This window comes from Brachyhypopomus gauderio, chromosome 16, assembly GCF_052324685.1.
Source record: "Brachyhypopomus gauderio isolate BG-103 chromosome 16, BGAUD_0.2, whole genome shotgun sequence".
Lineage (NCBI taxonomy): Eukaryota > Metazoa > Chordata > Actinopteri > Gymnotiformes > Hypopomidae > Brachyhypopomus > Brachyhypopomus gauderio.
Window position 1 is genome coordinate 7,431,031 of NC_135226.1, and position 122,392 is coordinate 7,553,422.

At 44.6% G+C, this 122,392-nt stretch overlaps 9 protein-coding genes, 8 long non-coding RNA genes and 4 pseudogenes across 30 annotated transcripts; 12 read left to right on the top strand and 9 right to left on the bottom strand.

Moving 5' to 3' along the window:
- Window positions 1-688: 688 nt before the first annotated feature.
- Window positions 689-2,717, top strand: LOC143478053 (uncharacterized). Its single transcript, XR_013121685.1, has 4 exons — window positions 689-784; window positions 1,177-1,351; window positions 1,504-1,670; window positions 1,822-2,717. It is a non-coding gene; the product is annotated as an uncharacterized LOC143478053 (long non-coding RNA).
- A 2,860-nt stretch (window positions 2,718-5,577) lies between these two features.
- LOC143477234 (uncharacterized) lies at window positions 5,578-7,208 on the top strand. Its single transcript, XR_013121526.1, has 4 exons — window positions 5,578-5,723; window positions 6,168-6,254; window positions 6,936-6,977; window positions 7,117-7,208. It is a non-coding gene; the product is annotated as an uncharacterized LOC143477234 (long non-coding RNA).
- Window positions 7,209-9,174: 1,966 nt separating this feature from the next.
- LOC143478351 (GTP-binding protein RAD-like) lies at window positions 9,175-10,366 on the bottom strand (annotated as a pseudogene).
- A 4,184-nt stretch (window positions 10,367-14,550) lies between these two features.
- On the top strand, window positions 14,551-15,534 carry LOC143477260 (uncharacterized). Its single transcript, XR_013121533.1, has 3 exons — window positions 14,551-14,653; window positions 15,046-15,220; window positions 15,373-15,534. It is a non-coding gene; the product is annotated as an uncharacterized LOC143477260 (long non-coding RNA).
- A 3,812-nt stretch (window positions 15,535-19,346) lies between these two features.
- On the top strand, window positions 19,347-21,303 carry LOC143477856 (uncharacterized). The gene is made up of 5 exons (XR_013121651.1): window positions 19,347-19,505; window positions 19,950-20,036; window positions 20,742-20,783; window positions 20,923-21,010; window positions 21,211-21,303. It is a non-coding gene; the product is annotated as an uncharacterized LOC143477856 (long non-coding RNA).
- On the bottom strand, window positions 21,215-24,172 carry LOC143477855 (GTP-binding protein RAD-like; annotated as a pseudogene). Its single transcript, XR_013121650.1, has 4 exons — window positions 23,803-24,172; window positions 23,294-23,367; window positions 22,986-23,190; window positions 21,215-21,966 (listed from the first exon to the last, which is right to left on the bottom strand). The product of XR_013121650.1 is annotated as a GTP-binding protein RAD-like (transcript).
- Window positions 24,173-24,330: 158 nt separating this feature from the next.
- Window positions 24,331-25,775, bottom strand: LOC143477732 (uncharacterized). Its single transcript, XR_013121628.1, has 4 exons — window positions 25,635-25,775; window positions 25,059-25,187; window positions 24,611-24,706; window positions 24,331-24,512 (listed from the first exon to the last, which is right to left on the bottom strand). It is a non-coding gene; the product is annotated as an uncharacterized LOC143477732 (long non-coding RNA).
- On the top strand, window positions 25,511-32,141 carry LOC143477731 (uncharacterized). The gene is made up of 5 exons (XM_076976464.1): window positions 25,511-29,784; window positions 30,168-30,226; window positions 30,619-30,793; window positions 30,946-31,112; window positions 31,246-32,141. The coding sequence occupies exon 1, from the start codon at window positions 25,732-25,734 to the stop codon at window positions 26,614-26,616; it is 885 nt and encodes a 294-aa protein (XP_076832579.1). The 5' UTR covers window positions 25,511-25,731; the 3' UTR covers window positions 26,617-29,784; window positions 30,168-30,226; window positions 30,619-30,793; window positions 30,946-31,112; window positions 31,246-32,141.
- Window positions 32,142-35,588: 3,447 nt separating this feature from the next.
- Window positions 35,589-37,189, top strand: LOC143478092 (uncharacterized). Its single transcript, XR_013121695.1, has 4 exons — window positions 35,589-35,675; window positions 36,360-36,401; window positions 36,541-36,628; window positions 36,829-37,189. It is a non-coding gene; the product is annotated as an uncharacterized LOC143478092 (long non-coding RNA).
- A 1,409-nt stretch (window positions 37,190-38,598) lies between these two features.
- On the bottom strand, window positions 38,599-39,790 carry LOC143478352 (GTP-binding protein RAD-like; annotated as a pseudogene).
- Window positions 39,791-41,634: 1,844 nt separating this feature from the next.
- LOC143478056 (uncharacterized) lies at window positions 41,635-43,172 on the top strand. The gene is made up of 3 exons (XR_013121688.1): window positions 41,635-41,782; window positions 41,935-42,101; window positions 42,277-43,172. It is a non-coding gene; the product is annotated as an uncharacterized LOC143478056 (long non-coding RNA).
- Window positions 43,173-43,919: 747 nt separating this feature from the next.
- Window positions 43,920-46,179, top strand: LOC143477296 (uncharacterized). Its single transcript, XM_076975862.1, has 5 exons — window positions 43,920-44,061; window positions 44,502-44,588; window positions 45,275-45,316; window positions 45,509-45,596; window positions 45,796-46,179. Exons 1-5 carry the CDS (start codon window positions 43,920-43,922, stop codon window positions 45,854-45,856), a joined length of 420 nt encoding a protein of 139 aa, XP_076831977.1. The 3' UTR covers window positions 45,857-46,179.
- A 183-nt stretch (window positions 46,180-46,362) lies between these two features.
- LOC143478157 (GTP-binding protein RAD-like) lies at window positions 46,363-48,808 on the bottom strand (annotated as a pseudogene).
- A 2,563-nt stretch (window positions 48,809-51,371) lies between these two features.
- On the bottom strand, window positions 51,372-60,712 carry trmt9b (tRNA methyltransferase 9B). Of its 4 annotated transcripts, XM_076976752.1 has the most exons (6): window positions 57,570-60,564; window positions 57,280-57,400; window positions 56,398-56,512; window positions 54,827-55,017; window positions 54,201-54,374; window positions 51,372-52,931 (listed from the first exon to the last, which is right to left on the bottom strand). In XM_076976752.1, exons 4-6 carry the CDS (start codon window positions 54,987-54,989, stop codon window positions 52,036-52,038), a joined length of 1,233 nt encoding a protein of 410 aa, XP_076832867.1. In that variant the 5' UTR covers window positions 54,990-55,017; window positions 56,398-56,512; window positions 57,280-57,400; window positions 57,570-60,564; the 3' UTR covers window positions 51,372-52,035. The 4 variants fall into 4 exon arrangements, with proteins under 4 accessions (XP_076832867.1, XP_076832865.1, XP_076832868.1 ...); XM_076976750.1 differs by lacking the exons at window positions 57,280-57,400; window positions 57,570-60,564 and adding an exon at window positions 60,571-60,712; XM_076976753.1 differs by lacking the exon at window positions 57,280-57,400 and having other exon boundaries at window positions 59,265-60,564.
- An 802-nt stretch (window positions 60,713-61,514) lies between these two features.
- pds5b (PDS5 cohesin associated factor B) lies at window positions 61,515-83,207 on the bottom strand. Of its 3 annotated transcripts, none has more exons than XM_076975778.1 (34): window positions 83,067-83,207; window positions 79,978-80,104; window positions 79,631-79,834; window positions 79,194-79,280; window positions 78,996-79,093; window positions 78,725-78,851; window positions 78,541-78,621; window positions 78,075-78,215; window positions 77,604-77,719; window positions 77,417-77,511; window positions 77,040-77,185; window positions 74,222-74,373; window positions 72,688-72,801; window positions 72,039-72,120; window positions 71,836-71,884; window positions 71,594-71,733; window positions 71,153-71,268; window positions 70,875-70,980; window positions 70,231-70,391; window positions 69,737-69,860; window positions 69,479-69,637; window positions 68,976-69,044; window positions 68,624-68,760; window positions 68,385-68,508; window positions 67,839-68,043; window positions 67,045-67,159; window positions 66,653-66,785; window positions 65,312-65,431; window positions 65,106-65,168; window positions 64,870-65,012; window positions 63,967-64,452; window positions 63,777-63,875; window positions 63,569-63,686; window positions 61,515-62,375 (listed from the first exon to the last, which is right to left on the bottom strand). In XM_076975778.1, exons 2-34 carry the CDS (start codon window positions 80,083-80,085, stop codon window positions 62,340-62,342), a joined length of 4,254 nt encoding a protein of 1,417 aa, XP_076831893.1. In that variant the 5' UTR covers window positions 80,086-80,104; window positions 83,067-83,207; the 3' UTR covers window positions 61,515-62,339. The 3 variants fall into 3 exon arrangements, with proteins under 3 accessions (XP_076831893.1, XP_076831891.1, XP_076831892.1); XM_076975776.1 differs by having other exon boundaries at window positions 83,024-83,201; XM_076975777.1 differs by having other exon boundaries at window positions 79,978-80,107; window positions 83,024-83,201.
- Window positions 83,208-83,465: 258 nt separating this feature from the next.
- n4bp2l2 (NEDD4 binding protein 2-like 2) lies at window positions 83,466-88,895 on the bottom strand. 5 transcript variants are annotated; one of them, XM_076975781.1, is made up of 8 exons: window positions 88,742-88,829; window positions 87,951-88,033; window positions 87,577-87,681; window positions 86,648-87,486; window positions 86,205-86,329; window positions 85,527-85,615; window positions 85,290-85,366; window positions 83,466-84,139 (listed from the first exon to the last, which is right to left on the bottom strand). In XM_076975781.1, exons 3-8 carry the CDS (start codon window positions 87,679-87,681, stop codon window positions 83,977-83,979), a joined length of 1,398 nt encoding a protein of 465 aa, XP_076831896.1. In that variant the 5' UTR covers window positions 87,951-88,033; window positions 88,742-88,829; the 3' UTR covers window positions 83,466-83,976. The 5 variants fall into 5 exon arrangements, 4 of the variants coding, with proteins under 4 accessions (XP_076831896.1, XP_076831895.1, XP_076831897.1 ...); XM_076975780.1 differs by lacking the exon at window positions 87,951-88,033 and having other exon boundaries at window positions 88,742-88,895; XM_076975782.1 differs by lacking the exons at window positions 87,951-88,033; window positions 88,742-88,829 and adding an exon at window positions 88,630-88,648.
- A 543-nt stretch (window positions 88,896-89,438) lies between these two features.
- On the top strand, window positions 89,439-96,236 carry LOC143477951 (uncharacterized). Of its 3 annotated transcripts, none has more exons than XR_013121666.1 (7): window positions 89,439-89,977; window positions 90,350-90,417; window positions 90,538-90,760; window positions 92,740-92,851; window positions 92,962-93,742; window positions 93,935-94,033; window positions 94,352-96,236. It is a non-coding gene; the product is annotated as an uncharacterized LOC143477951 (long non-coding RNA). The 3 variants fall into 3 exon arrangements; XR_013121668.1 differs by having other exon boundaries at window positions 94,373-96,236; XR_013121667.1 differs by having other exon boundaries at window positions 93,939-94,033; window positions 94,369-96,236.
- Window positions 90,971-94,057, bottom strand: mmp13b (matrix metallopeptidase 13b). The gene is made up of 10 exons (XM_076976846.1): window positions 93,900-94,057; window positions 93,477-93,715; window positions 93,227-93,375; window positions 92,988-93,113; window positions 92,704-92,859; window positions 92,461-92,581; window positions 92,213-92,346; window positions 91,959-92,118; window positions 91,692-91,795; window positions 90,971-91,485 (listed from the first exon to the last, which is right to left on the bottom strand). The coding sequence occupies exons 1-10, from the start codon at window positions 93,996-93,998 to the stop codon at window positions 91,385-91,387; spliced, it is 1,389 nt and encodes a 462-aa protein (XP_076832961.1). The 5' UTR covers window positions 93,999-94,057; the 3' UTR covers window positions 90,971-91,384.
- A 456-nt stretch (window positions 96,237-96,692) lies between the features above and the next one.
- LOC143477949 (small ribosomal subunit protein uS7-like) lies at window positions 96,693-99,339 on the top strand. The gene is made up of 6 exons (XM_076976848.1): window positions 96,693-96,839; window positions 97,140-97,247; window positions 97,502-97,711; window positions 97,992-98,120; window positions 98,834-98,932; window positions 99,230-99,339. Exons 2-6 carry the CDS (start codon window positions 97,140-97,142, stop codon window positions 99,296-99,298), a joined length of 615 nt encoding a protein of 204 aa, XP_076832963.1. The 5' UTR covers window positions 96,693-96,839; the 3' UTR covers window positions 99,299-99,339.
- Window positions 99,340-100,970: 1,631 nt separating this feature from the next.
- Window positions 100,971-110,016, top strand: msh5 (mutS homolog 5). Of its 2 annotated transcripts, XM_076976844.1 has the most exons (24): window positions 100,972-101,696; window positions 101,947-102,070; window positions 102,255-102,335; window positions 102,415-102,468; window positions 102,670-102,791; window positions 102,879-102,988; window positions 103,196-103,231; window positions 103,342-103,424; window positions 103,653-103,698; window positions 103,843-103,981; window positions 104,201-104,263; window positions 104,357-104,485; window positions 104,655-104,727; window positions 104,888-104,997; window positions 105,426-105,506; window positions 105,702-105,789; window positions 105,864-106,050; window positions 106,141-106,267; window positions 107,694-107,843; window positions 107,980-108,054; window positions 108,174-108,320; window positions 108,649-108,786; window positions 108,888-108,961; window positions 109,614-110,016. In XM_076976844.1, the coding sequence occupies exons 1-24, from the start codon at window positions 101,625-101,627 to the stop codon at window positions 109,723-109,725; spliced, it is 2,421 nt and encodes an 806-aa protein (XP_076832959.1). In that variant the 5' UTR covers window positions 100,972-101,624; the 3' UTR covers window positions 109,726-110,016. The 2 variants fall into 2 exon arrangements, with proteins under 2 accessions (XP_076832960.1, XP_076832959.1); XM_076976845.1 differs by lacking the exon at window positions 102,255-102,335 and having other exon boundaries at window positions 100,971-101,696.
- Window positions 110,017-117,012: 6,996 nt separating this feature from the next.
- LOC143477950 (green-sensitive opsin-3-like) lies at window positions 117,013-118,930 on the top strand. The gene is made up of 5 exons (XM_076976849.1): window positions 117,013-117,388; window positions 117,488-117,656; window positions 117,893-118,058; window positions 118,270-118,509; window positions 118,639-118,930. The coding sequence occupies exons 1-5, from the start codon at window positions 117,019-117,021 to the stop codon at window positions 118,750-118,752; spliced, it is 1,059 nt and encodes a 352-aa protein (XP_076832964.1). The 5' UTR covers window positions 117,013-117,018; the 3' UTR covers window positions 118,753-118,930.
- The last annotated feature ends 3,462 nt before the right edge of the window (window positions 118,931-122,392 follow it).

A 122,392-nucleotide genomic window follows, 5' to 3' on the forward strand; every position in this document is an offset into this window, starting at 1 on the left:
TAATAAGAGTATTTAATTAGCTCACTATTTTACACCTTGGTCCATGAACATGTTCCTGGTTTAAAACATGGACCTTCAAGTGTTTTAAAGGGCTTGTTGATAAAGTAGGTGTACTTGTAGCCGGGTAAACTATGTGCAAGACAGGTATCCAAAGTATCCAAGACCAGGACAAAGAAAAACAATATGTCAGGCTAATATCTAAACATGTCTTTGGACTTTACCCATGTTTTAATACAAATATTTACCTGGTTTTCTTCAAAGACAGAAATGTTTCCATCTCTGAGCCTTTTTATTTTCAGGTCAAAAGTGGGGTTTTCAAGCAGGAACATTCTATTGGACCTCAATCTTCTGGACTGCAGGTCTTTTTCTAGTGTCTGCAAACAGAAAAAAACATAATTTTATTAGTGAATTTGTGAAGTGTAATGATGCTTATTGATGTAAATACACCGCACAACATAACATTAGACTTCTTTTCCTGCTGATTATTGGGTGGTATTCCAGATTTTAAATTTTAGTTCAGAAATTGAGTGCTGAAGAAGATTTCCTTTACTGTAACTCACTATTTTTTTAGTCAGTGTAAGACTGTTTTTCTATTGTGGTTTAATATAAATTACCATTGGTGTTACCATGTTTGCCATTAATTAATGAATCTATGGCAGCCCATAGCAGTATTATTTGACCTATTCAATGTTTGGTGAGTGTGACATATTTCTTTGACATTACAGGTACTGCAGAGTATTTGATGCTGCGCTACTGATCACATTAAGTACTTTCATTTATTTTAGTAAGTACATTTATTGAATCATAACAGTCAAGTTTGCAATTATGTTTTCTTGTCAGATATGTGCATATCAGTGTAACTGCTCAGTTGCCTATGTGAGACACGTGAAAATTCACAGAAATATGCACAATTTAAAACTGCAGTGTTGTATCCCTAATTGCAAAAGGACCTTTCGAAAATGTCACCCAGCTTCTGATGGCTCATTTCTCAGAGAACACCACAGGACTAGTTCTTCATGCAGATCTAAGTTTCCATTGAAAAAATACACTCTACACATGTGTGTGTTGTGTGTGTGTATGTATGTCATGTGTCAATTTATCAAGGGTTCACACACAAGGTTGTAATTTGCTGTATTTCAAAAGAATTTGACAGGAAATTTTTTTGTCATGTTTCAGGTAGAACAGCAGGACACTGTATTCAGCGCTGGATGGTCAGCCTTGAGGGCCATGTAATATGTGAGGGGATCCAACCCACCTTCTTGACAGGGCTTGCTGCCTTATTTTCTATCTTCTACATCTTCAATCTCGAATACCAAGAAGAGGCCTCATGCACTCTTGAATTCATCCAAAGGTTAGGTATTTTCACTAAAACATGTGTTTCTTATCTCTTTAATGGTATACTATTGTGAACAAAACATTTTCTGCTTTTTGTTGTGTTGTTAATGTAAGTGAGTTACACAAATTGAGTTTTACACTGTCTGAAGAGACACTATTATTTTTCAGGCGCTTCATTGGTATAAACCCTGAGTGAGGCACCAAGGCTGGACGGGGCAAAGACTTGTCCAAAAAAACTGGCAAAGCCACCAGCAAAAAGATGACAACAGTCAACCCACATGTATCCACTCTGCTGAGAAGACTGATGGACTTTCACTGGGACTTCATTTAAAATGGTGAGATTATTCAGTCCCATTGCACACACTCACACACACACACACACACACACACACACACACACACACACACACACACACACACAAAGACACCAGCTTGTCTCATTGCTTTAATTCTTTTTCCCTCACAACCTTTCTCTCTCTCTTACAGGGTAGAAAGTCTGAATTGCTGTCATTCACGCACCTCACCTGGTCCCTCAACACAAGCTCCATAACAAAGCCCAGCAGCGTCTCTACTTCCTGTAGACTGAGGAAAGCACACCTTCCACCTCCCATCCTCACCATGTTCTACAGAGGGACTGTAGAGAGCATCCTGAGCGCCTGCATTACCGTCTGGTTCAGGAGCTGCAACATCTCGGAGCCCAAGACCCTACAGCGGATAGTGAGGATAGCCGAGAAGATCATTGGTGTCTCTCTCCCCTCCATCAGTGACATCTACACCACACGCTGCATCCGCAAAGTCACCAGCATTGTGGAAGACCCAACCCACCCATCACACGGTCTCTTCACTCTGATGCCGTCCGGCAAAAGATACAGGAGCATCCGAGCCTCCACCTCCAGACTCTGTAATAGCTTTGTTCACCAGGCAGTCAGGCTCCTCAACTCCCAGACACAGAACTGACACACACCAACACTGATCTGACCCCACACACGCACAAAAAGACTGCACTGAACCCCCCACCAGAAATAGTTGCTGCTCTCCCACAGGACCTATTAACTACCTCAGAACCACTGTGTTCATGTATGTTCCATATGATACAGTATATCACTCATCTCAGACACCACTTAGACCACATTGCACTGTACCAGCTCTTTACACCATCATGTCTCAATTGTCTCTGGCCTGTTGTATTTATTGTAATGTTTTGCTGTGAGATTGCCCTATGCTGCACATTTTGCACAGTCTTGAACTGCTACCCTGCCGCACTTTATGTTGTCTGTTGTACTGTCAATTTGTGTTACACCATGGTTGCGGAGGAACGAAATTTCGTCACACTGTGTACCTGCACTCTGATGTAATGACAATAAAAAGCCACTTGACTTGAAGTTTGTCTGGATTGTTCCTGTTGTTTCATTATCGGAACTGTTATGTTGTGACTAGTTTCATGTCAACATTTCCAAGTCTGAATGCCTTGTTCTTTTATTGCACTATTTTCAGTCAAAGGGTTGTGTTGTTTTTTTGTTTGTTTGTTTTTTTTACAAAGAAGGCACTATTTGAATGTAGAGAATTTAAATTATGTTAAAATAAAAGGCAAAGTGCATTAAGAAGCTGTGTTTTTTTCACATTGCAATTACATACTGCTAAATTCACAAATCACATTCTGTTGTAGTTTGTAGATTTTGTTGTAGTTTTGTAGAGTACTACTATTATTATCATAACTATAATTATAAATGTCAGTTATGGAAGCAGTGGTGTATTATTATTATGGTTACTATTAATACTTTTACTACTATTATTGTCACGGTGAGGCGGCCCTCTACCGGCCGCCTCTGTCCACAGCGGCTGTTGTTGTTGCTGTTGTTTGGTGACGTCATGTGCGTCCCTCAGGTGGGCAGAGCCCGTGATCCGTCTCACCTGAGGGTCGTTTGTTTGCCTATATATGTCTTGTCTTTGTACCAGATGACCGCTGGTCATTATATCCTTAATTTGGAGATATTGCACGGGTTTTAGGTTTGCACACTTTCTATTAAACCATCCTTTTTCCCTGAGACTTGGTGTGATCGCTTCCTTTTAGTTGCTCACCCCCCCCGTCACAGAATGACCAGCCACCCTTCGGAAGCCGCCGAGTCTCTTTTTCTTTCTCCTTCGTTCGTGGTCATGTCTCGTGGTAAGTGTTTGTCTGCGTGGTGTTTTGTGAAGAGTTCCGCCTTGCTTTTGTGTTGTGTTTGTGGCACGGCGTGGACCAGGGCTGTCTGCCCTGGGAAAACTCTTCGTGTCTGTTGTTTGTTAGTTTGTTTGAAGAGCTCCGCCGTGTCTGTGTTTGTGGCACGGCGAGGAACAGGGCGTCTTCCCTGGAAAGGCTCTTCATGTTTTGTGTTGGTTAAAACGTGTGTTCATGTCGACGAATGTGTGGATCAGTGTGCGTGCTCGTTATGTTTAATGTTACATGTTTTGTGTGTGACGCGGTCGCCGCTCGTCACTGTCGCCTCGCTCCCCGTGTGTCTTGTGTTAAATGTGGGAAGCGACTGCGACTCTGAGCGGCGCGCGTCACTGTGTGTTTATGTCGAGTGCGCATGTGTAGGTCCCGTCTGTCTGTTTGTGCACCATTTTTGTTTGCTTGTCTAGTCTTTGCATGTGTGTTGTGTCCTAGCGTGTTGTCAACTGTTTGCGTGTAATTCCACGCATGCTCCTCCCCGTGAATGTGTGTTTGGGGGGGGACCGGCTGTGGTCCCGTGCCATGGGGTGTGGCATGGAGGGCGTCGCTCCTGAGGGAGGCCCTGAATAGGGTAGGGCGCACTTGTGGTGTGTGTGTGTGTGTGTGTGTGTGTGTGTGTGTGTGTGTGCGCGTGCTGTTCTCTGTGCAGGTGCTTCTCCTTGGCGGTGTTCCTGGACCTTGTGGGGGTCTCCACCTGGCAGGAGCCCTCTTGTGTTGTGGGGTGACCGGAGCCCGGTCATGAAGAGCCCCTCCCTAGAGGGCTGGGGCCCCCGGATGTTTGGGGACCATGGGGCTCCGGTCTGAAAAGCTCCTGCTGAGGAGGGAGATCCTCCCTCCTGCCCGGGGTGACCAGGAGGCCCTTGGGGCTGCTCCCTAGCCCACGTTGGGGGTGCTCTGGGCCTCGGTCTCTGGCGCTCCTGGGTTGGGTGGAGGAGTCCACCTTGCGAGGAGAGGCCCCGGGAGGGGTTGGCTTCCCAGGAGGCTGGGGTGACCCCTAGCAGAAGGCAGGGGTCAGCTCTGGGAGGAGGTAGGTCCAGGAGGTGAAGTAGCCACGCCTTGGAGAGGTAGCCTGCACACACACACACATACACGAGGGACGAGAGAGGAGCTGTAGCCCCTCGTCCTCACACCTGTGGGGCTCACCGGCTGAAGGCCGGTTAGGGCGTGAGGGCCCTGTGACCGACTGGGGCGTGGTTTTGTGTTAACGGCCCGGTCGGTCCAGGGTCCCGCCCGGGGAGGCGAGCTGAGTAATGAGTGTTTTTGTGTTTCAGCTCCCGGACTCAGGAGGTGTCCATGCCTGTCCCTGCCTTCCTGCCCCTTCGTGTTTTGTGTGCAGCCGCTGTGTGCCACACACCCAGTGGAGGGGAGTGCGGCTTGGTGGGGGGGGTCTGTCACGGTGAGGCGGCCCTCTACCGGCCGCCTCTGTCCACAGCGGCTGTTGTTGTTGTTGTTGTTTGGTGACGTCATGTGCGTCCCTCAGGTATGCAGAGCCCGTGATCCGTCTCACCTGAGGGTCGTTTGTTTGCCTATATATGTCTTGTCTTTGTACCAGTTGACCGCTGCTCATTATATCCTTAATTTGGAGATATTGCACGGGTTTTAGGTTTGCACACTTTCTATTAAGCCATCAGTTTTCCCTGAGACTTGGCGTGATCGCTTCCTTTTAGTTGCTCACCCCCGCCCGTCACAATTATTATCATAACTATTATTATAAACTGTTATGGAAGCAGTGGTGGATAATGTAATTGTAATGACAATATAGCCATTATTTTACTTTATTATTATTCTACTTTACAATGTTATTTTATTATATTTTACCATTGTATGTACCTTATGCTTTGGCAATACAAATGTACATATTTGTCATGCCAATAAAGCGCCATTGAATTGGATTGAATTGGATTAGAATGTGGAACATAACACTTCTTACACTGCCCTGATGTCATAATAATGACACATATGAGGATCATTCCATGTACACTATAATTTCAGATCAGATTGTGTAGTGTGACGCAACTGACCATGTTTGCCAAAATGAAGTGTCTCTGGTGTTGGTGTGCAGGGGGAATCCAGGACGAGTCAACAGACACAGACATGAACAAGGAGTCCAGAAGAGAAATCAAACTAAAAGCTAAAAGAAAAGCAAAAGAGGAGACAGAAAACATCATTCCCTTGAGTGAGTGAATGAGTACAATGTTAACAACTTATTTTGTGTCATGTATAGGGACTTATTTAAGGTATTTTTCTTTGAACACAGTTCAGTAAAGCTCAGTATCAGTAAGGTTCATGTAAATGGTTTATTCACTGTGTATCTTTATGCTTGTAGCAGTACTGAAAGTCTTTCCCTTTAGAAAATCATTAATAAATTGCAATAATTAGAATTCACAGGAAACAAACACAGTTACATGTTACTCCTAGGTAGCGTTAAGTAACTTTGGAGTTCATTATTATGGGTCAGGGGCTGTACTGTGATACTGATCACATCACCCTGGTAAAACCTCTATTAATGGCAATACCAGAAAAACAAGCATCAACACAGCTCAACTGAAAAACATTCATCTGACATTCTCATGTAAAATTGATTAGTGTATGTTGAAGAACATTTTTTTTGTTGTTGCAGAAGCTCCTGTGACCGATGATCTGGATAAGATGATCGATGATCTCTTCCACTTTCTCCAGGACTATTCTTCTGACCTTCCACCTCTAGGTGATCAAGAGACATTCATACAAAATCCCATACTGAAAACACATTTGCTAATTTACTGACATCAACTTGTTCAATACTTATTAATATCAATACCATAGAAGTTTACATTAACACATCAGCATCAGTACGATTCATGTAAATGGTTTATTCACTGTGTATCTTTATGCTTGTAGCAGTACTGGAAGTCTTTTCCTTTTGAAAATCATTAATAAATTGCAATAATCAGAATTCACAGGAAACAAACACAGTTACTCCTAGGTAGCGTTAAGTAACTTTGGAGTTTATTGCTAGAGCCATTAAGTGAAAAATAAGAGAAAAAGAAACAGAAAATAGGTCTGTTCTATAGGATTTCTCTTTTCTTTCTATTTTTGTTGTTATTTTTGTCTGTTTTGTTCTTGTCTTTGTTCTTTTTTGTATTTCTCTGTAAAGCATCCTTGGGTACTTTGAAAGGCGCTATATAAGTGGAAATTATTATTATTATTATTATTATTATTATTATTATTATTATTATTATTATGGGTCAGGGGCTGTACTGTGATACTGATCACATCACCCTGGTAAAACCCCTATTAATGTCAATACCAGAAAAACAAGCATAAAAACAGCTCAAATTAAAAACATTCATCTGACATTCTCATGTAAAATTAGAGTATGTTGAAAAAAAAAATTTTGTTGTTGCAGAAACACCTGTTCTGGACTTTTCTTCTCATCTTCCACCTCTAGGTGATCAAGAAACATTCATACAAAAAACACATTTGCTAATTTACTGAAGTTTACATTAACACAGATCAGCTGAAAAATATTCACCTGTTATTACCACACAATATTTAATAAGGGCTTCTTGAAAAAAATTTTTTTGCAGAAGGAACTATGAAATATGTGTTCTCGACATCTGTCAGGAACCCTCACAGGCTCCCTTGGACAAGACTGAGGTCTCTTGCACCCTGCATGTAGGTGACCAAGAGACATTCATACAGAATCCTATGCTGATTACACGTTTGCTAATTTACTGACATCAACCTGTTCAATAGCTAGTAATATAAATAAGAGAGACTCTTACATTTACAGAAATCAGCTGAAAAATATTAACCTGTTATTACCATTTAATATTTAATAAGGGCGTGTTGAAAAAAAATCTTTTTTTTTGCAGAAGGAACTTTGAAAGGAACTCTCAACGAGTCCTGTCAGGAGATCCTGCAACTCACCTCTAGCCTGTTCCTGTGTCTTCATGTTGTTGTTGTTGTTGTGGTGTTTGTCCCTCAGGTGGGCGGAGCCCGCGATCCGTCTCACAGTCTTGTTGTTGTTGTTGTTGTGGTGTTTGTCCCTCAAGTTGGCGGAGCCCGTGATCCGTCTCACAGTCGTATTTTTGTTGTTGTTGTGGTGTTTGTCCCTCAGGTGGGCGGAGCCCGCGATCCGTCTCACCTGAGGGTCGTTTGTTTGTCTATGTATGTCTTGTCTTTGTACCAGTTGACCGCTGGTTATTATACCCTTAATTTTGAACAAGTCACGGGTTTTTGGTTTACGCACTTATTCTATTAAACCATACATTTTCCCTAAGACTTGGCGTGATCGTTTCCTTTTTGTTTCACTCACCCTGCCCGTCACACATGCAAGTCTGTCAACATCGACTTTTCATCATCAGTTTAGGCTCCCATAATCCCTCATGTTCTGTTTTTACAATATAAAATATACAAATATATGCCTGTTCAGTTGTCTAGTCCGTGGGGTTAGTGTTGAAAACACAGCTTGTGGTCTTAGCAGCCTAGGAGGAGGCCGACAGAGTCCGGCTCTCTCAGAGCACTGTGAGGTTGTGGCAGGTCTTGGACTTTTGTCGGAAGGCCATCTTCTTGTTCTTCCGGGCAACCATGTGGCCCAGGAAGCATTTGGCCTTTTTGCTGACTGCCCTCTGTGTGGGGTGGGGGGTAACAAAAAGTGAACAGGAGGGGGAGAAGGTGGGGTGGACACATGAGAATCACAAGTGCAGGTTAAAGGTACAGGGTTCCCACACCTTGGTTAACATAAAATTCAAGGACCTTTCAATGACTTTCCAGGACCAACTTCCTCAAATTCAAGGACTGCACCTGCCAGCATTTACCTACTCTTACCCCTGAATATGTTATCAAAAAACGATGTTAATACAACGCAAATTCAAAAGACTGAATGTCATTTCAAGCCATGCATCCTGAAATTTTTTGTGCATGACATTAAGCGCTGATTCTACGAAAACTTCACTCACACTCAACATGACTGGCAAGTTAGCGATGCACATCTGAGATGACGACATTCACGTAAAATGGCTATAGTTGTTGAAGGATCAACAACTACCTACAGGAAACACTTGCTTTCGGTGCTGAACAAACAAACAAATTTCTCTACAGGAGAATGACCAAACTTTGCCAAGTAAAAGTCAGCATAAGCCCTGTAGAATCAATGTAATTTTAAATGAACTTGTGCTGGCAAAATAATGACATGTTGACAGTAGACAAATAATAATAATAATAACAATAATACACATATGCATATACACATACAGTACATACATAAAACAGAGGAGCAAAGCCATATAATGAGATCAAGGACCGTCATGGACGGCTGTCTTTTATGCCTGTTTTCAAAAACTTTCCAGGGCCTTGAACTTATTTTTTCAGATTCACAAACTTTCAAGGATTTCAAGGACCCGTGGGAACCCTGAAGGTAGCTCTGCGGGACTTGAGGGACATTGGTTTGTCATCAGGGGCTAATCTCCGGGAAGAAGCAGTGGCCGTGTTTATTTTGCCGAGTCTACCATGCATCAGTCAGCTAGCGGCGGCTAAACGCTTGCAGCTTTCACCTCAGCTGCCTAGGGAGGGGGGGACATGGGGGCCTATCTTCTCAATCACATGGTTTAAGGAGCGAGCCCCCTGGAAAAGATGATGCGCAACTAACCGTCTACTGACAATTCTCTGGAGCGCCCCAGGTCACTCTTGTTTCCCACCAGGATGACGGGGATGTTTTCCGACTGGTGCGCCCAGCGAAGCTGTATGCGCAGCTCCGAAGCCTTCTCAAAGCTGGACTTGTCCGTCACCGAGTTTACAATGATGTAGGCGTCGCCCATCCACATGCACTGATCCTTCAGCCACTGGCTGTTATCCTGTGGAATGGCACCCGGTTAATACAAAAGGCGCAGAACGCTCTGTGGCGTATCACCAATCCTGTGGTTTTAGGTGGTTGTTATCAGCGAGTGACTCGCTCACCTGTTCCCATATGTCCTACAAAAGCAGATTTGTCTCTTCTTCGTTGACGATGATTGACCTATCATATGTGTTTCCTGATGGGAAGAAGGAAGTAAGAAATAAGAACATTTATTCTGAAGTACTCAGCATCTCTTATCACAGTACCAGAGTCACCTATCCCAGTATCTAGACAGTAGGATTTTGACAAATCATCCATCAATCTGAGCCCTGACCGTGGAGTTTTCCTTTAGAGCCAGTGTATTAATCTTTTACACCCACTCTGCCTGGTGTTTGACTACAACTACCTAAGCTCTATTTGAGTAATGGGTGCAGCTGTGGCTGGCTGGAAATAGCAGAAATCAATACACCTTTACCTGCTCTCCCATATGACCCATTACACTGTCTGTTAGTCAGACCAGATTGTGAGGTCCTTGAATTAGCTTAATCCCATGTCCTTGGAACATGTTCTACTAAAAAGCAAGCATTATCTCGCAACAACAAAAGTGCCCACATTGGCACCAAGACTTTACCTGTCTCCTCTGAGTCGTGACTGTCCTCAACTCCACCAAATATCCTCGCCAGACTCGACTTCCCTACGTTGAGCTCGCCAAGAAGCACAACCTTGTAGGTGTGTCCATGGGAGTCGCTCCCGGAGGAGATGACAGAGTCGGATGAATCAGACACGCAGCTGTCACGGTGCTGCTCCCCGGGACCGTAGGAGGTGCAGCGCGTGAGTGTGGAGAGCTCGGCGCTCTGCACTGAGGGCATGGTGGAGCAGAACTCGCGGTGGTCCACTGGTATGCTCCTCCGGTGTAAACTCTGCAGGTTGAAGGGAGGAAAGGGTATACTTCCTCTCCTTTTATCCATGTTCCGCAACTTGTCTCCTTTGTTCAAAGTCATGATTATAATATAAGCAGTTTGTTAATATTGTTTGTCCCACTAAGTAGACAGCCCATATTAGCCTACATTAAATACACTTATTTATTGTTTCTGTTCTGACATATCCCAGCTGCCAATATCTATAAACATAGCAGTTTTTTACAGATAAACATGCCAAACCTGCCTATTTAAAATATATAAACTTAGATGTATATTTGTCCAATGTCTTCTTTCCAACGTCTGAACTCCAATGGTCAAGAAAAATCCGTTTGGTATAGCTCCTTTCGTTTCTCTTCTACAGTGCGGTTCGGTTATGATCAGAGATGAGACGGAGCCCCTTATTTATTGCCCGGTAGGATCGCTGGCGTCAAAAAATAATCAGAAAAAAACAGCAGATTGTTCAGATTTAATGTTAATAAAAATAAAAGATGTTTTAATAAATATATAAAAAGTTCTTACCTCTGGTGTCATGACCTCTGAAACGAAGGATGTTCTTTTTAAACTTGATCGGTCATATTTTAGGACTGCAAAAGTCTTCTCAATGATGGCTTCAGTCAAAAAAAATTATGAAATAAGCACAATATTCAGTAATTAAATTGCTGGAGCTCTTAAAAAAAGGTAAGCTCTACTAAAATGACAAAATAGTGTATTATAATAGCGTATAATAAGAGTATTTAATTAGCTCACTATTTTACACCTTGGTCCATGAACATGTTCCTGGTTTAAAACATGGACCTTCAAGTGTTTTAAAGGGCTTGTTGATAAAGTAGGTGTACTTGTAGCCGGGTAAACTATGTGCAAGACAGGTATCCAAAGTATCCAAGACCAGGACAAAGAAAAACAATATGTCAGGCTAATATCTAAACATGTCTTTGGACTTTACCCATGTTTTAATACAAATATTTACCTGGTTTTCTTCAAAGACAGAAATGTTTCCATCTCTGAGCCTTTTCATTTTCAGGTCAAAAGTGGGGTTTTCAAGCAGGAACATTCTATTGGACCTCAATCTTCTGGACTGCAGGTCTTTTTCTAGTGTCTGCAAACAGAAAAAAACATAATTGTCACGTATGACCATGCCCCCCTCCGTTAGCTGTCACTCCAAACTCCCTCGTGTCTGTGTTTCGTACCTGTTTACCCCGCCCCGCTCGTTCGTCTCTGTGATTACCTTGTTTGTCACCACGCCCCTTGTTATTACCGTCACCTGCCCCTCGTTAGATTCCTTGTATTTAAGCCCCTGAGTCTCCCTTGTCCTTTGTCTGGTATTTTGTTTGATTAGTTTGACTTGTTCTCGTTCAGCGTTGTACCCGACCGTTTTTGTGTCCCTGTCTTTTGATTCCTCGCCTGTTACTCGTGTTCCCCTGTGTTGTGATGCCCGTGTTTGCATGTTTTTCGGACTGCCCTCCTGTGATCGACCCTGCCTGGCTTTCTGACGATGAGTATGGTATTCCCTTTAATAAATCTCGCTCTTCTCAGCACTTGTGTCCGTCCTCTCGCTCCGTGGCGCGAGCCACGTTACATAATACCAGACCAATCAAGGACACAGCGAGAGAGCGAGACTCTGGTGAGTTCAAACACTGTGAATGGATGTCGGCTGGTTTAATCCGGTTCGACTCTCCGGTATTTCAGTGCGAACAAACCAGAGACAGGAATACCCCTGGCGCTGCGGGTACAAGGAAGTCTCGTCGCCGACCAAAGAAAGCGCAGTCTCTTTCTACTGGCTTTCGCGACGAGACTCCATCTGAGCGCTATGTGTCTGCCCGGTTTTGCGAACACGATGGGGAAAAAACCCCTGTAGTGCAAGCGGCGGGCAGACGGTCTGAGCGCACAGACAAGTTTTCGCTTAACCCTCGGTTGACTCTCTCTGACCACCGCGAGCTCCCGGCGCCTCAAGGGAGGCGGAGCCGCAGCAGAGAGAGCAGCCGAGGAGCTTGTGTGTCTGTGTGTTCTGCCAGGCTCACCCAGGACCCAGAGGATGAGGACTTCCCTCCGCCGACCCCGGAAACCACGCCCCATAGGCTCCCCAAGAATTTTTTGGGGGGTCGTACAAGCCACTCAGCTAAGGAGTGGCAGGCTGAAACCCCCGAGGACGTCAGAGCGGCGGCTCCGCCCCCCGAGGACGTCAGAGCGGCGGCTCCGCCCCCCGAGGACGTCAGAGCGGCGACTCCGCCCCCCGAGGACGTCAGAGCGGCGGCTCCGCCCCCCGAGGACGTCAGAGCGGCGGCTCCGCCCCCCGAGGACGTCAGAGCGGCGACTCCGCCCCCCGAGGACGTCAGAGCGGCGGCTCCGCCCCCCGAGGACGTCAGAGCGGCGACTCCGCCCCCCGAGGATGTCAGAGCGGCGACTCCGCCCCCCGAGGACGTCAGTGCGGCGACTCCGCCCCCCGAGGACGTCATGTCACCTCTGCGGCCTGTTCCCGCGATCCTGAGGAGGTCACCCACGCCAGTTCCCGTTCCCGCTGCCCGTCGGCAGTCCACGCCAGTTCCCGTTCCCGCTGCCCGTCGGCAGTCCACGCCTGTTCCCGTTCCCGCTGCCCGTCGGCAGTCCACACCTGTTCCCGTTCCCGCTGCCCGTCGGCAGTCCACACCGGCTGCTGTCCCCGCGACCCTGGAGAGGTCGCCCGCGCCGGCTGCTGTCCCCGCGACCCTGGAGAGGTCGCCCGCGCCGGCTGCTGTCCCCGCGACCCTGGAGAGGTCGCCCGCGCCGGCTGCTGTCCCCGCGACCCTGGAGAGGTCGCCCGCGCCGGCTGCTGTTCCCGCTGCCCGCCAGCGGACCCTGCCTGTCCCCGCTGCCCGCCAGCGGACCCTGCCTGTCCCCGCTGCCCGCCAGCGGACCCTGCCTGTCCCCGCTGCCTGTCTGCCGGCTCCTGTTCCCGCTGCCTGCCGCCCGGCCGCACCTGTCGCCCAAGAGACTGTGCTGCCCCCTGTTGGGCATGGACTTGGTGTTCCCCCTGCTCCGCCCTGTGCCTCCTATGTTCCGTTGCCCGTGTTCCCCTTGCTCCCTGGTCCTGTCCCTGGTTTTGTTTTGGTCCCTGTCCCCGTGGTTGTGTCTGTCAAGGTCTGTGTTCCTGTTCCCGTGTCTGTTTCCTGTGGAGTCATCCCTGTCCCTGTCCCCATGTCAGTGCCCCGAGTTTTGACCCACTTTGTTCCTGTGCCGGTCTCAGTCGTCCACGCCGTGTTTGCCTCTGTCTTTGTCTCTGCCCTGTCCCCTGGCCCCACTCCTGTGTCTGTTCCCAGTCCTGTCCCGTCCAGCCCTGCTCCTGTGCCTCGCCCGGTCCCTGCCTGTGTTGCCATGCCCCGGCCCGGCTCCTGGCCAGTCTCTGTTTCCCCTGTCCCTGTCGTGCCCCGGTCTCTGTGCCCTGCTTTCCCCTGGTCTGTTCCTCCTGTCTGTCCTGTGTCCCGTGATTCCCTGCCATGTCTGCCCTTGCGTGCCCCGGAGTGGCACGCCTTGAGGGGGAGTAATGTCACGTATGACCATGCCCCCCTCCGTTAGCTGTCACTCCAAACTCCCTCGTGTCTGTGTTTCGTACCTGTTTACCCCGCCCCGCTCGTTCGTCTCTGTGATTACCTTGTTTGTCACCACGCCCCTTGTTATTACCGTCACCTGCCCCTCGTTAGATTCCTTGTATTTAAGCCCCTGAGTCTCCCTTGTCCTTTGTCTGGTATTTTGTTTGATTAGTTTGACTTGTTCTCGTTCAGCGTTGTACCCGACCGTTTTTGTGTCCCTGTCTTTTGATTCCTCGCCTGTTACTCGTGTTCCCCTGTGTTGTGATGCCCGTGTTTGCATGTTTTTCGGACTGCCCTCCTGTGATCGACCCTGCCTGGCTTTCTGACGATGAGTATGGTATTCCCTTTAATAAATCTCGCTCTTCTCAGCACTTGTGTCCGTCCTCTCGCTCCGTGGCGCGAGCCACGTTACAATAATTTTATTAGTGAATTTGTGAAGTGTAATGATGCTTATTGATGTAAATACACCGCACAACATAACATTAGACTTCTTTTCCTGCTGATTATTGGGTGGTATTCCAGATTTAAAATTTTAGTTCAGAAATTGAGTGCTGAAGAAGATTTCCTTTACTGTAACTCACTATTTTTTTTGTCAGTGTAAGACTGTTTTTCTATTGTGGTTTAATATAAATTACCATTGGTGTTACCATGTTTGCCATTAATTAATGAATCTATGGCAGCCCATAGCAGTATTATTTGACCTATTCAATGTTTGGTGAGTGTGACATATTTCTTTGACATTACAGGTACTGCAGAGTATTTGATGCTGCGCTACTGATCACATTAAGTACTTTCATTTATTTTAGTAAGTACATTTATTGAATCATAACAGTCAAGTTTGCAATTATGTTTTCTTGTCAGATATGTGCATATCAGTGTAACTGCTCAGTTGCCTATGTGAGACACGTGAAAATTCACAGAAATATGCACAATTTAAAACTGCAGTGTTGTATCCCTAATTGCAAAAGGACCTTTCGAAAATGTCACCCAGCTTCTGATGGCTCATTTCTCAGAGAACACCACAGGACTAGTTCTTCATGCAGATCTAAGTTTCCATTGAAAAAATACACTCTACACATGTGTGTGTTGTGTGTGTGTATGTATGTCATGTGTCAATTTATCAAGGGTTCACACACAAGGTTGTAATTTGCTGTATTTCAAAAGAATTTGACAGGACATTTTTTTGTGATGTTTCAGGTAGAACAGCAGGACACTGTATTCAGCGCTGGATGGTCAGCCTTGAGGGCCATGTAATATGTGAGGGGATCCAACCCACCTTCTTGACAGGGCTTGCTGCCTTATTTTCTATCTTCTACATCTTCAATCTCGAATACCAAGAAGAGGCCTCATGCACTCTTGAATTCATCCAAAGGTTAGGTATTTTCACTAAAACATGTGTTTCTTATCTCTTTAATGGTATACTATTGTGAACAAAACATTTTCTGCTTTTTGTTGTGTTGTTAATGTAAGTGAGTTACACAAATTGAGTTTTACACTGTCTGAAGAGACACTATTATTTTTCAGGCGCTTCATTGGTATAAACCCTGAGTGAGGCACCAAGGCTGGACGGGGCAAAGACTTGTCCAAAAAAACTGGCAAAGCCACCAGCAAAAAGATGACAACAGTCAACCCACATGTATCCACTCTGCTGAGAAGACTGATGGACTTTCACTGGGACTTCATTTAAAATGGTGAGATTATTCAGTCCCATTGCACACACACACACACACACACACACACACACACACACACACACACACACAAAGACACCAGCTTGTCTCATTGCACCTCACCTGGTCCCTCAACACAAGCTCCATAACAAAGCCCAGCAGCGTCTCTACTTCCTGTAGACTGAGGAAAGCACACCTTCCACCTCCCATCCTCACCATGTTCTACAGAGGGACTGTAGAGAGCATCCTGAGCGCCTGCATTACCGTCTGGTTCAGGAGCTGCAACATCTCGGAGCCCAAGACCCTACAGCGGATAGTGAGGATAGCCGAGAAGATCATTGGTGTCTCTCTCCCCTCCATCAGTGACATCTACACCACACGCTGCATCCGCAAAGTCACCAGCATTGTGGAAGACCCAACCCACCCATCACACGGTCTCTTCACTCTGATGCCGTCCGGCAAAAGATACAGGAGCATCCGAGCCTCCACCTCCAGACTCTGTAATAGCTTTGTTCACCAGGCAGTCAGGCTCCTCAACTCCCAGACACAGAACTGACACACACCAACACTGATCTGACCCCACACACGCACAAAAAGACTGCACTGAACCCCCCACCAGAAATAGTTGCTGCTCTCCCACAGGACCTATTAACTACCTCAGAACCACTGTGTTCATGTATGTTCCATATGATACAGTATATCACTCATCTCAGACACCACTTAGACCACATTGCACTGTACCAGCTCTTTACACCATCATGTCTCAATTGTCTCTGGCCTGTTGTATTTATTGTAATGTTTTGCTGTGAGATTGCCCTATGCTGCACATTTTGCACAGTCTTGAACTGCTACCCTGCCGCACTTTATGTTGTCTGTTGTACTGTCAATTTGTGTTACACCATGGTTGCGGAGGAACGAAATTTCGTCACACTGTGTACCTGCACTCTGATGTAATGACAATAAAAAGCCACTTGACTTGAAGTTTGTCTGGATTGTTCCTGTTGTTTCATTATCGGAACTGTTATGTTGTGACTAGTTTCATGTCAACATTTCCAAGTCTGAATGCCTTGTTCTTTTATTGCACTATTTTCAGTCAAAGGGTTGTGTTGTTGTTTTTTTGTTTGTTTTTTTTTTTTTTACAAAGAAGGCACTATTTGAATGTAGAGAATTTAAATTATGTTAAAATAAAAGGCAAAGTGCATTAAGAAGCTGTGTTTTTTTCACATTGCAATTACATACTGCTAAATTCACAAATCACATTCTGTTGTAGTTTGTAGATTTTGTTGTAGTTTTGTAGAGTACTACTATTATTATCATAACTATAATTATAAATGTCAGTTATGGAAGCAGTGGTGTATTATTATTATGGTTACTATTAATACTTTTACTACTATTATTGTCACGGTGAGGCGGCCCTCTACCGGCCGCCTCTGTCCACAGCGGCTGTTGTTGTTGCTGTTGTTTGGTGACGTCATGTGCGTCCCTCAGGTGGGCAGAGCCCGTGATCCGTCTCACCTGAGGGTCGTTTGTTTGCCTATATATGTCTTGTCTTTGTACCAGATGACCGCTGGTCATTATATCCTTAATTTGGAGATATTACACGGGTTTTAGGTTTGCACACTTTCTATTAAACCATCCTTTTTCCCTGAGACTTGGTGTGATGGCTTCCTTTTAGTTGCTCACCCCCGCCCGTCACAGAATGACCAGCCACCCTTCGGAAGCCGCCGAGTCTCTTTTTCTTTCTCCCTCGTTCGTGGTCATGTCTCGTGGTAAGTGTTTGTCTGCGTGGTGTTTTGTGAAGAGTTCCGCCTTGCTTTTGTGTTGTGTTTGTGGCACGGCGTGGACCAGGGCTGTCTGCCCTGGGAAAACTCTTCGTGTCTGTTGTTTGTTAGTTTGTTTGAAGAGCTCCGCCGTGTCTGTGTTTGTGGCACGGCGAGGACCAGGGCGTCTTCCCTGGAAAGGCTCTTCATGTTTTGTGTTGGTTAAAACGTGTGTTCATGTCGACGAATGTGTGGATCAGTGTGCGTGCTCGTTATGTTTAATGTTACATGTTTTGTGTGTGACGCGGTCACCGCTCGTCACTGTCGCCTCGCTCCCCGTGTGTCTTGTGTTAAATGTGGGGAGCGACTGCGACTCTGAGCGGCGCGCGTCACTGTGTGTTTATGTCGAGTGCGCATGTGTAGGTCCCGTCTGTCTGTTTGTGCACCGTTTTTGTTTGCTTGTCTAGTCTTTGCATGTGTGTTGTGTCCTAGCGTGTTGTCAACTGTTTGCGTGTAATTCCACGCATGCTCCTCCCCGTGAATGTGTGTTTGGGGGGGGACCGGCTGTGGTCCCGTGCCATGGGGTGTGGCATGGAGGGCGTCGCTCCTGAGGGAGGCCCTGAATAGGGTAGGGCGCGTTTGTGGTGTGTGTGTGTGTGTGTGTGTGTGTGTGTGTGTGCGCGTGCTGTTCTCTGTGCAGGTGCTTCTCCTTGGCGGTGTTCCTGGACCTTGTGGGGGTCTCCACCTGGCAGGAGCCCTCTTGTGTTGTGGGGTGACCGGAGCCCGGTCATGAAGAGCCCCTCCCTAGAGGGCTGGGGCCCCCGGATGTTTGGGGACCATGGGGCTCCGGTCTGAAAAGCTCCTGCTGAGGAGGGAGATCCTCCCTCCTGCCCGGGGTGACCAGGAGGCCCTTGGGGCTGCTCCCTAGCCCGCGTTGGGGGTGCTCTGGGCCTCGGTCTCTGGCGCTCCTGGGTTGGGTGGAGGAGTCCACCTTGCGAGGAGAGGCCCCGGGAGGGGTTGGCTTCCCAGGAGGCTGGGGTGACCCCTAGCAGAAGGCAGGGGTCAGCTCTGGGAGGAGGTAGGTCCAGGAGGTGAAGTAGCCACGCCTTGGAGAGGTAGCCTGCACACACACACACATACACGAGGGACGAGAGAGGAGCTGTAGCCCCTCGTCCTCACACCTGTGGGGCTCACCGGCTGAAGGCCGGCTAGGGCATGAGGGCCCTGTGACCGACTGGGGCGTGGTTTTGTGTTAACGGCCCGGTCGGTCCAGGGTCCCGCCCGGGGAGGCGAGCTGAGTAATGAGTGTTTTTGTGTTTCAGCTCCCGGACTCAGGAGGTGTCCATGCCTGTCCCTGCCTTCCTGCCCCTTCGTGTTTTGTGTGCAGCCGCTGTGTGCCACACACCCAGTGGAGGGGAGTGCGGCTTGGTGGGGGGGGTCTGTCACGGTGAGGCGGCCCTCTACCGGCCGCCTCTGTCCACAGCGGCTGTTGTTGTTGTTGTTGTTTGGTGACGTCATGTGCGTCCCTCAGGTATGCAGAGCCCGTGATCCGTCTCACCTGAGGGTCGTTTGTTTGCCTATATATGTCTTGTCTTTGTACCAGTTGACCGCTGCTCATTATATCCTTAATTTTGAGATATTGCACGGGTTTTAGGTTTGCACACTTTCTATTAAACCATCAGTTTTCCCTGAGACTTGTCGTGATCGCTTCCTTTTAGTTGCTCACCCCCGCCCGTCACAATTATTATCATAACTATTATTATAAACTGTTATGGAAGCAGTGGTGGATAATGTAATTGTAATGACAATATAGCCATTATTTTACTTTATTATTATTCTACTTTACAATGTTATTTTATTATATTTTACCATTGTATGTACCTTATGCTTTGGCAATACAAATGTACATATTTGTCATGCCAATAAAGCGCCATTGAATTGGATTGAATTGGATTAGAATGTGGAACATAACACTTCTTACACTGCCCTGATGTCATAATAATGACACATATGAGGATCATTCCATGTACACTATAATTTCAGATCAGATTGTGTAGTGTGACGCAACTGACCATGTTTGCCAAAATGAAGTGTCTCTGGTGTTGGTGTGCAGGGGGAATCCAGGACGAGTCAACAGACACAGACATGAACAAGGAGTCCAGAAGAGAAATCAAACTAAAAGCTAAAAGAAAAGCAAAAGAGGAGACAGAAAACATCATTCCCTTGAGTGAGTGAATGAGTACAATGTTAACAACTTATTTTGTGGCATGTATAGGGACTTATTTAAGGTATTTTTCTTTTAACACAGTTCAGTAAAGCTCAGTATCAGTAAGGTTCATGTAAATGGTTTATTCACTGTGTATCTTTATGCTTGTAGCAGTACTGAAAGTCTTTCCCTTTAGAAAATCATTAATAAATTGCAATAATTAGAATTCACAGGAAACAAACACAGTTACATGTTACTCCTAGGTAGCGTTAAGTAACTTTGGAGTTCATTATTATGGGTCAGGGGCTGTACTGTGATACTGATCACATCACCCTGGTAAAACCTCTATTAATGTCAATACCAGAAAAACAAGCATCAACACAGCTCAACTGAAAAACATTCATCTGACATTCTCATGTAAAATTGATTAGTGTATGTTGAAGAAAATTTTTTTTGTTGTTGCAGAAGCTCCTGTGACCGATGATCTGGATAAGATGATCGATGATCTCTTCCACTTTCTCCAGGACTATTCTTCTGACCTTCCACCTCTAGGTGATCAAGAGACATTCATACAAAATCCCATACTGAAAACACATTTGCTAATTTACTGACATCAACTTGTTCAATACTTATTAATATCAATACCATAGAAGTTTACATTAACACATCAGCATCAGTACGATTCATGTAAATGGTTTATTCACTGTGTATCTTTATGCTTGTAGCAGTACTGGAAGTCTTTTCCTTTTGAAAATCATTAATAAATTGCAATAATCAGAATTCACAGGAAACAAACACAGTTACTCCTAGGTAGCGTTAAGTAACTTTGGAGTTTATTGCTAGAGCCATTAAGTGAAAAATAAGAGAAAAAGAAACAGAAAATAGGTCTGTTCTATAGGATTTCTCTTTTCTTTCTATTTTTGTTGTTATTTTTGTCTGTTTTGTTCTTGTCTTTGTTCTTTTTTGTATTTCTCTGTAAAGCATCCTTGGGTACTTTGAAAGGCGCTATATAAGTGGAAATTATTATTATTATTATTATTATTATTATTATTATTATTATTATTATTATTATTATTATTATTATTATTATTATGGGTCAGGGGCTGTACTGTGATACTGATCACATCACCCTGGTAAAACCCCTATTAATGTCAATACCAGAAAAACAAGCATAAAAACAGCTCAAATTAAAAACATTCATCTGACATTCTCATGTAAAATTAGTGTATGTTGAAAAAAAAAATTTTGTTGTTGCAGAAACACCTGTTCTGGACTTTTCTTCTCATCTTCCACCTCTAGGTGATCAAGAAACATTCATACAAAAAACACATTTGCTAATTTACTGAAGTTTACATTAACACAGATCAGCTGAAAAATATTCACCTGTTATTACCACACAATATTTAATAAGGGCTTCTTGAAAAAAAATTTTTTGCAGAAGGAACTATGAAATATGTGTTCTCGACATCTGTCAGGAACCCTCACAGGCTCCCTTGGACAAGACTGAGGTCTCTTGCACCCTGCATGTAGGTGACCAAGAGACATTCATACAGAATCCTATGCTGATTACACGTTTGCTAATTTACTGACATCAACCTGTTCAATAGCTAGTAATATAAATAAGAGAGACTCTTACATTTACAGAAATCAGCTGAAAAATATTAACCTGTTATTACCATTTAATATTTAATAAGGGCGTGTTGAAAAAAAATCTTTTTTTTTGCAGAAGGAACTTTGAAAGGAACTCTCAACGAGTCCTGTCAGGAGATCTTGCAACTCACCTCTAGCCTGTTCCTGTGTCTTCATGTTGTTGTTGTTGTTGTGGTGTTTGTCCCTCAGGTGGGCGGAGCCCGCGATCCGTCTCACAGTCTTGTTGTTGTTGTTGTTGTGGTGTTTGTCCCTCAAGTTGGCGGAGCCCGTGATCCGTCTCACAGTCGTATTTTTGTTGTTGTTGTGGTGTTTGTCCCTCAGGTGGGCGGAGCCCGCGATCCGTCTCACCTGAGGGTCGTTTGTTTGTCTATGTATGTCTTGTCTTTGTACCAGTTGACCGCTGGTTATTATACCCTTAATTTTGAACAAGTCACGGGTTTTTGGTTTACGCACTTATTCTATTAAACCATACATTTTCCCTAAGACTTGGCGTGATCGTTTCCTTTTTGTTTCACTCACCCTGCCCGTCACACATGCAAGTCTGTCAACATCGACTTTTCATCATCAGTTTAGGTTCCCATAATCCCTCATGTTCTGTTTTTACAATATAAAATATACAAATATATGCCTGTTCAGTTGTCTAGTCCGTGGGGTTAGTGTTGAAAACACAGCTTGTGGTCTTAGCAGCCTAGGAGGAGGCCGACAGAGTCCAGCTCTCTCAGAGCACTGTGAGGTTGTGGCAGGTCTTGGACTTTTGTCGGAAGGCCATCTTCTTGTTCTTCCGGGCAACCATGTGGCCCAGGAAGCATTTGGCCTTTTTGCTGACTGCCCTCTGTGTGGGGTGGGGGGTAACAAAAAGTGAACAGGAGGGGGAGAAGGTGGGGTGGACACATGAGAATCACAAGTGCAGGTTAAAGGTACAAGGTTCCCACACCTTGGTTAACATAAAATTCAAGGACCTTTCAATGACTTTCCAGGACCAACTTCCTCAAATTCAAGGACTGCACCTGCCAGCATTTACCTACTCTTACCCCTGAATATGTTATCAAAAAACGATGTTAATACAACGCAAATTCAAAAGACTGAATGTCATTTCAAGCCATGCATCCTGAATTTTTTTGTGCATGACATTAAGCGCTGATTCTACGAAAACTTCACTCACACTCAACATGACTGGCAAGTTAGCGATGCACATCTGAGATGACGACATTCACGTAAAATGGCTATAGTTGTTGAAGGATCAACAACTACCTACAGGAAACACTTGCTTTCGGTGCTGAACAAACAAACAAATTTCTCTACAGGAGAATGACCAAACTTTGCCAAGTAAAAGTCAGCATAAGCCCTGTAGAATCAATGTAATTTTAAATGAACTTGTGCTGGCAAAATAATGACATGTTGACAGTAGACAAATAATAATAATAATAACAATAATACACATATGCATATACACATACAGTACATACATAAAACAGAGGAGCAAAGCCATATAATGAGATCAAGGACCGTCAAGGACGGCTGTCTTTTATGCCTGTTTTCAAAAACTTTCCAGGGCCTTGAACTTATTTTTTCAGATTCACAAACTTTCAAGGATTTCAAGGACCCGTGGGAACCCTGAAGGTAGCTCTGCGGGACTTGAGGGACATTGGTTTGTCATCAGGGGCTAATCTCCGGGAAGAAGCAGTGGCCGTGTTTATTTTGCCGAGTCTACCATGCATCAGTCAGCTAGCGGCGGCTAAACGCTTGCAGCTTTCACCTCAGCTGCCTAGGGAGGGGGGGACATGGGGGCCTATCTTCTCAATCACATGGTTTAAGGAGCGAGCCCCCTGGAAAAGATGATGCGCAACTAACCGTCTACTGACAATTCTCTGGAGCGCCCCAGGTCACTCTTGTTTCCCACCAGGATGACGGGGATGTTTTCCGACTGGTGCGCCCAGCGAAGCTGTATGCGCAGCTCCGAAGCCTTCTCAAAGCTGGACTTGTCCGTCACCGAGTTTACAATGATGTAGGCGTCGCCCATCCACATGCACTGATCCTTCAGCCACTGGCTGTTATCCTGTGGAATGGCACCCGGTTAATACAAAAGGCGCAGAACGCTCTGTGGCGTATCACCAATCCTGTGGTTTTAGGTGGTTGTTATCAGCGAGTGACTCGCTCACCTGTTCCCATATGTCCTACAAAAGCAGATTTGTCTCTTCTTCGTTGACGATGATTGACCTATCATATGTGTTTCCTGATGGGAAGAAGGAAGTAAGAAATAAGAACATTTATTCTGAAGTACTCAGCATCTCTTATCACAGTACCAGAGTCACCTATCCCAGTATCTAGACAGTAGGATTTTGACAAATCATCCATCAATCTGAGCCCTGACCGTGGAGTTTTCCTTTAGAGCCAGTGTATTAATCTTTTACACCCACTCTGCCTGGTGTTTGACTACAACTACCTAAGCTCTATTTGAGTAATGGGTGCAGCTGTGGCTGGCTGGAAATAGCAGAAATCAATACACCTTTACCTGCTCTCCCATATGACCCATTACACTGTCTGTTAGTCAGACCAGATTGTGAGGTCCTTGAATTAGCTTAATCCCATGTCCTTGGAACATGTTCTACTAAAAAGCAAGCATTATCTCGCAACAACAAAAGTGCCCACATTGGCACCAAGACTTTACCTGTCTCCTCTGAGTCGTGACTGTCCTCAACTCCACCAAATATCCTCGCCAGACTCGACTTCCCTACGTTGAGCTCGCCAAGAAGCACAACCTTGTAGGTGTGTCCATGGGAGTCGCTCCCGGAGGAGATGACAGAGTCGGATGAATCAGACACGCAGCTGTCACGGTGCTGCTCCCCGGGACCGTAGGAGGTGCAGCGCGTGAGTGTGGAGAGCTCGGCGCTCTGCACTGAGGGCATGGTGGAGCAGAACTCGCGGTGGTCCACTGGTATGCTCCTCCGGTGTAAACTCTGCAGGTTGAAGGGAGGAAAGGGTATACTTCCTCTCCTTTTATCCATGTTCCGCAACTTGTCTCCTTTGTTCAAAGTCATGATTATAATATAAGCAGTTTGTTAATATTGTTTGTCCCACTAAGTAGACAGCCCATATTAGCCTACATTAAATACACTTATTTATTGTTTCTGTTCTGACATATCCCAGCTGCCAATATCTATAAACATAGCAGTTTTTTACAGATAAACATGCCAAACCTGCCTATTTAAAATATATAAACTTAGATGTATATTTGTCCAATGTCTTCTTTCCAACGTCTGAACTCCAATGGTCAAGAAAAATCCGTTTGGTATAGCTCCTTTCGTTTCTCTTCTACAGTGCGGTTCGGTTATGATCAGAGATGAGACGGAGCCCCTTATTTATTGCCCGGTAGGATCGCTGGCGTCAAAAAATAATCAGAAAAAAACAGCAGATTGTTCAGATTTAATGTTAATAAAAATAAAAGATGTTTTAATAAATATATAAAAAGTTCTTACCTCTGGTGTCATGACCTCTGAAACGAAGGATGTTCTTTTTAAACTTGATCGGTCATATTTTAGGACTGCAAAAGTCTTCTCAATGATGGCTTCAGTCTAAAAAAAATATGAAATAAGCACAATATTCAGTAATTAAATTGCTGGAGCTCTTAAAAAAAGGTAAGCTCTACTAAAATGACAAAATAGTGTATTATAATAGCGTATAATAAGAGTATTTAATTAGCTCACTATTTTACACCTTGGTCCATGAACATGTTCCTGGTTTAAAACATGGACCTTCAAGTGTTTTAAAGGGCTTGTTGATAAAGTAGGTGTACTTGTAGCCGGGTAAACTATGTGCAAGACAGGTATCCAAAGTATCCAAGACCAGGACAAAGAAAAACAATATGTCAGGCTAATATCTAAACATGTCTTTGGACTTTACCCATGTTTTAATACAAATATTTACCTGGTTTTCTTCAAAGACAGAAATGTTTCCATCTCTGAGCCTTTTCATTTTCAGGTCAAAAGTGGGGTTTTCAAGCAGGAACATTCTATTGGACCTCAATCTTCTGGACTGCAGGTCTTTTTCTAGTGTCTGCAAACAGAAAAAAACATAATTTTATTAGTGAATTTGTGAAGTGTAATGATGCTTATTGATGTAAATACACCGCACAACATAACATTAGACTTCTTTTCCTGCTGATTATTGGGTGGTATTCCAGATTTTAAATTTTAGTTCAGAAATTGAGTGCTGAAGAAGATTTCCTTTACTGTAACTCACTATTTTTTTAGTCAGTGTAAGACTGTTTTTCTATTGTGGTTTAATATAAATTACCATTGGTGTTACCATGTTTGCCATTAATTAATGAATCTATGGCAGCCCATAGCAGTATTATTTGACCTCCTGTTTCCTGTTTTCACCGGCGCACGGCAGCACGCTCGCACGCAAACGCGGATTCACGTATCACATTAGCATAGCTTAGCTATAGCCTAATACACTTACATTAAACACTACAATTCTAAATCAGTATAATACACTTACCGACATCTGATTATTTTATCTCGTTTCTGTTTTCTCGTCTCTTTTTTCTCCCCCTGTTTCTTTCTTTCTCCCTCTGTTTTGTCTCCCCTGTTTTTTCATGGCTACCGCGGAGGAACGGGCTCTCGTCAAGCTCGGCTCGGAGCTGGACAAGCTGGGTCGGCAGATCCAGCGTCTTCTGGAGAAGCAAGCGGAGCTCACCCAGGAGAAGACCAGGCTCGAGGCCGCCCGCGACGCTGCCTACTCGGCCGTCTCCACTCCCTCGTCACGGCGGCTCAGCGCGACCGCCATCTTGACCCGGGCACCAGGCTGGGAGCGCCAGCGAGGACGCGGAAGGCAGCCGGCGTCGTCACCCCTACCTCAGCCGGACTTCTCCTCTGCGAATCCGTTCGAGGTGCTCAGCTCCAGGTCCTCCGCCTCGCCCTCACCCCTGCGTCCGACACCACCCTCACCAGCGCCGGCACCGAAGAAGAATAAGGGCGGTATCCTTGTTATCGGCGACTCGATAACACGACACGTGAAGATTCACCTGCCAGGCGCTAAAAGAACCCCCACTGTGTCATGTTTTCCAGGCGCTCGTGTCCTGGACGTGGCCAGGCGGCTTCCCTCGGCGCTGAAGCAGCGAGACGACTTCGGCACCGTCGTCCTTCACGTGGGGGCTGTCGACACCTTCGCCCGGCGCAGCGAGATCCTGAAGGAGCACTACCGATCGCTTCTGGACACCGCGCGGAAGAAGACGTCGGCCAGGCTTGTTGTCTCCGGTCCGCTTCCAACGTTCCGGCGAGGGTGCGAGTCATACAGTCGTCTTTTCTGTCTCCACAGCTGGCTCCGGGACACCTGTAGCAGCGCCGGCGTGGACTACGTCGACAACTGGGAGAGTTTCCGAGAGCGTCCATCACTCTACCGCCGAGATGGACTTCACCCCAGTCGCCTAGGCTCGGCAGTCCTCTCCAGGAACATCGAGGACGTGCTACGTCGGGCCTGACCAGCCACAACAAACCACGCAAATCAGCTAAGTAGAACTTACTTCCCTAACTACCAAACCATTGAGACTGTGTCTGTTAGCCGTGGCAGGTATAAGAATAACAGGGCGATATGTTTTAAAAATCTAATTAAAATTAAATTAAATAATCAACATGAAGTGAGCAGCAATATTAAGCTAAGGCTAGGACTTTTAAACATTAGATCACTTGCATCAAAAGCTGTGATAGTAAACGAAATAATCTCAGATAACAGACTAAACGCACTCTGTTTAACAGAAACATGGGCTAGAGTAGGCGAATATGTAAGTTTTAATGAAGCAGCTCCTCCTGGATACAGTTATGTTCATCAGCCCCGTATCACAGGGCGTGGAGGTGGAGTAGCCACAATATATGACACAGACATAGGTTTTACTGTAAAACCAACCACCTCTATTAACTCATTCGAGGCTTTGATAGGTGAAATAGGCAATAATCGTATAGGCAATAAAACAAAGCTTAAATTAGTGACCATCTATCGACCGCCGGGTCCCTACTCAGAATTTCTTCAGGAATTTGCTGAGTTTCTTTCGGAACTAGTCTTAACCATCGAGAGATTTGTAATTGTGGGTGATTTCAACATTCATTATGAAAATGAATCAGACCCACTGAAAATTGCGTTCGACTCCATACTAGATTCAGTAGGTATAGCCCAAAATGTGACAGGGCCTACCCACCGCTGTAAACACACCTTAGACTTAATACTTACTTACGGATTAAACATAGAACATCTGGCAGTCATCCCCCAAAATGACGCCATTTCAGATCATTTCTTACTAATATATGAAATGACTTTATACAATGTACATCAGATGCGCCATACAAAAACCACGCGCACTATTACATCCGACACTGCAGCAACATTTATAAACTTACTGCCAGAGCTACCGAACACTATGCCACTGCAGCCCAATGAATTGGAACAGGCAACACAACAGTTTTATTCCACACTCAGCAATACCTTAGACAGTGTAGCTCCAATTAAAACAAAATTAATTAGGGAGAAAAAGCTATCACCATGGTATGACGAACACACTCGTCTTCTAAAACAGGCAGCTCGAGCAGCGGAGCGAAAATGGAAATCCACCTCACTAGAAGTGTTTAGAATCACATGGAAAGACGCCATAGTCAAATATAAACATGCCCTAATAAAAGCTAGAGCCGCATACTATTCGACACTAATAGAAAACAACAAGAATAACCCTAGATTTCTCTTCGCGACTGTATCTAAACTAACAAGAAATATCAACGACACTAGTTCTAACACAGCACTTACACACACTAGCGATGAATTTTTAAACTTTTTCAATAATAAAATAGATAATATCCGACTACAGAGTCATAATACATCGCAGCCTAACCTCCAATCCAACCCCAGTAGTTCAGCTATTAATAACAATGCATCCAAAAATATTACTGAGCTAAATATCTTCAATCCTATATCGCAAAAAGAGCTCACAACATTGATTAATTCGTCTAAGCCTACATCATGTATATTTGACCCAGTTCCAACCCGTCTATTTAAAGACCTACTCCCAGCCACTGCAGGGCCCTTACTTAATATGATTAACTCCTCCCTTAACCTAGGTTACATGCCCAAACAATTAAAATGCGCCGTAATTAGACCCTTGATTAAAAAACAGAATCTCGATCCGCAGATTTTAGCCAACTATAGACCCATTTCTAATCTCCCATTTATCTCTAAAATTTTAGAAAAAGCAGTTTCCAATCAGTTAAACCACTATCTCCAATCAAATAGTATCCATGAAAAGTTCCAATCAGGATTTAGACCAAACCACAGCACTGAAACAGCTTTACTCAGGGTAGTGAATGATCTACTAATATCGGCCGATAATGGGCTCGTCTCGTTCCTTATACTGTTGGATCTTAGTGCAGCTTTTGATACTGTAGACCACAACATTTTGCTGGATAGACTAGAAAACACAGTAGGTATTAAAGGAGTCGCACTCTCCTGGTTTAGATCATATTTAACTGACCGCTTCCAATGTGTAAGTGTTAATAATAAAACCTCTAAATCTGTGCAGGTTAAATATGGTGTCCCACAAGGGACAGTCCTAGGACCACTTCTATTCACACTGTACATGTTACCCTTAGGCGAAATTATGCATAAGCATGACATCAGTTTCCATTCCTACGCAGACGACACTCAGCTATATTTATCGGCAAAACCCGATGATTTAGGCGCAAACAGTAAGATTGAGAAATGTGTAGAAGAGATAAAACATTGGATGGCATGTAACTTTCTAGCACTAAATGCCGATAAAACAGAATTGATAATAGTTGGGTCTAGGGCTGCGAGAGACAAGATACATAATGCAGCATTGAATCTACATTCTTTTACTATAACCCCCAGCGCAGAGGTAAAGAACTTGGGCGTCACAATAGACCCAGATCTCTCGTTCGATACACATATTAATAATATAACTAGGGTAGCGTTCTTTCACTTGCGCAACATTGCCAAAATTAGAAACATATTAAATATTAGTGATGCAGAAAAACTAATCCATGCATTCATATCCTCTCGTTTAGATTATTGCAACAGTCTCCTAGCTGGATGTTCTGGTAAATCGATAAACAAACTCCAGCTGGTTCAGAACGCAGCAGCACGAGTTTTAACAAAAACTAAAAAGTTTGATCACATTAGTCCCGTACTATCGTCATTACACTGGCTGCCAATTAGATTCCGTATTGACTATAAAATACTTTTATTAACATATAAAACGCTGCATGGCTTAGCTCCAGACTATCTTAGTGAACTTATTGAACAATATAACCCAGCGCGTTCACTTCGCTCGCAGGACGCAGGGTTATTAACTGTTCCTAGGATCAAAAAGATCACAGCAGGTGGAAGAGCCTTTTCTTTTAAAGCTCCACAATTGTGGAATAATCTTCCTGCCTCTATTCGGGACTCAGACACAGTCTCAATGTTTAAAACTCGATTAAAGACTCATCTGTTTAGTTTGGCCTTTGATTAATCTGTTACATATTTACTACATCTCGTATCTTTTCTCCGAGGTTCACCTGGAGAGTAACATTGCAGTCGGAGCCTACAATACCAGCATCGCTGCTCCGACACGGAATGAAAGCCTGGCGTTCATCAACAGACATTTACAGTGACAATATCATAACCCAGAACTTTCATTTTTACCTTTACTTAGTCTGATTGTGTGATTTGTGTGTGACTTGTGTATTTGTCTGTATTTTGTGTAATCTGTGTGTTAACGGGCCGCCCAATGGAGGATGGGTTCCCTTTTGAGTCTTGGTTCTCCCGAGGTTTCTTCCTATTCCCCACTATCTTAGGGAGTTTTTCCTCGCCACTGTCGCCCTTGGCTTGCTCATTAGGGTTCTGGACCCGTAGTATTGTTAACCTTTTAAATCCTGTAAGGCGCTTTGTGACAACATGTGTTGTGAAAAGCGCTATACAAATAAACTTTGATTGATTGATTGATTGATATTCAATGTTTGGTGAGTGTGACATATTTCTTTGACATTACAGGTACTGCAGAGTATTTGATGCTGCGCTACTGATCACATTAAGTACTTTCATTTATTTTAGTAAGTACATTTATTGAATCATAACAGTCAAGTTTGCAATTATGTTTTCTTGTCAGATATGTGCATATCAGTGTAACTGCTCAGTTGCCTATGTGAGACACGTGAAAATTCACAGAAATATGCACAATTTAAAACTGCAGTGTTGTATCCCTAATTGCAAAAGGACCTTTCGAAAATGTCACCCAGCTTCTGATGGCTCATTTCTCAGAGAACACCACAGGACTAGTTCTTCATGCAGATCTAAGTTTCCATTGAAAAAATACACTCTACACATGTGTGTGTTGTGTGTGTGTATGTATGTCATGTGTCAATTTATCAAGGGTTCACACACAAGGTTGTAATTTGCTGTATTTCAAAAGAATTTGACAGGAAATTTTTTTGTGATGTTTCAGGTAGAACAGCAGGACACTGTATTCAGCGCTGGATGGTCAGCCTTAAGGGCCATGTAATATGTGAGGGGATCCAACCCACCTTCTTGACAGGGCTTGCTGCCTTATTTTCTATCTTCTACATCTTCAATCTCGAATACCAAGAAGAGGCCTCATGCACTCTTGAATTCATCCAAAGGTTAGGTATTTTCACTAAAACATGTGTTTCTTATCTCTTTAATGGTATACTATTGTGAACAAAACATTTTCTGCTTTTTGTTGTGTTGTTAATGTAAGTGAGTTACACAAATTGAGTTTTACACTGTCTGAAGAGACACTATTATTTTTCAGGCGCTTCATTGGTATAAACCCTGAGTGAGGCACCAAGGCTGGACGGGGCAAAGACTTGTCCAAAAAAACTGGCAAAGCCACCAGCAAAAAGATGACAACAGTCAACCCACATGTATCCACTCTGCTGAGAAGACTGATGGACTTTCACTGGGACTTCATTTAAAATGGTGAGATTATTCAGTCCCATTGCACACACACACACACACACACACACACACACACACACACACACACAAAGACACCAGCTTGTCTCATTGCTTTAATTCTTTTTCCCTCACAACCTTTCTCTCTCTCTTACAGGGTAGAAAGTCTGAATTGCTGTTATTCACGCACCTCACCTGGTCCCTCAACACAAGCTCCATAACAAAGCCCAGCAGCGTCTCTACTTCCTGTAGACTGAGGAAAGCACACCTTCCACCTCCCATCCTCACCATGTTCTACAGAGGGACTGTAGAGAGCATCCTGAGCGCCTGCATTACCGTCTGGTTCAGGAGCTGCAACATCTCGGAGCCCAAGACCCTACAGCGGATAGTGAGGATAGCCGAGAAGATCATTGGTGTCTCTCTCCCCTCCATCAGTGACATCTACACCACACGCTGCATCCGCAAAGTCACCAGCATTGTGGAAGACCCAACCCACCCATCACACGGTCTCTTCACTCTGATGCCGTCCGGCAAAAGATACAGGAGCATCCGAGCCTCCACCTCCAGACTCTGTAATAGCTTTGTTCACCAGGCAGTCAGGCTCCTCAACTCCCAGACACAGAACTGACACACACCAACACTGATCTGACCCCACACACGCACAAAAAGACTGCACTGAACCCCCCACCAGAAATAGTTGCTGCTCTCCCACAGGACCTATTAACTACCTCAGAACCACTGTGTTCATGTATGTTCCATATGATACAGTATATCACTCATCTCAGACACCACTTAGACCACATTGCACTGTACCAGCTCTTTACACCATCATGTCTCAATTGTCTCTGGCCTGTTGTATTTATTGTAATGTTTTGCTGTGAGATTGCCCTATGCTGCACATTTTGCACAGTCTTGAACTGCTACCCTGCCGCACTTTATGTTGTCTGTTGTACTGTCAATTTGTGTTACACCATGGTTGCGGAGGAACGAAATTTCGTCACACTGTGTACCTGCACTCTGATGTAATGACAATAAAAAGCCACTTGACTTGAAGTTTGTCTGGATTGTTCCTGTTGTTTCATTATCGGAACTGTTATGTTGTGACTAGTTTCATGTCAACATTTCCAAGTCTGAATGCCTTGTTCTTTTATTGCACTATTTTCAGTCAAAGGGTTGTGTTGTTTTTTTGTTTGTTTTTTTTTTTTTACAAAGAAGGCACTATTTGAATGTAGAGAATTTAAATTATGTTAAAATAAAAGGCAAAGTGCATTAAGAAGCTGTGTTTTTTTCACATTGCAATTACATACTGCTAAATTCACAAATCACATTCTGTTGTAGTTTGTAGATTTTGTTGTAGTTTTGTAGAGTACTACTATTATTATCATAACTATAATTATAAATATCAGTTATGGAAGCAGTGGTGTATTATTATTATGGTTACTATTAATACTTTTACTACTATTATTGTCACGGTGAGGCGGCCCTCTACCGGCCGCCTCTGTCTACAGCGGCTGTTGTTGTTGCTGTTGTTTGGTGACGTCATGTGCGTCCCTCAGGTGGGCAGAGCCCGTGATCCGTCTCACCTGAGGGTCGTTTGTTTGCCTATATATGTCTTGTCTTTGTACCAGATGACCGCTGGTCATTATATCCTTAATTTGGAGATATTGCACGGGTTTTAGGTTTGCACACTTTCTATTAAACCATCCTTTTTCCCTGAGACTTGGTGTGATCGCTTCCTTTTAGTTGCTCACCCCCGCCCGTCACAGAATGACCAGCCACCCTTCGGAAGCCGCCGAGTCTCTTTTTCTTTCTCCTTCGTTCGTGGTCATGTCTCGTGGTAAGTGTTTGTCTGCGTGGTGTTTTGTGAAGAGTTCCGCCTTGCTTTTGTGTTGTGTTTGTGGCACGGCGTGGACCAGGGCTGTCTGCCCTGGGAAAACTCTTCGTGTCTGTTGTTTGTTAGTTTGTTTGAAGAGCTCCGCCGTGTCTGTGTTTGTGGCACGGCGAGGACCAGGACGTCTTCCCTGGAAAGGCTCTTCATGTTTTGTGTTGGTTAAAACGTGTGTTCATGTCGACGAATGTGTGGATCAGTGTGCGTGCTCGTTATGTTTAATGTTACATGTTTTGTGTGTGACGCGGTCGCCGCTCGTCACTGTCGCCTCGCTCCCCGTGTGTCTTGTGTTAAATGTGGGGAGCGACTGCGACTCTGAGCGGCGCGCGTCACTGTGTGTTTATGTCGAGTGCGCATGTGTAGGTCCCATCTGTCTGTTTGTGCACCGTTTTTGTTTGCTTGTCTAGTCTTTGCATGTGTGTTGTGTCCTAGCGTGTTGTCAACTGTTTGCGTGTAATTCCACGCATGCTCCTCCCCGTGAATGTGTGTTTGGGGGGGGACCGGCTGTGGTCCCGTGCCATGGGGTGTGGCATGGAGGGCGTCGCTCCTGAGGGAGGCCCTGAATAGGGTAGGGCGCGTTTGTGGTGTGTGTGTGTGTGTGTGTGTGTGTGTGTGTGTGTGTGTGCGCGTGCTGTTCTCTGTGCAGGTGCTTCTCCTTGGCGGTGTTCCTGGACCTTGTGGGGGTCTCCACCTGGCAGGAGCCCTCTTGTGTTGTGGGGTGACCGGAGCCCGGTCATGAAGAGCCCCTCCCTAGAGGGCTGGGGCCCCCGGATGTTTGGGGACCATGGGGCTCCGGTCTGAAAAGCTCCTGCTGAGGAGGGAGATCCTCCCTCCTGCCCGGGGTGACCAGGAGGCCCTTGGGGCTGCTCCCTAGCCCGCGTTGGGGATGCTCTGGGTCTCGGTCTCTGGCGCTCCTGGGTTGGGTGGAGGAGTCCACCTTGCGAGGAGAGGCCCCGGGAGGGGTTGGCTTCCCAGGAGGCTGGGGTGACCCCTAGCAGAAGGCAGGGGTCAGCTCTGGGAGGAGGTAGGTCCAGGAGGTGAAGTAGCCACGCCTTGGAGAGGTAGCCTGCACACACACACACATACACGAGGGACGAGAGAGGAGCTGTAGCCCCTCGTCCTCACACCTGTGGGGCTCACCGGCTGAAGGCCGGTTAGGGCGTGAGGGCCCTGTGACCGACTGGGGCGTGGTTTTGTGTTAACGGCCCGGTCGGTCCAGGGTCCCGCCCGGGGAGGCGAGCTGAGTAATGAGTGTTTTTGTGTTTCAGCTCCCGGACTCAGGAGGTGTCCATGCCTGTCCCTGCCTTCCTGCCCCTTCGTGTTTTGTGTGCAGCCGCTGTGTGCCACACACCCAGTGGAGGGGAGTGCGGCTTGGTGGGGGGGGGTCTGTCACGGTGAGGCGGCCCTCTACCGGCGGTCCACAGCGGCTGTTGTTGTTGTTGTTGTTTGGTGACGTCATGTGCGTCCCTCAGGTATGCAGAGCCCGTGATCCGTCTCACCTGAGGGTCGTTTGTTTGCCTATATATGTCTTGTCTTTGTACCAGTTGACCGCTGCTCATTATATCCTTAATTTGGAGATATTGCACGGGTTTTAGGTTTGCACACTTTCTATTAAACCATCAGTTTTCCCTGAGACTTGGCGTGATCGCTTCCTTTTAGTTGCTCACCCCCGCCCGTCACAATTATTATCATAACTATTATTATAAACTGTTATGGAAGCAGTGGTGGATAATGTAATTGTAATGACAATATAGCCATTATTTTACTTTATTATTATTCTACTTTACAATGTTATTTTATTATATTTTACCATTGTATGTACCTTATGCTTTGGCAATACAAATGTACATATTTGTCATGCCAATAAAGCGCCATTGAATTGGATTGAATTGGATTAGAATGTGGAACATAACACTTCTTACACTGCCCTGATGTCATAATAATGACACATATGAGGATCATTCCATGTACACTATAATTTCAGATCAGATTGTGTAGTGTGACGCAACTGACCATGTTTGCCAAAATGAAGTGTCTCTGGTGTTGGTGTGCAGGGGGAATCCAGGACGAGTCAACAGACACAGACATGAACAAGGAGTCCAGAAGAGAAATCAAACTAAAAGCTAAAAGAAAAGCAAAAGAGGAGACAGAAAACATCATTCCCTTGAGTGAGTGAATGAGTACAATGTTAACAACTTATTTTGTGGCATGTATAGGGACTTATTTAAGGTATTTTTCTTTGAACACAGTTCAGTAAAGCTCAGTATCAGTAAGGTTCATGTAAATGGTTTATTCACTGTGTATCTTTATGCTTGTAGCAGTACTGAAAGTCTTTCCCTTTAGAAAATCATTAATAAATTGCAATAATTAGAATTCACAGGAAACAAACACAGTTACATGTTACTCCTAGGTAGCGTTAAGTAACTTTGGAGTTCATTATTATGGGTCAGGGGCTGTACTGTGATACTGATCACATCACCCTGGTAAAACCTCTATTAATGTCAATACCAGAAAAACAAGCATCAACACAGCTCAACTGAAAAACATTCATCTGACATTCTCATGTAAAATTGATTAGTGTATGTTGAAGAACATTTTTTTTGTTGTTGCAGAAGCTCCTGTGACCGATGATCTGGATAAGATGATCGATGATCTCTTCCACTTTCTCCAGGACTATTCTTCTGACCTTCCACCTCTAGGTGATCAAGAGACATTCATACAAAATCCCATACTGAAAACACATTTGCTAATTTACTGACATCAACTTGTTCAATACTTATTAATATCAATACCATAGAAGTTTACATTAACACATCAGCATCAGTACGATTCATGTAAATGGTTTATTCACTGTGTATCTTTATGCTTGTAGCAGTACTGGAAGTCTTTTCCTTTTGAAAATCATTAATAAATTGCAATAATCAGAATTCACAGGAAACAAACACAGTTACTCCTAGGTAGCGTTAAGTAACTTTGGAGTTTATTGCTAGAGCCATTAAGTGAAAAATAAGAGAAAAAGAAACAGAAAATAGGTCTGTTCTATAGGATTTCTCTTTTCTTTCTATTTTTGTTGTTATTTTTGTCTGTTTTGTTCTTGTCTTTGTTCTTTTTTGTATTTCTCTGTAAAGCATCCTTGGGTACTTTGAAAGGCACTATATAAGTGGAAATTATTATTATTATTATTATTATTATTATTATTATTATTATTATTATTATTATGGGTCAGGGGCTGTACTGTGATACTGATCACATCACCCTGGTAAAACCCCTATTAATGTCAATACCAGAAAAACAAGCATAAAAACAGCTCAAATTAAAAACATTCATCTGACATTCTCATGTAAAATTAGTGTATGTTGAAAAAAAAAATTTTGTTGTTGCAGAAACACCTGTTCTGGACTTTTCTTCTCATCTTCCACCTCTAGGTGATCAAGAAACATTCATACAAAAAACACATTTGCTAATTTACTGAAGTTTACATTAACACAGATCAGCTGAAAAATATTCACCTGTTATTACCACACAATATTTAATAAGGGCTTCTTGAAAAAAAATTTTTTGCAGAAGGAACTATGAAATATGTGTTCTCGACATCTGTCAGGAACCCTCACAGGCTCCCTTGGACAAGACTGAGGTCTCTTGCACCCTGCATGTAGGTGACCAAGAGACATTCATACAGAATCCTATGCTGATTACACGTTTGCTAATTTACTGACATCAACCTGTTCAATAGCTAGTAATATAAATAAGAGAGACTCTTACATTTACAGAAATCAGCTGAAAAATATTAACCTGTTATTACCATTTAATATTTAATAAGGGCGTGTTGAAAAAAAATCTTTTTTTTTGCAGAAGGAACTTTGAAAGGAACTCTCAACGAGTCCTGTCAGGAGATCTTGCAACTCACCTCTAGCCTGTTCCTGTGTCTTCATGTTGTTGTTGTTGTTGTGGTGTTTGTCCCTCAGGTGGGCGGAGCCCGCGATCCGTCTCACAGTCTTGTTGTTGTTGTTGTTGTGGTGTTTGTCCCTCAAGTTGGCGGAGCCCGTGATCCGTCTCACAGTCGTATTTTTGTTGTTGTTGTGGTGTTTGTCCCTCAGGTGGGCGGAGCCCGCGATCCGTCTCACCTGAGGGTCGTTTGTTTGTCTATGTATGTCTTGTCTTTGTACCAGTTGACCGCTGGTTATTATACCCTTAATTTTGAACAAGTCACGGGTTTTTGGTTTACGCACTTATTCTATTAAACCATACATTTTCCCTAAGACTTGGCGTGATCGTTTCCTTTTTGTTTCACTCACCCTGCCCGTCACACATGCAAGTCTGTCAACATCGACTTTTCATCATCAGTTTAGGCTCCCATAATCCCTCATATTCTGTTTTTACAATATAAAATATACAAATATATGCCTGTTCAGTTGTCTAGTCCGTGGGGTTAGTGTTGAAAACACAGCTTGTGGTCTTAGCAGCCTAGGAGGAGGCCGACAGAGTCCGGCTCTCTCAGAGCACTGTGAGGTTGTGGCAGGTCTTGGACTTTTGTCGGAAGGCCATCTTCTTGTTCTTCCGGGCAACCATGTGGCCCAGGAAGCATTTGGCCTTTTTGCTGACTGCCCTCTGTGTGGGGTGGGGGGTAACAAAAAGTGAACAGGAGGGGGAGAAGGTGGGGTGGACACATGAGAATCACATGTGCAGGTTAAAGGTACAGGGTTCCCACACCTTGGTTAACATAAAATTCAAGGACCTTTCAATGACTTTCCAGGACCAACTTCCTCAAATTCAAGGACTGCACCTGCCAGCATTTACCTACTCTTACCCCTGAATATGTTATCAAAAAACGATGTTAATACAACGCAAATTCAAAAGACTGAATGTCATTTCAAGCCATGCATCCTGAAATTTTTTGTGCATGACATTAAGCGCTGATTCTACGAAAACTTCACTCACACTCAACATGACTGGCAAGTTAGCGATGCACATCTGAGATGACGACATTCACGTAAAATGGCTATAGTTGTTGAAGGATCAACAACTACCTACAGGAAACACTTGCTTTCGGTGCTGAACAAACAAACAAATTTCTCTACAGGAGAATGACCAAACTTTGCCAAGTAAAAGTCAGCATAAGCCCTGTAGAATCAATGTAATTTTAAATGAACTTGTGCTGGCAAAATAATAACATGTTGACAGTAGACAAATAATAATAATAATAACAATAATACACATATGCATATACACATACAGTACATACATAAAACAGAGGAGCAAAGCCATATAATGAGATCAAGGACCGTCAAGGACGGCTGTCTTTTATGCCTGTTTTCAAAAACTTTCCAGGGCCTTGAACTTATTTTTTCAGATTCACAAACTTTCAAGGATTTCAAGGACCCGTGGGAACCCTGAAGGTAGCTCTGCGGGACTTGAGGGACATTGGTTTGTCATCAGGGGCTAATCTCCGGGAAGAAGCAGTGGCCGTGTTTATTTTGCCGAGTCTACCATGCATCAGTCAGCTAGCGGCGGCTAAACGCTTGCAGCTTTCACCTCAGCTGCCTAGGGAGGGGGGGACATGGGGGCCTATCTTCTCAATCACATGGTTTAAGGAGCGAGCCCCCTGGAAAAGATGATGCGCAACTAACCGTCTACTGACAATTCTCTGGAGCGCCCCAGGTCACTCTTGTTTCCCACCAGGATGACGGGGATGTTTTCCGACTGGTGCGCCCAGCGAAGCTGTATGCGCAGCTCCGAAGCCTTCTCAAAGCTGGACTTGTCCGTCACCGAGTTTACAATGATGTAGGCGTCGCCCATCCACATGCACTGATCCTTCAGCCACTGGCTGTTATCCTGTGGAATGGCACCCGGTTAATACAAAAGGCGCAGAACGCTCTGTGGCGTATCACCAATCCTGTGGTTTTAGGTGGTTGTTATCAGCGAGTGACTCGCTCACCTGTTCCCATATGTCCTACAAAAGCAGATTTGTCTCTTCTTCGTTGACGATGATTGACCTATCATATGTGTTTCCTGATGGGAAGAAGGAAGTAAAAAATAAGAACATTTATTCTGAAGTACTCAGCATCTCTTATCACAGTACCAGAGTCACCTATCCCAGTATCTAGACAGTAGGATTTTGACAAATCATCCATCAATCTGAGCCCTGACCGTGGAGTTTTCCTTTAGAGCCAGTGTATTAATCTTTTACACCCACTCTGCCTGGTGTTTGACTACAACTACCTAAGCTCTATTTGAGTAATGGGTGCAGCTGTGGCTGGCTGGAAATAGCAGAAATCAATACACCTTTACCTGCTCTCCCATATGACCCATTACACTGTCTGTTAGTCAGACCAGATTGTGAGGTCCTTGAATTAGCTTAATCCCATGTCCTTGGAACATGTTCTACTAAAAAGCAAGCATTATCTCGCAACAACAAAAGTGCCCACATTGGCACCAAGACTTTACCTGTCTCCTCTGAGTCGTGACTGTCCTCAACTCCACCAAATATCCTCGCCAGACTCGACTTCCCTACGTTGAGCTCGCCAAGAAGCACAACCTTGTAGGTGTGTCCATGGGAGTCGCTCCCGGAGGAGATGACAGAGTCGGATGAATCAGACACGCAGCTGTCACGGTGCTGCTCCCCGGGACCGTAGGAGGTGCAGCGCGTGAGTGTGGAGAGCTCGGCGCTCTGCACTGAGGGCATGGTGGAGCAGAACTCGCGGTGGTCCACTGGTATGCTCCTCCGGTGTAAACTCTGCAGGTTGAAGGGAGGAAAGGGTATACTTCCTCTCCTTTTATCCATGTTCCGCAACTTGTCTCCTTTGTTCAAAGTCATGATTATAATATAAGCAGTTTGTTAATATTGTTTGTCCCACTAAGTAGACAGCCCATATTAGCCTACATTAAATACACTTATTTATTGTTTCTGTTCTGACATATCCCAGCTGCCAATATCTATAAACATAGCAGTTTTTTACAGATAAACATGCCAAACCTGCCTATTTAAAATATATAAACTTAGATGTATATTTGTCCAATGTCTTCTTTCCAACGTCTGAACTCCAATGGTCAAGAAACATCCGTTTGGTATAGCTCCTTTCGTTTCTCTTCTACAGTGCGGTTCGGTTATGATCAGAGATGAGACGGAGCCCCTTATTTATTGCCCGGTAGGATCGCTGGCGTCAAAAAATAATCAGAAAAAAACAGCAGATTGTTCAGATTTAATGTTAATAAAAATAAAAGATGTTTTAATAAATATATAAAAAGTTCTTACCTCTGGTGTCATGACCTCTGAAACGAAGGATGTTCTTTTTAAACTTGATCGGTCATATTTTAGGACTGCAAAAGTCTTCTCAATGATGGCTTCAGTCTAAAAAAAATATGAAATAAGCACAATATTCAGTAATTAAATTGCTGGAGCTCTTAAAAAAAGGTAAGCTCTACTAAAATGACAAAATAGTGTATTATAATAGCGTATAATAAGAGTATTTAATTAGCTCACTATTTTACACCTTGGTCCATGAACATGTTCCTGGTTTAAAACATGGACCTTCAAGTGTTTTAAAGGGCTTGTTGATAAAGTAGGTGTACTTGTAGCCGGGTAAACTATGTGCAAGACAGGTATCCAAAGTATCCAAGACCAGGACAAAGAAAAACAATATGTCAGGCTAATATCTAAACATGTCTTTGGACTTTACCCATGTTTTAATACAAATATTTACCTGGTTTTCTTCAAAGACAGAAATGTTTCCATCTCTGAGCCTTTTCATTTTCAGGTCAAAAGTGGGGTTTTCAAGCAGGAACATTCTATTGGACCTCAATCTTCTGGACTGCAGGTCTTTTTCTAGTGTCTGCAAACAGAAAAAAACATAATTTTATTAGTGAATTTGTGAAGTGTAATGATGCTTATTGATGTAAATACACCGCACAACATAACATTAGACTTCTTTTCCTGCTGATTATTGGGTGGTATTCCAGATTTTAAATTTTAGTTCAGAAATTGAGTGCTGAAGAAGATTTTCTTTACTGTAACTCACTATTTTTTTAGTCAGTGTAAGACTGTTTTTCTATTGTGGTTTAATATAAATTACCATTGGTGTTACCATGTTTGCCATTAATTAATGAATCTATGGCAGCCCATAGCAGTATTATTTGACCTATTCAATGTTTGGTGAGTGTGACATATTTCTTTGACATTACAGGTACTGCAGAGTATTTGATGCTGTGCTACTGATCACATTAAGTACTTTCATTTATTTTAGTAAGTACATTTATTGAATCATAACAGTCAAGTTTGCAATTATGTTTTCTTGTCAGATATGTGCATATCAGTGTAACTGCTCAGTTGCCTATGTGAGACACGTGAAAATTCACAGAAATATGCACAATTTAAAACTGCAGTGTTGTATCCCTAATTGCAAAAGGACCTTTCGAAAATGTCACCCAGCTTCTGATGGCTCATTTCTCAGAGAACACCACAGGACTAGTTCTTCATGCAGATCTAAGTTTCCATTGAAAAAATACACTCTACACATGTGTGTGTTGTGTGTGTGTATGTGTGTCATGTGTCAATTTATCAAGGGTTCACACACAAGGTTGTAATTTGCTGTATTTCAAAAGAATTTGACAGGAAATTTTTTTGTGATGTTTCATGTGGAACAGCAGGACACTGTATTCAGCGCTGGATGGTCAGCCTTGAGGGCCATGTAATATGTGAGGGGATCCAACCCACCTTCTTGACAGGGCTTGCTGCCTTATTTTCTATCTTCTACATCTTCAATCTCGAATACCAAGAAGAGGCCTCATGCACTCTTGAATTCATCCAAAGGTTAGGTATTTTCACTAAAACATGTGTTTCTTATCTCTTTAATGGTATACTATTGTGAACAAAACATTTTCTGCTTTTTGTTGTGTTGTTAATGTAAGTGAGTTACACAAATTGAGTTTTACACTGTCTGAAGAGACACTATTATTTTTCAGGCGCTTCATTGGTATAAACCCTGAGTGAGGCACCAAGGCTGGACGGGGCAAAGACTTGTCCAAAAAAACTGGCAAAGCCACCAGCAAAAAGATGACAACAGTCAACCCACATGTATCCACTCTGCTGAGAAGACTGATGGACTTTCACTGGGACTTCATTTAAAATGGTGAGATTATTCAGTCCCATTGCACACACACACACACACACACACACACACACACACACACACACACACACACACACACACACACACACACACACACACACACACACACAAAGACACCAGCTTGTCTCATTGCTTTAATTCTTTTTCCCTCACAACCTTTCTCTCTCTCTTACAGGGTAGAAAGTCTGAATTGCTGTTATTCACGCACCTCACCTGGTCCCTCAACACAAGCTCCATAACAAAGCCCAGCAGCGTCTCTACTTCCTGTAGACTGAGGAAAGCACACCTTCCACCTCCCATCCTCACCATGTTCTACAGAGGGACTGTAGAGAGCATCCTGAGCGCCTGCATTACCGTCTGGTTCAGGAGCTGCAACATCTCGGAGCCCAAGACCCTACAGCGGATAGTGAGGATAGCCGAGAAGATCATTGGTGTCTCTCTCCCCTCCATCAGTGACATCTACACCACACGCTGCATCCGCAAAGTCACCAGCATTGTGGAAGACCCAACCCACCCATCACACGGTCTCTTCACTCTGATGCCGTCCGGCAAAAGATACAGGAGCATCCGAGCCTCCACCTCCAGACTCTGTAATAGCTTTGTTCACCAGGCAGTCAGGCTCCTCAACTCCCAGACACAGAACTGACACACACCAACACTGATCTGACCCCACACACGCACAAAAAGACTGCACTGAACCCCCCACCAGAAATAGTTGCTGCTCTCCCACAGGACCTATTAACTACCTCAGAACCACTGTGTTCATGTATGTTCCATATGATACAGTATATCACTCATCTCAGACACCACTTAGACCACATTGCACTGTACCAGCTCTTTACACCATCATGTCTCAATTGTCTCTGGCCTGTTGTATTTATTGTAATGTTTTGCTGTGAGATTGCCCTATGCTGCACATTTTGCACAGTCTTGAACTGCTACCCTGCCGCACTTTATGTTGTCTGTTGTACTGTCAATTTGTGTTACACCATGGTTGCGGAGGAACGAAATTTCGTCACACTGTGTACCTGCACTCTGATGTAATGACAATAAAAAGCCACTTGACTTGAAGTTTGTCTGGATTGTTCCTGTTGTTTCATTATCGGAACTGTTATGTTGTGAATAGTTTCATGTCAATATTTCCAAGTCTGAATGCCTTGTTCTTTTATTGCACTATTTTCAGTCAAAGGGTTGTGTTGTTTTTTTGTTTGTTTTTTTTTATACAAAGAAGGCACTATTTGAATGTAGAGAATTTAAATTATGTTAAAATAAAAGGCAAAGTGCATTAAGAAGCTGTGTTTTTTTCACATTGCAATTACATGCTGCTAAATTCACAAATCACATTCTGTTGTAGTTTGTAGATTTTGTTGTAGTTTTGTAGATTACTGCTATTATTATCATAACTATAATTATAAATGTCAGTTATGGAAGCAGTGGTGTATTATTATTATGGTTACTATTAATACTTTTACTACTATTATCATAACTATTATTATAAACTGTTATGGAAGCAGTGGTGGATAATGTAATTGTAATGACAATATAGCCATTATTTTACTTTTTTATTATTATACTTTACTATGTTATTTTATTATATTTTACCATTGTATGTACCTTATGCTTTGGCAATACAAATGTACATATTTGTCATGCCAATAAAGCACCATTGAATTGGATTAAATTGGATTAGAATGTGGAACATAACACTTCTTACACTGCCCTGATGTCATAATAATGACACATATGAGGATCATTCCATGTACACTATAATTTCAGATCAGATTGTGTAGTGTGAAGATACTGACCATGTTTGCCAAAATGAAGTGTCTCTGGTGCTGGTGTGCAGGAGGAATCCAGGATGATGAAACAGACACAGACATGAACAAGGAGCCCAGAAGAGGAACCAAACTAAAAGCTAAAAGAAAAGCAAAAGAGGAGACAGAAAATATCATTCCCTTGAGTGAGTGAATGAGTACAATGTTAACTTATTTTGTGGCATGTATAGGGACTTATTTAAGGTATTTTTCTTTGAACACAGTTCAGTAAAGCTCAGTATCAGTAAGGTTCATGTAAATGGTTTATTCACTGTGTATCTTTATGCTTGTAGCAATACTGAAAGTCTTTCCCTTTAGAAAATCATTAATAAATTGCAATAATCAGAATTCACAGGAAACAAACACAGTTACATGTTACTCCTAGGTAGCGTTAAGTAACTTTGGAGTTTATTATTATGGGTCAGGGGCTGTACTGTGATACTGATCACATCACCCTGGTAAAACCCCTATTAATGTCAATACCAGAAAAACAAGCATCAACACAGCTCAACTGAAAAACATTCATCTGACATTCTCATGTAAAATTAATTAGTGTATGTTGAAAAAAAATTTTTTGTTGTTGCAGAAGCACCTGTGACCGATGATCTGGATAAGATGATTGATGATCTCTTCCACTTTCTCCAGGACTATTCTTCTGACCTTCCACCTCTAGGTGATCAAGAGACATTCATACAAAATCCCATGCTGAAAACACATTTGCTAATTTACTGACATCAACTTGTTCAATACTTATTAATATCAATACCATAGAAGTTTACATTAACACATCAGCATCAGTACGATTCATGTAAATGGTTTATTCACTGTGTATCTTTATGCTTGTAGCAGTACTGGAAGTCTTTTCCTTTTGAAAATCATTAATAAATTGCAATAATCAGAATTCACAGGAAACAAACACAGTTACATGTTACTCCTAGGTAGTGTTAAGTAACTTTGGAGTTTATTGCTAGAGCCATTAAGTGAAAAATAAGAGAAAAAGAAACAGAAAATACGTCTGTTTTATAGGATTTCTCTTTTTTTTCTATTTTTGTTGTTAATTTTGTCTATTTTGTTCTTGTCTTTGTTCTTTTTTGTATTTCTCTGTAAAGCGTCCTTGGGTACTTTGAAAGGCGCTATATAAGTGGAAATTATTATTATTATTATTATTATTATTATTATTATTAATATTATTATGGGTCAGAGGCTGTACTGTGATACTGATCACATCACCCTGGTAAAACCCCTTTTAATGTCAATACCAGAAAAAACAAGCATAAAAACAGCTCAAATTAAAAACATTCATCTGACATTCTCATGTAAAATTAGTGTATGTTGAAAAAATTTTTTTTGTTGTTGCAGAAAAACCTGTTCTGGACTTTTCTTCTCACCTTCCACCTCTAGGTGATCAAGAAACATTCATACAAAATCCCATGCTGAAAACACACATGCTAATTTACTGACATCAACTTGTTCAATACTTATTAATATCAATACCATAGAAGTTTACATTAACACAGATTAGCTGAAAAATATTCACCTGTTATTACCACACAATATTTAATAAGGGCTTCTTGAAAAAATATTCTTTTGCAGAAGGAACTATGAAATATGTGTTCTCGACATCTGTCAGGAACCCTCACAGGCTTCCTTGGACGAGACTGAGGTCTCTTGCACCCTGCATGTAGGTGACCAAGAGACATTCATACAGAATCCTATGCTGATTACACGTTTGCTAATTTACTGACATCAACCTGTTCAATAGCTAGTAATATAAATAAGAGAGACTCTTACATTTACAGAAATCAGCTGAAAAATATTAACCTGTTATTACCATTTAATATTTAATAAGGGCGTGTTGAAATAAAATTTTTTTTTTGCAGAAGGAACTTTGAAAGGAACTCTCAACGAGTCCTGTCAGCAGATCTTGCAACTCACCTCTAGCCTGTTCCTGTGTCTTCATGCTGTCATGGTACGGCGGGCCCCCTACCGGTCGCCTCCGTCTACAGCAGCAGTTGTTGTTGTTGTTGTTGTGGTGTTTGTCCCTCAGGTGGGCGGAGCCCGCGATCCGTCTCACAGTCGTGTTGTTGTTGTTGTGGTGTTTGTCCCTCAAGTGGGCGGAGCCCGTGATCCGTCTCACAGTCATGTTTTTGTTGTTGTTGTGGTGTTTGTCCCTCAGGTGGGCGGAGCCCGCGATCCGTCTCACCTGAGGGTCGTTTGTTTGTCTATGTATGTCTTGTCTTTGTACCAGTTGACCGCTGGTTATTATACCCTTAATTTTGAACAAGTCACGGGTTTTTGGTTTACGCACTTATTCTATTAAACCATACATTTTCCCTAAGACTTGGCGTGATCGCTTCCTTTTTGTTTCACTCACCCTGCCCATCACACATGCAAGTCTGTCAACATCGACTTTTCATCATCAGTTTAGGCTCCCATAATCCCTCATGTTCTGTTTTTACAATATAAAATATACAAATATATGCCTGTTCAGTTGTCTAGTCCGTGGGGTTAGTGTTGAAAACACAGCTTGTGGTCTTAGCAGCCTAGGAGGAGGCCGACAGAGTCCAGCTCTCTCAGAGCACTGTGAGGTTGTGGCAGGTCTTGGACTTTTGTCGGAAGGCCATCTTCTTGTTCTTCCGGGCAACCATGTGGCCCAGGAAGCATTTGGCCTTTTTGCTGACTGCCCTCTGTGTGGGGTGGGGGGTAACAAAAAGTGAACAGGAGGGGGAGAAGGTGGGGTGGACACATGAGAATCACAAGTGCAGGTTAAAGGTACAGGGTTCCCACACCTTGGTTAACATAAAATTCAAGGACCTTTCAATGACTTTCCAGGACCAACTTCCTCAAATTCAAGGACTGCACCTGCCTGCATTTACCTACTCTTACCCCTGAATATGTTATCAAAAAACGATGTTAATACAACGCAAATTCAAAAGACTGAATGTCATTTCAAGCCATGCATCCTGAAATTTTTTGTGCATGACATTAAGCGCTGATTCTACGAAAACTTCACTCACACTCAACATGACTGGCAAGTTAGCGATGCACATCTGAGATGACGACATTCACGTAAAATGGCTATAGTTGTTGAAGGATCAACAACTACCTACAGGAAACACTTGCTTTCGGTGCTGAACAAACAAACAAATTTCTCTACAGGAGAATGACCAAACTTTGCCAAGTAAAAGTCAGCATAAGCCCTGTAGAATCAATGTAATTTTAAATGAACTTGTGCTGGCAAAATAATGACATGTTGACAGTAGACAAATAATAATAATAATAACAATAATACACATATGCATATACACATACAGTACATACATAAAACAGAGGAGCAAAGCCATATAATGAGATCAAGGACCGTCAAGGACGGCTGTCTTTTATGCCTGTTTTCAAAAACTTTCCAGGGCCTTGAACTTATTTTTTCAGATTCACAAACTTTCAAGGATTTCAAGGACCCGTGGGAACCCTGAAGGTAGCTCTGCGGGACTTGAGGGACATTGGTTTGTCATCAGGGGCTAATCTCCGGGAAGAAGCAGTGGCCGTGTTTATTTTGCCGAGTCTACCATGCATCAGTCAGCTAGCGGCGGCTAAACGCTTGCAGCTTTCACCTCAGCTGCTTAGGGAGGGGGGGACATGGGGGCCTATCTTCTCAATCACATGGTTTAAGGAGCGAGCCCCCTGGAAAAGATGATGCGCAACTAACCGTCTACTGACAATTCTCTGGAGCGCCCCAGGTCACTCTTGTTTCCCACCAGGATGACGGGGATGTTTTCCGACTGGTGCGCCCAGCGAAGCTGTATGCGCAGCTCCGAAGCCTTCTCAAAGCTGGACTTGTCCGTCACCGAGTTTACAATGATGTAGGCGTCGCCCATCCACATGCACTGATCCTTCAGCCACTGGCTGTTATCCTGTGGAATGGCACCCGGTTAATACAAAAGGCGCAGAACGCTCTGTGGCGTATCACCAATCCTGTGGTTTTAGGTGGTTGTTATCAGCGAGTGACTCGCTCACCTGTTCCCATATGTCCTACAAAAGCAGATTTGTCTCTTCTTCGTTGACGATGATTGACCTATCATATGTGTTTCCTGATGGGAAGAAGGAAGTAAGAAATAAGAACATTTATTCTGAAGTACTCAGCATCTCTTATCACAGTACCAGAGTCACCTATCCCAGTATCTAGACAGTAGGATTTTGACAAATCATCCATCAATCTGAGCCCTGACCGTGGAGTTTTCCTTTAGAGCCAGTGTATTAATCTTTTACACCCACTCTGCCTGGTGTTTGACTACAACTACCTAAGCTCTATTTGAGTAATGGGTGCAGCTGTGGCTGGCTGGAAATAGCAGAAATCAATACACCTTTACCTGCTCTCCCATATGACCCATTACACTGTCTGTTAGTCAGACCAGATTGTGAGGTCCTTGAATTAGCTTAATCCCATGTCCTTGGAACATGTTCTACTAAAAAGCAAGCATTATCTCGCAACAACAAAAGTGCCCACATTGGCACCAAGACTTTACCTGTCTCCTCTGAGTCGTGACTGTCCTCAACTCCACCAAATATCCTCGCCAGACTCGACTTCCCTACGTTGAGCTCGCCAAGAAGCACAACCTTGTAGGTGTGTCCATGGGAGTCGCTCCCGGAGGAGATGACAGAGTCGGATGAATCAGACACGCAGCTGTCACGGTGCTGCTCCCCGGGACCGTAGGAGGTGCAGCGCGTGAGTGTGGAGAGCTCGGCGCTCTGCACTGAGGGCATGGTGGAGCAGAACTCGCGGTGGTCCACTGGTATGCTCCTCCGGTGTAAACTCTGCAGGTTGAAGGGAGGAAAGGGTATACTTCCTCTCCTTTTATCCATGTTCCGCAACTTGTCTCCTTTGTTCAAAGTCATGATTATAATATAAGCAGTTTGTTAATATTGTTTGTCCCACTAAGTAGACAGCCCATATTAGCCTACATTAAATACACTTATTTATTGTTTCTGTTCTGACATATCCCAGCTGCCAATATCTATAAACATAGCAGTTTTTTACAGATAAACATGCCAAACCTGCCTATTTAAAATATATAAACTTAGATGTATATTTGTCCAATGTCTTCTTTCCAACGTCTGAACTCCAATGGTCAAGAAAAATCCGTTTGGTATAGCTCCTTTCGTTTCTCTTCTACAGTGCGGTTCGGTTATGATCAGAGATGAGACGGAGCCCCTTATTTATTGCCCGGTAGGATCGCTGGCGTCAAAAAATAATCAGAAAAAAACAGCAGATTGTTCAGATTTAATGTTAATAAAAGTAAAAGATGTTTTAATAAATATATAAAAAGTTCTTACCTCTGGTGTCATGACCTCTGAAACGAAGGATGTTCTTTTTAAACTTGATCGGTCATATTTTAGGACTGCAAAAGTCTTCTCAATGATGGCTTCAGTCTAAAAAAATTATGAAATAAGCACAATATTCAGTAATTAAATTGCTGGAGCTCTTAAAAAAAGGTAAGCTCTACTAAAATGTCAAAATAGTGTATTATAATAGCGTATAATAAGAGTATTTAATTAGCTCACTATTTTACACCTTGGTCCATGAACATGTTCCTGGTTTAAAACATGGACCTTCAAGTGTTTTAAAGGGCTTGTTGATAAAGTAGGTGTACTTGTAGCCGGGTAAACTATGTGCAAGACAGGTATCCAAAGTATCCAAGACCAGGACAAAGAAAAACAATATGTCAGGCTAATATCTAAACATGTCTTTGGACTTTACCCATGTTTTAATACAAATATTTACCTGGTTTTCTTCAAAGACAGAAATGTTTCCATCTCTGAGCCTTTTCATTTTCAGGTCAAAAGTGGGGTTTTCAAGCAGGAACATTCTATTGGACCTCAATCTTCTGGACTGCAGGTCTTTTTCTAGTGTCTGCAAACAGAAAAAAACATAATCATAATAATAATGATAATAACAATAATATCCAAAAACTATGGAAAACCAACTGTGACAAAAATAAACATTCTGTTCTTACCAGAATCTCTTCATCTGTGATGTGATTCATCAATGTTGGTGTCCGGACTGCTGTGTAAATACTAAAATAACATCAGGTTGGATCCCTACCTCATCCCTGAGACCTGTCTGGATCCCTACCTTGTCCCTGAGACCTGTCTGGATCCCTACCTCATCCCTGAGACCTGTCTGGATCCCTACCTTGTCCCTGAGACCTGTCTGGATCCCTACCTCATCCCTGAGACCTGTTTGGATCCCTGCCTCATCCCTGAGACCTGTTTGGATCCCTGCCTCATCCCTGAGACCTGTTTGGATCCATACCTCATCTCTGAGACCTGTCTGGATCCCTACCTCATCCCTGAGACCTGTTGATCTATAATTTCCCATACACACTCTGAACAGGTCTCAGGGATGAGGAGAGATTGAACATGGCTCTCACAAATGTTTCCATACTCTCTGTTATATCCAATACATAATCATGAAACTGGTTTTGACAAAAAAAGCCAAAAATGTTCTAAGCATTAAACAAGAAGCCTAACAATAAACATGTTAGCTGGCGCTGTCACCGGGTCATGTGATCAGGCTGTCTCATGAGAAAACTGCGCATGCTCCGGTCGCGTCTCGTTTACTCTGCAGCTGCCTTCACTCAACACTTGAGCTTCGTAATCTAGGTTCACTTGACACGTCGTGACTGCCGCAAGGGTCACAATCTATGCAATCTTTTTTTAACTAATATTGGAAAATGCAGTTCGGGTTTGATTTTGTTGCGACCCAGGTGTGCATCCTCTCCAAAATATACATCTACAAAGCATAACCGCAGTCTTAGCTTAGGCCTACATGATAAGAATCAGATTAAATAAAACATTAAATAAAAGTTTATTAAAACTGCACTATTGCAAAACTATTACGAATCTTTATACACCGTAACTATTTATATTGTATTGTATACAATACTTCATATGAGTGAAGGAAAATGAATGAAATTATTTATTTAAAATAACTGCTCCTCTGTCTCCGTTCTGCTTTGTGCAGTGGTTTCCTCTCAACAGCAGGCTGATGTTTGTGGAAGATGAGCTAAATGTTCTCCTCTTCTGGGCAAAGAAGCTCTCATCAAGAAGCAACAAAGCTACGTGGATATCGGTGTTGATTAGGGCATGAATGAGCTTTTTCACGAGTGTGGACACACACACACACACTTGTGCGAAACAATAGCTGGGAACAGAGGATATCTCGAGAAACTAACATGTGCTCCCCTTTCAACACATTTAATTCAATACATAGAGGCACAGTGGCACAGAATATTTAAAATATAGCTCATTTATTAAATTTGAACCGTCAGAATACACAGTGTAAGGAAAAGAAACAGGAGAAACCGTTCAAGCTTAAAAAGTAAATTTCCAAGAATTGGCAAGAGAAGTAGATCCACAATACACCTGCATTACTATGTAAAAATTGAATCTCAATAGCCAATGTTTAAACATTTATTCAAGTTTTTAAGATGGAAATCCATGTGCAAACTACCTGCGCTGGACACAGCGACGTCTGAGGATGACACAGCAGTTTGTAGCTTAAGCCTAAAGTACGAGACACCACAACCACACACACAGGACTCCTGAGACGAAGGCATTCACTACTTAAATACTAGTTATGTGCTCACATTGTTTGTTCCAGTACAGTATGCAGGGTTCTCAGTTTCAGACAGGCATCGCTAAGGGCAGCTAACAGAGACATGCTTGCCATGAAAATCAGCATCATAATCAGTGCTATAACATCGCTTAAAACCGCCATGAGATTCAAAAACAATTGAGGACACAGACAGCTGGAAAGCAAAAACCAGCAGTACTTTATTCAAACCTAAAAAACTATTTATGTTATTGGATAACTAGTCTTTAACCACTGACAGGAATAAATACACAATGGAACTAATAATACTGTCTTGGTCCACATTAAGAAGCAAGCATCAGTATATTATTGGTTTACAGTGGACGCTGACCATTTTTCAAAGAGAACTCAATTTTATGGTCCTCCAATTCAAACGCTAAAAACCATAAATAAAACATTTAAAACCACTTTGGGGCGGGGAAAAATGAATAGAAAAGTTAAAAGTAAGATAAACTCAAACCCTCCACACTTAAACCTTCTCGGCCACCACACACCAGTTGGTGTGGTCCAGGCAGGCGTGCAGGACGTGGAGCTCCTCGACGTGCTCCTCGATGAGCTGCGCGAGTTCCCCTTCCCTGAACACGTGGTAGTAGCGTAGGCACGACTCGTCCAGCTTCTCCCCGTCCCACTGCTGGCCGTGCTGGAGAGACGCCAAGCTGGACCGCCTTCCGGCAGTGTCGCGCCCCGCGTCGCCTCCGTGCGACCGGCCCTTCCGGCAGGGGACCAGGTCGGGCAGGGCCACGGCCGAGCAGTCCTGGACGATCGCCACGCCGCCGCCGCCATCTCCGCTGTTGCGCTCGTCGGCCGCGTGCGCCTGGAGGCGTGGCTCGGCGGAGAAGACGTCTTCGTCAAGGCTGGACCTGGCCGACGGCGTGGAGAAGAAACTGGAGAACTGGCTCATGAGGCTTCTGGCGCCGCAGGAGACTATCTCGCTGGTCTCCCCGTCGACGAGCTCTCTGGAGGAAGAGCGCGACGCGGTCGGGCTGCCGAAGTCCAGCACGGAGTCCAGCGAGCGGGAGAAGAACCACAGCCCCCGTCTCCTCTGGTGGCGGGCGCTGGCCGCCTTGTTCTCGTCCGCTGCGGAAGACGTGCTTCTCGCGTTTCTGTGCTTGTTCTGGGCGTCGGCCGCGTCTCCGACGCGTTGGGGTCCGTCCCCTCGCCACGGGGCTCTCCCGCGCCCTCTGGGGATGAGGTGCGAGGGCGGGTGGGGGTTCCAGGGGACGAAGACGTCTTGCTTCTCGAACTTGCGGTGCTTCTGTTCCATGGCCCACACGTAGATCATGACGCGTCCTCCTGGGCGTAGCGTACGCGCCATCTCCTTCAGGGCGCGAATCCGACGCGCCTTCGTCGACATGTGGTGGAGGACTAGGAACGAAAAAAAACGCTATGCACACTCAGAACAGCAGCAGTGTACGGTAGAGACAATTTCTTTAAGAAAGACACTTCCCCCTTCTTAGTAACTCGTTAAATTGTTATTAAAAATGAACGCAAATTAAACCCTAATCTGACATTCTAAAAAGGAAGCATTATAATAATACCAAGGTGTTTTAACACAAAAAGGCACGGTGTATTACAGTGCAGTGATTTTAGTAGTGAGAAGTCAGTTACTATAACGCAAACAAGCACTTTTCATGCGAGCTCAAATGGAAGTGTTGGAAAAAGTAGCACTTCATAGTTATACTTGACAAATCACACGTCTTGAGAGGCTGGCTTTGACAGGTTAGTCAGCAGAAAACTGAGTTTCTTGGCTTACAGCTCGACTGAAGTCTACGCAAACGGCTGGACCCTCAGTGGTGAGGCCACTCAGACCCAAACTGCTTCCATTAATAGCTACACGTACGATTCTTCAGTCAGTCTCCATATCTGCCTAATGACACATAACAGCGGGTGATCTGCACATCAAAACCCAAACTCATCATACACCCCAGTCGCTAATAGATTATGAGCACAACAAATCCTTTTATGTGACATGTCAAAACATGATGTAATCCTGAAAAGGTACTTAAAGCAATAATCTGGATTGAATGCGTCTGCCTGCTTCTTTCTCCCGTTCGAATGTCTTCTTGAGTGGCCACGGTAATCGTCTCTCGGGGGGTGAACCCAGGGTTGCCAGGTGATCCAGCCTCCCTGAGAGCTGCTAATCTCCTGTAGCTTGGTAACACGACTTGTTTTCTGCACATCTTACTTCAATAAAGGTTATATTACCTGTGCTGACACCTTAATTACTGAAAAGGCCAGCAGATTGGCTCTAAACAGTCTGGCGACAGAGCTATCTGGATTAATCCAGGGGTATCAGATGAACCGTGAAACCCAAAGTCGCATCAGGCCCAGCAGAACAAAAGGTACTGCTGCAGTATATTGAGATTTAACAGAGCTCAATCACAGCAATAACAGAGCCAGTACCTCTGCGATCCATAAACACTTCACCCATATCCCGTTATTGATCACATTTCCTAAGGACCGCCAAAAAAAATGTAACAAATAATAATAAAAAAACTTTTAAACTGGAGCCTGTAGTTGTGGTGGGACCAGCGATCTCCGATAAAGAAGTTCAAGATGATTACATCATTAGCAATCCAGCGCATGTATTGTAGATCAGTGGGGAGACGTGAAGCTTTGGGCCAGCGAGCTAACCTGCGATGGAGAGGACGGCATCGAAGCAGCAGTCCCGGTAGGGCAGACGCAGGCCGTCACACAGCTGCACCTCGTGACCGCGACTCCAGGCCGAGTCCACCAGGGGGCGGCACAGGTCACAGCCCAGCTTGAAGATGCCGTCGTTGATGTGCAGGTACTTGCCATTGCCGCATCCTGGGGCCAACGCAAGCAAACGCATCAGCTTCAGTTTCATTAGAAGGCAGATGGAGGCGGGGCTGAGGGGGTGAACACGCCCCTCGCGATGACTACCCTGGGGCGGTCTGTTGTATGACCGAGCCCCCATCACCACGTTTTGATTACTCTACTGTAATTCGGTCGTAATGGTTCATGAGCTGAAAAATCTTATTTTGCTTTAGAAAAATGCCAGCATGCTCATTAATTTAACAACTGAACATCTTTTACGTCGGGAAAGATGAGAAAACACAAGATTTAAAACGCATTTCGATTTAGAAGAATAATCCTTCAAAAAAGGTTGTCATGTCCAAATAAAAGTATTAAATACTTCAAACCAATTAAAAATTTGACAGACTTTGGGTTTTGAGAGCATGTTTAAACAGCCATTGAACGAGGCTCCAGTGTCTTGCTGCCTGATCACGATGCCTTACCCACATCAGCCACGATGCTGCCGGGCTCCTGGTCCAGTAAGAACTGCTTGACCCTGGGCCAGGCCTTGTAGCGGCTGTCGTTGAAGAAGGGCGCGATCCTCTCATAGACGCTGTGAACGTGCGCCCACTCCAGCTGGCTGGCAGCCTCATCCATGCTGTTCATGAATCCGCCTGATCCAGCATCCTCCGTGCTGAGAGAGAGAGAGAGAGAGAGAGAGAGAGAGAGAGAGAGAGAGAGAGAGAGAGAGAGAGACTCACTCAAACCCGAGTGAACCACAACTGTGCTGTTGTGACTAACAAGACCTTCTCAGTGGGTCAGCCCGACTGATGGTGAACATGGAGCCCGCACACATGAGTCACTCAACCATCTCCCTACAGCAGGACGGGGTCGTGACCTGCCGCCTCCATGCAAGGCTCCGCACATCCACCTCATCTCCATGTGGTGACAGGTCATCATCATCATCATCATCCTCACCACCACACTCCTCATCCTAGTACTGTGAACAAGCGTGTTTCTCTGTGCGTTTAAGCACTGAAGGTCAAACCTTTAACCGTGCTCAGCAGGTTTTCTGGACAACAGTAAAACAGAGTTGCTCTCTGTACAGCCACACGGGAGAAACCTCTTCACTGAGTGACACTAATGTTATCTCCATCTGCAGTGTTGAATATTTTATCGTGCTCTTGTGGCCCTGAGGTGAGGAGGTGAGCTCACTGGAGGTCCTGGAGTACGCAGGGTGCCCCCGATTTCAAATTCCCACAACTCATGGGCATGAATTTGACGAACGCAGAAACACGAAGAAACTCGGACTACGAGATAAACAATCGTGCCGTTTGAGCACTGCATGCACTCGAGCACAGAACACACGGCGTTTACGAACAGTCTTTGCCATCAGCATCGAATGCAGCATCACTGGTGTTTACACCGCGTCCCTTTCATTGCCATTTGTGCCATCTGAGCCACCACCCCTTGTGCACGCCCTTGGCCTGGTCTTATGAGGAGCCCCGCGGTGTGTGTGTGTGTGTGTGTGTGTGTGTGTGTGTGTGTGTGTGTGTGTGTGTGTGTGTGTGTGTGTGTGTGTGTGAAGGAGGGTTCTGCGGCACACCTGGCATGATTGAAATGTGGAGTGTGTTCTGCTCACAGTGCTCACTCTGTCTGCTGGTCTGCTTTTAAGAGCCTGTCTCAGCGCTTCAGAGTGAATATGTGAACATCTTCGTTTATTTCTCTGGGGCGCTGGATTAAGCCGAAAGTGTCGCCTCGAGTAGGCTCTTTGGAGCGGTGGCTGACATCAATCAGGTTATGCAATGGTGCTGTCAAGTTACAAGCGTCTGAAGTCACCGGTGACTAGCTACGCATTCTGCAGCGATTTCAGCTCTTCCTCCCTGTGCCCCTTTACGTTCTCGGTCGATGGGCTTCATGGTCCAACCAGCAAATCAATGTGACCTTCAGAAGCGTCGCTACCAGCGCACACGAGTATAGCGAAACAGGAGCCACTCCAGCAGATTCGAGCTTAAGACACAAACAAAACAACGCGGCGATGATTTCAGAACAGTGCCATTTCCGAGGGCCTGACCTTCTCAGACATTCTCAGCAGAGTGCCGTCATTATGCGGCGATGCTCCGGTCTGTCGAGGATCACATGAGAAGGTTCATCAAGGCTGAACTGCTCGCTGCCATCCACTCAATGTCCTGAAAAGAAAAAAAACGGAGAATAAAGACCTGAGAATCCACAGAGCAGCGTTACCCAAATCCAAACCTATGTGCGACCACAGAGTCCACAACTCTGCCGTATCCCAGCGACCAGGTATTCTGCACCACTGGCTTCTTGGTGCGAGTGGGATCGACTGCTGGAGTGCGCTGTGGTGAAGAGAGGCGTGAGAACGTGTACACGCTCCGCTCCGAGCTGCGTGCCGCCAGTGGTGGCGTGCACGAGGGTGTGATCCAGGGGAACACCCTCGACGTATCCAATCGACGGCCACAAAGTCGACGCGTACGTGGGGATAAGTTCCACCCTAGCTACGGCTCGGAACGATACGCACCGCGTTTGTCTTTACGGGCGATTTTTTTTTTTTTGGGAATCGGCTCGAGTGCGCGGATGCATCGGAGAGCAGAGGCGTATCGGCGCCATCAGACTGAGCTCGTCTGCTCGGTGCGACGCCCACAGAATTCTTTCCCGCGCCACCAGCATCTTGTTGGTCCTCGTTAACGGTCCTCTCTGGCATTCCTGCAGCGCTGCTTCGTGATCATACCTGCTGTTAAAACCTCCACACAAATAAACCTGAATCGAATTGCACTGCATGATTAAACACTCGTGCCATTGTGTGTTACATTTCCAGTGATTTATCTGCATGGATCCTCAGCTGTTTTTTTATTGTGTCTACATCGTCCTTTCTTCAAATTCCATTTAGACTGGGATAGATGATAAAGGATAAAAGAACGAATCATTTGCTGCTTACTCATTCATTCATCTTCATTCGTCTTCATTCATACATTCATTCATTCATTTCACAGTTATGAATGAATAGGCATTCTCGTGCATGTCTGCAGGCCGGACACTGCCCTCACCCATGTGATTTGCTAGGGGGGAAAAAGCAATACAAAACATGTCAATCTGAATGACTGAAATCAATGAATCTGTAAGAAATCAAACATTGGACAGTGAATGGACAATCATTCACACCACACTTTAATATTTACCATGACTATAATTAAAGAAGGACCCACCCACAAAGCAGCCTGGACTCACAGAAACAGGTTCATTATGTCCGTCACAGCTGCCTAAGGGAGTTCATCGCAACCTTCGAGATCACACAGACACATCAGGGATGTCTTTGCCAACCTCTCTTCAGGACACCGGCATAGACACGAGGTCGCTCGGAGGAACACCGACTCCTGGGCTGTAGTGGAATCTCTCTGGTAACGAGATGTCTGGTAGAACCACTGTCCGCCGCTAATGAGGCTCCATGACTAATCCATTCTATTTCGAGACACCACAGGTTGTGTGGGCGTCCGTGCCAGCACGGATTTCAGCAGTCCTTCATCACAAGGACCTGCTTGGGATCACCTCCAGTGGGAGAAGCAGGAGGTGATGACTCATCTCAAAGGGACACCGACTAACGACGGAGTCGTTAGTCTGATTAATTGATTAGACTGATATGAGAATTTACACCATAAATTCACATACAGTTCTATAAAGCTTTTTTGGTCTTTGGCCAGTAGAGGTTTTCTAACCTCTCTAAGCATCTCTGTACTTGCTCCTCCTGTTACCACCACAACTTGTAGGTCTTCCAAATCTTCTAACATATAACTAGGGCCTTATGAAGGGGAATATATTTTAAATATGTAGAAAAATATATATTTTTTCTGAAAATTATGATTGCTGAGGAATTGTAAGGTACGACATTGCTAACCGTTGTTGAAGAACTTCAAAGGACTTCTCCAGTATTTCCTACTGACCGTTTTCAGCTGCGTGCAGACATTTGGTCAATTGTCTGACATGCTACTTTCAATTTTACTCCTGCATCATGAAAGTGGTTTTTTTTTTTTTTTAATAGAGGGGCCTTCCTTAATCAGCTTACAGTGCATGTGTTCTTAACACAGCTGCCTTTGCGGGCCACTGTCCATTAGCCTTTGCTATCGTTGACATTACTCCTCCTCTCATGCATGATCATGATGGGGTCGATGGGTTTGGCCCAGTCCTCCAGCTCGGCGGTCCCCGGTGAGGTTCACAAAGCCGCTCCACACAGCAGCCATCATGTGAGCAGCTGCGCCTGCGAGGCTATAATTAGGCCCGTATACCCGGCCAGCCTCTCAGCACGCATCTGCTTCCAGAAATTAATGGGAGCGCCTCATGAATTATACAATGCTTCATTGTTGTTGCCCCCCCCCCCCCACATCCAGATATGAATGGGGTCGTTTCCCTTGTACGCACCCACACCAGTGAGAGAAGCCAAGCGCAGGACAGTCTGCAGTAATCCAGCGTGTAAGATTCTACCACAATAACGAAACTTTATCTTGTCTGTTGTTTCTATTTGCTCAAAATATTGTGTGTTGCGGCGTCTCAGTACCCGCTTGGGCTCAATAAAGATGAGATCTGTATAGTACAGGCATGGACCTGTAATGTGATGCCACAGTTAAACGCTAAATATAGATGTTCATACATGATAGAACAAATCTATTACATAATATACAATATAAGAAATGTATAGAATCAGTGTTACTTCAGTGTAATATTTCTACATCCAATACATTTGACAACTTGACAACCACCGGATGAGCAACATTCTACATCCTCATCAAAAAAGGGCAGTAATAATGTTGGAATATAAGGGTGGTGTTAGACACGGTATTTACACCAGTTCATTCATTCAGCCTCGTCCACAGCGGGAATACTAGGCCATAAACAGACTCGTTTGCATAAATAGTTATGTAAAATAGTTACATAAATGGTATAAGCTTTTCTGTGCGCAGTTACCAACGGGACGTATCATTTGTTGCAGTAAATCGTTGAGGATGTACGTTTCAGACGGTGCACGGCCGTGTGTTCGGTGTGACCCGTTAAGCCTGGTTTATACTCGACGCGCCGCGAGCGGCGCGAGGGTCCGCGCGGCGAAAATGACGTAATCGCGGTGGCTCCGCCCGTGCGCGAGGGCCTCGCGCGCTGTCGCGGCGCGAGGTCGTGCACCTCTCGAATTTTGTAACTTCGCGCGCGCGCCGCGCTTCAGCGCGATGGACAAAGTCATGTTTGCCGGGTTCATACACCTAAACAAGGTGGAATTAAAGCACTTGTACGTCACTTTAAAGGTCCATTTCAATATTTCCCAGCACGTTAAACTTAATTAAGTTAAATATTTATACATATACTCGAAATGAATCGAAATAATTCGCATTTTAATCACATTATTTAATGGTTGTTTATTTTCAAAACGCTCAATCTTAACGTCTTCACGTTCTCTCATGTTTCGTCCTGGAATTACAAGAGCCTAGTATTTGTTAACGTAATTTCAACATTTTAATGTACTTTAGCCTAAATTCCAGCACTTTTCAAACCTGAAACACAAAGCAACATCAAAATGCGTCAGGTAAATGTTCATTCCCCTTTTTTTGAGGGGTGTTTCTTTATACTACCACATATCGTTTCGGACAACATTGCAAAGCCATATTTATGTTTGATACCTAATGTATATATACGGTCTCTGGTCAGGTAAAAATGTTCTTTCCCCGGTTTTGCAGAGGTTTTTTATTCTCCACTGCCACCTATCGCCACCTATCGTTTCGGAGAACACTGCAGCGACGCTCGCGACGTTCGCGAAAGTATAAACGCCTACACCGCTCGCGCAGGGTCGCGCGAGGTGGGCGGAGCCGCGCGCTACAGTCACTCGCGAAAGTATAAACCAGGCTTTAACGTCTCGGAACCCCGGTCCATTCTCCAGGTGTGCATCACTCAGCCCATTTGTTGCTCAGAAAGCTCAAAGCCTCTAATCGCACACGGTTCGTCCAGACGAATGAAGCATGCAAGGAGGAAATCGAGTTGTGTAGACACGCAGAAACAACCCGGTGACTTTACAAATATAAAACTATTCGCACTACTGAACCCGATCACTTCGCTCGTTAAAACTGTAGCAAAGACGGCACGCGCGCTCGGTAAACGTCTCGTTCGCAGCGGGGAACGGAAAGTTCACGAGCCCAAATTCATTTGGGATTCGTCTTTTGACGTCACACATCACAGAGAGGTTCGGCGTACGTACCGTGAGCCACGAGAAGCGCCCGGACCGACCCGGACGGACCCGGGTTTATGTTCTCGTGCGGAACGTGGGTTGCGCGTCGCGACCTGACCACAGCCGAGGAGCCGCGCGAGCGCCGCACGCGCTGGTCGAGCCCGCGGACACGCGCGATTGGAACGTTATCGCGAACGCCGGGAACGTCGCTCGCTCGCGGCGTGACATCCGCCGCTGCCATTGGTTAGTTCACCCACGTGATCCCAACACAACACAAACCCCTGCACGAGAGCCCGTCAAGTACGACGAGGGCTTCTAGGAATCCCGGAAATAACACTGGATCATTTGTTTGTAAATGCATCTATATTCACGTTTAACAGCGTTTATTTGCGTATATTGACGTGCACTTTTGAACAGTTAAAACTACTGTGCACAATTATGTTCCTACAAAACCATTTCCACGGTGACTCGAGTCCTGGCGTTGCCCTTTACTACCAGACTGTGGACTAATTATAATTATAGTGAACAACATATTAGGCCTCAACATCTTTTTAGGAGTGTGAAATTCAAATGTTCTTATTAATTAATGTATATTTTGAACATTTAAAATGCAGCTGTGCTGTGATATGGACACTGTGGAGGTCCAGGGTTTTACCTGTACTATTTCAGCATAAACTGCACACCACATACTAACCAGTACGTTAAAATATTACACAAAGTGCAACAGACTAATTCCAAGCTATTTGCTCGTGCATATGTTGCATATAGCGGTTTGGTTTATTCATTGCTCAGTTCTGGTGTTCCACATGGAAGACTGGATTAATGAGTAATAAAAGGGGTGAAAGTTCACTTCTGGTGCTTAATGTACAGAATTCAACACCATAAATATCTCTGAAGGCAACACGAATGCTTTAATCCTTGTTTGTCAAGCGGAACATAAAAATTGTAACCCATATTTGATCAGTAAACAGGCATGTTATTAAAACAATAGTTTATTGTTCAGCAGACTGAAAAAGTGATTTGGGGATTTTTAATCTGCAACTGTTTTGCAATACACAGCCAATATTAAAATGGATGCTCTGTACCGGACTTTCTGTTGTTCTAAACACTGATAAAATCAATACTGAGCAGGAAAAGACAACAAATCGGTGGTTCCATCATCTGACCAGAGCTTCTCTTCTCCTGCCGAGGCACATTTGCACATCCACAATAATATTCACACGAGAGTTACACAAATGAGAGGGCTTAAAAAAGAAAGAAAAAAAATGACAAACAAATAAAAAAAAAATGGAACTACAAAACAGTCATTTATGTCGCACAGTACAGAATGGTACAGAAAACACACTGGACATATACAGTACAGCTAAAAGATGAAGTTCATTTCATTTCCTTTAATACTTGAACAGATCAGCTGGTGCAATATCCTTAAAGCCAAAGGGTAAAAGCTATACAGTTGTCTCCCTAAAGTTGGGTGGGGGGGGGGGGGGGGGGGGGGTGTGGGGGTCATGGGACGACGGAACAAAGACTATTTACATTTTTTTTTGTGTAGGTTAAGATCTTTTCACATGGTCAGCACACGCAACAATGCAAAATGTAAAACAAACCACGAGTCATGGTGGGCGTGGCTAAAGCACACAGCGGAAAAGACGGCTAAAAGACGGCTGAAGCGGATGCACGGCTCTAAAAAGTCCCAAACGTCTCCAGGAAGAAAAAAAAAACATCCCTCCGTCGTCTTCCAGGGCTTTTTTTTTTTTTTACGCTCGGCCGGCACAAATCCTGCTCGCGCAGTGTCAGTTCTCTCATCTCCGATCCCGCCGGCCCGCCTTCCGTCGCACCTACACAACACGCCAGGCAATTAGTACCGCAGACCAGGGGCCGTTCTCGTCAGCACCGATGACACCGTCTGCTAGGGTTATTTTAAGACTTCCAGCATAACTGCGGACTTCGTACTATCACAAGTCAAAGACGTTCGTTCTGATTTCATTCCCCGAAGTAGAATGTTGACATGCATGTACTTATTAACACTGGTGGTAGATACAGCGTATGGTCACAAGGATGATTACTGAATTCAAGTATTTCAGCCACAGCTTATAACACGAAGCACATGGCCAAGCAATCTCCAGACAAACGCCGGCAGTAGAAAACAGTGAACTGTTTCATGTGACAGTTCATGAAATGTCTGTCTTACTACATTTGTCCTGGTCCACTGAAAGTGCTATTTCAATGAAATGTAAGCAGGTAGGAGCAACGGCGGTTTAGCCATGAAGCTGTAGACCCCACTCGGAAGGGGGCCGCTGCCCTTCGAAGGCTGTTGGGACCTCCAGTCCTCGGCCGCTCCGCTCACGACACCGACCCGACTCTGGATGCACCGACCCGACTCGGGTGTGGCGGCGGCTTCGTGACATGGGTCTCCTCGGCCGAGAAGCTGCACGCAACTCTCTAACAGACTGGCGCTGTGGGCTTAATGGAGGCCGGGAGAATGCTGCCTGCCATAATGCATAGTTTAAAGTTTGCAGGTGGAGGAGGGATAAACGGAGCCCTTGGGAGTTTGGCCAAGGCTCTATAGTCCTAGTAAACGTTAATATAAAAGTTACGTTTTGCCTAGTAAGGGACCATTTTGGAATGGAATGACCAGCTCAGAGAGGTGTGATGGTCAGGTGTCCAAATACTTTTGGCCAAAAGGTGCAGCTGGAAAAAGTCCGTCCCAGGATTTTAGTTCAGCCATGTGGCTTTGCTAATTAGCTCAAGCCAGTTGGCAGAATTGACTAATGAAACTCGTTAAAAATGACTAAACAACATTTACCTCTTTGCCTGTTAGACATGGTTTTCCGCTTTTTACATTATATTCCACATTTTGTTCGCACTGCTAAACACGATCACAGTATAGCATACAAATACAATTTATTTTTATGATACAATCCCACAGAACTGTTTAAAGGCCAAAGGAAGTCCTGCCTACACTGGCGCTTCCCTGGTTCCCTGTATTAAGGCCCCCGTACACAATGCTCTCCGCCGCCCCAGGACTTACTTTAGGTGAGGAGTCCTGTGACTGCTCCTCCTCTGCCTCCTCCTCGCTCTGCTGGGATGTCTCCATCTCCTCCTCACTCTCCTCCTCCTGGCTGGCTGGTGCCCTGGACCGTGCGCCACTGTAGCGTGGGAGGAAACGGGTGAGCCGGAGAGCCGTGGAGCACAGCGAGGCTTCAATGACACCTCGACGAGTGTTGGGTGTGGCCTACCCTGGTTTTTTAGCTGCCGTTTGAGACTTTGGAGGTCGCCCTCTTCTTTTCGGCGGGGTGGATTCGACCGAATCGTTGGCGGCCTCTAGCACCGCGGCTCTGAAATGACACACACGGGTTTCTATATGTGAACCAGCAAAACCGCGCAATGTTTCTGCACGCTGGAACAGACGGTGGCGGGACAAGTAACCTGGGCCTGCGTCCCCGTCCTCTGCCTTTCGGCTTTACTTCGATATTTTCGGTGCCTGCCTCGACTTCCTCCTCCTCTTCCTCCTCTCCCTCCTGCTCTTCCTCATGCTCCTCCTCCGGGGGCGGGGCCGCCTTCCTCCGCCCTCTCCTCCCCTTGGTGGGAGCGTCGTCCCTGGCCGGGGCGGCAGTGGCGCACTTGGGCGGTCGTCCCCGCCGTCCCCGCTTGGGCGGGCTGTTCTGCTCGTCCTCCGTCTCCGTGGCCGTCTCCGCCACGCTGCTCTCCTCGCCCCCCCACGTCTCCTCCGCGTTGTCCACGCTGCTGTTGGCCGCCCGCTTGCGGCCGCGTTTGGGCTTCGACTCCTGGGCCTTGTCCTCCAGGCTGGAGGCCACGCCCCGCTTGCGCCCCCTGCTGGGCTTGTCTGCCTCAGACGGGCTCTTCATGGAGATGTCCTCGTTCTCGCTGTGGTCAACATCTGCAACGTCCAACCTGACAGGAGACAACAAGATCAATGTAACACATTGGTTTTACAGAAGACAGCATCACCACACCCAGCCTCCTTTGAGCTGTGTACGTAAACTCTACCATAACACATTTTCGCAATGTTGATTATGAACAGCTGTACAACTACCATCATCATATATAATTCATATATTGAAATTCATAATAGTCTGGAAGATTAAACTAATTTTAAAATATCTTACCTTGTATCCAAGATTGTATGTTAAATTCTATATTCCGTCAATATATTAATATTACAGTACAGTACACCTACCACTCCTTTTACTAAACCTACCACCACCACTACACCTACTACTCCTACACCTACTACTACTTCCACCAACACCACTACAACATTGTAGTACTATCTACCACACACACACACACACACACACACACACACACCTTCCTTTGCTGCGGCCAGGGGAGCTGGGGTTGGAGTTGCTGCTTGCGTTGCTGATGGTCTCCATGCGAGACAGCTTGGTCTGGAGTTTGCCCGTGGCTGATAAGGGCTTGTTCACCGCCCCCAGCACGTTCGCCGCTTTGGGCTGGGGGAGAGAAGGTCTCGGTCAGCACAGTCCAGTAGCATCTCCACCCGCCACGCAAACACTCAACACAAGACACAAGAGCCCGGGCCGTACCTTCCCGGGCGTGAAGAACGACTTCATCTCGGGAGGGAGGTAATTTTTCGTGTTGCTGAAATTCTACAATATAAAAGCCCAGAGGATTTAGGGGACAGACACTGTAGGCGAACAAGTCGTTATCTCTGAGAGCGGCTTCCCGAGACTCAATCATTTCCAATATCATTTCAGGCGGTCTATTCCGGGGGTGTAGCCGGCGCTCCTACCTTGTCGGGCTGGGTGAAGTAGCGTGCAGGAAGCACGGGGTCTTTTGGAGACTCCAGACTGTACGTGGTGCTCTTGGAGATGACTATGTTCATGGCTACATCACACACTGTGTACAGTTTCTAACAGGGAAAACAAGAGGGGGGGGGGGGGGGGGGGGGGGGGGGGGGCGGCGGCGAATCACACACGGATCACGTCCCGAGACAAAGCACCGCAAAGACGGAAGCCATTTGTTCAATTAACGTCCCTAAAGGTGGGGGCTGCAGCGTAATAAATGTCTGTGGCGCCTTCATCACTGGTATTGTTTGGCCCTGTAAACATGTGCACGCTGGCCCCACCTTATATGCTGCAGCGAGGATCTGTAGTCATTACACTGCTCAAATATACACTAGAATATGAACCTGGTGACTGTTCATCTTTGACTCATATGGGGGGTTGGTGGTGGTAGGTCGTATGGGGGGGTTTGGTGGTGGTAGGTCGTATGGGGGGGGGGGGGGTGGTAGGTCGTATGGGGGGGTTTGGTGGTGGTAGGTCGTATGGGGGGGTTGGTGGTGGTAGGTCGTATGGGGGGTTTGGTGGTGGTAGGTCATATGGGGGGGGGGTTTGGTGGTGGTAGGTCATATGAGGAAGGGGGGTTTGGTGGTGGTAGGTCATATGAGGGGGGGGTTTGGTGGTGGTAGGTCATATGGGGGGGGGGGGGGGGGGTTTGGTGGTGGTAGGTCATATGGGGGGGGTTTGGTGGTGGTAGGTCATATGGGGGGGGTTTGGTGGTGGTAGGCCGTATAGGGGGGTTGGTGGTGGTAGGTCGTATGGGGGGGTTGTTGGTGGTAGGTCATATGGGGGGTTGTTGGTGGTAGGTCATATGGGGGGGTTGTTGGTGGTAGGTCATATGGGGGGGTTGTTGGTGGTAGGTCATATGGGGGGGTTGTTGGTGGTAGGTCGTATGGGGGGGTTGGTGGTGGTAGGTCGTATGGGGGGGTTGTTGGTGGTAGGTCATATGGGGGGGTTGTTGGTGGTAGGTCATACGGGGGGGTTGTTGGTGGTAGGTCATACGGGGGGGTTGTTGGTGGTGGTAGGGCATACGGGGGGGTTGGTGGTGGTAGGTCATACGGGGGGGTTGGTGGTGGTAGGTCATATGGGGGGTTGTTGGTGGTAGGTCATATGGGGGGTTGTTGGTGGTAGGTCATATGGGGGGTTGTTGGTGGTAGGTCATATGGGGGGTTGTTGGTGGTAGGTCATATGGGGGGTTGGTGGTGGTAGGTCATATGGGGGGTTGGTGGTGGTAGGTCATATGGGGGGTTGTTGGTGGTACGTCATACGCCTTCAGAACAGACTCAACGTACCTCATTTATCTTGGCGTCGTCAGGAGACTGGCCATCTTTGGTCTGTTTGATGTTCTCTACCATTTTCCGAATAAATGCATGACTGTTGTTCTCATTTTTGGCCATTAGGATCTCCAAAATAAACCACAAAGCCCTGTGTGATTAATAGAAAAATAGAATGAGAAAGCGGGAGAATGGGGGGATGAGAGGGAGAGCAAATAAGAGAAGAGGAAGGGGGGGGGGTAGAGGGGGTGAGTGAGAGCGCAAAAAGTCATTTTTCACAGATAAAGGCAGAGCCCTCTGAATCACTCGCTGGCCAAGTGCCAGATGAAGAGAGAGAGAAGGGAAGACCGTTGGCTGCTGGGCTGCTTCACAGCACACGGCCCTCCGAGCCCCCCGCCAGCACCACTCACTCTTTGATGTCTTTGAGCTGCTCGATGTCCTGGACTTTGACATAGTCTGGGTCATGAGCCAGCAGGTGGATGGCGTACGGCACCACGTACTCCGGCAGGAGGGAGATCAGCTTCTCTGCACGCACACAGACGTCGGCGTTACTCGGGTGTGAGGTGAAGGAGCGACCGGGCCGAGCTCTTCCAGCCCGCGCGTCCCACAACACGCAGGGGACCGGGCTGATCCGAGCGGCACGCGGAGGGGGCGTGGCTGAAGAGGCTCGCGTCGCCTCAGATAATCACAATCCAATTAGTCAAAATCAAATTAGTGCAGCAAAATTAACAATGCAAATTAATGGCAACCATAGCAGGCCTAAATAGTCCTTATGATCCAATTTGGAAAGACAGAGCAAAGTCAATTCTGACTGAGCACAAGTCTTAATATGTGATATAAATATTACTGCGCTAGTTATATTGCAACATACTGATAATTTACTGATCACCATCATTAACGTCTGCTGTACGTAAGTGATGTGATCATGTGATCATCAGAACCATCATTTATTGTTCAGGTTGCCATCAGCATGTAGTAATAATAATAATAACAATAAATAGCAGTAATAATATTAATAATAATATGATTCTCAATCACTGAGTGTTGGAAGCTCGTCCAATGTTTGCACACGCCTACTCTAGTGAACCTGCAACTGTACACCACAGCACCCCCTACAGCTGGCGTTGGAGCAGCACACACTGCCCCACAGGCTGAGGCCTGCAGTTCGGGGGCCGGTCCGGGATCACGTCCCCCCCCCCCTCACCGCTGACGGCGGCGTGCTGCTTCAGGTACTCCCGCCGCAGGTTGATGTTCTTCACCAGACACTGGCGTGCGTGGGCCCGCCGCTCCTTCACCGGGTCTTTGGCGCACAGCGCGAACACGGCCAGGTACTCCAGAGGCAGACGCAGACGACACAGGCCCTTGTGAAGCTTCTGGGCGAACGCCTGTCGCACCTGGTAACACTCGTCCTGGGGGGGGCGGGATGAACACGGCAGTTATGACCAGAACCAAACGAGTGAGGGAATGAGCCACATTAATACAGGGTGGGTTTAATTAAGGCTTTAATTAGGGACGTTAAATGTATATGGGCCGACATGATCAGAATGAAAAGTCGGTTTCTGAACCGACACCTGCACGGCATGTTTTTGTGTTGCTAGAACACGCTGGTCATAAACTAAAAAGCCCCCCGTACGGCCACCGTAAGACATGAGGTGGTCACGCCCCATTATGAGACACGGGAGGGTGGTGGTGGTGACGGAGAGGGGTCTGGACGGAGAGCGGGTGGTGCAGGGGGGGGGGGCAGACGTACGTTGATGACCAGGGCACAGAGCTGGTACTGCTCCAGGGTGATGATCTCGTGGTAGCAGGGCTCCTGAGCCAGACGCAACACCGCGCAGCCCGCTGCTAGACGCAGCCGTGACATGTCCGGCTTCCTGCGAATGCAACACACACACACACACACACACACACAATAATAATGAAATCAGGATCTAATGTCAGGACACGATGGGCCTGTGTAATGGGGAGGGTGGTGCTGACGGCGCTCACCCCAGCTTGCCCTGCTCCGTCAGGTCTCCGTCACTGTTCAAGATGGCGTTGAGCATCCTCAGGGTGGAGTTGCCAGACTTGCTCTGATTATTCCTCACCCCAAGCAGCCACCGCACCATCAGCTTAATACCCTGAATCTGAAGCCCACAGCAAGGAGAACCGCTCAGTGTGTGTGTGTGTGTGTGTGTGTGTGTGTGTGTGTTCATTTATATACACTCGGAGATAAAGAGGAGCATTAAATCAGCGGCACCGAGGAGTGTGATCCGACGTAGCCACACACTGCTCCGGACAATTATCACATCAAAGGCGATCGCTCTCCCGTACACTCCACGAGCGAAATGGCCGTGCCCACCTTAGCTAGCGTTTCAGGGGAAACTTCATCATCTGGGACCCAGAGCTTGGTGGTCTTCTTGCCAGGAATCTTGAGAGATGATCAAAATAAGAACGTCAGTGTCAGGTGGGGTTTTTTTTTGCGAGCGAAGTGCGTGTGCCAGACATCTGTTCCTCCCACCATGTGGAAGGAAGATTTGCCATCCATCCAATAATACAATATCTCATGGCAACCGTTGCTGTGCAGCAGATGACCTCTGTCTGGCTGTATACAAACCGTACGAAATATTGCAAATTGCTTTTTTGCAAAGGAAATAAGTGTCAGGAAATATTGTCTGGACAATATGGAATACGTTTACAAGAGACAGTGTACAGTGTAGTGTAATCCAGAAGTGAGAATTCACAACGGAGAATGCGTTATTTCTAAATTAGTGAAATAAACAATTTAAAAAGACGTTGTGTACGCTCCTCCTAACTCCTCTGCCCTGTCGGCTTGTCGTGGGACGTCGTGCTACGTTCTCTCACCCTGTCGTTCATCAGCAGGTCTTTGACGATGAAGTTGGCCACCAGGGACTTGAGGGGCCCGGCGAACTGCTCCGGGGCCAGCATGGCCAGATGGCCCAGGGTGGTCAGGGGGGTTATCAGCTGCTCCATGTTCTCCGTGTCCAGGCTCTTGTGAAGAGGCTGAAACCAACGAGACGGGTCAGTTCGATTGCGCTTCCTAATCAGAGGCGGCAGGGTTCTGGGATTATCGTTCCCGGTCTTGCGCGCCGAGGAGCTCACCTCGAAGATCTGGGCGAAGTGGGTGTCCCTGTTGGAGAACATGGCGTGGATGCAGCGGATGGCGAACTTGGCCTGACGGGGGGGCCCCTTCTTGGCCTTGTGTTGGAGCACCGGCAGCAGGACCCTACAGGGGGCAGACGCAGGCAGAATGGGTCAGAACGCAGCGGTATGGGGCTGGTCAAAGAAGGCCAAGCTCGGGCATCGCACATCAAAACACTGACCCCTCACAACAACGAGGGTTTACCAAGAGCCTGACGCTATCCTCCTTTAGTTTAATATAAACCAGCATCTCTCAGACCCGTCCTGGTGCAGCCCAGTCCAAATGTCTCCTCGTTATTACACCCGGCTCAACTCATTGGCTCACAAACCACAACTCATTGGCTCAGAAATGTACGGCGTGGAGGAACTGTAGAACCAGGGCTTAGACGTGCCAGCTTACGCCAGCCCCGAGCCTGGGATGGGGCCGGTGGGCGGGGCCAGTGGGCGGTACTCACGATTTGATGTGTGGGAAGCTCTCCTCTAGCTTGCCGCCGGTGTTCTTGAAGATCTGCAGGGCCGCCTCCGCCACCTTCTCGTCGTCCATCTTGAGGCAGCCCAGGAGGGACTCGAACGTCTCGGCCGAGTGGAAGGACACGGGGTGGGTGAAGGACAGGACCTGCGGGACACGGGACACGTCCGAGTGCTCAACAAACGCGCGGCTGTTCGAGACGGAGGAAACGAGCCCCTTCAGGAAGCACGTCCTCCTCCCTTGCTGGTGCTTCACCACGATTACAGCCACAGCTCAGCTGCAGCTTTCCGTCTGTTTGTTTGTAAAATGCTTTTAGCCTTTTGACAGCTTGGTCAACAAACCAGCAATCCAGTGAATCAGCGACTGAGTTTTATGAACGCATTCATGAGACGCACATTCATTCAGTGCCCGTTTGTTCAGAACAAACAACCGCTGCATAATGACTGTGGGGTTTTTGTTTGGTTGTTTTCCTTTGATAAAATGGGTGGATGGAACTCACCGTAGGCGGAGGAGTGTGTGTGTGTGTGTGTGTGTGTGTGTGTGTGTTCCATCAAGCTAATGTGTTTTGCTCAGACCACAAAATCCCATCCCTGGCAGGCTACGTCAGCGCCGAAAGGAGTCGGTCGTTACCTTGAGGAGCTCCAGCCCGGCTCTGATGGCCTGCTCGGTGGGGACGCCCTCATCCTCGTCATCAGCCGTCCCTTCGATGGACTTGTTCACCTGTTTGATAAGTGCGCTGTGGACAGGAGGAGAGAGCTGGAGTCACGGACAGGGTCAGGGAACGTGCCCGGGTTTAGGGACAGGGGAGGGACCGCGGACTAGGGCTGGACCTATTTGTGTAATTTAAGAGTCTCACAGAATTTAGGAGAACAGTACATAAAACTAAACATTGTGAGAGGGCTGTGTACCTGATGGACTCCGTGTCGATGTGGACGGGTGCGATCCTCTCCAGCAGAAACTTCACCATCTCCAGGAAAGGGTTGCTTGGCTGCTTCGGGCTGCCGAGTTTTTTCGTGATGTCTTTCTGTGGGAGTCAACAAGCCCGCAAACGCAGACACGCTTAAGAGAGGCCCCGACACGGCCCTGCGGCGACCGGCCGTCTTGAAACCAGACAGGCCGATTTCCTGACGTGAAGCACACGACTACAGCAGGACAAAAAATCGAATCATCTGCGTGTCTGTGTAGTATCACATCACTACGTTTAAATATACAGAAAAAAAGGAACATTCTTAAAGCACAGAAATTATCTTTATTTCTGAGAAACCAAACCGACAAGCCCACAGTGGCATGACACTGCAGGACTGTGGTGGGGCAGGACCGAGGCAGGGCAGGACCGAGGCGGGTCTTACCACACACACTTCGGCTTGCTTGCAGGAGCAGGACGGGCTGACCAACGTCTCCAACTGCTTACGGATCTTCTCGTCTTCCTCCAGGACCTGCGCCAGCTTCTTCACAAAGTCCTGCGCTTTTCCCGGATCCGGTAGGTTCCCTGGAAAAAAACCCCCCCCCCCCACAGAGTCGCATCATTGGCCGAGTGCTGGTGTAACATCCTCACGCTCGGTGGGGACTTAAAGGGCCACGCCGGACTCACTTGTGATCACCATGACTTTCGAGAAGACGGCCTTGTTGTAGGAGTCCGACTGAAAGGAAGATAAAAATGTACACATCAGCTCGGGTCTTTAAACGTGCCGGGCACAGACGACGAGACGGTTGGGAGGGGCAGCCCGTCGGGGCGGTCCCGTCGTGGCGGTCGCGTCGGGGCGGTTGCGTCAGGGCGGTCCCGTCGGTCCCTACCTTTGGCTGCTTCACCAGATCCAGCAGATCCTTCACGTTGTGTCTCAACATGTTCTGGCACTTCCACATCTCGTTGAGAGCTCTGAAGAACGAACCACGTGTAGAACATGACCGCCTCATTCCGCTCACAACACAACAGCATTGCCACAACAAAAATGATACGCTAGGGTACGGCTACATAAAATATTAATGGGTCGTTAATCCGATTTGCTTTACTTTTATTCAAGCTGTAAATCCGAAACACCGCACACCATAAACCACCAAGCCACATCGTCTGTTGTGCAGGGGCTAGTTCCTCAACGTGCCTACAGAGCAAGTAGCACTCACTACGCTGCTAAGCAAACAGCATTCAAAGTTGCAACTGTAACAATTACCTGGTGTCACTTAATAAATATGATTAATTTTCTTAAAACATATTTTCTAAAAAAAACATTTTCTAACTTCTAAAATGTTAACTACTGTTTTCAGCAAATATTAACCACCGATATTGTGCACCTCTAGTAAAATGCTTAATTTAATGCTTAAAATGACGTACAGACACTCTCTCTATCTCTCTCTCTCTATTTTAAGACTGACTAATAAGCTACAGAAACAAAGCCCATCATATCCTGGGAGGCCAGGTCATCCGGACGGGTGCAGCATGGCGTACTTCACAGCGTTGGTGTCCAGCGTGGCGTAGAGGTAATACAGACACTTCATGCGCTCCGTGGTCTCCAGGTTGTGGGGCACCATGTACTGGGCGAAGATCCGCTCCACCAGCAGTCTGGAAGCACCACGGGCATTTGAAAATGTTAATAAACAAATTAATATTATCACACGAGAATGTCATGCAAGAGGTTATCTGACCAATCAGATTAGAGCTTCAGGACTGTACACAACGGCTTTCACTTTGAGGACTTCAGAGAGGAGGTTATCACTTTCTAGATCAACAACTGCATGTCATATCAACAGCACAAAGACTTTCTAACCGCCGCTCGCCTGCGGTTATTTCCACACACATCGGGCAGTCAGTAGAAACGTTACTGGGTGATCTTAAAAATGTGATGACAGCCGACACCCAGACCTTAACTAACCACTGGTCCCTGCTGCATCAGGCCCGTGGATCAATGAACTGGGATTATGGGCACAGCAGAAACCAGCACAGCCCAACAGATGTTCCCAGCCCTATATGGAACACAAACACCAGCACCCAGTGCTGAGAGGCACAGGCTGCAGGTTCAGTGTCCTGGTCCTCCTCTCTGTGGGGACAGACCGCTCTAGGGGCTGGGAGGCTGAGCTGAGGGGGCGGGGCAGGGAGGCTGAGCTGAGGGGGCGGGGCAGGGAGGCTGAGCTGAGGGGGCGGGGCAGGGAGGCTGAGCTGAGGGGGCGGGGCAGGGAGGCTGAGCTGAGGGGGCGGGGCAGGGAGGCTGAGCTGAGAGGGCAGCTTTGTTTGGGGGATTTTTTTTTGGTTTAATGTAGTGGCCTCTGGATCATATGCAGCCTTGATAAATATGGTACTTGATAAATAAGCCACTGCTCTTAAAAGAAATCAGATTAAACCAATTATCAAATGGATTTTTTTTTTAATGAAAAAAATAATCTGGTTCCAGATATGATGTTTTAAAGCTAAGTAGTAAAATTTCCTTTATGGTATGTCAAGAAATGTATGTGGTACACGGAGTCAGATTAAACCATTATTATTACAAAAGCATTAAGGTTATGGTTAGCATCATGGCTGACAGGTAGAATATTTCAGTGACAATTATTATGCCCTGGAGGCCTTATTTGTTCATGTCTCTGAGACTCTGGGGTAACTCAAAAGAACAAAGCACAGAACTGCAGAACAAAACATCACGTACCAACACTGTCCAACAGTGCCCAAATAACCAGTGTCCAGCCTGGATGAGGCATTCTCAATGACAACAGGACAAATAGATGCGTTACCCAAACACGGCCTGGAAATAGGCTGTGATATTTCCTTTATACATGCCCACATTACAAGATGTAGATTTTCCCCAGATGTATATTTCCCCTGATCCTCAGGGAAGGGTTACTATTGTGGTATACACCCCCCCCCCCCCCCCCCCACTTGCCTGGCCCACACAAAATTGGTTCCCTACAGTTTCGAAACTAAATTTAACTAGTCCACAAAGTGCTTCCAGGTTTGCTGTGGTAACGAGTTGCGAAAGGACCCGAACACTCACCGGTCATCTATGCTGTTCTGGTAGTAGATATGTAGCAGTTTGTCTTTGATCCAGGAGATCTGCTTGGAGGCCTCTTTCCCCGCCTCGGCCTGTAGCGCGTACTTCTTGTAGATCTGTGCCAAACCCATCATGGCTTCCTTACGTACTCTCCACTGCACGGGCCACAAGCACAAACAAAACAAGTCAACACTTCGCAGATTAAAACCTTCAAACTTATATTACCATGAACGGCATAAACCACAGGACAGTGATGCAAGCCAGTGGTCCATTCCTCTGACATCATCATGTTCCCCAGACCCACGAAGCCTCCACTAACACGGGGAGAACGTTGAGCCCCACGGCACCAACGCACACGATTCTGGCCACAGCAGTCTTATTTGGCAGAATAGACCCAGTTATTAGGACAGGATAGTAAAGTGCGAATGATGTCGGCGTTAGAGCAACACGAGGATGTCTGGTAGACATTTCAGCAAGAGTGTCAAATAGTGATATGAATAATAAATGACGTGAGGCAAAAACAATTCCAAACCCCATTATAACATGTGACAAAGCAGCTGTCCGGGGGAACAGTAGTGTTTAATAAAAAGCCAGCCTCCGTCGTGCTCGTTTACACGCGGCAGACGCTAATGCCTCTGCGGCAGTATCGCTCACGCGGCCGTACGGAATGAGGATCAATTAGATTTCTCCTTGAATGCGCTTTGAAAGGGCCGAGGAACAGCTACAAGTGAGTAACGGCTCAATTTATTTCACCGGTCCCCTTCGCTTTGCAGCTCGGCTGCAGATTAGATTAGGAGGAGAAAAGGCGCGGAGCTGACGTGCTCCTGTCTGGCTCGCCAAAAAAGAACGTCTCACGTGGGACGGGCGGCTCGTCCTTTCGTGGCCCTGCAGACGGAGGGAAGGGGGGAGATGGGAACAAACACGACGGACGCGAGCTAACCAGCGCGGCTAACTGGCCGCTCCCGACTACGAAGACACCGGACAAAGCTAACGATGACGATGTCAGAATGACGTGGGACTGACCCTAAGGCTGGGCGATATGGAGCAAAAATAATATCTCGATATTTTTAAGATGAATGGCGATATACGATATATATCTCGATATTTTTTCTTCCCAAAAGGTAATAACAAAGAGGCAGTAATAAGTCAAATCTACGTCCCAAATGATTTGAGCGAGGAAGAGAGGCGGGGCAGGGCGGAAGTTGTTAAAAAAGAAACTCAAGTAAATTCACTATTCATAGTGTTGTGCGTGAATGATGCGTTCATTGAACACGCTCATTGTGTTCGTTGAACTGAACGCAACACATTTTTTAATAACTTGAACGTGAATTAGTTCACGTTGTGTCATGAACGGTAGACATCACTGTAAATCAGCGTTTCTCAAAGTGTGGGGCGCGCCATTTTAGTGGTGGGGCATAGAATTTCCCCATGTTCTGAGGTGGGGAATTATTGAAAAAGTTTGAGAACCACTGCTGTAAATGAACGTTGGAATTTGTTTTCCATTGAACACTGAGTGACATCTGTTTTCTCTTTTGAAACGCAATGAGAGAAAGTCCATCCCTCGCTGGTGCCACTTAAATCATGTATCACCAGACAAATGGTTTTGACGTTGTGTGCGCAATGCATTGTGGGCAACGTAGTGTCTGGCTGAGAATAGTTAACATACTGGCTAGTTAATAACATACTGGCTTCCGCACGACGTTACCCGTGATGAATTGCAGCAGAGCGGGGTAGGCATAGCACATAGTACGTATAGTGATTTCTAGCTTGTAGTTGTCACGTCTGGCTCCGCCCCTTCTAGTCTCGTCGTTTTTATGTTTTCCTTGTTCTTGTCACGCCCCTCTGTTTCAGCTGTTCCGTGTTAGCTCGTCTTAGTTTTACAAATGTGTGTGTGTGTGTGTGTTTGTATTGCCTATGTAAAGACTATACCTTCGGGGATCATTGTCGTTTCTTTATCTCCTAGTTGGTGTGTATATATAGCCTATGTCCAGACTATACCTTCGGGGATCACTGTCGTTTCTTTATTTCCTAGTTGGATGTGCACGGCCGTATTCACGCCTTATCTGTGATTCGTGGTTTTGATTAGCTTCGTGTTTGTGTGTGGTTAAAGTCTCTGTTCCATTTTCAGGTTCGTAGTGTTTTAGGTTTTCAGTTCATGTTTGGTCTCTGTGTTCTCTAACGTGGTATCGTGCCTGGCAATACATGTATGTTCTGTTAGTCTTCATGTTCATGTATGGCCGTTACTTGCTTCCCGTGTGTTTATTCATGTCGGTGTATGTAACAATTAGTTGTACTCTTGTTTGGTCTAGTTTTGTGCCCTTGTCATTTCCGCTGCCTTTTAGTATATTAAGCGTTAGTTCTCTATTCATCATGCCACGTCATTCGCGGTCCACTCGCGTGTCGTCTGCAAATGTAAGATGTGAAACAAAATCGAATGAGATTGTACTCTCTACTTCGCATTTGTGTCCGCCCCTTGATTGCGCAACAGCCAAATCGTGAAAAAAAGCATTTGAATATCTCACGAAAAAAGTAAAATGAACTGAACTTTGAACTATTTCATAATTAAAATTGTGAACTTTGAACGTGAACTGTTCACTTTGAGCATGTATGAACTGAACTTGAACTAGTTCAGAAAAGCTGTGAACTGGCACAACACTGACTATTCAGTATGGAAGTAAGCGGTTTCGTACGCAACCCATAACACGTGTAACTAACGCGACATAGACTATATCGATATAACGATATTGTCTCATCTTATATCTCGTATGAAAATATATCGATATTTCTCAAAATCTCGACATATCGCCCAGGCCTAACTGACCCGCTTGTCGAGCGTCCTCTCCCTCACAAAGTTCAGCAAGTGGTCGTTGACGAGGGAGAGGTCCTTCTTGGAGGCTGTGACGATGGACACTATGACGTCGTGCCGGATGGCTTCCTCTGGGTCGTGGGACCTCACTTTAAGATACTCTGTGGGCAAAATGTCCATGTTACAATAACAACGAAAAAACAAAAACTCAAAACAGAGTTTTACCTTTTTTATTAAAGCAAAGCAATCAAAGAGATTCCCGTCTGCTTTTAAGTTACATATCCAGATTTGTGTAAAGAATGTAAACCTGTGAGGCTTGTATACCTGTGATGAGAGTATATTTGTGAGGTGTGTATGCCCGTCGGGCATGTACAACAGTGAGAAATGTATACCTGTAAGGTCTTTAGCCAGATCTGGATGGTTCATCAGACAGTGACTAGCGAATTTCACACACTCCAGGCGAATTGGAACATGGATGTCGTTGAACCTGAGTGAGTGCAAACAATGAACACCATAGCTGAAGGCTTCGTTGGTGAGGACGAGAAGAAGAGGACGGGTGTAGTGACGGAGAGGCCCTACCTGCCCAGGTAGCACTGCCACAGAGGTTTGTTCTGAGAGGCCAGCTCAGAGTCCTTGGCCCCAAACATCTTAGCTAAGAGCTTCACGACCTGAAGGCGCTCATCATTGTCATTGCTCTGCACACGCACACACACACACACACACACACACACGAGCGAGAGAGCTCAGTGTTTTTCCACATACTTTATGGATTTATTCTGTTATAATAAGCAAGCTCATTGAATTTATTCAGCTTTCCTGCTAATGAAATTCTACACAACAAAACATGCATACAGCGGTGCCACTTAACGATCACCAACTGAGTGTAAACGAAGAGGATTCATTAATCTGTTCAGGTTCAGACTAAACGACCAATCAGAAGGCTGTCCTAGGGCCTCGTCCAATGAGAAACCTGCAGGCTGACACCGCGCGAGATTAAACGCGTGCGAACGCGCGCAGGTGTTACGAGGGCGTGGAGCTGCCGTGTCTCACCTTGAGCTTGAACTCCAGCTGGGGCAGCACGGACAGCAGGAGGTGGCTGTCGATGTTGTACAGCTCCAGGATCAGGTCGAAGACGTGCTCCGACAGGTCGCTCACCGACGTCTTCCCCAGCATCAGCACCTGGTTGAAGAACTGGGGAGAGAACAGCGCCGCGCTTCACACACCTGCGTCTGGGACCGCGCCGGCTGGTCTGGGATCAGCCCTGCCCTGCCTACAGGCCCCAGGGTGGGTGCCTATGCAAAAGCAACTTGCTCCTTCGGGAGGCGAAGCTTTCTGGGGTGCAGGCCCTTCTGTCAAGGTGACCATATGGAGATGGCATAATGCGGTAATGAATTCACTCTAGGCTACATGGCGAGCGGCCGGCCGCGAGCCGTTTAGAGGTGCTGCGTGACGAAACTCATCACGACGAACGCGACGAGACGACGATTCGAGACGAAGGTGGAGAGGCCCCACTCACGTTTGTGATGTAAGGCTCGATGGCCTGCGCGGTCCTCTTCAGGAGGGCTTTGGCCAGGTCGTACGCCTGCTTGTTCAGATTCTGCAGATGAAACCACGCCAGACTCAGTGTGTGCGGAGAGCGTTACCGTCGCACGCGCTGCACCTGCACGAAGGCCGTGCACAGGTGTCTGCGTGGCGTGTACCTTGTGGGCGGGGACTAGGTTGACCAGGACGGTGTCCAGAAGCTCCTGAGACACAGAGTCGCCCTCACAGACGATGGAGCTCATCAGGTCCACCATGTGCATGTGCACCTTCTGATTGTGCCCGTTGCTGAGGAGAGACCAATGAATAAAGCCAAGCATTACATACAATATGGTTGTTGGAGACCGGGGGGGGGGGGGGGGGAGGACCAACAGCAGCCCAACGCAGGCAGAAGGTATATTATGGGTTAAACTTTTACATAGAGAGACTCACTTGATGACTTGGAACAGGGTTCTGTACAGTTGAGTAAATATCTCATTGCTGTCCTCCAGTTCGAAACAGATGTTATAGGATTTGACCCAAGCGATATTCTGGCAGAGAAAATGAAAAGCAGGGACAGAAATAAGGAGGACGCTTACGGATCCAGCACACGGCGTAACGCAAACAAGCACAGCGCCCGGCGTCACGTACCTCCAGCAAGTAAAAATATCGATTGAACTGGGCGCTTTTGGTGTCTTCCAAACCTTTCAGCTGTCGAGTTATGAACATAAATATATCCTGGGAGCAAGAGGACAGAAGCATGAGGTAAATATTTAAAACTCTTGTGTCATCACTGAGGGGTTTTTCTTTATCCTGAAGCACCACAAAAACATTCCCTCCATTTTAGACTGCAGAAGAGGGATCGGGGTATTCTGAATTCGGTTCACAAACGTTTGACATCACATAAACGAAAATGATAATTATAAACGATAATAATAAAGAACTCTCTTAGCCAATGTAAGAGAGCACACAACTAGAAAACACCACAGATGTATACAAGTTCTTCCAGAGACACTGGCTAAAAGGTACAATGGTTTGTCTCTCTGGCCCAACAGCTGTAGTGATGCAGGTCTATAAACACTCCACACCTTTAACTTGTCTGGGGATGTGTAGGGTGCCTCCGGGGCATAGATCCGAAAGATATCGGCCAGGCAGCAGGCCACCAGGAGTCTGACGTCTTTGTCCGGGTGCTTCAGGAAGAAGTCTGAGGCCAGGTGCAGAGCCAGGTTCAGGTAGAGCTCCTTCTCCTCTTCTGAATCCTGGTCCATGTCCATAAAAGTCTTCACCACCATCTACAAAATAAAAGGCCCAACACGGATGAAGCCTTTCATTCACCATTTCATGAAGAGAGGGAAAGACTGTGGGAGGACCGGGCAGAATAAGAGTCACCCAGGATTCGCAAGTGTAATGAGCTGTGAGGAGTTGATGACTCTACCTTGAGCCGCCGCACCATCTCCTCTTTCGAGATCTTATCGGAGATCTCCTTCACCCCCGGCGGGTAGGTGATCTTGCCATCTGTGGCTCGATTCTTGGAGTGAGCCATGCTCTCCAACTTGTGCACGCTGCTAACAGGGTTGGGGGGGGGGGGGACACGAGAAAGTGTTCACCGATTTACAAGATGTTACGAAAACCATTTAAACGTTTAAAGTGCACAATGTGGTTTAAAAAAAAATTACATGCTTGTTAGGTTTAACAACACTTGAAACATAAACCAATGTAACACAGAATGGAACATTATTTTTTAAACCCTCAGAATAAGAATTATCATTAGGTGATGAAAAATTATTTCCATTACCCACAACACAATTACTGGGAAAAATGGCCTTAAATTTCCACAAATTTCTAATGAATTTGGAAACATTGCATTCTTCAAAATGCTTCTATAGATTCCAACATCCAGAGTGTCGGTATTACTCAAAGAGCAGTCCGATCTGGAGAACACGGCTCTTGGGAGAACAACCATTCTCCTGCATTTAATGTTCTACTTGTCCTTGAATATCCTGACTACACTACAGAATTATGAGAAGGTGAGTTCAGCTGAACCTACCTTAAAAATAACTAAAAAATAAAACCACATTATTTTTTTTTAAGCCTGGTATGGTTGTTTTTTTTTTTTAACAAAAACCCACCAGATGTGGAGAGTGATGCAGTTATTCCAAAATTTGTTCAGAAGACAGATGGTGCCTCATGATTTTGCCAAATGAGTCTGTGCTGGGGCAGTGCAATACATATCGGGGGATGACAGAAAACTGTCCATCATTTCTCACTAGACCTGTATATATATATATATATATATATATATATATATATATATATATATATATATATATATATATATGCAACTATAGCTGATAAGTGTTTTCTATTTACTCACGCTTAACAATTTATATTTATTTTATGCAGATTTTCAATGGTTCATACCAGTTCCAAATAAAGGGTGAAAAATTATCAAATATGAGAAAATACCTGTCCAGTGGTTAAGTATATAACTCTTCCATGTCTTTTCGTGTGATCATACTATAAATGTTCCATTCCTTGAATTTACAAAAATGTGCGATACCCGATATGTAGGCTAGGCTAACATTATCCAAATATGAAATTAACTGTATCGGGATATGAAATTAAGGTCATAATCGCACAGCCTGGTCTTGTGAAATGCAAACTACTGACAAACCTTTTAAACTCTAGATCACCTATATCAGAATGAAGCTTTTTCTTCACAAGACAGTACATATATTTTGCGTGAGTTTTTAATTTTCCAATTGATGCAACAAAACTACTGGTGCAACTTAAACAGAGAGGAGGACTCGGATCACAAGGAGAAGCACTCTGAAACATAAGCTCTCAGCGATAGCGCTGCTCTATCATGAAAGGTTCAGCAGGTCTTCTTTGATATGGTGACAGTCCCTGAAAAATAACCACCGTGGATCACACCGACGGGCCTGTAATCCGAATGCTGTGTTATATGAACCGATTCTTCTTTGATTCCTGTTAAGGTGTGTGAAGCCAGACTGTCACGTCTGGTTAGGTTAAATCTAAAATCATCCATGTTTTGCTAAGAATTAGAGGCTGTTGAAGCAAAGGAAACGAACATTCCTGAAGTGTGCTATGGGTGATGTACAAAAACACACGCCTTCATACACTTTAAGCAAACTTTCAACACCGCAGTCAGTCGGGAAGAAAAATATCGTTTGGTGTTTAATGCTGTACCAATTCATCCATCTGTTATTTCATTATTGTGTGGCTATAAAAAGCAATAGCTCAGTGTTCAAACCACCATTGCCATTTGTTTCAGGTGTAAGTGCTTCTTTTATCACTAAGGAATGGCTAACAGGGCCAATAATTTAGCAGCACTGCTTCACAGCTCACCATTACCCATCAAGCCACCATCTCCCAGTGTGAGTCAGTGGTAAACATGTTACTGGATGCACTGCAGATGCTGCATATTCATTCCAGTGTGTGTGTGTGTGTGTGTGTGTGTATGTATATGATTAAAATACAAGATCACATACAAGCTTACATTTTAGCTTCTCTAATGTAATATTTCCATCAACTGTTCCCAGTAAACCCATCCATCTTCACTACACTGACCTCAGGGATTCGCAGACCGAAGCACAAAAACAAATACAAAGATGAGAATCTACAATGTGAACTCTTTAATGCAGCATTACACTGGCATGTAATGACATTTTAAACATGTGTAAGGTCTGTGTGCCATTTGTACAGTATTAGACACATCTCCTCATGTCCAACATGCAATACAACACACCCCAACACGTCCAGGGTGTGTGAACACGTCCTGGGGGCTTTAATGAGAGGCCGGAGTCACGTGTGTGGGGTAACAGGGTTAAAACAGCAGAACGCAGCTCTGCTCGGCCCACACTGGCTTTACTCAGAACCACGTTTCTACCCGACCGGACACGTTTGGGTCCGTGAGACCCCCCACCGAGTGACAGTACCGGGGCAGGAGGAGCCTGGACCTTCTGGAGAAGCGACCCGGTCCTGCTGTTCAGAGGGGGGAGGGGGGTAAAACCTGGACCGAGTGTGACTAACGAACCGGCACCGGAGACAAATAAAACGGGTCGGTACACACACACGACTAACAATAACAAGACACGCGAAGGGCTTCATGACAGCTAGGCTAGGCTAGCTAGACACACACACACACACACACACACAGCTACGGTTAGCGCGCCGGCTAAACCTGGCTCAACCAGCCGCCCGGGTGAACGCACTCCCACCCGGAGAGGGAAGTCACCGGCAGCCGCCGCCCGGTTGCGAGTGTTTTTTTTTTTACCGAGGCATCGTGAGGGTTTTTTTAACCGAGGCGCCGCGCTGGGACCCGCGAAGAACGGGGCACCGCCACGGCGTTAGCATCCGGCTAGCTCACAACATTCCCCCCTCAGCCGAGTCCGTTAAAAGACCCCGTCGTGAAGAAAAACCCGCCGCGGAGTCGCACCGGACGGAATCGAAGCGAATACCTTGTTATCGACGCGCGTCCCCCTCCGCTTTAACCAAATGTACCGTAGTCGACGAGCCGCGGCCAATCGTCTCTCCCGCTACTGTGATCCTCCTTTCGGCTTCAAAATGGCGCCAATTTGTCCCCAAGCTGCACCAATCCAGCCGCGCTGGAGAGCAGCGCGCTCGCACTGAGGACGGGAGCGCCACGGCCTGCGGAAAGTAGTTCAACAGCGCCCTCTACAGGCCGCGTACGGAATAGAGCCCCACTGCGGAGTGGTTCAACAGCGCCCTCTACAGGCCGCGTACGGAATAGAACCCCACACCTTGCAGTCAAGATATCAGTCTTAAGAACAGATACAGTGACACAATAATTTATTTAATGCGCATTAATGGATCACATCTAAAATACATTGGAAAATTGTTGAATTTGTGCTGTAAAAATAGTCTCACACACAATATAGCTGCCTTTAGCAATTTTATTTGACGATAAACAATGTTATTACTGAGTTGATTGGGCAAATATCCAGGATTCAAAAATATAAATCAATATAAATAAATTACAATATCTTATAAACGGCAATGTTAAAACATCGATGATTCCCCAGATTGAGCAAAAAACAGGTCACCTAAAAAACGTTTGGAAATTCTACCTAAAATGGTTTAACATGGGAAGGGCATGTGTACAGGTAATCTTTTAAAAGTAACGACCTCCTCCTGAAATTCTAGTTAGTTGAAAAATAAAATACAATTTTTGTTTTCTGAAAACCAGACCTTCCCTGCAGATTGACAGCGTATTGTTTACGGCATTAGTTTATCAACAATGCTAAACAAAACACAAGGATTCCACCCACAGAGGTGGTGGAAGCTTAAAAAATCATTCACTACACTTAACAAAACTGTATAAACATTTACAAAACATTAAAAATATTTACAAATCAGCAAATAAAAAAATAATTGAAATATTCAAGTAATGTTACAGGTCATCAAATCTTTTCTGTACGTTTGGCCTAGAAAGGTGCGCTCTGCTTTTATGAGGAGGCTCGCGGGAATTCATCACAATGTCCACAGTCATGGGCAGCTCAAACCGGTCCAGCATCTTTGCGATAGTCTCCCTTGGAACCCCATGTTTATTCCTTCTGTTCAAACAAATGTAAAAACTGCATTTCAAAAATATGTTCGCATGTACAGAATGTCAGTAGCGATTACACACACACACACACACACACACAAAAAGAACTGATCGCCAGTAACTACTTTTGCTCAAAGTGAAATCTGATAAACGTGAACATGAACAGAACGCATATAAACACACACACACACACCCACAGTCCATAAGTAACTGGACTGCCAAAATTGGCAGTTTGGATGCTTTGGCACAGTGCTAGACACATTTATAGCATTTGGCAGAAGCTCCTGCCTACTTCAGCACACTGCATTCGAAATTCAACCATGACTGCGATGCTCAGGTGCAGAATATCAGATTTTAGGTTTTTAAGTCTCCAGAGTTCAGCATGGAGGGGTGAGGGGAACATGACGACTGACAAAAGAATGCCACTATGACCCTGGGGGGGGCACCAAACACTAAAACCACCCCAACCTCCTTCAGGCCGTTGTCTTCTTGTGGCCACTGAATTTCGAAGGGACATGAGCAGTTAACATGCTTCTATATGCTGGTCATCCTGAGGCTTCCCCCAGTCGTCTACTTCAATAACACTTGCATGCGGCCGTGTATCACAGAGCAGGTGAGACTTAATGGATCAGGGGTCGTTTACTGTGGTACACGTCCCTGGGTGGTTTGATCTTCCTCTTACAATAGCCTATTTTACCAGCATTGATTTCTTTGATCCTTATGTGCATTATAAAAAGATTAAATTTCACATCTAGAAAAACACCAGACCTTGTATTAGTGTTCTTATCCATTCACACACACACCTGAACTAGAAGCAGACTGTACAATTATTATGGTTCATGCAGTACAGATGTAAACACACTTCAATTAAAACAGACATTTGAACTTTATCCTCTTAGTCACTATTTTATTTCAGATCAGCTGTGCGAAGCCAATACAACAAAAGTGTCACTGTACACATTTATAGACTGTACACTGAAGCAACGCTGCCAAACGTAGGTTGTCAGTACAGACACTGTGAGCACAAACATCAATAAAACTGTAGGATGTAGAAGAGTTTGACCTAAATGAAGTCCCCAAATAAATCATGAAGTCCTCAAAGGATAAAGTCCCCATATAAAGATAAATCAATTTCTGCAACCATAAAACAGACTTACTTTTCCAGCTGGGCTGAATCACATTTCCAACTGGTGTCAGGCTCAACAAACTCGACTCTATACCCAATCTCCAAAGCCTGCAAATCACAACGGCAACAGAAGGTCAGAATCCCAACACTGAAACATAAGTCTGTAAGACTGTGAAACTATTTAAAAGAGACAGACAACTGAAGAGTTGCTATCATTTCGAAGTTGTGACAACAGCCATATATGTAGGTCAGCATTCAAATAACTTACCATTGTAACATATGGCTTCATTTCCCAAGCGTGGATGTTTGTGTTGTCAATAACAACAGGTGAGCGACCTGCCAACATGGCCTCTCTAGCTAGAAACAAACAAACATGTATTTTTACTCTTTAGGAACATGCAGTGTAGGGCATCTTAAATAGAGCACACGTAGGATAGTAACTTTATTTTTAAATGTACACAATCTGAATGAATTTGTAGAACGGATTGTAAATTTGTAAAAACCCAATTTTTCCCTGCTGTGCATCAATACATACAGGACAGTCATCAGCTACTGAATGCTCCAGCCATTGACAGTTTGACACACACACACACACACACACACACACACACACACACACACACACACACACACACACACACACACACACACACACACACACACACACACACACACACACACACACACACTGGCTGGAGCATTCAGTCATTCAGTAACTCATGAGAATTGGGATAACAGTGGGATTCTCAGGGTTAGTTCAGGGTTTTTAATTTTCTCATCCTCTGGAAACTTTGTGTTCACTATAACTTAATATGTCCACGTATCTAACCCAAGAAAGATAAAAGCCATTCAGAAGCTGGGGTGTGTCAATGAAGTTAACTAATTAAATGTATGACCACAGACATGAATGAGGCAAAAATATCAAGAAATAAATTCATTATCAAACCTCTCTGCTGGTTCCATTCATGGGCGTCTCCAAGAACACTGGGGTCAAAGAAGTAGCCGTTCTCTTGAAAGAAGTAGTCGTCTGTGCTCAGAATCAGCCCGGTGGAAACGGTAGACACAATTTCCCTGAAAAACACAACAAGTGGCATTACTAGACTTCCGGAGAAAAAAACAGGACACAACAGCTTTCAATTTAAATGAAAAAGAGGACAAAATGACTCCAACAATTTAAATTCAGGAGCACATCGCACATAACCACACTAATATCATTTGTATATTTCCCGGTTACACAGGCAAGACACACAAGCACCATATCGGTATCAGTATCTTGAAGTTTATTATAGAAGTGTGGCAATTATGAGCAAAAAATTAAGAATCGTCATTTTACAGTGCCATTCAAACACTCCAATCACAACGTACTTTACACTCATTTTCACAACTTACTTTGCTAGAGTTGATTTCCCAGAGCCCGGAAGTCCTCTCATCAAAATCAACACAAAGGATTCACCGTTATATTTATACGGATCCTCTTCACGACTGTCTTGTTCGTTGTACGGCTGCCAGTCAGAGGAGTGTCTTTCATACCATTCACATGACCCAGGCCGGTAAGACGGAGTAAAGCCCATATCATGGCCAAGCGGCAACGGGGTCTCTTCCCAGCATCGCCACCTGCTACTCTCAGAAGGGTTATAGTCAGGTTCAAAGTATGGATGGTGCATGGGGTTCCCAGGTGGTGGGAGAGGGAGGAACCGCTGTGGTTCCTGAAACTGAAATCTCTGCAGGTTCTGTGGAAGTCTAGGTGGGGCGTGTGGCCATGGATCTTGGTAGCTGTACGAGTATGAATCGTCCCATGTTACATCACCGTGTGATTGAGGCCTCCATATCCTAGTGTTCCCGTAGTCCTGTCGAGGCCGGTCGTGAGTACGAGGAGCTGGGTAAGGGCGATGGGCTTTTCTGACATCAGTTCCTCTACTCTCTTTTCCAGGAGCTGGGCTGTCTGTTGGTCTGCAGGGCTGAGGGAGGTCTTCATCGGTTGTCGTCATTCCATCAACGACATCCTGGTGGTCAATCTCCTCAAGCTCTTTATAGAACTCGCTAAGCTCCTCCTCTATTGCAGACGGAGGGCGACATGATGGACCAATGAAAGCAGTGCTGCTGACGCCGATCTCCTTGATGACCTCTTCTTTGCTTCTCTCGTGACATACGTGGGCGGCATCTCCAGAGCCTCCCTCTACAGGGTTCGATGGAGAGGATTTTATTGGTCCGTCATTCTCCAGCTCATGCTGTTTGGGAAGTCCAGGATGGATTAAAAACACAGTCTGAGAAGGGGCATCTTCAAAATGACTGTAGGTCGGTGTAGATGGATTTATCACCTGCCCTTCGGTGGCAGCCAGATCACAGCAGCCAAGGTTCTGTACGTCTTCTACCTTTCCACTCAGAGGTGGAGAAGATAATTTATCTGGATTGACATTAGGCATCTGGAAAGAATGACTAGTTGTGAGTTGATTTAAAATAAATGTAATACTGTAAATACATTAATTTTCTTTCACTAGTGTGTCTCAGTGAAAAGCAGCACGTTAGCTATCTAAACCAAATACAATTTTCTGAATGGGTTCATCGGTCGAACAGTAATTTATAGTTTCTATAAATGAGCAATGCTGTTTCTAGTTATTTCAATTACTGCGGGAAAGTCGTAAAACAACAGACTTTATATCAGGCTTAACTTGTACAGATCAACGTCTCCAACCAAATGTAAACAGCTACAGTTGGCTAGTTAGCCAACTGCCTCTCCAGATCCTCTTCATCTCATCCCCATGTAGACGATCTCTGCTAAAGAAATGTAGCCAACCACTTCACTGGTGACTTATGTATCCGTGGTTGATATTCAGTTTGAAAGGTAGATAACTAACTAACTAAGTTATGAGCCAAGCAGCCGCAGACGTATCAGCAACCAATTAGCTACTGTCGCAAAGACTAAAAGTAATGAACCATGTGGACTTGTAACGATCTGTGAAGCTGTCTGACTAGCCATGTCTAACCCACACAGTACTCCATACCACTCTACAATACTCCATACTACTCCACGCCACTCTACAGTACTCTACAATACTCCATACTACTCCACAGTCCTCCACACCACTCTACAATACTCCATACTCCTCCACACCACTCTACAATACTCCATACTACTCCACACCACTCTACAGTACTCCATACTACTCTACACCACTCTACAGTACTCCACAATACTCTAAAGCACTCCACAATACTCCATACTACTCCACACCACTCTACAATACTCCATACTACTCCACACCACTCTACAGTACTCTACAATACTCCATACTACTCCACACCACTCTACGGTACTCCACAATACAATACTGCATACTACTCCACACTGCTCTGTGTTTGGGCTAACTTACCGCTAGCTAACAGGCTATCTCTGTAGTCTAGTTCTGAATCCGTTGGGTGACAATTAATCTAAGTAACATTAATAAATAACAATTCAACCAGGACAGACGCACAGTTTTGTACCTAACGAGTAGAGAGTGGGACAGTAAACCACGGTGATCGTTTCTTCTTCAGGTCTGTGCGCTGCAGTCGGCCGACAAAAGCGCCTCGTCCTCCAACTTCCGTGACACTTCCGGGTGTGTGGCATTATGGGATAGACGGTTCGAAAGATGCGCGTCGCATAACGGCGTCTTCGTGAAACAAACTACATTTTAAACATTCATTTTAATTATATGAACTAAAAATTTATTATATGAACTGGCTAAAATGTCCAGTTTTACCATTACTTTGCTGTGCTGACACATATCCAAACATTGTGGCTTGTGTGTTTGTTTTTTAGTGGAAACCATGGAGCGACCAAGGAGTCAAAGTTTAGTGTAACTGGGTTTTGTCATGTCAGGGCCATGGTGCCTAATGTAACAGCAACAATCTTTCACCTCCAAATGAGCCAAAGAGGCCCATTAAAGAGTCCTGATTGTTTAGTAGTCCTTAATAAAATTCCTTATTGTTTAGTAGTCCTTAATAAAAGTCCTGATTGTTTAGTAGACTTGAAAGGCCAAGTATGTGCAAGTTGAAAGGACAAACACTGTTAAAAAAATTAGAAACACATTTAAATCATTTTTATGACCATAACACAAAACCACAGAGGCACTGATCAGTGCCATCCGTAAAAATCAGAAATCACCTAGTCAATCAAACCCTATCCGGACGGGATTAGTTTTTCAGGGGGACGTCTGTGAAAAATATTTCACCCTTGTACTCAGTGATAAAACTCTTGCATCCGGACAGCAATTGAAAAAACAGGAGGACCCGCGAGTTTTTGGCTTTCTCGGTCACATGACATCGCCTTGTCACGTGATAGCATGTTTAATAATGTCACACTGCCAACTCTGGTGATTCCTTTTTAACTTTACTACTGTTCAGTTCAGCATTTAAGATCTCCGTTTAAGTTAAGCTACTTTGTTAAACCAATACAGAAAACACATTATAAAAAATCGCTAATGAATGTAAATAGCTAAATAAATCCGTTAAATAAAATAAAATAAATCCATTAAAAAATCCAGTAAATCCATTTTCGCTCGCCGCTGTCTTTACGTGGATCTCCGTGAAAACGCGCGCCCAACGTGTAACTACGGTGCGTGGCAGTGGACATATAGCTGTTTTATTAAACGCGAGGTGATGTCTGCATGTATAAACTCAGACATGTGGATCCGGACGGGACTAAAATTACCAGACGACCACGGAGTACAGCGAAAAACAGTAGGTAATTCCGCCTGTAATTTTCTCTGAGGACGTCTGAGAAAAACACGGACATGCTCGTTCCGGACGGGATTAAAATCACAGAGGACCCCCCGTAAAAGAGAAAATTACCCCAGGACCCCCTGAGAAACTAATCCCGTCCGGATAGGGCTATTGACCACCTAGTCAAAGGATCAGTCCTGCTGATTAAACCAATGTTTGTATAGGCTTAGCAGTTCATCATGGCCTACAGTCCAGAGCTCCTCAATTACCTGTTTTTCAAACACAGTGAAGTTTTCAATGTGTTATTATAGGATGTCATTGTTTTCACTTTTTTTCTGGGAATTTTTAAAAATAAAATGCAGATTTATGCCAATATCATCTCCCACAAAGGACAAGAGATAGGAATCCATCCAATCATATTCTGTGCTTGGGAAAAGGAAGACACGCCTGTTAATAAAGTAGGTTATTCTAAACATAAAATTTTTATTGTTTATAAATAATTCTTCCTGTAATAAATCCTGTGTAGTTTGTCACCTACCCTGTACTCCATCTGTAATCAGTTCCACCTTTGACCACAGGACCTGACCTGGCATTACTTGGGTGGCAGGCGTATTCTCAGCACAGAACTGACGGACGCACTGGCATGACAGTGGGTGAGGTTGTGGCACAAGTATGTCAGAAACCGCAGTTTCACTGCTGGGGTGAGAATGGTTAGCCAACATGACCACTGATGAAACGCTGGAGGATAGCTAACACAAACTGCGCATGCTAACAGGCAGTGGTTGGCTATAACTCTGCAAAGTGAGTTATCTACAAAACTTATGAATACATCTACTAAGCACATATCATAAGTAAATGTTTAAATGAAGTTGTGAATATATGTATATTTGATTAATCTTCGATAAATGTACTATAATCCAATCATAGGCTACACTGTTATTGTAGTGTCCAGTGACTTGAGAAATGATGTAAATCAATATATAAAAATCAGAGATTTTACAGACATCAAAATGTGTTTTAAAAGAATTTATTTTATTGCTACATGATGCATTCTGTTAAATAATGCATAAAATATTCACTTATTCATGACTACATGAATACATGTCTAAGTCAACACAAAACATTTTATATCACTGATGTGAGGAAAACCCATATTAATCTGCACCACCAGGGGCAGGTATCACTGAGCATGATTAGGGGCAACACATTAGCATCTGGAAAACACTCTTATCCAAACCCACAAACATACTTCCACATGCCTAAAACATAAATAAATGTGTACACATACAGAAATGTTTTTATGATTTACCATTTGAGTCATCAAACAGCTCTGTCATCAAAAAAATAAATAAATCTGTCCCACGCCTGTTAGAGATTTTCACACATCAGGTAGTTGCTGTTTCAACTCATCCATGTTGCCAGAGCTTAGCAGTTCAGCAGAGAATTGGCTCTCATGATGCGAATAACCTTCCGTGCAGTGTAGCTATACTCAAACTGTACATCATCGTGGTATAAGTACAAGTATCCTGTTTGAAACAAAATGGGGAGAGAATTATAAAGTTCACGTCATTTCTATAAGGTTAATTTATATTTATTAGGCTATTTGTACGTTCTATAATGTTGCAGCAGACATAATTTGTGACATAACTATTTGTGATTCATACCACAGTACGGTAAATCATATTGCATAAATATGAGCTGGATGATCTCAATAACCTTCGTTAGGTCTTACCATAGTGGTAGGCAGCAGCATCAACTTCATCCCCTATCCCTGGGAAGTCGGTCTCTATGGATCTTGGATACCCACTATCCATAGCCCCTTTTTGTTCATCGTAACTATGGATGGAATACAATTCAGTGAGCTCCACCGTCTCTCACTACCTTAATCATTCAGCATTGTCTTCACTTTCTCATATCAGTTGTGCGGCAGTAGAGCTGTCTTTTTCCTAAATGTAGGATGCTGATTTTTTCATCGTCAAAGTTGAAGTAGTGAGCATACCTCCAGTACTCTTCCTCTGTGAAGAGTAGAGTCTTGCCTGTGTCCCTGATGTAAACCGCAGCGTCTATTTTGCGGACTGATTTTGGGAGGCCTAACTTGTGGATGTATTTGGGGTAGCCTTCCACCAGGGTGTAGCCGTTCAGGGCCCACATTTTGATTCCTTTTTTAACATATTCAACGATAAGAATCAGCATAAGAAAAAGAATCATCTCAGCCATCGTTATCATCTTTACCATCTCAAAATATGCACAAACCTCGGAATATGATGACCACGTCTTTCTCCGGGTTCTCGTAAGCCGCGTCTACTTTGTTTGGGATTTCCGGCCACGTGGATTGAATGAGGGTTTGCTCTGGCTCCACGAGCTGCGGATGCAACCGCCAGTAAAAGCTGCCAAATACACAGGACGCATGCTCAAATGGAGGACTAGCAACACTAGCAAAAAATAGAAACAGTCATGGCAACACCTGTGTAAGACCCAGTGTGGTTCTCATGATTCCAAACCTGTCTTTGAAGATGATGGTTTCTCCGCGCAGTTCCGTAACGGCATCAAGGCTCAGCGAGGGGTCGCATTTGTTCGGTGCCTCGGGTTTGGGTTTGACCTTCCTGTGGTCGGGGTTACCACCTGTGAATCCACACAGAAATGCACAGACTAATGGGAACAGCTGGAATCTTGTTGACCCTAGCAACAGCAACATCAAAACCATGACATGTTTGATGTTTGTCCGATAAGAACCATCCATTTACCATAGAGACTTTGTATGCCTTTGATGTCATCTTCAGACAAAGGGAAACCACGGCTGTATGAGTACACTGGGAACATCAGTGCTCCAGGATCGGAGGAATGTGCCATCCCAAGGGCGTGGCCAAACTCGTGGGCCGCAACTAGGAACAGGTTGAACGCTGCACAGGAAGCAATCAGGAAAGCTCATCAAGAAACATCTCTTTTTTCAGAACAAACTATAGCTCTTACAAACTCAATGTTTTTTCCCATTGCATCCACAGGCAACAGCGGCCGGATGTCGTGGTACCATTCGAGTCTTTTGTCCATGTTTCGTCCTCGTCGAAGTGTGTGTCGCCACCTATGCCTGCTCCTGGGGGGTAGGCATGAGCAAGGAGCCCCTCGGGACCATCAAAGGGATTAAAATCTCCATGTTCTGCCATTTGGACCACAGCAAAATACCAGATGTAGATGAAAACCAGCACAGTTAGATCGGAGAGCATTTAAAATGAGATATAATAGAACTTTCAGATTCAAGAGTTACCGTACCTTTATTTCCAAAGCTGATCATGATGTCCGCATTTCCTTCACGTAACTTCTTAAATTTCAGAGGGGTAACGTCACTCCAGACATTGAAGGCTTCACGCACAGCTCGGTCCACATCTTCCTTATCCAGATCTGGGGTGTAGTTTATAATCCTGAATTCAAATTTACCACAATTGGATTAAATGTTTTTTTTTAAATAACATATAACAACACAGATGTCCCAAGAATCATGCGAGAAAAAGAATTGAGAAACCTGAATGTGACGATGGTGTTTTGCCACTTGAGGTCCCTGGGGAAGTGGTTGTATTCGGCCACATCAGGTACGCCACATCTGGCCTTCGTCATGAGCTCCAAGGTGTTGTCGTCCAGCTGGCCAGTCACCTCAAGCCTGAAGAACGACTGCATCTCACGGATCTTCCCACGCATCACGTCTGATGGCTTGATCTTTCCTTGGAGACCAGCTTGCATGCCATAGTACCTTCTGAGATATTGCTGAACAAGACAGAAACAAACAGGAAAGTCTGTGTTGAAACGGTTCTGTCTTTTAACATTTGACATAATCGCTACACGTATTTTATGCATTTAAAATAAAAATAAGATATTTTTAGCACTTACAACTTGGCAAGAATATCTGAAAGAACAAAAATAGTTGAAATGTCTCAAATCCTCCTCTTACCTCTGCTAATAGCTGCTTTTCTATCTCCTTGGCAGGCAGAGGTTTCGCAAGAGAATGCACCACTACCACAAGCAGCACGACTACGGCAGTGATCTCCATGTTGATTGGACAGCTCCGTGCTGGGAATGGCCAAGGTGAGGGCTTTATACTGTCCTGAGGGGTTTCAGGAACAACAAATTATGATTCATGTAAAAGTACCCTGGCCACTTCCTTCAGAGGGGAATGCCAGAAAAATGCACACCCCAGCAGAAAGGAGCTTTTTAAAAAGCTGCTTTTCAAGCACCGAGTGGGCAATTTGAAATCTTTTTTTTTCAGGTTTTACCGTAAATGGTAAATATAGCTGGCTTTGAATCAAGAACAAATACAAAATGCATAAAAGAATTTTTCCACTGACATAAATTGAAATGTTAAATAAAAGAATGAAGAAAAATACAAACATTTTCTGTGGACAGTCTTTTGATGATTTCAGACAGATTTAGGTGAGACCAACACCAGACTGATCATGAAGACATCGTTATGACTATTAATAACCATTCCAGACAGAATGGGCACTCATGACTGTGAGGCTACCACATGCTCCCGTGAGTAATCGCTGTCAGCACTTCAAACACAAAACAGGACAAACTTGGAACAGTGTAAAAGGGCAATAGACTTTTAGAAATGCAGACTTGTAGTTGAATTGTATGATTTATCAAAGCAGATTGCGTAGGAAAGTGAAAAAATGACAAAAAAAATTATTTGGCAAGAATTCTGAAGTTTTGTTCTGTGCAAACATGCTGATGTCCCCGTTCGTCACCACTTTATACTGAAGAAAGAAAAAGAAACTATGAAGGTGCTTTTGATGGTTTAGGAACCGGTACATATGCACTGGTACCGTAATGAATCTGTATTTCTGTAGTCCTTTTCATGTGGTCAGTGCTGGAATTATTTAAAAACTCAAGGAAGCATGAGGATAAAGGTTTAAACCACATGTAAAACTGTATCATTAACGTTTTTATCTGATTATTCCTTTTCTTCCGTTGTTCATGAATCCCACTGGACTGTTTGAGAACAACACAGACCAAACAATAACTGTCTGAAGAGATGCAAAACAGTGATGCATGGGAGGAAAGATCTTGTTCACTGTCGTGCATGCTACGTGCTATAATATAAATGGCAAAATTCCTGTATTTAAACTATCAATTTGTGACAACCATAAATTTAGAAGGTATGCACTGTAAACAGAAAAACAAGCAGAGTTACACACTTAAACGCCCAGCAGTTTAGAATGTGGCCTCGGGGAAGTGTGGTTGTTTTCCCGGATTACAGGTTAAGATACACACATGGATTACATCCCAGAACATCCTCACATCACTCAGTGTTTGCCTTGCTGAGTCATTGTGGACTGTCCAATCAGCTTTGCTGAAGGTTTGTGATTCATAATGAGATGAGGATGCAGGGAGATTTTATGTCTACATTAAAAAAGATTGGCCAGTAGTGTTGTAATGCTGTGATCTAAAATAAAATATATTAGTTGAAAGAAAAATGTAAGCCTAGATAATGTCAAACAATGTAGTAATGTGCATTTAAACCCGTACTCACATGCACATACACACAAAGAGAATTAATATAGGACCACAAACAGAAATGTTCTCAAATATGGTGTGCCACCTGAGAAACACTGTTTGGTTTCTCTAGTCTGTAGTCGTATGCATACTATTGGAGTAAGTATTAGCCTAGATATGACTGAATGAATGAATTAGTCCCTTATCTCTTCACAAACTCACAAACAATAACAGATCGTATTCCTTCACGTGGACAGTGGTCAGAAGACCACATGAAAATGTGCTTCTGTAGCTCATCTGGTCCAACAGGCAGAAGAAGGTCCTGGCCACACTGTGGCTTCAGTGCCCGGAGGAACACATTCATTATAAAACTGATTCATCTGTCCCCCTGGATAAGAACATCTGTCGTATGTAGTGGATAGACCCCATTTTCTCATCTACGCTGATTTCCAAATCTGTGATACACAAATATGCTTTACAAAATGCTCCTTTAAGAGCACATTTACAGTTTATTTGTGTCTTGTTTTATGCTGAGGTGGGCAGTCACACAGGAGTCAGAATTCCAACCATTCGTTTGAGACATATGCATCTTTTCAACTAACTTGTAATTTGTTTATCTAGTTGTTAATGTTTTGCTATTGATTTATTGATTGTTTACTGACAATAAAAATGAAAATAACATGTTTCTAATTGGATTTTTATGAAATAATCGTACATTACATTTTTTATTTCTATTTTTTATTTCTTTTACTTTTCTATTTCTATTTTCTTATATAAAATATGATTTAAAAATACATGGCTTTCTTATTTTTCTCTTTTATTTTATTTCGTATCAGTTAGAGAAAGCTATTGTGTCCCAAAACAATATATTTTGCTTTTAAAGGTTGAAAATGCATGTTCCCAGCCTCCTTTACTAACCTCATTAGCTCTCGTAGCCCCATACTTACATTGTTTATTTCATATTATTTGGCTCTGCATTACAAATCAGATTTATAACTCACAACTTACATTTTACATTATGTGCAAATTTTGAAAAAAAAAAACTGTCAAAATGTCTCCCAAACCTTACCCTTCACAGTGTTCAAAAGATTAGCTCCTGAAACTAATCTGAATTTGTCTTGGATAAATAGTGTCCAAAGCTGGACTGGAACTAGAACTATAAATAACTAAATACATAAACACAGATAAAAACATTCATTCATTCACGCAGTCACTTTTTCGGTCTGTTACATTTCCCTTCGTACTGCAGGTGGCAGCATAGCAACTCGGGTCGCTCGGTCCCCCATAAACCCCGAAAAGAAGACGAAGAAGAAGAAGTGAGCTCGCGACCACGCTTCGCGCTTCCTTCCTTTTCCCTTTTCACCCAAGTGCGTCTCGGAAGCGGCTCGTCGACGAGGTGAGAAATTACTGTAATATTTGTGCGTGTGGTGTTTCTAAAACCTAAAAACGCAACAAAATAGTATTATATTCCCGTCCAGCTGTCGACGTATATAACGGTGGGTACATTTCGCGGTGTCATTGTAACTAGCTACTTTGGTTTCCGTCTAGCTAGCGTGTTAGCGAGTTGGCTCGTGCGTGTTGCTAAGCGATAGCGGCTAACGGCTCTTAACTATGCCAAACTGGCGGGATAAACTGTTGAATTAGTGAAGTATCTTTCACTCTGGGGTGATAAATACTCCCCTATTATCCCTGACAGATGGCTGAAGACTGGGATACCGCGCCTGCAGTGGCCGAGACCCCCGAGATCAAGTTATTTGGGAAGTGGAGTACTGATGATGTGCAGATCAACGACATCTCCCTGCAGGTGGGGACGAACCTCCACCTGTGTGTCCTGTTCTCCTCCAGATGAACTGTTCTTACTTAAAAATGCATCTAAATCAGAAATGAATCGGTTTGTGTGTCTAGGGAGGGTTTCACTGTTGGAATTAATGCATTCATAAATAGGGTTGGATGATTCTGCCTCTTGATTAACCTCCTTTCCTAAAATCAGGAAATGTTCCATCCCCTGGTGTGAATGTAAGAACTTTTTCTTTACCAAAACGCTGCCCCTTGTTTCAGGACTACATTGCAGTGAAGGAGAAGTATGCGAAGTACCTGCCCCACTCCAGCGGCCGCTACGCTGCCAAGCGCTTCCGCAAGGCCCAGTGCCCCATCGTGGAGCGCGTCACCAACTCCATGATGATGCACGGCCGCAACAACGGCAAGAAGCTCCTGACGGTGCGCATCGTGAAGCACGCCTTCGAGATCATCCACCTGCTCACCGGAGAGGTGAGCGCGCCGGCCCGCAGCCCTCCGACGGGAAACGCCGCCGACGTTGATCTTGAACAAATGTTACTCCTGCTGTGCGCGTGTGTTGGTGATTGATGAGTCCAGGTTCTTTTGAAGTGTAAATCAGCATTAAATTGTGTTGTGGTTAATATAGAGAACCCCCCCCCCCCCCCCCCCCCCCCCCCGGTCCTGTAGGTTGAATTGTCCTTGTTCTTGTCCTTTTAATGTTCGTTCCTGCTGCGTTCAGTTGATCGTGAACATGCGTGTCTCCCTCTCACAGAATCCCCTGCAGATTCTGGTCAATGCCATAATCAACAGTGGCCCCAGAGAGGACTCCACTCGCATTGGTCGTGCGGGGACAGTGCGGAGACAGGCCGTGGACGTGTCCCCCCTGCGCAGAGTCAACCAGGTCTCACGTCTCCCTTCCCTTACACCAACACATGGGAGAGATTTGCACACAACATTCAATATGCCTCACCATGTTACTGTTCTAGTTGATGCTAGTTAAATGTGGTTTACAATAGCGCCATCTAGTTTTGGTCCTTTCTGATTGGCTAGTCTACTATATACAGGGTTTGTGATGTCTTACCTGTATCTTCCCCCACAAGCACTTTAGTGTGTGCTGTAGACCCAGTAACTGTTGGCCTCACAACTCCAGTGTGGATGATGAAATGTATCCAAGGCCTGTCACTTGATCTCTAATATGGGAGTGCAGCTAACGGTCCTGAAAGAGGCCAGAGATCCATCAGGATCAACTCTTGACCTGTCACTCACTGATCTAGCCCCGCCTCCAGCTAGATGCCAGACGTAAACATGATCACGGGTGGCTCAATTGAGTAGATTTAAAGTATTCTAGCGTACCATGCAAGATGCATGCACCTTCATAGACAAAGCCTAAACAGGCAATGCCACATCTTCACGGTGAAAACAATCAGCTTTTTTACTTGGAGCACCAAGCCCCTATAGAAATCAACTACTTTTTTCCCCCCCTGTCTACCTCACACCGACATCCTACAGTAATAGTGCTAGTAGTAGTAATGATGATAGTAATAGTTTTGCAGACAGCCCAAGGGTTTATATAGTTAACCGTGCGCTATGTTGTGTGGCTCCTTCCCCTGTCAGGCTATCTGGCTGCTCTGCACTGGTGCTAGAGAAGCTGCCTTCAGGAACATCAAGACCATCGCCGAGTGCCTGGCGGATGAGCTCATCAACGCTGCCAAGGTGAGGCCGCAGCATGCTCAGCGGACCGTCTGCTCTGACCTACCAGTGTGTCGTCTACAGGGCCGAGAACGGAGCGTTCGCAGCAGTTCCTGACCCCTTGTCCCCAGATGACCTTGGACCGGGCACACATTCTCGATTGTTTGTTTTAATCAGTTGTAAAAGGATAAACCCAATTGAATTATGGAGTGTAGAGAGGCTTGGTTTAAACAAAGACTAGTAAATTGGCCACCTTATGGGGAACGCGAAAGCGTAATCGGTTTTAGATGATCCATTAATCACTGTCTCATTTTCTTTTAGGGCTCATCTAACTCTTACGCCATTAAGAAGAAGGATGAACTGGAGAGAGTGGCCAAGTCAAACCGTTAAACTTTGTTCAAAGTGAAGTTGAATAAACCAAAAGAAATTCAGTTTTGTCTCGTCTTTGGAAGATGTTTGTCCACTGAAGCAGCTGTCCTTGTAGGACTGTTTGGATGTTAGCTGCAAGTTTATTAGTGGTGTAATATGTTTGCTATAATCCAGAACATTAGTTCTGTTGTTCATGTTGAATATTTGTATTTCCGAAATCGTTAGAGAAATATTGATCTCACTTGCTTAATTATGTGAACGTCGGCACCCTTTTCTGAAAGTGTTAGTGGTGCATTTTTTCGAAGACTGTCTCCTTGTCCAGAAGGAAAGAAGAATGCTCTTGGGCGGAGCTTTGACCTGGTGTGGTTGTTTTGGGAAAACTCGCATCCTTGGGTCATTTGACATAACCTCTGGTTCTGCTGCATGTCTTTTGACAAATCACATCACGCTTCATTAAGAAAAACTGGCGTGGGAGTATTAAATGTGATCCCTTTCGTTCACACTTTTACACAACAAATCTGCAGTTGTGCCTTAAGAATCAGGGTCTATTTGAAAGAGTACTGCATATCAAACTGGTCCGTGTATTTCCACATAAGTCAAGTAAAGCAATGGGCCGTTTGGAAGGGGAGGGTGTATTCTACCTACATGGGAGTGGTTTGTTAATGGGAGAGAGATGGTTCCTGGGCTATGAAGGTGAAACCCGCTCCACCACCAACCATTGAAGTTAAAATTGGAATCTTTCTAAAAAGAAACATCAACTTCCAATGAAAATTGTAGCTTCCAACTATTTCTATTACAGGTCAATTATGGCAAAGTACGTACCATGTAAGTTTATTCTAATGCGGCAACTGATGGTTTCAAATGGTAAAAGTTTTATAGATTTCTTTATAGAGCTGTTATTTTATAGTGTCTACTGTGTTGATGTAATTGACTTTCAAAGCAACTTGGATCACATTCTTCAACAGGAAAATGTAAGTCCAGTATAAAAATAACTACTCTGGTTACTGTGTAGGAATACTGGAGAGATTTTGGAATTCTTATAAAGATGCAATTTAATGTGTACTCATGTCTTGCGCAACAGGTTTTCAAAGTTCAAGCCACAGACCATATACTATATACAGTGTACTATTTATATAGTGGACTCGGTGACGGGTTGAAAAGTGAATCCACACTCTCTGCTGCCCTCTGGTGGCTGGCTACAATATAATTTGTAATGCTGCCCACTTCAACGTTAGCTAAATATGGCTTAAGGTTCAAACCATAGGTTTAGTTATAAACTCTAAAGCAGTATGGCAGACACAACTATGGAGACTTAATATATAAGTAAAGGCAGCGAGAGGAGAACGCCAGTGTGCTGCTGTGTTACATGGAGGCCAGACAGCTCAGTGGGTGTGAAGTGCGGTATAGGTTCTCACTGGTGTCTGTCAGCAGACGTGTGTAACAGGCGTGACACTAATAGATATTTAATCAGGTGGATGACATGAGTGGGCAGACAGACACAGAGCTCAGATGCTTAAGCTCCATCATATAGAAGAAAAAGAGATCAGAGGAGCCTGCTATGCAAAAGCAGACGTACGATGTACTTATGTTGGGATACTGGTGACAAACCGTCTTAGCTCAAGACACTGCTGGACTAAGTGGTGTCTGTTAATCTGATGGATGAGATCACAAAGGGTGAACCCGTATTTCAGATTATATCTACTGATGTTCAGCTTCACACACATCTCCAAACATACCGTCACACACAAGTCCAAACACAGGTGGATTTGGCATTTCTGGGGTCCCAAGCAAAGTTATGTCTAATATGTGCAATCAAAGACGCAATATTTTTTACAAAATGTATACAACATTTCCCCCAAATACAAAAATACAACATTTTTCTGCAGTCATAATTAAACCATCCTGGAATCTTTTCCTTAATTTTCAACGTTAAATTCATCGTTCAGTCTTGTTTTTTCCAGCTAACATCTTGTGGCCAGCAGGGGGCGGCCATCTGGCCCTCCGCACCAGCCGGGATCGCTAACGTTACCACCAGCTCCGTACTGCTAAAGTCAAGCTAAGCACATTCGCTAGTTAGCTAGCAACTGTGATATTTATCTTTTTTACTTTCTATTTTTTTATTATTTTGCCATTGAATCTAAACTATCACACTGTCCTTGTTCGTTTTTTATCAGTTTCTTATTGTTAGTTAAGCCATTTTTTTTAACTCAACGTAACAGGTTAATTATTAGCCAGTGGCTAATAAGCGTTAGCGCCTATAGCTATTTCTAGAACTTTCCAGAACTATTGCTTCGTATGAACGAGTTAGCCAGTCAGCTAACTAAGCTAGCGGCGCCTCTGTGATTACATGGCTGGGAACTGTAGTGGTGTAAGAGACGTTAGTCTTAATGGGGACGAGGAAGACGAGGAGCACTCTGAGGTAAACTAACTGACCAAAAAATGACACTGTGATTAAAGTTTTTGTGTGTCATTTTTGGTTGACAGTGGAAAGATTTGCAATAGTATTATGTGACTAGTGACTTATGTGACAAGTTACTAGAAGTCATGCCATGCCCCCCCCTCCCTGGACCTTCTAACAGACCTACTGGTTCCAGTCTGCCCCCCCCCCCCCCCCCCAATTCAGATGATCCAGGACCTCCACTGAGTAGCAGTGTTTCTGTTCTTTTCAGGTCTTCCTCAGTGTGTTTGTGCTGCATGACCAGCTCGGTCTCAGTTTTTATGACAGCAGAGATTACACACTGCACTTCATGCCTGACACAAAGGACAGTACAGACCTCCATCTATTAGACAGAGGTATAAAACCACTTAATGCCTTACTCAACAACAACAAAAGCATTTTAAAAAGAGTATAATATCTTAGGTCCTCGTGTTCAGCATAGTAAATGTGCCCTGCATTACATCTTAACATGTTTAAATGCTGTTATGGCACGAGACATTTTTTTTCACTAGCTTAATTGTGAGTTGTTGTCCTTTCCAGTTATACAGGAGATCAACCCTCATGTCATCATCACAAGTGCGAAACAAGAAAGAAACATGGCCCGTTTTATCAAAGGACTTGGTAAATTCCATGTGGTGCTCAGAGGGCCATAGACACTGAGAGTTACACATCAATAAATGCGCTTCTTTCTTAATTCCAGGATCAAATCCAGACTACAGGCCAGAAATTGTTGTGTACCCCAATGCTGACTTTGGTAAGATCAGCTGGCTTTACTGTGTATGAAAGCAGCTCAGGTACATTTAGATGTAGTAGATCTATGCAAAATATCTATAAAAATGTCCTGCTGCTTGCTTCCTTGCTTTTGTCTTTGCGTAGTGGTGTAGTTCATTTGTAGAAGGTAGATGGTGTTACCACACCATCCTTTTTAGATGATTTCAGCCTCTCTGTACCGCAGGGGTGGAGGTCAGTAAGCAGAGGCTGCTGTCCGCACATCTCCCTTTCGTCCCTTCCTCCGTCACCGAGCGAGATCGAATCTCGTACCTGTCCTCCTGCGTCCCGTTTGACTCCGTGATCATGGTGAGATCCTCACGACGCAGGCGTCCCTCGTGAAACCCGTTGTGCGCTCGGGCTGGAGGCGCTGACCCTGGTCTGCTGTCTCCGCAGCTGCGGACGGTAGGCGCTCTCCTGAAGTGTCTGGACAGGAGGAGGGTTGGCGTGGAGCTAGAGGACAGCAGCGTGGGGGTCCCCGTCCTGCAGTTTCTCACCTACACACTGTACGGCATGGACAACAGTCCTTGTGTTCCTCATAACATTTACGTTTCTTGGTGTATTTTAAATGGTTGTCTCCAAATAGCCTTAGCTGTGTGTTTTCTATATTTACTAGTTCAGTTGTAAGCCAGAATAAGCTTAATAATAAGAATATTAGTATGTATTTTTAAATGTTTTTCGAGTATTTATTTCCTATTTGTGTAATTTAACAGGGCTGACGTTGTGTACATCGACAGAGACACGTACAGGTGTGCTATGGTGTTAACTACAGCATTTACAGTAAGAGCATTACTACAGAGTGTCTGTGTTGCCGTATGTGTGTGTGAATTGCTGGTTTTCGCTGTTTTGTTTTCCTCAGTGTTCTCCAGATCTTCAAATCAGAGCTGCACCCTTCTGTCTACAAGCTTCAGTCAGGGGAGAAGGAGGGTCTGAGTCTCTATGGTATAACCAAGGCCTTTCTTCCGCACTCTGTGTAAAACCACCTGCTCTATAGATGGCTGTGGTTGGTAGAGTTAAGACTCTGAATATTTGCTGATATTGAATTCTGTATTTTATTTTGCATGTAGACAGGTGCAGAGGGAGTAAGCGTGTCTGTGTGTGTCCATCTGTGTGTGCGCTCACGTGTGTTGTCTATGTGTGTGTGTGTGTGTGTGTGTGCTGGTGTTTCAGGTATTCTGAACCGGTGCCGGTGCAAATTCGGGTCCAACCTTCTAAGGTAAAGCATCCATGTTCATTCCCTCCATTCTATAACCTCTGACCTCTAAAGCACTGGTGTAAAATAAAGCAGTAAGGGCACGGGGGGGGGGGGGGGGGGGGGGTGTTTCCATGCCAACACACCTCCAGCTTGTTCTTCCCCTAGGCAGTGGTTCTACAGGCCCACGAGGGACCTGGGTGCGTTGAGCAGGAGGCAGGAGGCGGTGCGTTTCTTCACGTGCCCCCGCAACTCCGAGGTCATGCGCACGCTGCAGGGCTTCCTACGAAACATCCGGAACGTTCCGGTACAGTTTCGGGACAAGACCACCGTTGAACAGTCTTGGGTGGTGGATCACGCTTAATACAGCTGTGAGACTGACGTGGACATGGGCAGTCTGTAGCTCCTGTGTAGCTCATGTAGCACTTTTTAACAAATTTTAAATGCTGTTAATTGCAAAAATAAATGTTTTTCTGCATTTTCCATGCATATTTAATTACTGTTCTTTAAACGACTTTTTTTACAGACTCTGCTGCAAAGGATGTCGCTCTCGCATACCAAAGTCAGTGACTGGCAGAGTTTCTACAAGGTTCTGTACACCTGACTTTACCTTAACATCTCCACGGTGTTGTTACAGCCTTGTTTGGTCTGTTGATGAACCTTTATGTGTGTCATTCTACAGACGGTGTACAGTGCTGTGGGGATTAGAGACACCGTGCGCTCCCTCCCCCAAACCGTTCAGCTCTTTGGGGACATCAGTGAAGGCTTCGTGGATGATCTCCACTACGTCGCCACACTCATTAGCAAAGTGGTAAATGGGTTCTGTACATCTTCAGAGTCCTTTACTATGTCCTGCTGGAACAGACAGACATGTTTGCATTCACGTTTGTTTTTTCTTGGCGTTGTTAATCTAATATTTGGTATTTTTAATGAGAATTTGAAGTGAGAGGTTGAGGACAGTTTGTAATTGTCTTTTGCAGGTGGATTTTGAAGGCAGTGCAGCTGAGAATCGTTTTACCGTTAAGCCAAATGTTGACCCCGCCATTGACGAGAGTGAGCGTGTGACAGTGGATCTTGTGTAGTCAAATTTGACTTCTTTCAGTTAACAGATAACGTTAAACTGCAAAACTTTAAACTGTGAAACACCCTACCGCAGTCCAAACCAAGGTCAGCCGGCTATATGGAGGTTTTTTTTCCCCTACTCTCCTTTCAGAGAAAAGAAGGATGATGGGTCTGTCAGATTTCCTAACAGACGTGGCCCACACTGAGCTGCAGAACCTGGACCAGCGCTTTTCTACCTGCAGTGTTATCTACATTCCCTTGGTCCGAACATCAGTACTGCTGTTCTCATTACGTTCAAGCATGCTGTACTTTCCAGCCTGATCCCCCGGGACCCTCAGATAGTCCGTGTGTTTGTTCAGCCCCGACTCCCAGCACAGCTGAAGAAGAACTCTGTTCTTGCTTGCTGGTACAGGTGTGCTGGGAGCGGGGCTGTCTGGACTCTTTGAGGGTTGTTGAAAACCAGGCTGATAAATCGTTGCCATAGCAGTTTGGGAGCTTTGCGCACATGTGAAAAGTTTCTTTACTACACCTTATTGTATGCTACAAATTCAAACCATACTGTCCAAGGTGTGTGGTTTTATTATGTGGTTTCAGATGTTAGTGCTACAGAGAAATATATGACCTTGAACTCAAGGACACAGGCCAGTGCACCACTGCTGAAGAATGATTTATCTGTTTGTTTCCTGTAGATCGGATTTCTTCTATCAGTACCTCGTCTGCCCAATATGGTGGAGAAGGAGACCTTTGAGATTGAAGGCCTTGATTTCATTGTGAGTAACTGTCAGAGAAAATATTGCATGCTTAAATTATTCGACTGCCGAACGCAGAAACACAAACATGAATTAAAGAATAATCTCCCTTTAACATTGATGGATGACGGCAATCTCAGAGACCTGCGGTACGTGATGTGCGTCTACCTCGATAATCTGTATCGCGTGTATGTGTTTGCGGCTTGCGTGATTTAGTTCATGTCCGAAGACCGACTTCACTATCGCAGTGCCCGAACTAAAGAGCTGGATGACATACTGGGAGACCTTCACTGCGACATCAGAGGTGAGCTAGGGAGCGGTACTGGTTTCCAGCCCTCGTTATGTCCTCACGGATATCTCCTTAGTTGTGTGTGTCAGACATGGAGACGGCGGTGATGACACAGCTCCAGGCCGCCGTCCTGCAGCGCGCCGGATGCCTGTGCAAGGTCCTGTCTCTGTGCGCTGAGCTGGACTGCCTGATGGCGCTGGCCCAGGCCTCGCAGGACTACGGCTACTGTCCCGCAACTCTGACGCCACACGGCAGGCTGGCCCTGCACCAGTCCCGGTACTTCGCTGTTGGTGTGGAAGACAAAGGGGTCACCGGGGGGTCTGATGTGTTTGTCTGACTCTGTAAGAGTCTGATCTCTTCCTTCAGACATCCACTGATGGAGATGTGCACGCCAGTGTTTGTATCAAATCCATGCGTCAGTTCTGAGACTGAGGGAAAGGTCAAGGTGTTAACAGGACCAAACTCTTCTGGCAAGAGCATTTACCTGAAGCAGGCAAGACCAGCACACACACACACACACACACACACACACACACACACACACACACACACACACACACACACACACACACACACACACACACACACACACACACACACACACACACACACACACACACACACGCCTGCACACATATATACAGTGCAAATAGAATGTTTTCAGACCCTTTAAGGTTTTCCACATTTTGCTTCAGTCTAATTTAAAAATAGATTCTCATGGAAAGTCTTTTTTTCTCATCAAGCCACACACTTTACAATAACACAGCAGAAATCGATGCTGAAATGTTTTGTAAAAGCACTGACAATAAAAGACTGAAATATCAAGTTTGATGTCATATCCTTGCATGTAGATCTTTTGTTTACATTCACCATTGAGCTCTGCTGCATCGTGTCTCTGGTCCTTCAAAAGGCTTCTACAGATTCCCCGGAGTCCACTGGTGGCGTATTGAATCGGACTATTACATGTAGACCTGTGAGACAGGACTGTGCCAAGGTACAGATCTTGAGGTTACATGAAAGTTTCTGCAACATTAACAGTAGCTTCCTTCCCTCTCGAACAGAGGAGGCTTTGAACCATGCAGCGTCGTGCACTGGGGTTATTTTTGTGCAGTATGGACAGGGAGGCTAGTTAGTGTAGAGGAAGATGGATGCAGAAAGATCTGCAGTAATGCAGGGAGAAAACACAGAGCCCAAGACCTCAATCTAGGGCGAAGAATTATATTTCAACAGGAAACTGACCTGACGAATGCAGCCAAGAAAACACAGGCAGAGTCTGTGACCCATAGTCCTGCTGGGGCCCAGCCAGAGTCTGGACCGGTACCTTCCAGAGAGTTCTGAGAATGGCTGCGTACCAGTGCCCCCCACCCAACCTGGTGGAGCACGATTCTGTCAAGAAGAATGAGCGTAACATCCACCAGAAATGTGTGCCGAGCTTGTGGGATCGTTCCAAAGAAGACTTGACCTTTTCATTGCTGCTAAAGCTTCTTTAACCAAGTAAAAACAAGGTTAAATGAATGTGTCTGCAAATGGAATATTTGATCTTTTTTTTATTTTAACACTCCAAAATCTTGTTAATATCATTATTTAGCATTGTGCAAAGACAAATAATGAAAAAGACGAGTTGAATATGGAAGACTTGAAAGGGCCTGAAAACTTTCCGAATGTACCATACCTCATCATACACAGTGCTAAGACATTAAACGTGTGTAAGTGTATGTTCAGGAGTTGATGGAAACGAACCAGTTAACGTTTTGAAAAATAGAAAATACAACTATCTGATTTATTTACATCGATGTTGGGATTTTAGTAGAAGAGTCACTGTATAAGAGACCTGCCATTTAGAGCACTTGGAAGCTGCTTATCTCATCTTGCGTGTGCTTGGTTAGTGTTGTTTACTAGATTTTAACTGGTTGGCGTAGGTGGGCCTGATTGTGTTCATGGCTCTGATTGGCTCTGATGTGCCTGCAAAAGAGGCCGAGATTGGTCTGGTGGATGGCATCTTCACTCGCATGCAGAGTCGTGAGTCTGTGTCTGTGGGCTTGAGCACCTTCATGATAGATTTAAACCAGGTACGCCTCTCTCCAACACACACACCCAGACTCCAGGCTCATTACTTTGACGTTTGCTTAAATCACTGTGTTTCACTCGTTAATGAAGCCAGTTACTGTTCTGATGTACTGTGAATCATTTGTGTTTCCCAACTAGATGGCAAAGGCTTTGAACCACAGCACTGGAAGGTCCCTCGTGCTGGTGGATGAGTTTGGCAAAGGAACCAATACGGTGGGCCAAGACGTCAGGAGAAATCATTCTAAGCAGATTAATTGAGAAAATGAGAACAGAGAAATCACTGAGCCTGGTATTTGTTGTGTGGGTGTGTGTGTGTGTGTGTGTGTGTGCAGGTTGATGGTTTATCCCTCCTGGCTGCCTGTCTGAATCACTGGCTAGGCAAAGCTCCAGCTCAGTGTCCTCATGTGTTTCTGGCTACAAACTTCCACAGTGTGGTGCAGCTGGGCCTCCTCCCACAGTCTCCGCTCCTCTCCCTGCTGGTGTGTGTCCACCGCCCGCCTGAGGAACGGCACACGGCTTACATGTGCAGACATACAGCACCTGCGCCATTACAGGGCATGATGATGATGATGATTATTAAACCACAAAAATGCATAGTGAAGGATTACTGCATGATTCAGTCGTCCCTTGAAAATTTGGCAAAGGGTTTGTGAATATAAACTAATTAAAGTCCCCCTCTACATCCCATGCCTGGGGTGCTTTTAATAAAAAACCCTGGCATGATTTTTACTTCTCTCCGTCCATTTTTGAGGTCGATGAAGGCAGTGCTCCAGAGATCGGCACTGATGTGCTTATCTGTGTACCCAGACATTAGAGACTGCTGTAGATGGCGAGGATTTGGTCTTCCTCTACCAGCTGAAAGAGGGCCTTTGCCAGTCCAGCTACGCCGCTAACATTGCCACGTTGGCAGGCCTACCGCCCGCCCTGGTACAGAGAGCTGTGGAGGTATATTTCAGCTGTGTAGATACAGTACCAGTCTTTGCAGCAACAAGGACATAGCCCTTTAAACTGACATAAAAAATTATTACAATTTTTCCCTTATGCAGGTATCAGATTTGTACAGAACAGGGAAGACCATCAAAAGGATTGACCAGCCCTCTAGTGACGAAAGCATTCACAGGTTTGGTTTAGACAAAAACCACAAAGGAGAACCTGTACAGGTGCCACTCATGGTGACACTTTGTGCATTAGCTGTTCTTGGTTCCTTGGTTCTTGGTTTCCCACAACAGTTCTTCAGAACTGACCGCGTGACTTTGCACAGCACGCTAAAACCAAATGCGTCAAACCAAGATGACTCTGGCATTTACCTGTGCACTGGTGGTGTGGGTGGGAAGCCTTCCTCCCGTCCCAGTGACATGTCGGCTACGGTTTTCTGGGGCAGCGTCTGACAGCTACAGGCGATCACCTGCTAGCGTGTGATGCTAGCGGCGGTGCATAGTGCTAGTAACACCGAGGTCGTGGGTTCGGTTCCCAGAGAGTGCAGATCTACGTGTAAGCAGCTCTGCTTAAGAACATGTGCTAGATGTTGTTAATGTAAAGCTGTTTCTTTTAGCTGTACTAGAGGCGCTTTTGGAATCTAACACTAGGGGATGATCCAAACTACAATAATTATTATTATAATGCTAGTTTAGAACTACCAGCCTGCTTTCTGACAAGCGCCTACTTTCTGTTCTGTTATCTGGGCTTTTCCAGCTCTAGTTATGAAAGCGTCTTTAGTGTTATTTTTGCTCATCGTGACCGTATGGAACTGTGCCTTTGTGTGCTCTGTTCAGATGTGAGAGCGTGGTAGAAAAGTTCCTCAGCCTCGACTTAGATGATCCCTCCATCGATTTGCAGAGCTACATGAAAGAGGAGCTTCTGCCCTCTGTAGGAGAACTTCTGTGATGACAGCTGTGAGGCCTGGAGAGTCTGGAAACGTTCTCTGTATTACGAGCTCGGTGATGGTGAAGCACAAGAGTTGTGCTTCCTCACACACACAGTAAAGTTAGTCAATGCCATGACCAACCAACACAGTTAAACAAGTTTATATAAGTTGATGTGCTTTAAATACTGTTAATCACAGGAGAGTGTGGCATTTGTTAATGGATTAGTCAGTTTTGCAATTCACATTTTTCTTTCACTATCTACAGTATGTTGCAAAAAGTTAGCAAAGATGTTTCATCTAGGAAGATTTGGTGTTTTTATATTAATATTAATTAAAGCATATTAATTTTTAGAACTGTTGGTAAGCGGTATACTTTGTGTTAAACATTTTAATATCTGTACGCCTTTATTGGTCATTTTTATGATATATTTCTATACATTACCTATTTTTCAAAGTGACAACATTGCCTCAGAAGTACAGGTGGTTGTGGTGAAATGTATGGTGTGATTTTTGTTTCAATAGTTCCACAAAAGCAAAAGTAAATCCAAGAGCAGAAAGTATATGTTATGAATGCAAAACAGAAAAATATATATCAAAAGTATATATTTTTTATATAATTGGTTATTTGAAACTTATTTTCGTTTGCATTTTGACAAGTTTTTGGTTCCATTGTTTTTGTTTTTTTGGATTTTCCCAGTAAGGTCTTTTGCTTCTGGAATCTCTCTTTGCTTCTGGTTCGTTTTTTGCTTCTGACTTTTGGAACACATTTCACGTGTGGGAGGGTCTTAGATGAAGGCGTTCCTCTGCAATCTCCATTGGTCACTGATTCCGGACTGACACAGAGCTCTGAGACCGCCTCTGGGACCAAGCCACGCCCACCCCACCAGCCTCCCAGCGTTTTCAAACGTGGCGGAACGCGGTGGTTCTGTTTCACAGTAGCATGTAAACTAAGTTTTACCATAAAAGTTTATACAAAGGTTATAATTAATTGGTAAATGGTCTGTAGATATTGCAAATGTACACTGTATAATAACTACATTAAGCATGGCAGTTAATATTTAGCACACTTCACCAGCGCGAGCTTTTTAAAATTTTAGTGAACTGGATGCAGACATGAAAATCTGTCACCTTGCGGCGAAATTCGCCGTTTTTGAAGTATTTTGCGGTAAAACAAACTCTTATGAAAAATAGGTAGATAGTAAAATAAGAAACAAGATTTTTTTGTAGTTCTAAATGATGAACCCTGGTATTTTTTACACTCATTTTTGCCGCTGATGTTATTTATTGGTTCATTAAGATATAATGGTTTTGACTGAGCCATCTGGAATGGCGAAAGCGGCTCGCGTTTACGGATCTGGCTCCATATATTGACAAGACAGGTCAATATTTTTCAGCGCGACATTACCGTGAGAGAAGTCAACAGGGAAGAGCGTGTTTAAAGCTAGCCTTTAAATTATTTTTAATTTAAGCTCGCGCTGGTGAAGTGTGCTAAATATTAACTGCCATGCTTAATGTAGTTATTATACAGTGTACATTTGCAATATCTACAGACCATTTACCAATTAATTATAACCTTTGTATAAACTTTTATGGTAAAACTTAGTTTACATGCTACTGTGAAACAGAACCACCGCGTTCCGCCACGTTTGAAAACGCTGGGAGGCTGGTGGGGTGGGCGTGGCTTGATCCCAGAGGCGGTCTCAGAGCTCTGTGTCAGTCCGGAATCAGTGACCAATGGAGATTGCAGAGGAACGCCTTCATCTAAGACCCTCCCACACGTGAAATGTGTTCCAAAAGTCAGAAGCAAAAAACGAACCAGAAGCAAAGAGAGATTCCAGAAGCAAAAGACCTTACTGGGAAAATCCAAAAAAACAAAAACAATGGAACCAAAAACTTGTCAAAATGCAAACGAAAATAAGTTTCAAATAACCAATTATATAAAAAATATATACTTTTGATATATATTTTTCTGTTTTGCATTCATAACATATACTTTCTGCTCTTGGATTTACTTTTGCTTTTGTGGAACTATTGAAACAAAAATCACACCATAGAAATGGCTCACCTGCTGAATCAAACCTCATGTCTGTGCGTTGTCAGAGCAGAGTGTGGTCTATGCTAGGACCCACCATCTGGAAGTATGGGGTGGATAACATAAGCTTCTGCTACCTAGAGACTCATTGTTCCCACAAAGCACGTTACACAGAATGAGAGTGTGTGGGAGGCTCTGAGCTGGATGGCGAGGTAAAGCAGAGCGAGTGAGAGCGAGCATGTCCTCCAGTTACCTGAACAGGCCCGATCCGCAGCGCTGTGTTGGTCAGTGAATACCAACATAATGACAGACTGAAGTCTTAAGTCTGCCTGTCTTCTGTGTCACTTAACCGTGACCCAAGCAAGAGTGCAGCTGTCTGTGCGTGATCTGTACATACAAGCACACATACACACTGATCTGTATACACATACAGGGGTTGGACAATGAAACTGAGACCATTTTAGTGTGGGAGGTTTTATGGATAAATTGGACCAGCCTGGTGGCCAATCTTCGTTATTTGCACGTTGCCCCAGTAAGAACAGAGTGTGAAGGTACAATTAGCAGGGTAAGAGTTTTGCTCAAAATATTGCAATGCACATTATGGGTGACATAATTCAAAAGAGGTCAAATTGTTGCACGTCTTGATGGCGCATCTGTGACCAAGATAACAAGTCTTTGTGAATGAACTGTGGACGTAAGAGGAAGCTGTCTGACAGGGATGTTCGCCTGCTTAACCCGAATTGTATCCAAAAAACTTAAAACACGGCTGCCCAAATCACGGCAGAATTAAATGGAACCTCAACTCTCTTGTTTTCACCAAAATTGTCCGTCGGGAGGTCCACAGGGTCAAAACACACGGCCGGGCTGTTATAGCCAAACCTTTGGTCACTCGTGCCAATGCCAAACATCGGTGCAAGGAGCGCAAATCTGTGCACAATGTATTGTTGTACTGTGAAACATGTATAGTTTCCACCTTTATCTGGTAGAGTCACGGTGTGGAGAAGCCTCAAAGAAGCGTACCACCCAGACTGTTGACCAGAGTGAAGTATGGGGGTGGAACAGTGATGGTTTGGGCTGCCATATCATGACATTCCCTTGGCCCAATACTTGTGCTAGATGGTCTCGTCACTGCCAAGGACTACCGAACCATTCTGGAGGACCAGAATGGTTCAATGGTTCAAACATTGTATCATGAAGGTGGTGCTGTGTATCAGGATGACAATGCACCAATACACACACAAGACCGGTGAAAGATTGGTGTGATGAACATGAAAATGAAGTTGAACATCTCCCATGGTCTCCACAGCCACCAGATCTAAATATTATGGAGCCACTTTGGGGTGTTTTGGAGGAGCGAGTCAGGAAACGGTTTCCTCCACCAGCATCACGTAGTGACCTGGCCACTATTCTGCAAGAAGAATGGCTTAAAATCCCTCTGACCACTGTGCAGGACTTGTATATGTCATTTCCAAGACAAATTGACATTGTATTGGCCGCAAAAGGAGGCACTACACCATACTAATAAATTATTGTGGTCTAAAACCAGGTGTTTCAGTTACATAGATCTGTAGATACGTGTACACATACACACTGATCAGTAAATACATGTACACATACAGACTGATCTGTAGATACATGTTCACATACACACTGATCTGTAGATACATGTACACATACTCTGATCTACTACTATTGAACATTCAAGTCCGCTATCAAACACACCTTTCAATAGTCATTTTGTAGCAAAATATGAAAAGTGATGTGGTGGCTTGTTTCAGATAATTAACTCTTAGGGTGCACCATAAAGTGAGGACAAGAGGTGCCTGGTGTTGAGAAAACTAGAGACTGTCAAAACTAATAGGCAAAATTGTGTTAAATTACATAATTGAGCACATATTATTCGTTAAAATAAACAAGTTCTCCAGTTCAGCCACTAAGGTCTAGTGCATTATGGTGTAAAACTGAACAAACGTCAAGATTAAAGCAAAGACAGTATATGGGGCTGCTTTCATGGGAGTGTTCTAGGAGTGTACACGGGGCTGCTTTCATGGGAGTGTTCTAGGAGTGTACACGGGGCTGCTTTCATGGGAGTGTTCTAGGAGTGTACACGGGGCTGCTTTCATGGGAGTGTTCTAGGAGTGTACATGGGGCTGCTTTCATGGGAGTGTTCTAGGAGTGTACATGGGGCTGATTTCAGGGGAGTGTTCTGGGAGTTAAGGTCGATCAAAATCAATTTAAATTTATTTATATAGCATTTTTTACAATAGTTGTTGTAAAGCAGCTTTACAAGTGTCTGAGTCCCAGCTCCCTGTGAGCAAGCCAAGGGAGACAGTGGTAAGGAAAATCTCCCTAAGAGCCCATCCTCCTCTGGCCGAAGCCAGTCACCATAACAACAATTAGAGAGATACCTAAACAAAGAAAAGATGGGAATGATTAATAATTCTAATCTTTATATGTATCCATATACATGTGTTCTCTATGTAATTCTTATTCAGTCATAAAGTTCTTGATGGTTAGTAATAGTAGTGCACACACTCTGGACGTATTCTGGAAGGTTATTCCATAGTTGGGGGGGCCTTATAATAAAAGGCTCTTCCCCCTGCTGTTACCTTATTAATTGTTGGAGGCCAGGACCCTGTGATCTTAGTGGACGTGGGGGTTCATAATAGGAAATAAGTTCCTGGAGGTAATCAGGAGCAAGCCCGTGCAGTGCTTTATAAGTCAAAAGAAGAATTTTTAAATCAATACGGAATTTAATTGGGAGCCAATGCAGGATTGATAGGACTGGCCTGATATGATCGAATTTTCTAGTTCTAGTCAAAACTCTGGCTTCAACATTTTGAACTAAGTTTTTTTAGATTCCTATTTGAGCATCCTGACAGTAATGAGTTACAGTAGTCTAATCTGGAGCTAACAAAAACGTACCATTTTTTTCAATTTTTCATGTTGGGATAATGCATTTCTTAACTTGGCAATGTTGCGGAGATGTAGAAAATCCTAGTAGTATTATCTATGTATTAATGAATTGATAGGTAAGAGTCAAGTATGACGCTAAGATTTTTTGCTACTGTGTCAGGAGTAATGGGGTAGTCTGTAAGATTAAGTATTAGGTCTGGTATTTTCTGTCTTGAGGCCTTTGGGCCCAGAAGGAGAACTTCCGTTTTGTCCTCATTAAGTTGGAGGAAGTTTAGCAACATCCAGCATTTAACATCTCTTACACAGGCCTCAATTGGCCTCAATGACCTTGCGATGAGGGGCCCCGGGAGGGGTTGACTCCCCAGGAGCCTGGGGTGATCCCTAGCAAAGGGCAGGGGTCAGCTCCGAGAGGTAAGGTAGCGTTGTTGCGTTTGTGTGCGTCCCTCAGGTGGGTGGAGCCCGTGATCCGTCTCACCTGAGGGTCGTTTGTCTATATATGTCTTGTCTTTGTACCAGTTGACCGCTGGTTATTATATCCTTAATTTGGATCAGTTCACGGGTTTTGGTTTGCGCACTTTTCCTATTAAACCATCCTTTTTCCCTGAGACTTGGCGTGATCGCTTCCATTTTATTTCGCTCACCCTGCCCGTCACAATTATCAACCAAACCAGATGACAGACCAGATTACCTATAAAAGGATTTATATTGTCTAATATTCTCTATTTTATTATAAAAGTAATCCATAAAAATGTTACTAGTTAGGTTTCCTGGAATCTGAGGTTCAGCACCTGCTTGGTTTTTTGTAAGTTTAGAAATAGTACTAAAAATAAATCTAGGATTGTTTTTATTATTCTCAACGAGGCTAAGTATGCTGAGCGTGCTTTAGTGAGTGCCCGTTTGTATTCAATAATGCTATCCTTCCAGGCACAGTGGAATACTTCCAATTTAGTAGATCGCCATTTCCGCTCTAATTTACCTGCTGTTTGTTTGTCGACCATAAAACCTTCGCTGTTTTAAAATCTAACATGTAGCTGTTAAATACACTTTATTCACTGTATTTTCTTTGCAGTGGGATTGTACCATATAATGCATATGCAGGACTTAACATTATAAATGTGAATTTAATAAAAGGTAATACTATGAATATTTTGTGTAAAAAAATAATTATGTAGGCCTATTTGTAAAATATATCTGTATTTGCAACTAGCTGAGAATTATTTGCCTGTAATTATTATTATTTCTGTAATTTTTTTACAGAATTATAATTGCTGTTGTAGTAAACTTCTCCGGTCCTTGTCTATGTTCTGAGGATGAAAACTAGGACTAGCTGCTTGTGATCAGAATAGAAAAGTCCTTCATGCACTTTGCAGCTTTGCAAAATGTCCCATGTTGTGGGAGTGGAGCAGGGAGTCCACCAGTCAGACGGAGGTTAATAAGTTTGTGCTGCTCAGCTTTCAAAAGCATGTTTGTCAAGAAAGAACTAGTCCTGTCTTATATCTAAAATCTCAGTACCTTGATAGTTTACTCAGTACCATGAATACACTAGAGATAAAGAACTTGGAAAAATATTATTCAGTAATGAAATTAGATGGTGTTCATGGATTGAAGCCATACAGATATACAGCCTTCGTCATCACATCCTGAAGAGTGCACGCAATCTGTGGGCCAAGAAAGCTCCCAACACCTGCTAATAGCAAAATCCACACAAAAGCATCTTAACTCTTACTGACAGGTCAGGTGTTTAATCTTAGCGATGTGAGCTTATGTTCGAATTAGTCAACAGGATTGGCGTGGGGAATTCTGGCAGGGTGTAAGATAAGCCTTCCTTCGCCACCAGGGGGCGCAGCTGCTAAAGGATGCCCACAAGTGAGATCAACCCAATGTTTTTGTGTTTGAGAGGTTCTGGCAATGTGTCAAGGCAAGCTTCTTCACACATTTTATGTTCATACATAAAGATTCACCCCTATGTCACTATTCAGACTGGATTTTAAAAAGTTACTTTATGGATATAACTTCAGTATAAATGTGTGTCTTCAGTAACATATTTACACCAAATGATAAAGTTCTTTGGCAGTATGGATGAAGGTTTTTTGCCTTATGCTTTCATGAAAACAAAAGCATGAAAAATATATTCAGCTATAAAGATCTACACAGGTTTTTGGTTCTGACACCTGGTTGTGAAACTTCATCAGCTTTAGCCCTCAATCTGTCACTTCCCAGCATGCTTCCTGATCACATTTGCTCAGTTCTCCACTAATCCCTTAAAGTCTCCTTAACACTGGTATAAATACTTCACTTTGGAGCATGCACACATGCTTCAGGGCAAGGCGAAAGCAGAGAATACCTTTAATCGGTAGCTTCTGTCATGTCTGGTCTGCACGGTTTCGAGGGAGAAAACTTCTATATCCCTGTGCACAACCGCACGGGGCTCGTGCGAGACCCCTTCCTGTATGAGCAGTACTATTTGGCAGACAAATGGCAGTTTCGACTGCTGGCTTTCTACATGTTTTTTCTGATCGTCACCGGCCTCCCCATCAACGGCTTGACCCTCGTGGTCACGGCCCAGCACAAGAAGCTCCGCCAGCCGCTCAACTTCATCCTGGTCAACCTGGCTGTGGCGGGGACGGTCATGATCGTCTTTGGTTTCACCATCGCGCTCGGCTCCGCGTTCACTGGCCACTTTTACTTCGGACCGGTGGGCTGCGCCATCGAGGGTTTCATGGCCACGATTGGAGGTGAGCAGGACCGAAAACGCCCATAACGACGCAATCACGAACATGTGAATGTTGTCACGTTTCCGCTACGGACTGTAACCACGCCTTATGTCCCACCAGGCCAAGTGTCTCTCTGGTCGCTGGTTGTGCTGGCTATCGAGCGATACATTGTGGTCTGCAAGCCCATGGGGAGTTTCAAGTTCTCCACATCCCATGCCCTGGCAGGCATCGCCTTCACCTGGACCATGGCGCTCAGCTGCGCTGTGCCACCCCTCATCGGCTGGTCCAGGTGGGGCAGACTGTCTGCAGTTACGGGCATGAAACGAAGGCATTACCGCCATTGCGTACAGACAGCTTAAACGTGATGAGAACTGGTGTGATGAACGTTCCCTGAGAAGCTACTCCATAAATGAACTGAAGAAATTATGCAGATATATAAAAGGGTTATGGTTCATACATAATAAATATGTATTTATTAAAAGATGAATAAGCAGGATTCATGCTTAGTTTTTGGTCATGTAACAGGTACATTCCTGAGGGTCTGCAGTGCTCATGTGGTCCAGACTACTACACGCTCAACCCCAGGTACAACAACGAGTCGTACGTCATCTACTTGTTCTGCGTTCACTTCATGCTCCCGGTGACCACCATCTTTTTCACTTACGGCCGTCTTGTTTGCACAGTCAAAGCGGTAAGACGCGCTTTCCTGCAAATTTCTTTAACTGTGCTTAAAAATGACATGACCTATATTTTTTTCTCTGTGGTAAAAAGATTCAGATTATTTCCTCTTTGAATATTTGTACCGTAAAAAAAGAAAATTGTAAACCATGTTTCCTGTAATGGGGATGAAGTATGAACGCTGATCTCGCCGTTGCTCTGTCCTGGCCATCCTTCCTGTCTAGGCTGCAGCTGCCCAGCAAGAATCTGCCTCCACCCAGAAGGCGGAGAAGGAAGTGACACGTATGGTCATCCTCATGGTGTTGGGCTTCCTGGTGGCTTGGATGCCCTACGCCAGCGTTGCTGCCTGGATCTTTTTCCATAAGGGGTCCCAGTTCAGCGCCCAGTTTATGACTGTTCCCTCCTTCTTTTCCAAGAGCTCAGCTCTCTTCAACCCCGTCATATACGTGCTACTCAACAAGCAGGTGAATCCTCACCTGTGACCAGGCTAAGACTTTCCTTTTTAACTTGTGATTCAGCTATGATGAATAACTTTATGAAGGCACCGTTGTTAATCTACTCACCTTTTTCTTATTTGCTATTTTTCTTTGCAGTTTCGGAACTGCATGCTGACAACACTGTTCTGTGGCAAGAACCCCCTCGGAGATGACGAGTCTTCATCAGTGTCCACCAGCAAGACAGAAGTGTCCAGTGTAACCCCAGCATAGAGACCCTTCTCCTCCCACGACGCAAGCTTGGAACTCTTGGGTCTTCATTTGCAACTCCTTAGTACTTGCAAGTTGTTCTATTTGACATCAGAGTTCACGGGCTCCTTGGCAAGGTAACCTGGCCTGACTCCGCCTGACTCTGCCCACTTAATCTTCAGGGTGCCGTCGCTTGCAAAGTTAAGATACATTTGAATGATTTCTGCTCTCTTTCGAGCTGTTGTGAGTTTGCTGTTGAAGTCAGTATCTTGTATATATTTTTATATCTACAAAGCATAAAGAAGAATGTATTGCTTAAAACTAATAAATACTGCATTGAAAAAATCTACCTTACTTATAATTCTTTCTTATAATTCTGTATTACATTTGTTATAAATGTGAGCAGGATTAATAATTGAAAATATGAATAAATCTCATTCTATGTTAAGAGATTGTCAAAACATGCCCTGTCTGAGAAGAATAGATTCTAGAACCAAATGCTTAAAGTGGGAAGCTTCAAAGCAACCAGGACACTGCACTGGGTGATAATAATATTTGCAGAAAGAATCACTAAAGAAACATATACCCACACATGTCTGAGACTCAGACTATAGCACGATGGCTTACAGACAAAACGTCTGAAGCTGAGAAACCAGTGAGACATGCAGGAGCTGTGTGATTTCTCATCGGTGCAAACTGACAGATAATCAGGCTCATCTCCACTCAAGATGTCCCGGAAATCTGACATGCACTCCTCTGGACACACAACACTTCATGCTGGGATTCAGCTGTGGAGACGCAGTAGACACCACAGTGGAACGGTCATACACCCTGGTTCCACAGCAAAATACAGGAGCTAAAGGAAGGTCAAATGTTGGGAACATCTGAATAATTTTCACACCACATCATCCAACCAGCTATATTTTCTCAGATCAAGCTACTTTAAAGGTATTACAGTGGTGTTTTTTCAGTCTATCGGAAACATAATGTTTACGAGTATTAGCGATCAAAGGGAATAAAAGGATTTTTAAAATGACACAGAAAAAGAAGAATTTGTATTTTTCATTGTATTGGAGTTTCATGCAACCTTTTCATCTGGAATGAAGTTGAATTTGTCTTCTTATATTATTACATTACTTCTTCATCTTGAAGTATAATCAATAGCTGGTCAAATAGATGTGCTCTTTCTTGATGTGTGGGTAAAGTTCTTAGCCGATGATGTGAGCAGCAGCTCAAACAGGCATTGATCCAGACTGCTTTGCACAGACCACTCTGAACAGAAGTTGGCACCTCACAACACAAAACACGCCTGTTTTTAGTTAATTTGTGTAGGAACAACTATGAGGATTAGATTAGCCAGCAATGACTCAATTAGCATCCTTTTCTAACCAAATCCTTTGTCACCTTCTACCCTCTTGACATTCATAGACCTAATTTAATAGACCCAAGAGAAAGCGCATGGTAATTTGATATTTAGCCAAATAATAGCCTGAAAAGTCACTTTGAAAAACTGTCCTAACTTTTGTAATGAGCATTTGACAATGTACTTGAGGAGATTACGTCTGTCTACATCATTCTATAGTATAGTATGAAACGGAACAGGCTACTATCTGAGTAGTCATCTTCAGAGGCGTCTTTACGTTAGGAGCCGTCTGCCCCCACCAGATGTCGCTGTGGAGCAATGCACGACATGATCAATAATTTAACGTAACCAATAATATTCATACATTCCGATGTATGTCCCTATCAGATACATTCCAGACATCTTCCAGTTCCTACTGCGTGCAGGCCAAGTCTCTTAGTTTCGTTTGATGAGCCTGGGGCAGTTGAACGCACTCTACCCATATTAAACGCACTTACAATAATGAGCAATGGGGCGCAATCGTGTTGGCCCCATGCTGAGAACATCCAATAAAAAACTGTAGATTTACATACGTCTACGTCAACACGTTTCGTCAACGTCATTTACGGCATCGGCGTTGCTAATCAGCTAACCCAACCATAGCTATCACAGTTCTGTTAGCCACTGCTAATAGAAAAAAATTGAAAAGTATTAGCGAGGAGATATTATGAGTCAAGTCGACAGTTTAATAAACATGAAATTTAGCATCATGCCATAAAATAAAAAAATAAGAAATGTACAAAGCAGTTAGGATTATTAGTAAGGTTTTGTTTCAGGGTTGTTACCCGTGGGTTTTTAGCCTCCTGCCCAGTTTAATTTGCCCCAACAGACTTTCTGAGGCAGAGGTCATGGGTCTAGAGGGAGCCCCTTTTAAAAACTTTTCACACCCTTACACTGTAAAGGTCGCAAGTGTAATCTCATTTTAAGTCTGATTAGCTCAGGAGGATTAGGATAAATTAGTTAAGCTAAAGAACTCTAAGGGTTTTGAACCACAGTACAACAGCTACCGAGTGTTATAAGCTCGGCTCGTGTTATTAGTGACTGTGTGCTAGCACACACGTTTAATGGAGACGTATTTAGGTTACCACGTCTTTCCTCTTTCATTTTCATTTTATTTAGCACAATCAACAGTTCAAACGTTCCCAGTGCAGCTAACGAAGGTGTAAATGAATCCTTGTTTCCCCCTAGTGGACATTGACCGTTAAAATAACGAATACGCTTCCTCTTGAATGTGAACGTCCCTATTTGTGAAATTGCTTGCTAATGCATTGCCTTTAAACATTAAATTCATAACAGGGATTATATGCTCTTGGGGGATTACTGACTTTTTGGCTAAAGGTTTTTCCTCTCTAAATCTCATTTCCTTGGCATAAAACAAAGACCAACAAAGGTAAACATCTCCGCCGTCAGGAGATAGTGGATGTGAACACGCATATGTTCTCCTGAGTTGCATTTACATCCACTATCATCATTTAGGAAACGATAAAGCCGACAGCTCTGCTCTTACCGATGTTTCCTCAAATATGTATGAAAATAGCCAACAGGAGATTGTTTCTCTTGAGAAGATGCCAGATTTTTGAACGTTTTAAAACACAACGACTAAGATGAATGTCTAGTGAAAGCAGAGCATTGACGGAATGATCTTAGCTGTGGTCGTTTGGTGAATGCTGCACTCTGAACTGCAGGACTGCTGACTGTTACAGGACAGAAGAAGCAGTTTGTCATAAAGTCCCCCAGTGTGTTACAGCCCTGCATCTATCTGACAGCACTGCACCCCGAACACAGAAGCACAGAGGAGGCATCACACGCTCCGCTTCCCTGGGTGGGTGTGTAGATGGTGCATAATTGCCTAATTAAAGTGGGCGTTGTGAGAAACGCTCCGGCACACACCCACCTTATTAATGCAACTCTCCTTCTGTCTCTGACATTAAAGACTCCACCAATTTTGGCAGAAAAGGTCAAGGAAGAATAGTCAGCTTGGTTTAATGCTCTTCTCTAAGCACATTTGTTCAGATTCCTTACAGCACAGCTATTCTCCTAAAACAGGATGAGGTGTGATAATGTAAACATGTCTCCTTTAAAGTTCAGGACTGTTTGACACTTTCCACTGAACGATATTTGTAAAATCGATGAAGTTCTCCAACAACCAATAGGTCTAAATCAATATGGAGGAATGCAGAATATTTATGTACAAACCAGACAACCCACCAGAGGGAGCTCCGAATCCCAACATGCTTCTGCTTATATGAAGTACGTTGGACA

What these genes read in the sequence shown, in the direction of transcription:
- LOC143477296 (XM_076975862.1), top strand. Translation starts at nt 43,920, where the DNA reads ATGAAGTGTCTCTGGTGCTGGTGTGCAGGAGGAATCCAGGATGATGAA. An exon ending in AGAAAATATCATTCCCTTGA is followed by an intron (nt 44,062 to 44,501) that starts GTGAGTGAATGA and finishes TTGTTGTTGCAG; the next exon opens with AAGCACCTGTGACCGATGAT. An exon ending in AGGTCTCTTGCACCCTGCAT is followed by an intron (nt 45,597 to 45,795) that starts GTAGGTGACCAA and finishes TTTTTTTTGCAG; the next exon opens with AAGGAACTTTGAAAGGAACT.
- LOC143477950 (XM_076976849.1), top strand. Translation starts at nt 117,019, where the DNA reads ATGTCTGGTCTGCACGGTTTCGAGGGAGAAAACTTCTATATCCCTGTG. An exon ending in CCCCTCATCGGCTGGTCCAG is followed by an intron (nt 117,657 to 117,892) that starts GTGGGGCAGACT and finishes GTCATGTAACAG; the next exon opens with GTACATTCCTGAGGGTCTGC. An exon ending in ACGTGCTACTCAACAAGCAG is followed by an intron (nt 118,510 to 118,638) that starts GTGAATCCTCAC and finishes TTTTCTTTGCAG; the next exon opens with TTTCGGAACTGCATGCTGAC.
- n4bp2l2 (XM_076975779.1), bottom strand. Translation starts at nt 87,681, where the DNA reads ATGCCTAATGTCAATCCAGATAAATTATCTTCTCCACCTCTGAGTGGA. An exon ending in GGGAAATCAACTCTAGCAAA is followed by an intron (nt 86,330 to 86,647) that starts GTAAGTTGTGAA and finishes TGTGTTTTTCAG; the next exon opens with GGAAATTGTGTCTACCGTTT. An exon ending in TGAATGGAACCAGCAGAGAG is followed by an intron (nt 85,616 to 86,204) that starts GTTTGATAATGA and finishes GTTTGTTTCTAG; the next exon opens with CTAGAGAGGCCATGTTGGCA.
- pds5b (XM_076975778.1), bottom strand. Translation starts at nt 80,085, where the DNA reads ATGGCTCACTCCAAGAATCGAGCCACAGATGGCAAGATCACCTACCCG. An exon ending in ACTTCACCCAGCCCGACAAG is followed by an intron (nt 65,169 to 65,311) that starts GTAGGAGCGCCG and finishes TTTATATTGTAG; the next exon opens with AATTTCAGCAACACGAAAAA. An exon ending in ACGGCAGCTAAAAAACCAGG is followed by an intron (nt 63,687 to 63,776) that starts GTAGGCCACACC and finishes CCCACGCTACAG; the next exon opens with TGGCGCACGGTCCAGGGCAC.
- LOC143477731 (XM_076976464.1), top strand. Translation starts at nt 25,732, where the DNA reads ATGGCTACCGCGGAGGAACGGGCTCTCGTCAAGCTCGGCTCGGAGCTG.
- msh5 (XM_076976844.1), top strand. Translation starts at nt 101,625, where the DNA reads ATGGCTGGGAACTGTAGTGGTGTAAGAGACGTTAGTCTTAATGGGGAC. An exon ending in CCACACTCATTAGCAAAGTG is followed by an intron (nt 104,486 to 104,654) that starts GTAAATGGGTTC and finishes TGTCTTTTGCAG; the next exon opens with GTGGATTTTGAAGGCAGTGC. An exon ending in CCTTCACTGCGACATCAGAG is followed by an intron (nt 105,790 to 105,863) that starts GTGAGCTAGGGA and finishes TGTGTGTGTCAG; the next exon opens with ACATGGAGACGGCGGTGATG.
- trmt9b (XM_076976750.1), bottom strand. Translation starts at nt 54,989, where the DNA reads ATGAACAGCATGGATGAGGCTGCCAGCCAGCTGGAGTGGGCGCACGTT. An exon ending in CAGCATCGTGGCTGATGTGG is followed by an intron (nt 54,375 to 54,826) that starts GTAAGGCATCGT and finishes CGTTGGCCCCAG; the next exon opens with GATGCGGCAATGGCAAGTAC. An exon ending in TGCCGTCCTCTCCATCGCAG is followed by an intron (nt 52,932 to 54,200) that starts GTTAGCTCGCTG and finishes TTTCGTTCCTAG; the next exon opens with TCCTCCACCACATGTCGACG.
- LOC143477949 (XM_076976848.1), top strand. Translation starts at nt 97,140, where the DNA reads ATGGCTGAAGACTGGGATACCGCGCCTGCAGTGGCCGAGACCCCCGAG. An exon ending in TCCACCTGCTCACCGGAGAG is followed by an intron (nt 97,712 to 97,991) that starts GTGAGCGCGCCG and finishes TCCCTCTCACAG; the next exon opens with AATCCCCTGCAGATTCTGGT. An exon ending in CCCTGCGCAGAGTCAACCAG is followed by an intron (nt 98,121 to 98,833) that starts GTCTCACGTCTC and finishes TTCCCCTGTCAG; the next exon opens with GCTATCTGGCTGCTCTGCAC.
- mmp13b (XM_076976846.1), bottom strand. Translation starts at nt 93,998, where the DNA reads ATGGAGATCACTGCCGTAGTCGTGCTGCTTGTGGTAGTGGTGCATTCT. An exon ending in AAAAGCAGCTATTAGCAGAG is followed by an intron (nt 93,716 to 93,899) that starts GTAAGAGGAGGA and finishes TGTCTTGTTCAG; the next exon opens with CAATATCTCAGAAGGTACTA. An exon ending in GATCAGCTTTGGAAATAAAG is followed by an intron (nt 93,114 to 93,226) that starts GTACGGTAACTC and finishes TCCAAATGGCAG; the next exon opens with AACATGGAGATTTTAATCCC.